Below are 126,437 nucleotides of genomic sequence, written 5' to 3' on the forward strand. Positions count from 1 at the left end.
GTGCCACTGAGCCCACCAAGTAGGAAAGTGCTAGACACTGTATTATTTTGGTAGTCAGACAGTATCGGCGTGAGATGATAAATTTAAAAGCTTGTCTCATGCTTTCAAAAAACTCTCATGCAGCGAGTCAGGGGGCAATAGGTATGTCCACACCTACTCGACGCCTCTAACCTTGGGCAACTCCATTGTGGAATAATGTCCAATGTCTCAAGAGGAGGTCAACCGGAGTCCAAGTTTTGTGTGAAGGTAAGCCCGACAAGTCGGAACTTCTCAATTACGGGCTCCTTCGCTGCCTGACAGATGACATTCTCAAGATCCAGCTTGTGTAGCCGTAGGAGCAGACCACCAAGGTTCCCGCTGCCCTTGAATTAGAATCGGTGTACCTCAATACAGAGCAGAATCTTCCATCAATTTAGAGTCCTGTCCATTAAAGTAGTGGTCCAAACGTGAAGGCTAACGTTGCAGGCTTACCTCCTATGGGTAAAAGTAGTTAGCCATACTTGCAACGTCATATCCTTGTAAAAGGTCCATTCCAGTTGCTATTCATATCGCATAAGAGTATAGAAAAATGTATAGTAGTATAAGTAGACAAACAGGTGTCCCGCTTTTACCTTAGAATTGCCTGAACCTGTGTCGAATGCTGTTTTTCTTTCAGTACTGTGCAACATGAGTCAACATTAACAAGCTTCTGAAGTCCTTGAGAGACAGAGCTGGTCACTAGAATGTTATTAATCCTTGTTGGGTGCCCTAGTTCATTTGTATGCTCTATTTATCTGCTGTGTTTGTGGTGTTTCTTTCATGTAAGTCATTCCCTGCGGCTCTGGAAGTCACTCACAGCAGGGGGTGCTGAGGATCTTTATAGTTTTATTCCCATCCAAAAACAGCCTTTTCGGTCCAAATTTGTCATGCTCGCGCTTTTTCTCCGTACAATGTATGCACATTGGCAAAACACGCATGCTAGATAGTTTACATACGTATGTACATACTACTACTTGGCTACTATAAAGACAGCCTTCTATTTCACTTACAGTGTGTGTTGGAGTTTTTGTATTGAAAAAAAAAAGTGCCGGTGCAACGACACACAAACATATTGTAAAATCAAAGGTCCAATAAGCCTCGGTTTAATTCCCCCTTTTCACAACACTCAAATAAATTGCACGCTAATGTCCAACAGCGCTCTGTACGGCGGCAGCTTAACAGGAACAACAAACAATAATATGGCTACAATGCAAGCACATCTTACCTATTTGAAGACACAACAGGTCAATATCCTTTCTGGACTCCACGGTCTAAATCTGCAGCAAACCTTTGCTCGCTGGGCACCATTATAGAACTATCATCATAATCATCTTCAACCTCAAAATAAATTTCAGAAAATTTTGCTGTTTTTGTAAAGAAAAGAATCGCTAATTCGTCGCCTCCTCTGTCAACAGTTAACTTTTCCGTTCCAAAAGCGCCTTATTTAACGTGACCTGGTCGCAAGCAAGGTTTCAGGTGGGGACCATGTTATTAAAAAACAAAACAAAAAACTTTTTCAACGTATAAATTTAATGTCCATAGTTGAATACACTATTATTTCTATATGTTTTTTTTTCTTTTTAACAACAACAACAAAAACACTGCTGCAGCACACTCAGCACCCCACTTCCCGTGCCACTAGTCATTCCTGTTGTTTTATTCTTTGGTAGTTTAGATTTGTCTTGTCATTTGTCTTATGCTTGTCTTTGTAGTTTAGACTCCATTAGTTTTCCTATCATTCCTTTGTTTCCTTACAGCTTAGTGTTTCAATTATGTTTGTTTTTGGCTTATTATGCAAGTGGTATGAAAACGTTTGAGCACCCTTGACAATATGCATCTGGATCAGCAACGTAATTTTTACAGATAAAAAAGACTGGCAAACAGTAATATTTCCAAAGTGAAACCAAGTTTATTAGATAACGGAAGATGTGCAAGTTAGACCCTACTCACCAACGTCACAGAATGACGTGTCGCTGTATCCGGCCGCCATATTGTCCGTCATTGTTTATCCGTATTCTCAATGGTTTCAATTTGTCGTGCAATTAATAGTGCAATTCATGGAAGCCCCGGTGCTTTCAGACGCTGTAAACTCATTGGATGCGTTGCATAAAAGGCGTTATGTGGAAAAGCTTCAGTCTATCCATTCGCCAGATCCATATTTGATGCCTAAATCGATATTTTTCGACCCGCTGTCTTCGCCCTCTCTGCCTGACATCTGCTACCCTGATATCTACAACTATCTTGTCCACACAAAATCAGCCAATTCTTACGAAATTTTGAAAAACTTTAAGAGCAGCACTCTAAGCAACATTACCCCGTGTGACCCTTTACTTCCAATTTTCTAAAATGGCGACAATCAATAAAAAAAAAAAGTTGACTGCGATGGCCGACGCTTCAAGGATAGGTGGATATTGGACTATTTCTTCAATAAAACACGCAACAACTGTGTCTGCCTCATTTGCAAAGAGACAGTCGCTGTTTTGAAAGAGTTCGATGTGACGCGATAATGAAATTACCGAACAAGACACGGTGACATGTACGACAACATTACAGGGAAGATATGCAGCGGGAAATTATAGCAACTTGAAGCTAGTTTAATTTCACAGCAGCAGTATTTCGCAAGAGCCCGAGTGTCGAAAGAGAACGCCACAAAGACGAGACTGTTGAAATTATGAATTTAAAAAAATAATAAAGCAAATGTGACACACAGAAGGGCTTGCTAAAATTTGTTTAGATATATTGTTCTATGTAAATCAGCTAAGGTAGCCCCCCGCATTTTTACCACACCAAATCTGCCCCCCTTTGCAAAAGGTTTGGACACACCTGTTTAACTGATGATCCGTAGACGAGGCCAGCTTCTTTCACTTGGTACCAGCTAAATATTATTCAAAATGTAATGATGGTGGAAGAAATAAGCATCTTGAATTTGAAACTATGTTGTCGGCGATTAGCCTCGCAATGATCTTAATTGTGGTTGTCAGCCCAAAACCCTCTAAATATATATTAAATGCATCTTACCAGATATAAAATGGCGACTACATAATCCGTGGTGATCGTTTGGAGCCCAGTTTTCTCGTCAAATTGCAGCAGTCCATCTCGTTCTCCTCTCCGGGTCTCTCGGAATACGGTAGAACTTAAGTCTCTCCGTCTATCTTCTCTGTTATTGCAACCAACCGCCACACACGCCTTCACCATTTTGATTATTAATGTTAACGAGCAGAAAAACACGCCATAATAGGAGGAATTTACGTAGCGGTAATGCGTCAACACGACGAGTTGACGGACAATATGGCGCGGAGGCGTGGTTGTGACGTCATGTGAGTAGGGTCTATAGTAGACCAAGCGTTTTACCTATTGCAGATTCAGTCTTCCCAGCCTGGTGCAGGTCTATAATTTTGTCTCTGGTGTCCTTCGACAGCTCTTTGGTCTTGGCCATAGATGAGTTTGGAGTGTGACTGACTGAGATTGTGGACAGGTGTCTTGTATACCGATAATGAGTTAAAACAGGTGCCAATAATACAGGTAACGAGTGGAGCCTCGTTAGACCTCGTGAGAAGAAGTTAGACCTCTTTGGCAGCCAGAAATCTTGCTTGTTTGTAGGTGACCAAATACTTATTTTCCACTCTAATTTGGAAATAAATTCTTTAAAAATCAAACAATGTGATTTTCTGTTTTTTTCCACATTCCGTCTCTCATGGTTGAGGTTTACCCATGTTGACAATTACAGGCCTCTGTAATCTTTTCAAGTAGGAGAACTTGCACAATTGATGGTTGACTAAATACTTATTTGCCCCACTGTAAATAGTTTATTTGCTCAATTTTGTGGTGACTGTTTTAGGGTTGAGAATTCAGTACACGCAGTAGTCACAATGACAGTATTGGCATTTTTACAAAGAATGTTTTCATTTCTATGGCAGAATATTTAAAAAAGAATATCATATAGATTTTATCAATTTTGTATAACAACGTCATTAATTGCAAGGATCTCATTTTAAAGAAATGTAATTAAAATTGTAATAGTCGCCTAATCATTTATTAATTCAAGTGTTGATATCAACACATGTTCGAAAATAAATAAACAAGAAGTTTAAATACTTTATCTAGCTCAGGACACCTGGGGGATGTTCTCAAGGTCACGCATGAGTTTATGGTCTAAATCAAGCGAACTAAATTACACTACATCAAACCAAAATATAGGAACATATACAGATAAGGTTACCAGACAGGCGGTAAACGATTCATCAATTTAACATCTTTGAATGAACTTTTTTTTTTTTTTTTTTTTTTTTTTTGCTTTTTAATTTAATTTTCGTGTCCACTGGCAAGTCTTCTGAGTCATCAGATAGAGGTGAGGGTGTGACTGTGACTCAATTCTCTGTGTGCGTGTGTAGGTATGTGTCTTCGTGCGCGCGCGCGTGCGTGAGATGATGCGTGCGTGTGTGAACAGACCAATGGGCAGCCGCAGCTTCTCATATAAATAAGGCATCAAAATGTTCTTGAGGGAGACTGTGCTCACTTGTGCACCGCTGGAGGATATTATTGGCGTCAGACATCTGCACCTCTGAGCCTTCAGCGTCTACTTTTTGGGATTCTACTACCTGTGGGGGTTCCTCAGTGCAGGTAAGAGGTCTGCTTTTATTCCCACTGACACTCGCAGTTATTCCAAGGGTCTCAATTTAAACAGCGTCTTTTACGCATCAGGTTTATCCAAATAGGAAATAAGATCAAATTAAATGACTGAAAAATGATTCAGCTTTCCGTTTTCATTTTTTTGTGTGTGTATGTGTTGTTGTTGTTTTGCCCAACAATAGTGTAAATTATTTGGCAATATTCGTTACTGCATGAAAAGTGCAATTTGTATTGGTTTGTTTTGATCAGTTGATTTTTTAAAATTTGTTATTGATATTTTGTCTCTAGCGAATCTTATTTATTTCTTATTGTCATCTCCTTGACATAAGCTCTTTTTATTTCAACATGTCAAAAATCTCTTTGGCGTCTCTGACGGAATTTAATGGCTAATAGAGTTCAAGAAATATAGCTGCGCGTTTCCGAGATGGATGCTATCTCCATGGGCATTTATCCCTATTGTGTCAGTTCTGTCAGTGCGCAATTGTGCTTCCAAATTGCGCATCCAAGAGCACCCAGACTGGCATTGAGCATGATATCATTCTTGTGCAACACCAACACAAATTTCTTATTAGTGTTAGAACTAATATTTTTATTATTATTATCTCACTCATCAGATTGACATGCATTGAATTTACCTTTGTGATAAAGTGGCTCATTTATTATTCCAAATGGTCTGCTTTGTTTGCAGTTGAATAACAGCATTCTTGGAAATCAGATAAACAAAGAGTGATGGCCACATCAGAGCCTAGAGCCACCAGCGGCGACCAGGACCCAAACACTGCCAATTTAAGACCCTCATCCACAAGTATGTGAATTAGAACACCTTGCTATATCGACCCCCGAGGGTCGGTCACATCTAGTTTCACCGAGATGCGATGCTGTGCATGGCTTCCACTGCCAGAATAGAAGGGTGCCTTGCTCAAAGTGCGAACACTCCCTCCCTGCCTCCGTCTCTGCCGTCACCCCTCCTTTTCTGTCTGGGGGGAGCGACTCTTGCCTGGGTCATTTGCTGTGAGGGCTCCGTCGTTAATCACTGCGGTTAAAAACAGAGCCATCACAGCTGACTGTCCGACTCTCGGGTTGTCCGTCTGTCTGTCTAAGTGCAGCAGTGCGCGGAGCAGTGCGCCAGTCGAGGACATAATAATGTCACATTAGACTTTTATTTTATTTTATTTTTAATAGAATATTAAAATGCGCAGCACGTGCATTTTTATTACTTAACATATTTTAGCCTCGAATTAAACAGTTTAAATGTTTATATTATTTTCACATTTTGACTGTGTCTGTGCAGGAAAATATTGACCTTGCAATGTTCAGCGATTTTTTTATTTTTTATTTTTGCAAACATTTTTCTTAAATATAAAATATATTAGGGCTGCAGCTATCGATCATTTTAGTAGTCGATTAATCTATCAATTTGTTAGTTCGAATAATCGAGTAATCGGATTAGCTGAATTTAATGCATTGCAGAATAAATTTTAGAACAAAGGCTTGCTAAGATTGCACTTTCAAAAGAGCATTAAATGCAAATACAAAATAAAATTTCCGAGTGTTTATTCAAACTAGAATTGCACTTTCATTTAAAAATAAAATAAGTGAGCTTAGCCTCAACCGTTATAAAAAAAATTTTTTAAATGTGGCTCTATTCTTACTACAACAAAATAACCATTGGCTAACTTGCATAGCAAAAGTCTGTTAGCTTAAATGCTATAAAATGTTAACGTATTTTTACAATGCTCTTAACAAATCAGTCAAACACATATTTCCACAAAAACGCCTAAATCCATAAACTGAATTACAAATGCATTAAAAAACATATTAGTTCAAACCCAAAAAATTTGGGGGGTCTTAACAGGGATCAGCTGGATTCAGCCATTTTAAATTAGTTATGTCATTTTCACTGTTACCACTAGAGGGCAATGTATCCACCCAAATCCCCTAATCAATAAAACTGAATGCAGACACTTTCAAAATAAACAATTACAACACCACTCTAATTAAACGAATACTTGTAGCACCAACATTTGATTCGAAGCTTTGTTGTAATCGAATTACTCAAGGTAATCGATTAATCGTTGCAGCACTATAATATATATGGCGGAAAACACTCAGGTGACTTGAAATTCCGCTGTGAGACCCCCAATTTGGCCAAATTTCAAAGTTGTCCTATATGCATGTGAGATACATCATTGGAAAGCTTCATATCTCAATTTTCTGGGGGAAGAAGAATTTTGAACATGAGGACATTTAAAAATAATAATAATAATAGTTAAACAGAAAAACCTTCATTGGAGTTGAGAGCCTGCGAGAGCATAATTAAAGATGCCACGATTTTAACGAGATATTATCGCGTACCAACCTCTTTTTGATCCAAAAACTCCATGTAGCATATATCACCGAGTGTCAAGACACAGCTGTGAAAGGCCACAGCCGGATTTTGGGGGGATTTTATGGGTGAGACATGGTAATATAACAAGGGTCGCGATGCAGAAATCGCAGACATCAAGGAGTGGTCGAGATTTTCATTTTCATATATTTACCCTTTTAAATGTTTTTTTTTTTCTATTTTGCTTTGTTTGGATCGATTATTTATCATCTAACATATTGGGGAAAATGCGACTAACAATAAAATATGATTAAGGGATAGTTATGAGGTAGATATCCGTGACTTATTTACAGACGCAATTTTTTTCATTGTGACGTAATTTGTTTAAAAGTTGCGAGAATAATTTTTTAAAGTCGTTTTTTTTTTTTTTTTTTTTACGAAATATTAGACATCAATTGATGATTCTAAGTTCAAAATGACAGACATTTCGAATAATAAGTATACCGTAATTAATTACTTTAGTTTTATGGCTGGGTTGAAGCAAAAGCGGTTGCGCGACGTCTGTAAATGGGGTTTCCAGGGTAAAACAGACAAATTAAAAATAGTTCGGGGGATTAATGCGCCATAAATCTGCTATGGCAGCATATGGACATATTGTTCTATCAAACACAACAGTTCTTTTGCTGTAATAATATATATATATATATATATATATATATATATATATATATATATATATATATATATATATATATATATATATATATATATATATATATATATATATATATATATATAAAGATGCTTATTTATTTGACGTGACCCACGCACTGCTGCTGGATGACACCATAATCTTCAAATGCTTCATAATTCCAGGTTTGTGGTCGTATACGGGTGCTTCGGCCTCGTTCTTGCAACTCGAGCAAAAATCTTTTTGTTGTTGAAAATGTCTTGGATTTTGTGTTACCCCATGCAATGGCCGTGGCTCTGTCGCTTTGCATTTGGTCCCAATGGGCCTCGTCTCCGCTCACGCATGTCCACGCTTTTGTCTGTCTGGATGAGACTCCGAATGTCTGCTATAGACTTCCACGACCATCAGCAGCTCGCTCCAGTCACAAACGGTGTTTTACTCAATTAATTTCCACCCTCCTCCGTGAGTTCATTTCACGGGTGTTAGTTTCCCACACGGCTACTTTGCGTGGGTGTGGGATGCGAGCCAGCGTGTCCCTATTGATTTGGCCTACAAGTCGGAAATGTTATGACTCTTCCCATATGCAATGTAGTAATCCTCAAAATTTTAAATATTCATCTAACAAGAGAGCAAAAACATTTTATCAAAAAAATATACAGAAATCAATTTAGGATTTTAGAATATATATGGCGTAAAATAATTAAATAAACTACCAGGATAAAAAATTATAAATAAAATATTAAATTAATCCATTGAATCTCATTATCAAAAACCATGCAGATCAATAGCATCCCGCTTCACGCTTGCACTGCTTGGCCACCTTTTCATCATTCTTCCGCCGTCGTACATCACAAACTTAAAGGTCTATTCTGTTTTAGCCTACGAATATGCGTGGATGCATGGCTGTACACGGAAACTGGGCATGAGGATTTGTGGTAAGTTGTCTCATTCTGCAAATATTATGACCGTGGCCTTTATACGCGGTCCCCGGTTTATGGCAGAACGAATGTGCATTTAAGTTGGAACGCGAAGTAAGCCAATAAACATAAAAATAATAATAATAATAATAATAAAAATGACGCAAACTATATTATAGCTTTAAAAATCAGCCTGGATCCAATATTTTTTGATCATCAAATTTGCTTTATTATTGTGCATTTATCGAGTTATTGCTGCAGGGAGTCAAAAGATAACACATATATACACATAAATATGTCAACACTTTGATGATGTGTGATATGTTATACAAATGTTGTAATTGTCAGGTGGATATTGCCTTATTGCATGGTATCACCTGAGGGTCGCTGTGATTCTATTCGCAACCATTTCACTGTCCTCTTAAATAGGCCACTGTATAGAGGCTGCGAGAACAAAACTGTCACAGTGTGTTACCATCTTGGAAAGGTCAGTGGACATTACCCTGTGGGTCTGATGATGAGAGCTCCTCTCACCCACTCTGACCGCCCCCGGATCCTCCCATGTCTTTTCCATTTTCCAAGCGCGGGCCAAACATCCTCAGGACAGCAAAGGAAAAATATGTTATGATGCACACACGGTCGTTGTATGCATAATGAAAATTTACAGTACATTTGTGTGGGTGGAAATTCAGTGAAGTTTATTTCTTATTCGTGCTCCCTTCCTTGACCACATATTCGAATTGCTATATTATTATTTTAAAATTGGCAAAGTTTGTTAAGACAGCTCCTGCAAAATAACAAATAATTGATAAATGAGCAATTGGCAAATGCATTGCAATTGATTATGATTGAAATTACCTTTGAATGGGACTTCATGCCTTCGAATATTGATTTTTGGAATGTGCCTTAAAAATAAAAGATGACATTTTCTTCAAATAAATTGTATGAAATGGGGGAAAAAATGTATTTGCTTTTGAAATCCGATGCATGCGTTTATTTTTCGTTTTACCTTCTTAATTTAGCACAATTAGCGCGCCTTATGGGCCTTTGCACAGGGGGAGGATCAATCACCGAGCAGGCCTATATGCTGTGGTTCTGGCCATCCTTCATTAACCCTCCTGATGTGGGTTGGGCTGGGGTGGGGGTGAATGGCGGTACGGGGCAATAGCCGGAAGCTGTCCGGACCACTGAGCCGATCAGTGGCTGTGTGTGTGTGTGGGTGCCCGCGTCTGTGTGCGTGTGTGTGTCTGTGGGGGGTGTGGTCTAATCTATATATAGCTTAGTTTTTGTTTGGCATCCACCAATTGTTTTTTCTAACTAAGCCTAGGACTAGAAAAAAAACACATAGTGACTCTTTATTTGTTTTTTTTAATATACACATTTATATACAGGCCATTTGAAACATTGTGCAATGGAAATGTTTGGTGACAACTCGTGCACTTCCCCATGCAATACCTTAGGGTTCCTGCAGAAGAACAACAGTCTGGAGGAGAAGGGTAGACTGGGTCAAAAGAACCTGCTCTCCTGTGACAACAGTGACAGGGACGCCCGGTTTCGACGCACCGAGACAGACTTCTCGAACCTGTTTGCTCGAGGTAAGAATCACTGCCAAAACAAACCAAAAACAAATTTTCCCCTTAAAAAATATGATCAAAATCAATAAAACAACCAAAAAGAATGTGCAAGTGCCTCGTGTGGTTGCAAAATAAGGTTATGATAACAAAATGGCAACACTAAAAATGCATTATTCGATATGAAAATTAAGATTGAAATAAAATTATTGAATTTCCAAGTGTTTAAAACACGAAATATTTTATAATTGTGCCTTATTAGTTCACGCAGTACAGCTTCAAAATATGCCTATAAGGGAATGGTCTGCATTTTGTGGTTGTTTTAAAATGTGAAACAACAAAATTAAATCTGTTGATATATTTTCCCATGCTTATGATATTTGTATTGCAATATTTAAAAATATTTTCCTTTTAATTCGAGATCTGCTGCCTGCAAAGAATGGAGAAGAACCGACCATGCAGTTTTTACTGGAGGTGGTTGACATTCTTACCAACTATGTGAAGAAGACGTTCGATCGCTCCACCAAGGTGTTGGACTTCCACCACCCTCATCAGCTCCTGGAAGGCATGGAGGGCTTCAACCTGGAGCTGTCTGACCAGCCCGAGTCTCTTGAGCAGATCCTAGTGGACTGCAGGGACACACTCAAATATGGCGTCCGGACAGGTAAAGACATGTGCACTTAATATATAAAACTGAGCTTAATGTATAATTTCTTAGAAAGGGAAAATCCAATCACTGATCATCGCTAAATGAAAAAAATACGCAGTATATAGTAAATATTTGTCTAATCAGAAATTAATCCAGACTTTTCACGAGAATCTGTTGGCAGTCCACACTGCCTTAATCATTGTCCCCATGGTATTAATTCACTTGACGCCTCTCTGCTCTCATCTCACTTATTAAAGCAAGTGTCGCCCGAGGGCACCCTTACGCGGCCGGTTTGCTGCAGTTAAAACGACAGCGTTAAAACTGTCCCCTGGGTTTCATACAGTATATCACTATGTGTCTACATCACGTTAAACTCGAGTGATTTGTGTTTGCTTTTTTGAGAAACACTATATAGTGAGACTATGAGCTGGCCGTGGTACTGAACACAACTACAGTACATGTCTCAATTAGGGCTGTCAAACGGTTAAAATTTTTAATTGAGTTAATTACAGCTTAAAAATTAGTTAATCGTAATTAATCGCAATTAATCGCAATTCAAAGCATCTATAAAACATGCCATATTTTTCTGTAAATTATTGTTGGAATGAAAAGATAAGACACAAGACGGATATATACATTCAACATACGGTACATAAGTACTGTATTTGTTTATTATAACCATAAATCAACAAGATGGCATTAACATTATTAACATTCTCTTAAAGCAATCCATGAATAGAAAGACTTGTAGTTCTTAAAGGATAAATGTTAGTACAAGTTATAGAAATTTTATATTAAAACCCTTCTTAATGTTTTCGTTTTATTAAAATTTGTAAAATTTTCAATAAAAAACAAACTAGTAGCTCGCCATTGTTGATGTCATTACACCATGCTCACTCCCCAAACCCATAAAATCATTTGGACCCAAGCGCCAGCAGAGGGCGCCAAATAACAAAAAACAAGTAACAAGCGGACATTACACTTCTGTCATTTCAATCTGAGCGGGCCATGTGCGTTAATTGCGTCAAATATTTTAACGTGATTAATTTAAAAAATTAATTACCGCCCGTTAACGCGATAATTTTGACAGCCCTAGTCTCAAACCAATATTGTTTACTGGGAACAAAAGAACAATGGGTTCCTAAGATCAATAACAATATTTCTGCCTTTTCAAATATTTTTTTAAGGTTTAGTATTTTAGTTGCAGGATTGTTTATAACATTATTTTACTTTATGAACATAGGACATATCGACGTAACACCTTCCAATTTATAAGCAGACACAATTTATAGCACATCATTAAATCAAACGTCATTCAAACTCATGGTTTCAAAATGAGACTAAAATTATCACATAACAAAAAGCTAAATAGCATTAGCAAATAATGGCACAACAGAATGAAATTAACAGAAGAAATATAATTAGCACAGAAAATGAAATTTGAATGTTATTTAAATCTGTAGGGCTGCAATGCATGCTGGGAGGCATGAGGCATGTTGGACATTGTTTACAGCCATCTAAATTTGTTGCTCGCAAATTAAAGCAAAAACTGGCCTATGATGACACATCTTAAAAAAAGAGTTAGGAAAAAAAAACCTTCAGTTTTCATTTTGTTACATTCGAATGTCCTATAGGACATATGGCAGTTTTTGCTTTAACTTGCGAGCTACAAATTTAGAAGCGCCCTCAACACTGTTCAACATGCCTCATGCCTCCCAGCATGCATTGCAGCACTTGAGATTCAAATAACATTCAAATTTCATGTTCTTCGCTAATTATTTCTTCATTTAATTGTATTCTGTTGTGTCATTAACTGCTAGTATGCTATTTAGTTTGTTGTTATGTGATAATGTTAGCTTCACATTGAAACCATGCCTTTGAATGACCTTTGATTTAATTAATTTCTATTAATGTCAATATTTTTGTCTTTTCTAATATTTGTCAAGGTTTAGTATTTCAGTTGCAGTACTGTTTATGCTATTTTTCACTTTATTAACATAGGACATATGGATGTAACAACATGAAAAGTGACTTGACTTAGGAGTTTTTATTTTACCTAATTCTGTCTTCATCGGCAAGTTTATGCTTTAACTTGCGAGCAACAAATTAAGAAGCGCCCTCAACACTGTCCAACATGCCTCATGCCTCCCAGCATGCATTGCAGCACTAGAGATTTGCTAGTATGCTATTAAGTTTGATAATTTCATTTCATTTTGAAACCCTGACTTTGAATGACCTTTGATTTAATGATTTATTATATTAATTGTCAGCATTTCTGCCTTTTCAAATATCTTTTTAAGGTTTAGTATTTTTGTTGTATTATTGTTTATGCTAATTTTTGTCTTTATTGATATAGGGCATATGGATGTAACAGCAAGAAAAGTGACATGACTTAGAAGGGTTTTTTCCCCCCTATTTTTTTATTAAGATGTGTTATTATAGGTTTTTATCGGTTGTCGCTTACAGTTTTTGCTTTAACTTGCAAGCAAAAAATTTAGTAGCACCCTCAACACTGTCCAACATGCCTCATGCCTCCCAGCATGCATTGCAGCACTAGAGATTTAAATAACATTAAAATTTCATGTTCTGTGCTAATTATTTCTTCAGTTAATTTTCATTCCGATGTGTCATTAATTGCTAGTATGCTATTTAGTTTGTTGTTAGTTGATAACTTTAGTTTCATTTTAAACCATGACCTTGAAAGACCTGTGATTTAACAATCTGCTATTAATTGTCTCGGCTTATAAATTGGGTGGAAGCCTCTACTTCTGTTACACAATGTAAGCGGTAATTATTCTTCTCTGTAATGAGTGCCACAAAGTGACTAGTGGCTATTTGTGGAGAAATGCAGGCTATATTGCTTAAATCATTTGGCAGTGAATTTGCACCCAGGGACCCTGCCCATCCCGCTCATGCCAAAAAATACCACTGACTGTATCGTAATGTTACAAATATGTATACTCAAATCATTGCCTTTCTGAGAATTTTTCATCTAAATATTGTACCGCCTTCATAAAACTGCCCTACCTAACGCTGAGACCAACTGCAGCTTAAATATGTGAATACTTACACCACATTTACACGCCATTTATATCCATGACTGCATTTAAGCTGTAGGCATTTTTTTAGGCTGACTGTGTGCGTGCGCCTTGAGTCTAAATGGCTGTCACATTATAACCTTGTTACCAGAGTGGTTCAGCAATCTGTTTAGGTTTGGTATAGGCTCCCAAAAGGCATTAGCGACAGCAGCATTATATTTTACAGTATGTGTATGTTTCTCAGGTCACCCTCGCTTCTTCAACCAGTTGTCCTCAGGTTTGGACATTATTGGCCTGGCAGGAGAGTGGCTCACCTCCACTGCCAACACAAACATGTAAGTCATACACTCTTGTCTTTATTGACGCGCTTGTGTTTGACACAAATAATGGAAACCCCCGTCTGCATGCCGTGACAGAATATGCCGTTTGTAGGCCACATGGCTCTCTGTAGCACCGCTAGTCATTGTAAATGTTATTTTTTTCCCCCTGTGGAGACTTGTGAGCTGATAGAGTTGTCGAGCTGCCCTGTGTATTTCAGTCTGTCCCGCCCCAGGGGTGGTTAGATTGCATATTGATCGCAGGTCACAGTTACATTGACGCCTAGTCTGATAGAGGGCAGGAACCACATCAACTTCACACCTTTTTGCAGCATAGGCGCACCCAAACACATTCTGGCTCCCAATAAAAATATTCTTTCACATTGTATAACACCACAATGCTCAATGTGCCCTTTGCTAAATGTGAGCAGTCCATTTTTTGTCCTTCGCCTGGATAAAATGTGGAATAAATGAAGAAAATATGTCACGAGTTATAAAGAACCTACTATGTGTTTTATAAAATTACAAAATTGATATAATAAAGTCAACATTATGGGTGAAAGAAGTTAGAGTAGGCTACATAGCAATGACATTTAATCTGCAATCACGTTTAATGAATAGGTCACGTCTACGTTAATTGACACTTTCTGCTCATCATTTTTAATTAACCTTCTGAAATGCTAAGAAATACACTTTATCCCTGAGTGTATTTGTCTGGGTCGGGGGTTTGCAACCCGTGTTTTGAGAGCTGCATGCAACTCTTTAGCGCTGCCCTAGTGGCTCCCTGGAGCATTTTCAAAAATGTTTGAAAATGAAAAAAGATGGTTGAGGGGAGTAATATTTTTTGTTTTAATATGGTTTCTGTAGGAGGACAAAAATGACACAAACATTCTTAACGTTTTCCAATGTTGTAAAATGTGTAGAATAAATATTAAATTTCAACATTTCTCTCAACGAAGATTTGTGTCATAGCCTGCGATGCATGTTTCTATCAGCAGGGCGGGATGCCAGGCAGGTGGCTATTGTAAACAAACAGGCAGCCGAGTACCCAGTTGGGAATGAGAGATAAAGTGCGATTCCATTATTTCTGAAGAACTTAGAGGTGCGCAAAAATAGATTTAAGAAGTGGTTTGCATCACCAAACTCCACTACTGCTGCATGTTTTGTTGAAACCCGGGAGATAATAAAGCGTCGAAAACCGTTCACAGATAGTGAGTGCATGAAGGAGACATTTGTCAACATATCAGAATACCTATTTGCAGACTTCAAAAACAAAACCGAGATAATAAAGAAAATCAAAGACATGCCCAGATATGGGGCATGTTATGCACGTTCCATTTTGTTGTATTTCAAAAACCTCCAAATAAAAACGACATCAAAAATCGGATTACTTTATTGCATTTCTATAATTTCATAAAAGAAATGAAACAATTCATTAATATTGTAATGAAGTTACACTTGAGGTGGCATCATACAACAGAGTAGTCACGTGGTACGTTGGATGCACTGCAGGAAAATTATACATAAAATCATGAAAGCAAGCTATGTACTTAGTCGTTTTGATAGTGGGCTTACTGTATATAGCTAATATGTTTGTTTTTTGTTTTTTTTGGGTGTAAAATGGCTCTTTCAACATTTTGGGTAGCCAACCCCTGGTTTGGGTCAATCGAAAATGAGGAGTGATTATTTTAAATTAATGATAAAATGTTTATGTAACTTTATGAAATCTCAGTTACATTTCCTTGTTGCTATTACCTAGTACATGTTTTGCTATAAATGGTTGTAAATTGTATAAGTTACTGTGGGTTTTGCACATGTTGGCGTCCCTTTGAGCAGTGGTTCTCAAGCGTTAGTACAGATACAAGTACTTACTTAGAAGTAAAAGCACGAGTACGCGGGCTCCCTCTAGAGGTAAGTGAAAAACTGAATTGAATCCACCATAGCCCCTACAAGTACTGTATATCAAGTACAATTCAATCACACCACAAAGATTCACTTTAATGTTTTAGAATGGTTTCTTTTAAGATCTTTAGCATCAACTTCCAATGGTAATACCATTCAACTTACTCCTGAAATACATTATATTTTTCCCTGCAAAATCTGAGCACAGTGTTAATGTTCAATCTGGCGCTTTATGAACATAGTATGCCTTGGTCTTCTCTTTAAAATTTTTAAACATTTGGGCTTACCACACTAGCCACAACGGTGGTACTCGCAGACAGAGCTGAGTAGTAACGCATTACATTTACTTAAGTTACTTTTTGAGTAGCAGTTTCACCATACCATACTTTTTACTTTATCTTGTGCAGGGCCGGCCCAGGCCATTTGGGGGCCCTAAGCAAAATAATGCCAAGGGGCCCATATTTTTGGCCCACTATTACATCACAATGTACTGTGAAACCCATACATGCAATCCAACCCATGCGTCCATATTTTGTATATTAATCAGATTTTGTTGCACTGCATTCTTCAAACTTTTCACCCCAATGTCAGTACTTACAGTAGATAGCGCCAAACCTTTTTCTAAAAGAGGAAAAGAACAAAATTAAAGAAGAACTTTTATTTTTTAAGCTTGTAATCAAGTATCAAAACTCACAAAAGTCAAATAAAGCAAACTGTAGGAAACAAAATAGAATATAAATTAAACAATTGCCAGATTGGGGGCCCCCTAGTGGTCAGGGGCCCTATGCAACTGCATAGTCTGCGTATAGGCTGGGCCGGCCCTGATCTTGTGAAGAAACACTATCCTTACTAAACTACTTTGGGCTGCACTGGAGTCATTACATTTGTTTTCCTCTCTATTTTACAAAGTAGATTTTACTTAATTTTCAATTTTCCGTAAGATCTTTAAAACATTGTTATAAATAAACTATGCCGTCAATGTTACTCGAAAGCGCAAATTTCAATCTCTCTTCCAGTTTTTTATTTGGCACTGTTAGACCACAGAAAACCGGAGATATGTTGGTTTTCATTTCATGGTAAGAAATATTTTTTGTTTACGAGACGGTTATTCGTGCTCTTAGGAAAGGTGGTGTTTCATTTCTGTAAATTATTCTAGTCGGAATTCAATTATTATTTTTTTTTTTTAGCCTAACATGGTAATGTAATAGGTTATAGTACAGTATAATAATAATAGTTCATATAGCTGATGTGCTGAAAAAAATACACCATTGTAAAAAAAAAAAAAAAAGAAATTAGGACTGTCAAATTTAACGCATTAACGGGCGGTAATTAATTTTTTTGATTAATCACGTTAAAATATTTAGCGCATTTAACGCATGCGCGGAATGACCCGCTAATGCATTGGCTCAAACAGATTACAATGACACACTTGAGAGCTAAGAGGCAGAGAAAGGTGTCTTGTTTTGTGCTTTTTCTTAACAAAGGTATACCACATGCGATGTGCTGGCACTTTGTTTCTTTATTAGCACATTCAGCTTCAACATTAACACAGCTTACAGCTCTCGGCAGGCCGTAACTCTAACTCACTCCTGCATCATGTGAGTAAACAGCATTGGCGCCGCTGCACTTCTATCTCAGAACATTACAAAAGGCGAGTGGACACAGGCGTTCATTGGACCGCGCCGTTTTTTGGCATAAGCTTCGGCAACTCCTTCACAACAAACATAAGTATCATTTAGTGAAAGCACAACAAAAATAATATCTCTCAAAAAAATATATATATATTCACAAAAAGAAGAGCGCTTCAATCTGTATTAATGAGGCCCTATTCTCACACAGTTAAACAACAGTGCAAAGAGAACTGGCATTCCCAATCAAAATAGCCATGCAACATACACATACAGTGGGGCAAATAAGTATTTAGTCAACCAATAATTGTGCAAGTTCTCCCACTTGCAAATATTCGAGGCCTGTAATTGTCAACATGGTTAAACCTCAACCATGAGAGACAACGAGAGACAGAATGTGGAAAAAAAAACAGAAAATCACATTGTTTGATTTTTGAATAATTTATTTGCAAATCATGGTGGAAAATATGTATTTGGTCAATACCAAAAGTTCATCTTAATTCTTTGTTATGTACCCTTTCTTGGAAATAACAGAGGCCATATGTTTTCTGTAACTCTTCACAAGCTTTTCACACACTGTTGCTGGTATTTTGGCCCATTCCTCCATGCAGATCTCCTCTAGAGCAGTGATGTTTTGGGGCTGTCGTTGGGCAACACGGACTTTCAACTCCCTCCTCACCCCGTGGCGTCATGCTGAAAGACCCAGCCACGTCTCATCTTCAATGCCCTTGCTGATAGAAGGAGATTTTCACTCAAAATCTCTCGATACATGGCCCCATTCATTCTTTCCTTTACACAGATCAGTCGTCCTGGTCCCTTTGCAGAAAAACAGCCCCAAACCATGATGTTTCCACCCCCATGCTTCACAGTGTGTATGGTGTTCTTCGGATGCAATTCAGCATTCTTTCTCCTCCAAACACGAGAACCTGTGTTTCTACCAAAAAAAATCTATTTTGGTTTCATCTGACCATAACATATTCTCCCAAGCCTCCTCTGGATCATCCAAATGCTCTCTAGCGAACCGCAGACGGGCCTGGACGTGTACTGGCTTCAGCAGGGGGACACGTCTGGCAGTGCAGGATTTGAGTCCCTGCGGCGCATTGTGATAGAAGCCTTTGTTAATGTGGTCCCAGCTCTCTCTAGGTCATTCACTAGGTTCTGGGATTTTTGCTCACAGTTCTTGTTATCATTTTGATGCCACGGGGTGAGATCTTGCATGGAGCCCCAGATCGAGGTAGATTATGAGTAGTCTTGTATGTCTTCCATTTTGTAGTAATTGCTCCCACAGTTGATTTCTTTGCACCAAGCCTTTTACCTATTGCAGATTCAGTCTTCCCAGTCTGGTACAGGTGTACAATTTTGTCTCTGGTGTCCTTCGGCCAGGGGTCGCTTTAACCGAATATTTTCCGTCGTTGACCGATTTTTTAAAACGGTGACGGAAAAAACTGAAGTCCATCTGTCATTTTGACAGGTTGCAATTCACACCCCAGACCACAGGGTGGCAAGTGAGCATATTAATTAGCTATTGTCTCTCTTGATGCATGACGTTGTTGGCCTTACTCGGAAAAATGTCAAGGCAACAGAGTGTCCGAAGTTTCTTCAAAAAGCCCCAAAACAACGATGGTGTTGACAAAAGAGGTGAAAAAAGAGGGACTGCACAAGCGGGCACGCAATTCAAGTCCATGCGCACAAGGAGGAAGGTGTGAGACTATGTTCAGGCCACACCAGGTGAACTGTTAATTTCATTGTTCCATATGTAGCCTACCTACTGGGGCCACAGTCAGCTGTTTTTGTCACTGCGGAGAAAAAGTTACATATTCATCTGCTTGATGTGTGATGGCACGGTGTGGATTCTCTGTTAAGCTTGTTCGGACAGAATATTAATTTAAACTGAATGAAAACTAAATACTATTGAATATGTTGAAGCGGTATGCAATGTTAAAAGTCTTGTTAGCTCAAATTGCTGTGTCCAGCCGCTGTAGCTCTGCAGCTTTCTGTGAACTCTCTATTCATATTCAAGCCGGAACGCGCGCGGCTCTTAAGTGTCTCTGTCACGTGACTGTGTCGTAGCCGGTAACGCGCTCGGCCAAATGGACACACAAGTACGGAAGGTGAATTATGCCAAACAAAGGGTCACCACAATGTCATTATTATCATTTTAAAAATTTAAGTGACGGGTAAAAATAGATTATGACCGGATTTTTATGACCCTGTCAGTCAAAATGACAGACAACTAAAAAGTCTAGCGCAACCTCTGCCTTCGACAGCTCTTTGGTCTTGGCCATAGTGGAGTTTGGAGTTTGACTGACTGAGTTTGTGGACAGGTGTCTTTTATAAAGATAATGAGTTAAAACAGGTGCCATTAATACAGGTAACGAGTGGAGCCTCGTTAGACGTCGTTAGACTTCGTTAGAAGTTAGACCTCTTTGACAGCCAGAAATCTTGCTTGTTTGTGGGTGACCAAATACTTATTTTCCACTCTAATTTGGAAATAATTGTTTTAAAAATAAAACAATGTGATTTTCTGGGGGGGGGGGGGGTCCACATTCTGTCTCTCATGGTTGAGGTTTACCCATGTTGACAATTACAGGCCTCACTAATATTTTTAAGTGGGAGAACTTGCACAATTAGTGGTTGACTAAATACTTATTTGCCCCACTGTAAAACTTACACTTTGGTCAAACGCTATTCAAACATTTCATTTAGTTCAACAAATACACTGGATGACAATATTAATTCACAATACACAAACTAACAGAGGTCAAGTACATTGTGAAGCCAGCACTCAAATGACGTGAATTACAATGGATGGACCAGTAAACAGGAAACTACGGCGTCAGTCGAGGGAATAAACACACTTTTTGGCTTGATTTCTAGGTTAATTTAAAACTCGCCATTTACACCTTGTGGTGTATTTAGTGTATCTTGTTTGTTTTTTGATTGAAAATTTTACAGATTTTATTAAAACGAAAACATTAAGAGGGGTTTTAATATAAAATTAGCATAACTTGTACTAACATTTATCTTTTAAGAACTACAAGTCTTTCTTGTGGATCCTTTTAACAGAAAGAATGTTAATAATGTTAATGCCATCTTGTGGATTTGTTATTATAATAAACAAATACAGTACTTATGTACAGTATATTGAATGTATATATCCGTTTTATGTCTTATCTTTCCATTCCAACAATAATTTACGGAAAAATATGGCATATTTTAGAGATGGTTTGAATAGCGATTAATTACGATTAATTAATTTTTCAGCTGTGATTAACTCGATTAAAAATTGTAATCGTTTGACAACCCTAAAAAAATTAGACATTGGAAGCAGTTACTCATTACTTGAGTATCCTTTTTACCGAATACTTTTAACTTCAACTTGTGTAAATATTTTGGATGACTACTTTATAATTTGACTTGAGTAATATTATTTAGAAGTAACGCTACTCTTACTTGAGTAAAATTTTTGCCTACTCTACCAACCTCTGCTTGTAGAACAAAGTACTTTTTGAGGTGGTACATGCTGGAAAATGCTTAAGAACTACTGTACTAAAGAAATATTTATGTGTGCTCTGGGACAGAAGTACAATGGCCATATAATTCTTCATAAGATGAGCAGCACAACGTATTCGGAATATTTCAGTGGTCATTTATTTTACTCACTTGGCTCAAGAAAAAAAGATCATTGTAGATAATCAACACAGATTGAGACACTTAATGTATCCAATTTCTCAAAACATTAGTCATGAAACCACCCCCTTCTTGACATTAGTCGGTTTTCAAAGACTACACATTCACACTGAGGCTTTTGCACACTTTCATTATAACACCAGTTTTTACACCCGCACACATACACACCAGCTCTGTCTGTCCCAGATACATCAGTAAGGGTTTCCAGTCCATTGACTGCAGGCTCATTGTGAGCTGGTTTTAGCAGACAGGCCAGCTGGGCCCCACACTGTCACACAATGTCCCCAGGCGCCACATAAAGCCATGCCACACTGTGGAAAGTGGCTGCTGCTGCTCCCTGAGGAGCGCTCGTTCAGGCGGCATTGTCCCCTACGGACACGGTCGGAGTCGGCGATGCTGCACGTCACAGAGGGGAAGAAGGAAGCCGTGTGTCACGGGGTTAGTCACATAAAAGACACACATTGAATGAGACTCATACACACAAAAAGTGCCCTTGATGATGATAATAAGGGCATTTAGGGGCTTTCCCCGGAGAGAGGCAGGTGACTGAAGGGTAATTTTCACCCACAAAAGACCAATGATTGTTTCTGATTGTGATAATCATCATCATTATTGTCATTATGGCGTGAAATGACTCACAGGAAAGAGAATTTTAAAAAGGTCTTGTTTCTAGCCTGCTGTGAAATACTGTACATGAAAGACAATGAATATAAGAACAGGCTATTCTGTCTTTGTTTTGAAAAGAACATTATAGTCTTCCCTTATGACTTTCTATTTATGTTCATCATCATGTAATTTTCTTGTTATTTAGTCTCATTTGACCACCCTGCCTTTTCCCAGGTTTTTGAGATGTTTGTTTTTTGTTTTTCTTTTTAGTTTTAATGTCCCTTCTTTGCGATGTTGTGTAAATCACCTCCTCCTCTTTCATTGTTTTCTTCGCATACCCTTTATCTCACCTCCTCTTACACACAAAACACAAAGCTTTTGCCGTACCGCAGAACATGCAGTGTAATTGCGGACAAGATGTTTTCAAAGGAAATGGAGGTTCCGTAAGTGGCCTCATTACAGAGAGGGTTTGGAGTGGATGTAAGAGATGTGTGACACAATTAAACAACCTTCAGTTCGTTTGGACCTCTGTAGACACATCGTCTCAGAGGCTTCTAATATTATTCTTCCATTCAACCACAATATTGGATAATTCCCAATACAGTGGTACCTCTACATACAAATTTAATTCATTCAAGGACCTGGTTCGTAAGTCGAAATGGCCGTATGTTGAGCGGGATTTTCCTATATGAATTGTAGATATATATTTCCATTTATTCAATTGAACATATATCTGTTCATTTCACATTGTTGCACATAATCATTATTTGTTCTTGTAACTCTGTGTTTATCAACTGCTTACAAGGACTTTTTCTTCCATTAGGGTGCCGCCTGGGTTTTTCCACTGATTGTTAAGGCAAATATAAACGTTATGATTTGGAAAGTCGAGGCACCTTTACTCGAGACCAGGAATGTCCTGGCTAGCTAGTGTTTTTCTTATTTTTCCCTAACTCATTCACTCCCAGCCATTTTCACCGGTGCAACCCCCTTCGCTCCCGGACGTTTTACTAAATTTTTAACTGATTTTGCAAGGCCCACAGAAATTTCTTTTCTATTGCTATATAAACATGGAACCCACCAAAAGAAAGATTAGACTCTCTTCTTTCAGCAGGAAAAAAAGTTAGCTCATATCTTTTTCCATTCTATAGAAATCAGCATTAGAAAATAGCTTAGTTTGAGCAATTTTCCAATTTCTGATGAAAAAAACAGAGAAATTGAGCTTTTTGTGAAAGCATACATTTCAAACATAACTTTGACTTTAAGACAGCTTTTTTTTTTTTGCTTAGTTACATCCCAAACATCTGAATAATGTTTTCCTTTTACAAAATAACATAAACAACAAGACAAATAGAGCTTTTGATAGCAAAGTAAAAATTTATTTACACATAACTAACTGAGAGATGACGCTGTTTTGGCCACGACTGCCGGGGTAAACTTTTCCCTCATCGCCGACTGTCTCTGCTCGGCGAGCAGCACGGACTCAACGGCATCTTCCGCTGCACTAGTGGTCCCAGTCGTTCTGCTCGGTCGTCTAGCACCTGGCATCCTAGCGTCCTCCCGGTTGTTCTGCTCGGTCGTCCGTCGCCTAGCATCCTGGACATCCATTCGGTCGTCTTCCGCCGGCGGCCTGGCCATTCGTTCCGTTGAATCGGGTTGCGGGTCTTACCAAATGCGCTACTGCCCTCCAGTGGCCAGTTTTATTGCTTTAAAATGGATTTTCAGTGTTGTGCTTTGGAGCCAAGTTGAATCAGAACCCAGAGATGTCTCTTATGAAAAAAAACGTAAAAGACGTATAAATATGTCTTTGGGACACTGAAACAATTAAAAATAAAATGTATTTATAAGTTTTTGGTAGCAAATGAGTTATATATATATATATATATATATATATATATATATCTTAGGTGATTATTGCTTTCTTTTTTTCCTGAATTGTGTGTCGTCACCCAGCTCATTAAGAGAATAAAAGAACCTGTAAAGAGAAATCAGAATACATTATAATTGGATTAATCTGTTCCACAGCCCAAGAACCTACTGTCAATCCTTAGTAAAAACTGCTACAATAAATTGCAATTACACATAGCAAAACAAATAAATTATAACTGTAAATCATAACAATAATGTAGTAATAATAATAATGTAATGAATTGGGTTCTAATGTGACGGTTGTGTTTTGCGTGCTGTTCCCGAACACACCGAGTGACTGACGTGAGAGCGAGAAAGCGAGAGCGCGAGAGAGAGAGAGAGAGAGAGAGAGAGAGAGAGAGAGAGAGAGAGAGAGAGAGGGAAGTTTTTACTTTTTTTCATATTGTTGTTGTCGTTGGCTACCGCGAACAGTAGCTGTGTTGTGTTGCACAAGTTCTAAAATAAATGATTAGAAACCTAACTAAGGTAGCAATTTCCTTTCCAATGTTACAATAGTAGTAATACTAAAAAATGGGAAATAAAAAAGCGTTTTTATTGTCACCTTAACTTATAGAGACTGGCGAACGGAGGTCGGAGTAGACCGGCCATATTGTCGAGCCAGTTCACTCACACACACACACACACACACACACACGCACACACACACCACATTCATAATTTTCTATCATTTCCTTCTTCCTTGTCTTTTTTTTTAACCGCCTGCACTAACCTTCTTGGGACCCATGTTGATTTCTCTCACAAGAAAATCCGCCGTGCGTCCGTCTTGTGGGAAAACTGCGACGTTGTGATAAATCGTCGTATTTCGAACATGTCGTACAGTATGTTCAGACAAATGACGAGTCAAATTTTACGTCGGCTGTCGATGCGATTGTATTTCGATGTGATCGTATGTCGATGTACCACTGTAATTTGCCTGTATTTTGTGGTCAACACAGACACATGGGCCATCGGGTGCCCTTAGGCTGTTTTTATTGACAATTGTTACACAAAACACACTACTGTACTGTAATATTGTCTAGGTATTTCCAATTACATTTGAATGCATCACTCGCCACATGTCTTAGGAGAACACAGGATTATAGTCCAATTCCTAATATAAATTTAATAATTGTAAGTATTCACATTGAGTTAATGATGACTCTTTTTCTGCGTTGGAAATGTCCAATTGTCTTTGCAGTCTTTGAACTAATTTTTTGTGTCACCGTGAACGGGAGCTTTTGATTTTGGCCATCCGTCTTTGATCAAGAATGCGAAAGTGGTTTTTTGAACGAAGTTGTCTTTCTTAAGGCTCTATTCAGACTGCAAGCATATCTGATTCCAAACCGGATCTGACAGGTTTCTGTGGCAGTAAAAGCATCATTCAGCGTAGAGTGACATCACAGAAGAGGTGGGGAGAGGTTCCAAAAATTTTACTCAAGTAAGAGTAGTGTTACTTCAAAATAATACTACTCAAGTAAAAGTAAAATTAGTCATCCAAAAATGTACTCAAGTACAAGTAAAAAACTATCCATTGAAAAAAATACTCAAGTAATGATTAACATTGGGAATAACTGCTTATTTTCGTTTGATTTTTTAAACAACGGTGTTTTTTTTCTCTCAGCACAAACTTATCTATATGAACTGTTGTTATAATGATACTGTACAATAACCAATTACATAACCACAGTAAGCCAAAGAAATACAATAAAGAAAAAAGAAAAAAAAAAATCACTGAATTCCAGCGAGAGAAAAAAAAAAAGACAGAAATGAAGCATTATTCGTCCAAAGAGCATGAGTGCCCTCTAGTGGAGAAAATCTTTCCTAGTTTAAATAGTGAATACTGTAGTTCCTTCATTATTACTGTTATGAAATTAAAAGAATCATATCTCCGGTTTTCGGTGGTCAATCGGTGCTAAATAAAAACTGGGCGAGAGGTTAAAGTCCGCGCTTTCGAGTTATGTTAAGGACCGTGCTCTATGTCAAATACTTCCTTTTTTAGGGTGCTTTAAAGATGCCATGTGATTGAACAGGCTGGCATGATCATAGAACGGCAAGCTTGCGTCAGATTGGTGTAATGGAGTCATGTTATTGTTGTTGCGTTGTCTCATTGGAGAAATTGGTACAGTTACTCTTGGCCTCGCTGGTAAAATAAATAAATAAATCTAATGTGTAAAATAAAGAGGAAAAATTTAACATCTCTTGTGTAGCCCAAAGTAGCGGAGAAAGAGTAGCGTTTTCTACAAATCTACTCAAGTAAACGTAAAAAGTATGGCTTAATAAAACTACTGTTAGAAGTACATTTTTCATGAAAAGTTACCTAAGTAAATGTAACGGAGTACATGTAACGCCTTACTACCCACCTCTGCATCACAGACAGTTAAAACCCATCTGAGCTGGTCAGACACATCTTGTTCATATTGGATGTGAAACTACCTCCTGTATGTGGTTTTTACGGTGGCCGAGAGGTGTCAGGCGAAATGCAAAGTCCAAACACTTTACAAATAGAAAAAGCACGAACCCCAATTGCAAACGCTTTGCAAAAGAAAAAAAGCACGAATGTAAACTGCCACAACACGATCCCCAATTCCTAAAGCGCGATCACAAATTGGCAAAAGCACGAACCCCAATTGCCACAACACGGCAGCAAATGGCTCGCAGCACGAATGCAAATTGCCACAACACAATCCCCAATTCCTAAAGCGCGATTGCAAATTGGCAAAAGCACGAACGCCAACTGCCACAACACGACAGCAAATGGCTCGCAGCACGAGCCAAACAGAGGGGTGTCCTAACAAGGCTAGCACGAACGTAGCGCAAACAAATTCGGGTACATTTTGCAGTAAATTAGGGGCTTAGAGGGATGTCATCACTCGAAATTAATATCTCAAGCCTCCTAATTTATTGCAAAATGGCTATGTTCATGCTAGCCTTGTTAGGACACCCCTCTGTTATTGAGAGAGTTGGTACGCTCCGTAAGCTGCGGGAGCTAACCTAGGAAAAAGCTACGAGTGACGTCCCCACTCGTAATTAATATCTCAATAAAAGCATAATCCTGTATCTACAAAACCGTTGCAGCACAAACGATTAACATCATTTTTATATAAATTTGCGTCTGATGGGGGGGGGGGGGGGGGCAACTTTACGGAGGCCCGTAGTGATGGTCACAAGGCACATATAGCAATATACAAACTGTCGTCTTTTTTATTATTATTATTATTTGTTTTTTAACTTCTGGGTCATCGTCTTTGCAATTTTCTTGCGAGCCTTTTGCGGTCGTGCTGCAAACTATTTGTGTTCGTGTTGTGGCAATTGGCACTCTTGCTTTTGCCAATTTGCAATCGCGCTTGATTGTGTTGTGGCAATTTGCATTCGTGCTGCGAGCCATGTGCTGCCATGTTGTGGCAATTGGGGTTCGTGCTTTTGCCAATTTGCGATCGCGCTTTAGGAATTGGGGATCGTGTTGTGTCAATTTGATTTCGTGCTTTTTATCAATTGGAAAGCGTTTGCAATTGGGGTTCGTGCTTTTTCTATTTTGCAAAGTGTTTGGACTTTGCATTTCCCCTGACACCTCTCGGCCACCGTAGGTTTTAATCCGTCACGCAAAATTCTGTGCTATGTGACTGTTCAGACTACAAAAGAGCCACCCAGTTTCAATTTGGAGTGTTAAAAAACGGATTTTGGCCGCCAGTCTAAACAAGGCCTTTGCGACTAATTCTTTCCCAATTTACGAGCAATTTACCACTTTATAATTTATTCATTTTCATTAAAAATAATACATTTTATTCAGGGAGCGCTTTTACCGATGCCAAAGGACGCTTTACAGTTGAAACAGAGAAAAGAAAAGCAGCAAACAACATGATCAGAACAAAACATAGAGAAAAGAATTATAAATTAAAAGTCAAGTTTAAAAAGGTGAGTTTTTAACAATTTTTTTGAATGAAGGAACGTCTGAACAGATGCGGATGGGTTTAGGGAGTGAGTTCAAAAGGGAGAGGATAGGCTCTGCCCCCCGCAAGTTCAGTGTGTTGTTTTTGGGGGCATAGCAAGAAAGTTTCCATTAGATGATGGGGGTGAACAGAGATGGTCTGTGAGGTAAGGAGGGGGCCAAGTTATTGAGTGCTTTGTATTTGAGAGGGATGATTTTGAACGGTATCCTGTGTGAAATGGGAAGCCAGTGCAGTTTGTGAAGGATGGGGGTAATGTGATTCTTATAGGAGCTACAGGTGAGAAGTCGGAGCTTTGGCGGAGTTTTGGATGTATTGTAGTCAGGGGTGAAAGTGGGCCAGAACGGTCAGGAACACAGTTCCGGTATAAGATTCAGGGACAGAACGCAGTTCCGGTATATGATTCAGGGCCGGATTGCTGTTCCGGTACACGGTGCTTTGATTCCGAAAATATGACGGCAACTGTCAAAACGCTATGTAAAAAAAAAATGCTTAGCTGCCACACATGCGTTTCATCTCCAAGAAGAAAACAATCTACCGACATCAGATTTACATACACAAGTGTTAACAACAGGCATAATAAAGTGCCTGTGTAGCGTAATGCGTTTCCACCAATATTCATTATTGATTTTATTCCACGGACGGCATGGAGGTTTCCCCAGCTGCTGCAGTTATCTGAGTTTGACGATGATGAGTCGCGTCATTGTGCGAAAACACGCAGCAAAGCAAAACGCCTGAACTCATTTATCCATTCAATTGGCTGTCATACTGACATGTGATCAGCAGCGATAGTTAGCTCTGATTGGTTCAAATGTGCATGTTTTCTGGAACAGCAAAAAAAAAAAAAATTTATGCGACAAAAAAGGGCAATGCAACATAAAATGGATCAAATCATTAAGAGCAACGAAAGAGTTGAGGAGGCTTATTTATCATATTCAGTTTTATTTGCTCTGATGGGGAGGTTCAGAACATTTTAGCTGTCAATGTGCACTTTGGACTTAAATTTGTTCATTTATCTTAGGCTACTTATTCATTTCCTTATGATTTAAAAAAAAGTCAATAGCCACGTTTACATGCTGACTTTTATTCATACCGATTCAAATAATTCCGAATGGAAATTTCAGATCAGCTGTTTACATGTCACTTCATCTATTCCGATCCAGCGTTTACATGTGTCTGCCTTTATTCCGAAAGGACGTTTGACAACTGCCGTCTGACATGCGCAGATTAATCAAAACAAAGCGTCACGTTGCAAAACATGGAGATCGATCGTCAGAGTGCTGCTGTTTTAACTTTAAACCACTTGTTGTGTTTGTGGGGTCGTATCCGCTTCTGCTGTTTTGCTCTTTTGCCTTGTAGTAGCCGATTGTCAGCGTTTTCCACCGGTTTCTAATCTGGTCAACGCTCCGGTCTATTCCGGCTTCGTGTAACCTCTCGTGAACTTTTTAAAATAGTTCACTGTTCCTCGTTTTACGCCCGTCTAAACGAGCAATTATATTCAATTCTTTTAAAGTTTGAATTAAATACAATCTTTCCGCCGGACTCCAATTAGGTGCGCTGTGCTTGGAAGCCATGTTGCAAGTTACATTACTTACGTCACCAAATGACGTCACCATGTCAGTACGGAGCATGTGCAGAAAGAACGCAACCAGACACCATTCCGCTTCCCTGTTTACATGATATAATTTTACTTCTAATCGGTTTGGGAAAAGGAATATTCCACCTCTGTGAATCGGAATGAAATTCCATTCGGTTTGGGCCTGTTCATTCCGAATGAGGTGTTTATATGGAACACATTTATTCGGTTTGAACATCTAAACCGATTATAATTGGAATATCTGGCTCCATGTAAACGTGGCAAATGTTTGCGCCATCTTCAAAATGTATTCCATTTCACTCTGCATTTGCACTTATTTTTCTGAATGTATGTTACTTATATCTTTGTTATTAAAAAAATAAAAAGTGAATGTTTACATTAACTTCAATTTTAATATAGCATATAGCATTTAGTATGTGAGGAAATGAGGGAAAATAAAAAATTAGGAGATGGAGGTTAGGGTTATTGCTGTTTTTGTTAACTTTTATTTTGTGAATCATTGAAAAAATACAATTTTGAATGAAAATCATTTTTTGTATGTGTTATAGAAATAGCTGTGTTAAAAGAGTTTTCTTTGCATTTCAGTAGTTTAAGAGGTATGACCCCCACCCCCCACACACACATATACAAATGAAAGGAAAAAAATTAATTAATAAGATTTCTTGCTCCGTGGCGCCACGTCGGGGAGTTCCGGCAAGAAATTCTAGCCACTTTCACCCCCGATTGTAGTTTATTGAGGGGTTTGGATAGAGAACCCAAAATCAATTAAGCAAGCAATAACGCAAACTCCACTTATATAGCGCCTTTAACAGACAGGGGTCACAAAGCGCTTCAAGTGTTCACGGTCACGCACTCGTTCATACGCCAATGGCGCTGCTACTGTGCAAGGCGCTGCAACACTATAAGTATGGTGACTAATGACATCCCTGATTTGCAGAAGATATACTGAGCTATAAGGGTGTTGCCACTCTATAAAAGAGCTTGTCTACATGCCAGGACAATTTTAGCAACACAGTTATTCAATTATTGTCATTAACGCCTGTATACAATAAAAGGGTTTCCTGGCATTCTAAGGGAAGTAAAGACTTGTAAACATCTTTGTAATCAGTGGGATATAAAGCTGTTTATGAAACGTGAACTGCATAAACAATTCATAGACTTCCTAAATGAAAATAGACGATTTGTACTGGTGCCTTCACACGGGGGGCCAACACACAAAGCATTCCCTGCTTATGCGGAGGTCCTGACAGACAAACAGACACACACACACAGACTGTTATCTTTCCCCAACACACACTGTAGCTCTCTCAACTGTCAAATCAGCTCCATTCAGAATTGTCCCTGAGTCCGGAAGGATTGACAGATAGCCATCACAGCATTGTGTGCTTTAATTAAACTACTGAGGGATTTCACAAGTCATTTGAATATGAATGTTTGATGCCTATAAGACGCCTATCACACACTTTAATTAGCTCAGTCGGCGCAAGCGCCAATTCGCGCTGTGCGGATTGAATTATGGAGCAGCAAATGGAAAACCAATCACTCTGTGTGTGATGCATACAAAATTGTGCCTTTTTCCTGTACATGTGATTGGTAATTATTTAGAAACACCCCGTTCTTTGTTAACGCAAGCATTTTATACCTCTTGATTGGCAGGTTCACCTACGAGATCGCGCCAGTGTTTGTTTTAATGGAGCAGCTGACCCTTAAGAAGATGAGAGAGATGATTGGCTGGCCGGGCGGCGAGGGAGATGGCCTCTTCTCGCCCGGTTAGTAACAGAAGAACCAAGAAAATCTATTCACTCTTGTGTTTTGATGAGATGTACAGAGCAAAAAAAAAAAAAACTAGGGCTGTCAAACGATTAAAATTTTTAATCCAGTTAATCACAGCTTAAAAATGAATTAATCGTAATTAATCACAATTCAAACCAAGTATAAAATATGCCATATTTTTCTATAAATTATTGTTGGAATGGAAAGATAAGACACAAAATCAGATATATACATTCAACATACTGTACATAAGTACTGTATTTGTTTATTAAGACAATAAATCAACAAGATGGCATCAACATTATTAACATTCTGTTAAAGCGATCCATGGATAGAAAGTCTTGTAGTTCTTAAAAGGTAAATGTTAGTACAAGTTATAGAAATTTTGTATTAAAACCCCTCTTAATGTTTTCGTTTGTAAAATTTTCAATCAAAAAATAAACTAGTAGCTCCCCATTGTTGATGTCAATAATTACACAATGCTCATGGTGTTGAAACAAATAAAATTAGTCGCATCCAAGCGCCAGCAGAGGGCTACAAAACACCAAAAAACACATGTAACAAGTGGACATGACACTGTGCTGTCATTTTAATCTGTTTGAGCAGGGCATGTGCGTTATATGCATCAAATATTTTAACGTGATTAAATTTAAAAACTTAATCGCCCGTTACCGCGATAAATTTGACAGCCCTAAAAAAAAAAAACACACACACAAAAAACCCAAAGCTATACACATCTACGTAACACACTTAAGGCACAGGGGACAGAGTGAGCACGCACAACATTTTATCCGTAGCTTTTTGCGTGAATGCTGTGATAGTTCATCAACTGGAGCAAGATTTCTTCAAAAATCCAGTTAATAAAACTAATGTTTTCATAAATATATCCAATCATCAACTGAGATTTGTGTCAGTTTGATGAGCCAGTTTTTATTTAAACATCAGTGTCTCTTTTGCTCAACAGGGGGCGCTATTTCAAACATGTACAGCGTGATGATTGCACGTTACAAATATTTTCCCGAGGTCAAGACCAAGGGCATGTCTGCTGCTCCTCGCCTGGTTCTCTTCACATCCGAACATGTATGTTGTATTTAAAGAGCAGGTGTGAAATGTGGGCCCTAATTTGTTCACCACTGCTTGAGCAAATTGCTTAATTGTGATTAGGCCTCAAAAGCACCATTCACCTTGATGGCTTATTGAGTAGTTTAGTCAATAAAAGCATCATTGTTTACCTGATGTGTGTTGTTCCTGCAGAGCCACTACTCGATCAAGAAGGCCGGTGCTGCTCTAGGTTTTGGCACTGAGAATGTGATTCTGCTAAGCACGGATGAGAGGTAATGCAAAAACTGAAATCAAATACAGTAGATTGTTGACAGCTGCACATTCATTGTTTAACAACACAGGGTGTACCCACAAGTTTTTGGAGTGTTTTTTTCCGAGTGGCAACTGTGACTTTACATAGTTGGATATCAACTGTAAATTTCAAGTAACCAGCCCACAAAACAGTAAGCTTGACTTGATATACAGTGGGACAAATAAGTATTTAGTCAACCACTAATTGTGCAGGTTCTCCCACTTGAAAAAATTAGAGAGGCCTGTAATCGTCAACATGGGTAAACCTCAACCATGAGAGACAGAATGTGGGGGGGAAAAAACAGCAAATCACATTGTTTGATTTTTTTTTTTAATATTTGCAAATCATGGTGGACGATAAGTATTTGGTCAATACCAAAAGTTCATCTCAATATTTTGTTATGTACCCTTTGTTGGCAAAAATGGAAGGCCAAACGTTTTCTGTAACTCTTCACAAGCTTTTCACACACTGTTGCTGGTATTTTGGCCCATTCCTCCATGCAGATCTCCTCTAGAGCAGTGATGTTTTGGGGCTGTCGTTGGGCAACACGGACTTTCAACTCCCTCCACAGACTTTCTATGGGGTTGAGATCTGGACACTGACTAGGCCACTCCAGGACGTTGAAATGCTTCTTACGAAGCCACTCCTTTGTTGCACTGGCTGTGCTCAAAATCTCTCGATACATGGCCCCATTCATTCTTTCCTTTACACAGATCAGTTGTCCTGGTCCCTTTGAACAAAAACAGTCCCAAAACATGATGTTTCCACCCCATGCTTCACAGTGGGTATGGTGTTCTTCGGATGCAATTCAGTATTCTTTCTCCTCCAAACACGAGAACCTGTGTTTCTACCAAAAAGTTCTATTTTGGTTTCATCTGGCCATAACACACTCTCCCAGTCCTCTTCTGAATCATCCAAATGCTCTCTAGCGAACCGCAGATGGGCCGGGATGTGTACTGGCTTCAGCAGGGGGGACATGTCTGGCAGTGCAGGATTTGAGTCCCTGCCGCGCATTGTGTTACTGATAGTAGCCTTTGTTACTGTGGTCCCAGCTCTCTCTAGGTCATTCATTGGTGGTTGACTAAATACCTATTTGCCCCACTGTACCTACATAAGGAAAGTTAAACTAGTTTAAAAAATGTCGAAGCTGACAGAATAAAGTTTCATGGGGTTTACAGAGCAACCCCTGATCTATAGCAATATCAAATTGTTCAAAGGTTTTAAGCAGAAACTTATGTTGATTCTGATTTCCGGTGTAAGCATCTGGATAGACTTATTTATACTAATTTTTGGTGTTTCATCACCGGTGGTTGTAGCCAGTGTTGTTACTCTTACTTTAAAGAAGTAATTAGTTACAGTTACAAATTACTTCTCCCAAAAAGTAAATGAGTTCGTAACTTAGTTACCTCAACGTAAGAGTAATTAGTTACTCGGCAAAGTAACTGATGTTACTTTTCATGTTCTACACGTTATTACATTATCCATTATATGACATCTTTCACATCAAATGTGTTTATATTAACTGATTAAAATTAACTGTCTTTTTCATTCTCCCAAAAAACAGGTCAGCCTTTTTACATTTTTTAAAAATTTCACCTATATAAGAGAGGAATGGTATAGAAACTTTAACATTCAAATGCTGTGAGAAATAAAGCCGTTTTGTTTTCCCTGTTGTACTGAACCCGTACCAAATCGTGACCCCTGTACTGAGGTATGGACTAAACCGTGACTTGTGTGTACCGTCACACACCTAATATATACGGCTCTGAGACCCCCAATTTAGCCACATTTCAAAATTGTCCGATATGCATGTGTGATACATCATTGGAAAGCTGAAAATCTCAATTTTCTGGGGAAAGAAAATTTTTGAACAGGAGGGCATTTTTTTGTTAAATTTTTTTTAAACAGTAAAACCCTATCTGGAGCCGAAAGCACGCGAGAGCAGAATTACAGACGCCATGACTTTAACGAGATATTATCTCGTACTTACCTTGTTTTGATCCAAAAACTCCATGTAGCATGTATCACTGAGTATCAAGGCACAGCTGTGAATGGCCACAGCTGGATTTTGGGGGGATTTTATGGGTCAAACATGCTAATATAACAAGGGTCGCGATGCAGGAATAGCAGACATCAATGAGTGGTCGAGATTTTCTTTTTCATACATTTACCCTTTCAAACTTTTTTTTTTTTCTTTGTTTGGATCGATTATTTACCATCTAACATATCGGAGAAAATGCAACAGTAACAAAAAAATACAATTAAGCGATAGTTATGAGGTAGATATCCGTGACTTTTTTACAGACGCCAATTTTTTTCATTGTGACGTAATTTGTTTAAAAGTTGCGAGAATAATTTTTTTAAGTCGTTTTTTTTTTTTTTTTTTTTTACGAAATATTAGACATCAATTGATGATTCTAAGTTCAAAATGACAGACATTTCGAATAATAAATATACCGTAATTAATTACTTTAGTTTTATGGCTGGGTTGAAGCAAAAGCGGTTTCGCGACGTCTGTAAACGGGGGGTTCCAGGGTAACACGGACAAATTAAAAATAGTTCAGGGACTTAATGCGCCATGAATCTGCTATGGCAGCATATAGACATATTGTTCTGTCAAAGACAACAGTTGTTTTGACCTAAAATACAGCAGTTTCTTTTAAGGAGGAGTGCTAGAGCAGAAACTGCTGTTCCAGTCTTGTCTGTGTTTTCCGTCATATATAGATATATTTTTCAATATGCAGGGGAGGCTCTGAATCTCTTTCCTCTTCTATCTCTGTAAATAATTGTTTTGATTAAGAAAATAAAACACACAAGGCACGTCATTCAACAAAAGTTTAGGGCAAGTGACTATTTTTTGCAATAAAAAAAAAATATATATATATATATATATATATATATTATACTGTAGCGTCTACAAGGACAATGCCCACTTGGTGATGATAATGCATACTGAACAGGAAAACAATCCATTATTTTCAATTAATTGTACCCACCTGAACGTCACAGGCTGTATGTAAAAAAAAAAAAAGTTGCCCGAGAGTTTAAGTTGACGCTCGCCACGCTAAATGCTAATGCTAGCGAGAACAAATGCTATGCTAACGCTCCGAGCCACCTAACATCACATTTGTAATGGCGTCATAACCCCCTTCCCTCCTCCCCTCTCTCCGCGTCTCTCAGACATCTCTCATCATTCAACCAAATTGTAGTAACACACACCTTCACATCCTCAGTAATGTTAGCAGCGTTGCAAAGATGGGAAAAATAATTATTAGATTACTCACTACTGACAACAATAATGCCGTTAATAACGCCGTTATACTCTAGCGCCGTTATTAACAACACTGTTGTTGCAGACCTATGGCTTCATGGTTTGTCAATAGCAAATCCTGTTTAGAGAAAGTTGACGTGCATAACGTAAATTGTACTTTTCGTTGGAGCAGTAGAACAACCATAAAGCTTCTTCAACTAGCACGTGACGGCTGTTGGGGATAAATGAAAGTGTTGCGTCTTCTTGCGCTGATGTCATTTGGCAAACATTTAGAGGTGTCCTGTTGTTCTCTTCCAGGGGCCGGGTCATTCCTGCTGATCTGGAGGCTAAGATCATTGATGCAAAACAGAAGGTAGGGTCTTTGTTTTAAATTTAACCACAAATGTTCATGATCTCAAGGTATTAAGTGTCTCTACATTTTACAGGGTTACGTGCCGTTGTTTGTGAACGCCACAGGTGGCTCCACTGTCTATGGCGCTTTCGACCCCATCAATGAGATTGCTGACATTTGCGAGAAGTACAACCTGTGGCTGCATGTTGACGTAAGTCTCCAATATTAGTTTGTCATTAATATGTTAGCACAGCCGGTCCAAGGGGGCTAGGTGCCCCAGGTGAAAGTATAACCTGGAGCTCCCTCCCCCCAAAATTAAAATATATTTGTAAAAAATATTCTATTTTATAATTACTGTATTTTTTTTTTCCCAATGTTGTTTTTCACCCAAAGCTATTTGGCGCCCCTTCTACCAGATGGCGCCCTAGGCAACCACCTAGCTCGCCTATGCTAAGAGCCAGCCCTCTATGTTAGTAATTCTAAGAAATAATCTTGACACCTTTCGACAGTATTGTTGTCTTGTCTCCATAGGGAGCGTGGGGCGGTGGTTTGCTGATGTCTAGGAAGCACCGTCATAAGCTCAATGGAATTGAGAGGTAATTTTGATGAGCAAAAAATGTATTAACTTTGAGTATTATATACTGTGCCCAACTTATTGTGCATTCATTCATTCATCTTCTGGACCGCTTATCCTCACATCAAATAATAATTCAAAAGAATCTCTCAGTCTAGCTGTCCGACTTAACTTGGAGAATATGACTTGCATGGTTGTTAAACTAGGCTTGTTGGTGTGTGTTGGCCCGAGGAAGAAGGAGGAGTTTATATTTTTTAAACCCTTGGTCAACAAATGGACTCAAAATCGGTTTAAAATATGATTTTAATATGATGATTCAAAGAAATCCCATTCTGTAAAACTAATAATTGAAACGGGTTTAATTGTCATTGTACACAGCAAAATGAAATTGTTCTCCAACTTTGGGGGTACTCATGATTTATTTGGTATTTTAAAAATAATTTTGGGTGTTTCAGTGCAAATAAAATTACTCATATAAACTGTGTTTTATTATAATAAATGAGGATAGTGAATTATGCCTAGTGTGTTTTAGTAGGTGGGACGTAAAGTGTCTTGTAACTGTGTTTGACGGGTAACCACAAATTTTGGTCAAAGATGATGTTTGTTGTTGACTGACTGCTGCTAATTTAATTGGTTGTATTCAATGGTATTGTTAGTCTGTTCTAGACTTAGGCTGCATTACAATCACGGTTTTATGTGCCCTCGCCCACTTGCTGTAGGCATTTTCCCTTGGGGGAAATCCCTGCCGCCATCCTAAGAGCTGTTCCATTTCTCTAAACCGCGAAGTGAACTTGGTGAGATCGACCCTTTGAGGGCTTAGTGATCGAGTCAACAACGATGGTCACTTCAGAGCTCCCTCTATCCCACAATGCATTGCAGTGGTGCACGGAAAGTATGTCCATGCGGTGGTGATAATTCAGCTCAAACACTGTTGGCTGCAGTATACATACCACCAAAGAAGAAGAAAATGAATTAAGCTGCCAGCACTGTGTTTGAATGTTATACCAAACTGCTATTCAAATTGTAAAATTCATCATTGTTGATAAAAAATAAGAAAATGAGACTGTATGTGGCAGTTATGGCAGAACGTATGGAATCACAGAGTACCAAAAAAACAAACAAACAAAAAACCCATGAACAAATAAATAATTATAAAGATAAATAAATGAATAAATATAAAGTAAAGTAACTTTTTTACTGACTTTCACTTTTGTCATAAAAAAGGAAAAAAGAATGAATTTTTTTGTCGTTGATGTTTCTATTTCGCTTGCCTTTTCTATTTCGCTTTTAACGAAAGGAATGGTCTGTCAATCAAATGGCGTTGGGAGAGACTGAAACTAAACTTCAAAAAGGTTAAATGTATTTAAACAAACAATCTGTCTACAAATTATAACGTATAGACAAATAAATAAATAAATAAATAATGAATTTCAAAAATTTAATTTGATACAAAACTAATAATTCAGATATTTCTCAAGTACCGACATGTTGGCATCAAGCGCGGAATACATCTCCGTCTTTTTGACATGAGTCGCCGTATATTGTGTGTGATTTGGAAAAATTTTGCCACCAAATTTTGCTCCACCCAAAGAATTTGTTGGCCATCCCACTGGTCACCCCACTCATCAGTATAATGTCGGATTGTATTAGCTGCGGAACTCAAAAATGTTGACTGGACTATTATGGACTATGGACATTAACACAATATAATAGTATTAGGGCTGTCAAACTATTAAAAATTTTTAATCAAGTTAATTACAGCTTAAAAATTAATTAATCGTAATTAATCGCAATTCAAACCATCTATAAAATATGCCATTTTTTCTGTAAATTATTGTTGGAATGGAAAGAAGACACAAGATGGATGTATACATTCAACATACGGTACATAAGTACTGTATTTGTTTATTATAATAATAAATCAACAAGATGGCATTAACATTATTAACATTCTGTTAAAGCGATCCATGGATAGAAAGACTTGTAGTTCTTAAAAGATAAATGTTAGTACAAGTTATAGAACTTTTATATTAAAACCCCTCTTAATGTTTTCGTTTTAATAAAATTTGTAAAATTTTCAATCAAAAAACAAACTAGTAGCCTGCCATTGTTGATGTCAATAATTACACAATGCTCATGGGTCCTGAAGCCCATGAAATCAGTCACACCCAAGCGCCAGCTGAGGGCGACAAAACACCAAAAAACACAAGTAACAAGTGGACGTGACACTTAGCTGTCATTTTAATCTGTTTGAGCAGGGCATGTGCATTAATTGCGTCAAATATTTTAACCGGATTAATTTGAAAAATTAATTACCGCCCGTTAACGCGATAATTTTGACAGCCCTAAATAGTATACAAAATACAATATACAATATAACACAATCAACCAAAGTGTCTCAGTTGTTGTGTCCTGAAGTATTTCTGACGGTTTTCTACTGGCCAGTTTATGACTACAACATAGTAAAACCCTGAAATTATTGCTTTTATTTTTACGTGTGCCACCCCAAGGCTTTAAGTGGCCCCATTTGGCCACCCCGATGATGAATTTCTGGAGGTGCCAGGGATTTGGAACATGCAGGAAAGCACTACTTCAACAACTTCTGGTTGTTCCATGATTTTTTTTTTTGCCTAGAGTGAAAGAGGGCAGGTGTGTTCGATTTACGTCTTTCACTCCCCCTCTGCCTACTTTCCCTCCCGCCTCCAAGTGGCCTCCGTGTGACGTCATAGCAAGTGCTTAGGGCAAGTGAGCGAGGGGAACTCAAACGGTGACTGGAACGCAGCCTTAATCTGCTTGAGAAGTTCCTAATGTTGGGACTCCTACAGTATATAAGTATCTAACTGATAATAATAGCAACATCTCTCAGGCTGATGTGGTACACTTTCACACCACTGCAAACTACATACTTAAACATTCATCATTATGTTACATGAATTAACCTATGAGTTTTCTTATCTGTGATTGGACAGATTTTCATAACATACTGTAGCTATACAGTAGGTCTTTGCATTGTTTAATTGTGATCATATTTCTATTTTGTACTTTTCTTTGCAATGCTATAGTATTTCAGTCACAGTAAAACAAAATACAGCATTAATATACGGTTATCTTTATTCCCACTCGGCTCAACGGAACATTCTGTTGAAATTTTGCAGGGCCAACTCTGTCACATGGAACCCTCATAAGATGATGGGTGTACCCTTGCAGTGTTCAGCGATCCTTGTCAGAGAGAAGGTAAAGAACTCACACACTGTATGAGAAGCATATAGCATTATCACATTCATTTGTGTGTGTATTTGTGTCCAGGGACTGATGGGGGGCTGTAACTCCATGTGCGCTGGTTATTTATTCCAACAAGACAAGCAGTATGACGTCACATATGACACTGGGGATAAAGCCATCCAATGTGGTCGGCATGTCGACATATTTAAGTTCTGGCTGATGTGGAAGGCGAAGGTTAAAACACCTATACTGCACTTTTCAAAGAAGCCTATACAAACATAAAAAAATATCACATTAATGATTCAACATTATGCTGTGGCCCTTATTTTTCCCCTAACAGGGCACCATTGGCTTTGAGCAGCACATTGACAGGTGCCTGGATCTATCTCAGTACCTGTACAACAAGATCAAGAACAGGGAGGGATATGAGATGGTGTTTGATGGAGTGGTAAGCCCTCCAGAATTTTGTTTCATGGCTCTATAATTTTTTTCCCCCATAACTTTGCAACCATTTTTTGTCCGCAGCCTCAACACACCAACGTCTGCTTCTGGTACATCCCACCCAGTCTGAGGGGAATGCCAGACAGTGAGGAAAGACGGGAAAAGCTCCATAGGGTGAGATACCTGTCAACACTGATATACTACAGAGATAGAGTAGTTAATCGTAATGTTTGGGAACAAGGGTGCCAGAATACTTCAGGGTGGCAGCAATGAAATACCACTGACTTTTATGACAAAAATCTGTTATGTTTCATTTTGCGTCACAAGGTATATCCTGGGAAGCTGATTCTATTTGGACACTCAATTCCTTCTTAGACATGCTTAAGTGTTGCATTCAATTCTGAAATTTCGTAACAGGATAAAAAAAAAACACTCTTTCATTTCTAGTTGGGCAGAGAACTATAAAGCTAAGGCAAGGCAAATAAATCTATTTGTGTAACATAATTCACGACAAAAGTTAATGGAAGTGCTTTACATCACATCACATAAAAAACACAAATAAAATAATACATAAAGTTAACATTAAATCATGAAGACAGTTAAAAACAGAAACAAATCAGGAAATAGAAATAGAAATAAAAGCAAAAAAAAAGAAAAAGAAAAAAGTCATATAACCTTCTTTAAATTTTAACTTAGCTAGCATAGTAACTGAATACTAGCTTACCCTAATTGGTTCTTGTTCTTGGAACAGACAGCAGACCTATTCCAGATGACCTTAGGGGTCTAGATGCTTGGTCTGGGTCAAACAAATCAAGCCTGTATTTTGTAGACCAGCAGTTGTATTTTATAGTCTGTTCTTTGAATGACACAAAGCCAGGGGTGAAAGTGGGCCAGAACGGTCAGGAACGCAGTTCCGGTATAAGATTCGGGACCAGAACGCGGTTCCCGTATAAGATTCAGGGCGGGAATGCTGTTCCGGTACACGGTGCCTTGATTCCGAAAATATGACAGCTGTCAAAATGCTATGTAAAAAAAAAAAATGCTAAGCTGCCACACATGCATTTCATCTCAAAGAAGAAAACAATCTACCAACATTAAAATTACATACACAAGTGTTAACAACAAGCATAATAAAGTGCTTGTGTAGCGTAATCCGTTTCCACCAATATTTATTATTTATTTTGTTCCACGGACGGCATGGAGGTTTCCCCAGTTGCTGCAGTTATCTGAGTCTGACGATGATGAGTCACGTCAATGTGCGAATGCACGCAGCAAAGCAAAACGCCTGGACTCATTTATCCATTCAATTGGCTGACATACTGTATTAAGGTCTGATTGGTTCAAATGTGCATGTTTTCTGGAACAGCAAAAAAAAAAATAGTTGTTGAAATGATGCAACAAAAAGGGCAATGAAACATAAAATGGATCAAATCTTTAAGAGCAACAAAAGAGTTGAGAAGGCTTATCATATTTAGTTTTATTTGCTCTGATGGGGAGGTTCAGAACATCAGCTGTTAATGTGCACTTTGGACTTATATTTGTTCATTTATGTTAGGCCATTTATTCATTTCCTTATGATTTAAAAAAGTCAATGTTTGGGCGATCTTCAAAATATATTCCATTTCACTCTGCATAATATGTCATTTGTACTTATTTTTCTGAATGTATGTTACTTATATCTTTATTATTAAAAAAATAAATAAATAAATGTTTACATTACCTTCAATTTAAATATACATTCTATGTTCTTAAGTAGTTAAAATTGAGATTTGGCATTTAGTATGTGAGTAAATGAGGGAAAATAAAAAATTAGGAGATGGAGGCTTGGGTTATTGCTGTTTTAAGTTTTATTTTGCAAATCATGAAAAAATACAATTTTGAATGAAAATCAGTTTTAGTATTTGTTATGGAAAATAATGTGCTAAAACAGTTTTCTTAGCATTTCAGTAGTTTAAGAGGTTTGCCCTCTCCTCCCCCAAAATGAAAGAAAAGAATAAAAAGATAAATAAATAAAATTTCTGGCTCAGTGGTGACCTTCACGTCGGGAGGTTCCGGCAAGAAATTCTGGCCACTTTCACCCCTGCATAAAGCCACTGATACATCACAACCAGTATAATAAGGTCCAGTTTCCTTGAATTTGTAACGACTCTGGCAGCATCATTCTGTATTAGCTGCAGTTTTCTGACTGATTTTTTGTTAAGACCTGTAGGTATACCATTCGAATAGTCCAATCTACTAAAAATGAATGTATGGATAAGTTTTTCCATGTTTTGTTTGGACAAAAGCCCCTTTATTCTGGCTATATTTGTTAGGTTCAGGTATTAATGGACAGATTTAGTGACAGAGGTGGTCAGTAATGTGCTACATTTACTCCGTTTCATTTACTTGAGTATTGTAAGTTTTTTAGAAAAATGTATTTTTAGGAGTAGTTTTACTTTGCTTTTTACTTTTACTTGAGAAGATTTGTGAAGATGAAACACTAGTCTTACTTTGCTACTTTGGGCTAAACTAGAATCGTTACATTTTTGCCTGAGATGCTGACAGTGGCTCTACCAATTTCACCAATGATCAGCAATAATCACATGACTCCATTACAGGGAGTCCTCGAGTTACGACGTTCTCCATTTACGTGATTTCGACTTTACGACACCGAAGTCTCGTCCGCCATTTTGTCTCCAGCCGTTTTTTTTTGTTTTTTTGTCATGTAAACAGTACCTTATTGTACCTCACTTTACTTTATTAATATGACGTGTTCTTTCCTCACTAAATGTTAAGTTTTTCAGCTTTACGGACAGCAAACAAGGCAATTGTGGTTTTTGAAGCTTTTTACTTCCTTCGCTTTTGACAATTTGTAAGGCTATAATACAGATATTCACACTTATGCTTAAAATGACACACATTTTAACAATGAAACACTTGACACAAAACAATCGTTCTTCAAGCGTTTGATCAATTTGTAAATTTAGTAGCTTAAATTAGCCTAATTTGCCTAACAAAAGTCTGCTAGCTTAAATGCAATGAATGCTAACGTATTTACAATTCTCATTGCAAATCGCTCGCATATAACCAGTGTTGGGAGTAACGCCGTTATAAATAACGCCGTTACGTAACGGCGTTATTTTTTTCAGTAACGGGGTAATCTAACTAATTACTTTTTCCGCCGTTACAACGCCGTTACCGTTACTGACGGTCAAAAGCGGTGCGTTACTTACTCTGAATAAAATGAAGAAACTACCAGCCGTGTCGAGTCGACTCTCTGCTCTGTTGATTTGTCATCCAAGACTTGGGGTGCGTTCAGGTTCGAGAATAGCGCACGTACTTCTGACTCCAAGCTGTTTGTCCCTGCTCATTCAATTAGACAATGCTTTCCAAAGTTTGGTAACGTTTCTGTGTTTGCTACACCTGATGCTAGCCTCGTTCCCATCTCCCACTGTCAGCCAGCAATAATTCTGCTTCCATCTTGAGGACGGCAGACACTTTGAAGGTGACGTGAATTGTCAGGAAACGAGCCTACGTAAATGCAGCCCCTCGAGAGATGCGATGGAAGTGATTGTGATTGGCTGAGGGTTAGAGTCATGTGTCGTGGTAAGCCAATCAGAGCCGGTAATTTCACAAGCAAACCGGAACAGCGCGTGCGGCAAACACACACACGCAAAACAGATGCACAGGGTCGGGATGGCAGAGTATTCGGAAGAAAAATTGTCCTTTAAGAGATGGAGTTATAGACACTATTTCAAGTTTGTCGAAATTAAAGGAAAGAACCCGCATGTAATGTGTAATTTATGTCCCGGGGCAAAGCTTTTGTCGACATCTGTGGTAAGCAATTCAAATCTGCTGAAGCACCTAACAAGTTAACTACCTGTCTGTTCTTCTCTATTCCACTGACTCGAATACTGCTCAGAAAATTTCAAATTCCTTGACATACAACAAGTTCTTTTTAAAGTAACGGAAATAGTTACTTTCCCTGGTAACTAGTTACTTTTACTATAGAGTAATTCAGTTACTAACTCAGTTACTTTTTGGAAGAAGTAGTGAGTAATGTAACTAATTACTTTTTTAAAGTAACGTGCCCAACACTGCATATAACTCCACAAACTGTAGCTCAAAACTTAATTACAGGACAAATTCATACACTAACATATATAAGCTGAAACAATTTATCGGCTTATGTGGGCCAAACCAGATGAGTCTGCTCCTCATACAGGGCAGTGTATCCTCCATCATTTAACAAAATAAAATCCTTTTGGACTTTTTCAATAGTTATTTTGAGACTTGGGGGTACCTAAAGGGTGAATTCTGATTTACGCGGAACTCATTCGCAACCCGGGGACTACCTGCATACCAATCAGTAACAATTTAATCGCATGACCAGGCACAGGTTTGCAGTCGGAAGTCATATCAGCCTGTTCAATCACGTCTTTATCTCACGTCTTTAAAGCGCAGTAAAAATCAAACTATTTGACATAGAGTCAACATTACTAATACATACATAAAGCGCGGATTTGTTTGAAATTTTCTCCAAGTTTTTATTTGGAAGCGATTTATTTGATACCGATGGATTGTTTTTACTCCACTAGAGGGTATGCTTGCTCTTGGGATGTGTAATGTTTCGTTTTAGTTAGAATCCAATGATTTTTGCTCATTTTTTTGCCTAATATGGCCATGTAATAGGTTACAATAATAACAGTTCATGTAGATGATGTTGTGCTGAGAAAAAAATTGCATTGTTTAAAAACATATCACACTGTAAGCAGTTACTCACAAAGTTACTCATTACTTGAGTATTCTTTTTCCTGGATACTTTTTAACTTGTACTTGATTACATTTTTTGATGACTACTTTTACTTGAGTAATATTTAGGGCTGTCAAAATTATCGCGTTAACCGGCGGTAATTAATTTTTTTAATTAATCACATTAAAATATTTGACGCAATTAACGCACATGCCCCACTCAAACAGATTAAAATGACAGCACAGTGTCACATCCATTTGTTACTTGTGTTTTCTGGTGTTTTGTCGCCCTCTGCTGGCGCTTGGATGCGACTGATGAGCATTGTGTAATTATAGACATCAACAATGGCGAGCTACTAGTTTATTTTTTTTGATGAAAATTTTACAAATTTTATTAAAACGAAAACATTAAGAGGGGTTTTAATATAAAATTTCTATAACTTGTACTAACATTCATGTTTTAAGAACTACAAGTCTTTCTATCCATGGATCGCTTTAACAGAATGTTAATGCCATCTTGTTGATTTATTATTATAATAAACAAATACAGTATTTTGAATGTATATATCCGTCTTGTGTCTTATCTTTCCATTCCAACAATAATTTACAGAAAAATATGGCATATTTTATAGATGGTTGGAATTGCAATTAATTATGATTAATTAATTTTTAAGCTGTGATTAACTCGATTAAAAATTTTAATCTTTTGACAGCCCTCGTAATATTATTATGAAGTAATGCTACTCTTACTTTGGTAAAAAAAAAAAAAAAGTTGGCTACTCTACCTACCTCTGTTTAGTGCTGAACTTTAGATGCCTAAGCCTAAATGATATCTTGAAACGCTTTGGGTGAAAATTTAGTTCTGGAATGACATTAAGCTCTCCACATTCTCGCCGAAACCAGTAGAGCTCTTTTGTCAGCTGCTATAAGCACCTGTTCCTCTACAAAACGTAAAAAGCCGTGGCTTTCTTGGACAGTAATGAAAAATAAATGCGTTCACGCTTGACAATAGATTTTTTTTGGAAATGGGGTAATACCAGCACATTACGGGGAGTCCCTCGTCTTGCCATCGTATTGTGCCGCTAGTGTGAAAAGGCCTTTAAACCACTGTGGTAGAGTTCAACATGAAAATGACAATCATCATCAATTAGAATTTACCATGTTTTCTCTTTGCGTAAACCTTTTGCCAGAAGCATTTATGACATTATGGGGAAATGTTCTCATTACGTGAGGTGTTTTTATCTTTTTTTTTTTTTTAAATGCCAGGTTGCACCAAAGATCAAGGCCATGATGATGGAGACAGGAACAACCATGGTGGGCTACCAGCCTCAGGGTAATAAAGTCAACTTCTTCCGTATGGTCGTCTCCAACCATGCGGCCACCCAATCTGACATCGACTTCCTAATTGATGAGATTGAGAGGCTGGGTCATGACCTGTAGACCTCCTTTTCCTACCACTGCTGTGTTCTATATGTTGTAATTCTATGGCACATCACTCCAACTGTCCCCGCCCGAGGACACCAACAAAAAGACTGAAAGACCCACCTGCCCTACACACACATTTTTCCTCCTTTAGCTGTATGGCGACAAACCGTAGTTCCAGGGTGTGTGCCAGTTGGAAGTCTCGTATTGCGTGTGTTCAATCTAGTGTCATTTAATGTAAAATCTCGTTGAATGTGTGCGCAAGTGTGTGTGCATGTGTGAAAAGAAGAAAAGCACAGCTCATAACATGACAAAGCATCATCAAATTATTGTTCTGTATACAAGAGTGCGGGTAGCGTGTGTATATATATATAAGTATTCCAAGGATGCTATTTATTAAGGATAAGCTAATGAATATGTGAGTAAATGTAATATGCTGAGAGGAAGCTTTCGCTGCTTAAATCACTGTATTGGCAAAATTGGACGGATTACGACAATGAAAACATGTTTGCAGCTACTCTATGTCAGTGATGATGGTCTTGAAATGCTCGATCATTGTCTGTTTCATGCAATCATGTGATATCTGTATGTGTTCTTTATGACTATTTATTCATATTTTTATTAAATAGAAAATGTTGCATTTCCATTGTATACAGATTCAGGTATTTTAATGTAAATGTATCATGTGTAGTACATGGTAATAATTTGTATTATGTCAATCACGTGAAATCTAAAAAATAATGACTGTCGGCCAAAGAACGAATAGAGCGGAAATGTTGCAGTCGTTATTTCTCATATATAACTTGTAGATGTTTGTAACCTGTTACCCTCAACTGCGATGCAATTTCTATCGTGCATTTATTTCTGTGATTGTGAGTCTTTTGAATGTTTGATGGGATGGAGAAAGATATCTTTATATTACCGGTTGAGCGAGTTGCATAGAAATGTGAGAATGTACTCTCTTCTTGAGAATGGATAGCAAGAATTATGGTATCTGTCAGAATTCTAACGCATTTAACTGTAATATAGTCTATTTATTGTAATACATATTAATGTATTTCCAGTATTATGAGAGCTCAAGGGACTATCTTGTTTGAGGAGGCCCTCTTGTGTCTTTGCACTAGGTTCACCTTTCTTTCCTCCATTGTAAATGGATGTGTATAATGGCAGTATGATGTAGAGATATTTAAATGAACATCGATGGCGGGGCCATTATAGAGGAATTGCATTATTCATATTGAAACAGTTTGTTGTAAGGAACTCCTGTTTGTGACCAGTATGGTTTAAGATTTATATAGCTGTAAAGGAATGTACCCAGGAGATTATCTAGAGGCACTTTAACGAAAAATTTAAAAAAAAAAAAAAAAACACAGCGTCTCAAATATAATGTTTAATAAAATCTATTAAACTTACGAGTGATTGAAGTTTCCATTTTTGTCTTACATTTGCTTGTCCCTATAAAAAAAAAAAAAACACACACACACACGTTATTGTACTAGTTATAATTTTGCAGGACATTATTTTTCCTCGTTTCTCTTGTCTCAGTCTTCAAGATACAATAATAATATTAGTTAGTTGTTCAATTTGCCATAAATATCACCTTCTTTTGAATCGGATAATAATAATAAGAATAATAATGATAATAATAATAATTATGCTGGAAAGTGAATAGAGGACGCCTCCTAGCTTTTTTTTATTTTTTAATTGAATGTAAAAATACTATGTTACTGTACATTTAGTCAAAATGGTATTTAGTCAACAACCGATAATTCAGGTTCTCCCACAGATGTTTGGAATTTTAATCATAGGTACAGTACACTTCATCTGTGAGACACATGGGAAAAAATATAAGGAAATCACATTGGAAGTTTTTTAAAGAACGTATCGGTAAATGATGGTGCACCGGTCCCACAGAAATGTTGTAATTTCATGGCGTTCACAACAACCATTTTGAATTATGGAAGGCAAATACCATTGTGTCGGGCAGCTCAAAAAGAATGCCTGCGCACTCTGGTGGTGGAGATGAGAGCCATGTAAAAAGGAAGCTGTGACACTCCCATAGGGTTTTATTTAATTAACTTATTTATCTACAGTACAGGCCAAATGTTTGAACACACCTTCTTATTTGTGCATTTTCTTCATTTTCATGACTATTTACTAGGGTTGGGAATCTCTGGCATGAAGCCGGTTCGATATGTATCTAGATACACAGGTTACGATTCGATTAAAAAACGATACATTTTTAAGGCCGAGCGATTCGATACGATTTGATACAGTTTAAGAACGATACGGTTCGATACAGAGTGAAAACGATACGATAGTAAACATTTGTTGTGTGTGTTCGCACAGTATTTTAAACATATAAAAAAAGATTAAAGATTAAATTAAACAACAAAATAAAAAATATTTTTTTTTTTTGTTTTTTTTTTTAAACGATACATTTTTAAGGCCGAGAGATTCGATACGATTTGATACAGTTTAAGAACGATACGGTTCGATACAGAGTGAAAACGATACGATAGTAAACATTTGTTGTGTGTGTTCGACCAGTATTTTAAACATATAAAAAAAGATTAAAGATTAAATTAAACAACAAAATTTCATACCAATGTTGTTTTATTTTTTATGAAAAAAAAATCAAGCTTACTATATGACCGTCATTTAGTTGGATGGGATTGATAATAAAATATAACGCCAGTGACAGACAACAATAAAGTGCAGTAATTTAATTACTGTATTTCCTGGTGTTTTGCACACAATAGATAAGTAATTTAAGTGCATACTTTCAGTATAAACATCTTACAAGCAAAAAATATTAATTATATGCAACAGCTCTAGAAAAAAAAAATTAAACCTGCTAGTGTTATCATAAATAAATAATAAATTATGCTTTACCACTGGTATAACTGGGGTAATAAAAACATGGCATTTTAGACAGACAGGTCTATAATCATTACTTTAACCTTATACACAGCAAAGTCATTCACTTATGCCAGTGCTTCCACATTTTTTTATACCTCATCACTGTCTATATCTTTTTTGAAGGGCAGATTTTTCTTGAGGAAGATCAACTGATCCACATGTTCATGTTGAAGTAGACTGCGTTTCGTGGAAACAATATGCCACCCTTTCCACCATTGTAGTGGGTTAATTTTTAGGGTTTAAAACTCACGATCTCTGTACTGCTTCACACTAGCTCTGTTCCATGCGAACAGATCTGGCTGCCTTCATCACTTCGAAGTCTGACTTTTGTTTTCCTGGGTGCGTTGAAGATCAATTGCTGCACGTCGCTGGCGTGGTGCGCAAATTGTCCATTGTTTTAGCATGTTGCTTCGTTGCCACTACTAGTTTCGTTTTGGGCTGTGAAGAAAACACTACGGAGCGTGCGTTACAGTGGTTTTGTTAGCTCTCGTGTTGTTATGACACGCCCGTGATGATCGGGTAATGACGGCGACTACTAGCGGTTCTGCCGAAATGAATGGGAAGTTGAGGCAACCACGACGGCGGTCACAATCTAAGTGCGCTGTGTGGTGAATGACTCAAGCACAGCATGTGAGGTAAAAGCTAAATTATTATCATATTAGGCAATGCATTGAACTAGGCATTAGAAGCCGATTCTTGTGCTCGCGATAGCCGAATTCTATCTCTACTATCAGTTCATTGAATATTTAATGGATAATTACTGTCGAATGGTAACTTTGCTATCGATACAACTGTATCTCTCACCTGTAAAACCGGATATCCGGTCATATCGGTTTATCGTTCTCAAGCTTACTATTTACATTGTAAATTCTCACTGAGGGTAATAAAACTATGAATGAACACATGTGGAATTATGTATTTGTTAAAAAAGGTGAAATAACTAAAAACATATATAATATTCTATTATTATCTTTAAAGTAGCCCCCCTACGCTCCGATAGCTTTTTTTGCACACTCTTGCCATTCTCTTGGTGAGCTTTATTAGTGGGATTTATTGCTTAATAAATGGGGTTGGGACCTTCATTTGTGTTGCATTGAATGAGGTGTGTCCAAACTTTTGGCCTTTACTGTATATATTCAGGGGTGAAAGCAGGCCGGAACGGGCCGGAACGCCTTTCCAGCAAGAAGTTCGGCACTGGAACGGTGCTTTGATCCCGAAAATATGACGGCAACTATCGAAACCCCATGCTAAAAACAACCAGCCTGGCTCCAAGAGGAAAACAATCTACTAACGTCGGATTTACATACACAAGTGTAAACAACAAGCATAATAAAGTGCTTGTGTGGCGTCACCCATTTCCACCGATATTTATTATTTATTTATTCCACGGACAGTAGGGGTGTGGCATCTTGGGCACCCCACGATTCGATTCGATTACGTTTCAGGGTGCTATGATTCGATCATTGAACGATGATCACGGTATTCACGATGATCGCGGTTATTGCGATTATCACGAGTATCAATGCATCGTTCATCACTAATTAATAAAGTAGCCAAACACATTTATGTCCATTATTTATTTAAAATATCCAAATGGTTCAACAGGAACGATGGAAACATGACCATACAACAAAAAGCTTAAACTGCTGTTTTTTGTTTTGTTTTTTTCTTTAACAAGAAAGTGGAAAAACATTTACCATTTTAAAGGTAGTACTTATTTCTCTAAAGAATACAATAAAATTTACACCAGTGGAATGAATTCCACATTTTCTGGAAACAAATAAAGTGTCTTTAGTAATAAGACTTCTTTTAACCAATATACTTTGTTTTCACAGATTTCTGTACTATTTATCACATTTAAATATTTGACGCAATTAACGCACATGCCCCGCTCAAACAAATTAAAATGACAGCACAGCGCAATGCCAACTTGTTACTTGTGTTTTTGGAGTTTTGTCGCCCTCTGCTGGCGCTTGGGTGCGACTGTTTTTATGGGTTTAAGCACCCATGAGCATTGTGTAATTATTGACATCAACAATGGCGGGCTACTAGTTTATTTTTTGATTGAAAATTTTACAAATGTTATTAAAATGAAAACATTAAGAGGGCTTTAATGTTAGGCAGATGGCGAGAAATGCTGAGACTTGAGACCTGAGATGTCGAATCTGGAGATCGGGGCTCTGGTAGATCCCCCATGAATCGCAGGACGATCCACCATACAGTCAGAGAAGCCTGAAAAGACATGAATATAGGTGATGTCCAAACAGAGCATAGAAATCCTATAATATACTAGTACTCGGGCTGTCAAAATTATCGCGTTAACGGGCGGTAATATAATTTTTTAAATTAATCATGTTAAAACATCTTAGCTGTCAATGTGCAGTTGTGCACTTTGGACTTATATTTGTTCATTTATGTTAGGCTACTAATTATTTTCCTTATGATTTAAAAATCAATGTTTGCGCGATCTTCAGAATATATTTCATTTCGCTCTGCATAATATGAGTCATTTGTACGTATTTTTCTGAATGTATGTTACTTATATCTTTATTTTTTTTTTTTAAAGTATGTTTACATTAACTTCAATTTTAATATTTATCCTATGTTCTTAAGTAGTTGAGATTTGGCATTTAGTGTGTGAGGAAATGATGGAACGTTTACTTTGCAAATCATTGAAAAAAATACAATTTTGAATGAAAATCAGTTTTTGTATGTGTTATTGAAATAACTGCGCTAAAAGACTTTTCTTTGCATTTCAGTAGTTTAAGAGAGTTGACACCCGCCCCCCCCAAAAAAGAAAGAAAAAAATATAAATAAATAAAATTTCTGGCTCCGTGGCGACCTTCACGTCGGGGAGTTCCTGCAAGAAATTCTAGCCACTTTCACCCCTGGGTTTAGCTCAGTATACATCTCGTTTGTACACTATTTCAATGCACTTACCAGTATGGACAAACGGGAGGTTGACCCACCTAGCAACAATTGCTGACGTCATAAATATTAATGAGCAAAAGTGACGTACTATTGCTTGCGGTTCGCCATTGCCTGTGTATTTTTTTTTTTTTTTTAATGACAAGATGAACTGATTATATTGCAAGACAAAGAAGCGGTATCTTATCGAATCCGAAAAGTGTGGTATCGCCCATCCCTAATCTCGGAAGACAGTGCGCATGTCGCTGCCATTTCGTTACACTGATGAGGCTTCACTTCCTGCCACGTCACGGCGCATACGCAGCAGATGGCAACCCATTTGACGACGTGTACCCGGTGAGTACAAGTAGTGGGGGGTACATCATCGGTCCCTGGAATCAGCTCGCCATAAAACCTTAACAAGCCTTAAAGACAGCGATATCATGGGAGGATCGCAGAGTGTGGAGATACCGGGAGGTGGCACAGAGGGCTATCACGTCCTCCGGGTGAGTTAGCGACGTGCATATCCTGACTGATATCCTACTCTTCGTATTTAGCCTAGCATTGCTAATTTCCCAGCCAATGAATGTCACGTCGGGCCTGTGGTGGAGAAACTCTAATCTTACATGGAACGTTCATGTTGTTGTTGCTTGCGTCATGTGTTTGCTGCTTGAAACGGCAACTGTAAACCTGTTAAACGAAGTCTTCCGTGTTGCTAAATGCTACAGGCTACACGGCTGTAGTGAATGACACCTGACATGGGTTAGCTCTTAGCTCGCATTATTATTTTGGTTGATCCTTCGTCAGATGTATTAATTATAAAAATGCATATTAATAGTCAATTGTTCGATCCATCATGGTTATTTTATTGTTAGCGCCCTTTCCTTGATGCTAATCTCAGCAGTTGATTGCCTTTGGCACTCTTGCTTGGCTTAACAAAAAAAAAAAGTCACAAAGGTTTGTCTTGTTTCAAATGCAGTCATGGACGAAATTATTGACAACCCTGGAATTTTTCCAGAAAATAGTTTCTCCCTGACAAATGTTTTCAGTGAGAATGTGTTTCATTTTTTGGATTTGCATTGGAAAAACAAAAAGCTGAAGAGAAAAGCCTGTGCACAATTTTACACAGAATGCAAAAAATTTGCTGGGCAAAATTGTTGGCACCCTCAGCTAAGAGTACTGTTTAAAAAAAAAAAAAAAAAAAAAAAAAGTTATCATTTTATAGCATTTAAGCTAACGGACTTTTGCGATGCAGGTTAGTTAGCCAATTGTGCTTTGGTTGTACTTACTAGTCCTTTTCAAAAAATTAGCATATTGTGATAAAGTTCATTATTTTCTGTAATGTATTGATAAACATTAGACTTTCATATATTTTAGATTCATTACACACAACTGAAGCAGTTCAAGCCTTTTATTGTTTTAATATTGATGATTTTGGCAAAAAAGTCAAGAAAAAACAAAAATCCCTATCTTAAAAAATAGCATATTTCATCCGACCAATACAAAAAAGTGTTTTTTAATACAAAAAAAGTCAACCTTCAATTAATTATATCAGCTATGCCCTCAATACTTGGTCGGGAATCCTTTTGCAGAAATGACTGCTTCAATGCGGCGTGGCATGGAGGCAATCAGCCTGTGGCACTGCTGAGGTGTTATGGAGGCCCAGGAAGCTTCAATAGCGGCCTTAAGCTCATCCACAGTGGTGGGTCTAGTGTCTCTCAACTTCCTCTTCACAATATCCCACAGATTCTATTCTATTGGGTTCCGGTCAGGAGAGTTGGCAGGCCAGTTGAGCACAGTTCAGGCATGAAAATCTCTCACCTTTCAGCAATATTCGCCATATTGAAGTAAAAAAGGGTGACCTACGTGATTTGTGTAGATCCGAGCAAAACATTTTGAAGGGGGAGGGGGGTCGGGAGATTTTTTTAATGTAGGATGTTTGGTATGCAAGCGGGGAAAGTGGCTCAAAGCCAAAAAAGCGCACCAGAGTGGCCAAAGCATTGACTTATTTCAACGAAAAAAAGGAGGGTACACTGTTGTGTCCTGTCTCTTCCATGCCAGGATTGGCTGCACGTTGGCCGTGAATGAACACCTAAAGCGCCGTCACCCAGTTATAATTTTGGAAGACGACAGGAGACAATTACAAGCTGGCGGATCGTAAGTCCATGTAACTAACTAACGACGTGTTTTATTGAAGTTGCTAAGCCTGTTGCGATATGCAATGAGTCCATTTATCGCACGGTAAATAAAAATGAGGGAGGTCATTTTCAACACTGCGTTTTATCGCCGCGCGTGTCGTGCATTCATTTGTGCATGCGTGCTGAGGGCATATGAGACTCCAGTTCCGTTCACAGATGTTTATTGGTCATCAACACGCCGTAGAATTAAAGTTCAGACATAAAAAATAAGTAACTGTAAACGTTAGCATTGCTACATTGAGGCTAATGGGGGAAAAAAGACAACCTACTTTAGCCTGCTATAAAATATGAGCGGTCTTCTCCAAAACGCAAACTTGCGGTTAAAAGGTGACACTTCAAACATGAAAAATCACTGGTTAACAGCATTTGCAAACGAAAAAAAAAGAAAAAAAATTGATTGCTGACACCAAATGCATTGACAAAAATAGCTTTTTTGTGAAGTGTAAAGCTTACGATTCCCGGTTTAGTGAACGTACTTCCGGTGAACATTTCAAAATAAAAGGACGTCCTGTTTATCATATAAATAACCATTTCTGGAGTTAATCCCACATACGTCAGAATTCAGATTCTACACTAAGGATAGCTTTAAAATGACACCCTTTATGAAAAATCTGATTGGCAATGAATAATTATTATACTACTATTAATTATAGTAGTATACTATAATTTTAATGCTAAATATTTTTTTAAGAAATGTTTTGAATCATGTTGGAAAAGCGAAGTCATTGTTCTGAATCTGTTTACATTCCATTCTTTTGCACTAATTAATGATATTAGCATTTGACCTCATTGTTCATTTGTGATTTATTGTTGTTATTTATGTGTTCATTTGTACTTTAATAAAGAATTTAAGTGTTCCGAATTAATAAGTGTCATCAAAATTTTCATTGCTAAATTAGTGAAAAAAGGAGAGAAAAATTTTTTTTTTGATTAGTCGACTAATTGGGAAATAGTCGCTGACTAATCGGAAGAAAATTAGTCATTTGGGACAGCCCTAGTTGTACAGTGTACCGGAACATATTTCCTCGACACCCTTCTCACCTTTTTTACCCCTGGCCCATTTTCATGACTGACAGTTATGCCACGGTCAGTAAACCATTTACCAGTGGGTTTGACACTGTGAGCAGGTGCCAGGTCGTGCTGAAAAATGAAATCTTCATTTCCATAAAGCTTTTCAGCGGATGGAAGCATGAAGTGCTCCAAGATCTGCTGCATTGACCCTGCCCTTGATAAAACACAGTAGAACAACACCAGCAGCTGACATGGCACCCCAGACCATCACTGACTGTGGGTACTTGACACAGGACTTCAGGCTTTTTGGCATTTCCTTCTCCCCACTTTGATTTCCGAATGAAATGCAAAATTTGCTTTCATCTGAAAAAACTCTTTGGACAACTGAGGCGCTTCAGGTTCAAAAGTGGCTTGACCTGGGGAATGCGGCACCTGTTGCCCATTTCCAGCACACGCCTGTGCACGATGGATGTTTTGTACTCCAGACTCAGTCCACTGTTTCTGCAGGTCCCCCAAGGTCTGGAATCGGCCCTTCTCCACAATTTTTCTCAGGGTGCGGTCACCTCTTCTGGTTGTGCAGTGTTTCCTGCCACATTTTTCCCTTCCCACAGACTTCCCACTGAGGTGCCTTGACACAGCACGCTCCGAACAGCCTATTCGCTCAGAAATGTCTTTCTGTGTCTTAGCCTCTTGCTTGAGGGTGTCAATGATGGCCTTCTGGACAGCAGTCAGGTCAGCAGTCTTGCCCACGATTGCGGTTTTGAGTAATGAACCAGGCGGAAGTTTTTAAAAGCCTCAGGAATCTTTCGCAGTTGTTTTGAGTTAATTCGTTGATTCAGATGATAAGGTACTCTATAAAGAAGCTACTAACCTATTCATTATATGCTAATTTTTTTAGATAGGGATTTTTGTTTTTTCTTGACTTTTTTGCCAAAATAATCAATGTTAAAACAATAAAAGGCTTGAACTACTTCAGTTATGTGTAATGAATCTAAAATATATGAAAGTCTAATTTTTATCAGTACATTACAGAAAATAATGAACTTTATCACAATATGCTAATTTTTTGAGAAGGACTAATAGAGCCTCATTTATTTAATTTTTAATACCGTTTGAAGCTAAGCTCCGGTATTTTATTTTTTAAATGAAAGTGCAATTCTGCATAATTTGGAGAAACAATCGGTAATTTAAATGCTCTTTTGAAAGTGCAATCTTAGCAAGCCATTGTTTTACATCTCCCGATTATTAGAACTAATTAGTTGATTAATCGACTACTAAAATAATCGATAGCTGTAGCCCTAAACATTTTAGAGCTCAGTGGGATGTGATGGTTGGTTGTGCAACAGTTGGATGCACCAAATGGTCCGAAAAGGATTATCATATTTATGGTATCTCCAAGGACCAAGAGCAGCAGAAAAAATGGATGGCAATGGTCAGCCGTCAAAACATAAGTTGAAAGGCTTTTTGCTGTTTAAAAAGGGGCTCAGTGGCCGCAGCCAGCAGTCACCAGCAGCTGTCCCAGCACAAGCAGCATCACCATGATGTGCATCATGACCTAAAAAAATAATATATATGTATACATATTTGGGGGGGAACTGTACATGTATTTGTATTGAACCGTTTCGGTACGGGGTGCTCGGTTCGTAACGGAGGCGTACTGAACGAATTTCTAATGTAATGTAACCCTTACTTTTCGAGGCTGTGAGTCGATCGGGTTATAGTTTCTTTGTGTAGATTATATTTACTCCGTCTTCTCTAGTATGAGGACCAACACGACAGGACAGTATAACCCAGAAACGTCAACGTCGCGACAACGTGGCCGCCGCGAGAACGCAATGAAACACGGGCGTTAAAGGGCAATCAGCCAATGCACACCAGTTGCAGTGCGGCCGCGTTTTAGACGCGTCCCAGAAGCGGCTCAACACGACGCACGCGAAAAGAACGGCACAGTTTATTATTTGACGCAAGACGCGACCCTCCTGCGTCAATGCTACTACCGGTAGCTAGGATCGGGCAGACCGGAAGTCACTGCTGTAAAAATACGGTGGATCCGGTCAATTTTCAAACTAATATGCAATCGTAACCCACTTTTTGAGTCCGTCAGATCTCTTGATTGGGGCACAGTTGACTTGTCTTTGTTGATTTACTGCTGTCTTCTCTGCTATAATTATAACCAACACGGCCCCGTGTTCAATACAAAACCCTCCTACCACAACAAAACAAGTAGGAACTAATATTCACATAGGAACTAAAGTTATACAACATAGAATATTCAATATAAATGAATACTACATCACATTTGTAAAATATAAACACATAATATAACAAATAGCCCATTTAAATAAAATTGAAATGAGCTAAAACACATGTAATTAAATTATAAGAATAATATACAGATCCTGCTTACACAATTAAATTGATTAATTTCTGTGTGGCGCTTTAACTTGAGGAAATCCACCAATAAAGCTTTTGAAAACCGTTCATGAGAAAAAAGATTGATTGAGGCATTTCATTTGTAAAATACATGTTAAAATCTTTGTCATTGGGATTGCTTTTCTCTTTAGCACAGGACTTTTTTTTTTCTTTCTTTCAGAAAGAAAGCTAGAAAGCTGACCAATACGCAGGGTCTTAAAGACAAATTGTTGTTGGATTATTATCTTCAAATACCCGCTACTTTTTTAGCAGAATTCTAGCTTTGTATAGGCTAATGTTCCTATTGTTGAAAGCACCAAAGTGTGAAAACAACTAGCACATTTATATTTTGCATTTTGTTTTCTTACTGTACTGTATTCTGTACTGTACCGAACCGTGACCTCAAAACCGAGGTACAGTGGGGAGAACAAGTATTTGATACACTGCCGATTTTGCTGGTTTTCCCACTTGCAAAGCATGTAGAGGTCTGTAATTTGTATCATAAATTCTCTTCAACTGTGAGGGACGGAATCTAATACAAAAAAAACCCAACTGAAAATCACGTTGTATGATTTTTAAATAATACATTTGCATTTAATTGCACGAAATAAGTATTTGATACATCGCAAAAATCGAACTTAATATTTGGTACAGAAACCATTGTTTGCTATTACAGATACCAAACGTTTCCTGTAGTCCTTGACAAGGTTTGCACACACTGCAGCAGGGATCTTGGCCCACTCCTCCATGCAGATCTTCTCCAGAGCCTTCAGGTTTCGGGGCTGCTGCCGGGCAACACGGACTTTCAGCTCTTTCCGTAGATTTTCTATCGGGTTCAGATCTGGTGACTGGCTAGGCCACTCCAGGACCTTAAGATGCTTCTGAAGGAGCCACTCTTTAGTTGCCTTGGCTGTGTGCTTTGGGTCGTTGTCATGCTGGAAAACCCAGCCACGACCCATCTTCAGGGCTCTCACTGAAGGAAGGAGGTTGTCAGCCAAGATCTGGCGATACATAGCCCCAATACGGTGCAGTCGTCCTGTACCCTTGGCAGAGAAGCAGCCCCAAAAAATGATGTTTCCACCTCCATGTTTCACGGTTGGGACGGTGTTCTTGGGGTTGTATTCATCCTTCTTTTTCCTCCAAACACGACGAGCCGAGTTTAGACCAAAAAGTTCAATTTTGGTCTCATCCGACCACATGACCTTCTCCCATTGCTCCTCTGGATCATCCAGATGGTCAGTGGCAAACTTCAGACGTGTCTGGACATGCACTGGCTTCAGCAGCGGGACCTTGCGTACGCTGTAGGATTTTAATCCATGACGGCGTAATGTGTTTCCGATGGTTTTCTTCGAGACTGTGGTTCCAGCTCTCTTCAGGTCATTGACCAGGTCCTGCCGTGTAGTTCTGGGCTGATCCCTCACCTTCCTCATGATCAGTAATGCCCCACGAGGTGAGATCTTGCATGGAGCCCCAGAACGAGGCAGATTGACCGTCAACTTGAACTTCTTCCATTTTCTAATAATCGCTCCAACAGTTGTTACCTTCTCACCAAGCTGCTTGCTTATTTTCCTGTAGCCCATCCCAGCCTTGTGCAGGTCTATTGTTTTATCCCTGATGTCCTTACACAGCTCTTTGGTCTTGGCCATTGTGGAGAGGTTGGAGTTTGTTTGTTTGAGCATGTGAACAGGTGTCTTTTATGCAGGTAACAAGTTCAAACAGGTGCAGTTACTTCCGGTAATGAGTGGAGAACAGGAGGGGTTCTTAAAAAAGAACTAAGAGCCGAAATATTTACTAGTTGGTAATGTAACAAATACTTATTTCATGCAGTTAAATACAAATTTATTATTTAAAAATTATACAACGTGATTTTCTGGATTTTTGTACTACTAATACTTGTTCTCCCCACTGTACGTACAGAACTGAGATTTTTGTGTACCATTACACCCCTAACATATATTTTAGTTATGTATTATAATTCAGGTCTGCCCTCATCGAAGCCATGTTTGGAACTATTCGAGGCTAAATAAAATTGTATAATGGATCCCTATGGGAGTGTCGCAACTCTTTCTGCATGGCTCTGGTTACAGTTGTGTTAACGTATCCATTCATTTCCCATATTTTTTGTCTTGCAGGTTCAAGAGAACTCCCCGGGTCACCGAGCAGGGCTGGAACCCTTCTTTGACTTTATTGTCTCAATCGGTAACACCCGACTGGTGAGTCAACATTGGACTGCGTTAACGAGAAAAAAAAACACAGCTACAAAATAAACCTATAATTTACCTGGTTCATCATGAGGCAAAAAAATAAACAATATTTGAAAATTGCGATGTAGTTAGAGCCCATATACACACAAGTGTAATCGATAAAATGTATTCGTTTCAGTTATTCCTTTGTGCCTGTGTAACCAGTCACTGCGCTTGCTCACAAAAGACGGCCGGGTATACTGACCCTTGAGCTAAAAGTAGCTTTGCCACCAACACACTTTTTCCAGGTTATCGGCAGTAAGGTTTTCCGAACTCACACAGCACCTGCTTGCATCAGTTACATTCCCCCTCCAAAAACCTTGCTGGCCATCAGGGTCACAGCACCAAAGTAACCGCTCTGCTCGTGAAATCACTGCCTTGCCCCTGCTGAGGATAGAATCTGAGTCACGTCCAGGGGAGTCGAGCGTGCTCAACATTGAGCTAAAAGCCTCCGTTGGTAAACATTTCCTAACTTCCTCTTTTCCATTGTTATTGGTCTACAGAACAAGGACAATGACACCTTGAAGGACCTTCTCAAAGCCAGCGTGGAAAAACCTGTCAGGATGCTGGTGTACTCGTCAAAAACCTTGGACTTGCGGGAGTCCACTGTCACACCTAGCAACTTGTGGGGGGGGCAGGGCTTGCTCGGCGTCTCGATTCGCTTCTGTAGCTTTGAAGGCGCCAATGAGAACGTTTGGCATGTTTTGGTACGTAAACCTCACTGCCGCAGCTGTCTCGTTTATGTCGCCCACTACTCACGTCTTGTACGTTTAATAGGATGTGGAGCCAAAGTCCCCGGCGGCGGTCGCCGGTTTGAGGCCGCACACAGACTACATCATAGGCGCTGACACGGTTATGAACGAGGTGGGCAATGATTACATGATGTTCATGTGAGTAATACTTATGTGTTGTGTGTGTGTAGTCTTCACTTGGTCATGGTAAATTTGTCTTTATCCTGTGCAGTCTGAAGACCTTTTCTCTCTGATTGAGAGTCACGAGGGAAAGGGCCTGAAGCTTTACGTGTACAACACTGACACTGACAACTGCAGAGAGGTAGTCATCACACCCAACAGTGCCTGGGGAGGAGGTGGAAGGTAAGACACGCCAATTAGCCCAAATGTAACAAGGTACTCATTAGGCCTGAACGATATTGGAAAAAACTATTGCTGCGATTTTTGGGGGGGGTTGCAATATATTGCGATATTATATTGCGATATTTAAAAAAAATATATATTAGCATTGGAGAGAGATACATATTATACATTATATCAGACATGTTTTTTCACTTTTTCCCCTAAAGTATGCTTTAAAAAAATGTATATGGCTAACTTTAAAAATGATTCACTCGCATATTTTAAATTTTTATACAAATTACGTCACAATGAAAAAAAATGGCGTCTGTAAAAAAGTCACGGATATCTACCTCATAACTTTCCCTAAATTATGTTTTTGTTACTGTCGCATTTTGCCTGCTATGTTAGATGATAAATAACTTATCCGAAAAAAGAAAAATTGGGGGAAAAAAAGCGTTTAAAAGGGTAAATATATAAAAAAGAAAATCTCGACCACTCCTTGATGTCTGCGATTTCTGCATTGCGACCCCTGTTATAGTACCATGTTTCACCCATAAAATAAAATAATCCAGCTGCGGCCAGTCACAGCTGTGTCTTGACACTCAGTGATACATGCGACATGGAGTTTTTGGATCGAAACAAGGTAAGTACGCGATAATATCTCGTTAAAGTCATGCCGTATATAATTCTGCTCTCGCATGCTCTCACCCCCAAGCTAGGGTTTTGCTGTTTAAAAAACATTTCTTTTTAAAAAAAAAAAAAAAAAAATGCCCTCCTGTTAAAAATTTTTCTTTCCCTAGAAAGTTGAGATTTTAAGCTCTCCAATCATGTACCACACGTGCAGATCACCAAATCATTTTAAAACAAGAATAATGTACTGTAGTAGAAATATGCTTTGCTTTATTTAATGCTTCTGTTTATCTACCTTGGCTGCAGAATCACTTCTAGTGTTTGTTTCCAGGACACAACACAAGTGTACAAAGCATACCGATTCGTCAGAACACCACGCACACACATTCATTCCAGCGCACGCTTCCTTCATGCAACACGTGCTTAACAAGTTAAACATGACTGAAAGATGCGCTGTGATGGAAGTCCACCTCTGTGGCAAGATCAAACGCAACCATCGTTAACTTTAATAAGCAAGTGCGCAGAGGAACAAAGACCTAGGAGAGGGAGGGAGGGAGGGACTGTGAGTGTCACTAAAGCGATCAGCTCGGGACAGAGAAAGTATGAAGCAACATTTGTGGATTAAAAAAAATAAAACTATCGCGATGGCGATGTTTAAACGATATATCGTTCAGGCCTAATACACATGTCTTCTTTTAAAAGAGTGTCATGTTAATGCTTAGTTATTTATTAGTGATGCACCACTGTGCCGACTCACTCTCCGTGGTTTTTTGGACAGCGGTGGTGGGAAAAAAAAATATAAGATAAACGCATAGACTTCATAATATATTGACATGACACATTCCCCATTCACTGCGTCACGCCTCCCTGAAGGGGGGAGTCCAACACTCCGCGTTGATTATTAGCAGTCGGTCACATGCAGCGATCTAACGCCGGATTTAGGTTGAAAAAAGTACGAAAGTTGTACTGCATACAAACAGGAGTGATTTGTTTGAGGATTCAAAGTAATTATTATATTTTTCGTACCATGCATGCATTTGAAATGAAATGTTGTGGAAAAAATGGGAGAAATATGCAGCTCCAGCATTAGCATTATACTTGGCAATATTTATGTAAAATAACTGCTAACTACACGGTTTTCTGCTTTTAACCAAGAATCAAGACAGTTTTACGTTTTTCTATTAAGCAGGGGTGCCCAATCCCGGTCCTCGAGAGCCCCTATCCTGCTTGTTTTCCATGTCCCCCTCCTCTAACACATCTGAATCAACTAATAAGGATCGTTATCAGGCTGCTGCAGAGCTTGCTGATGAGCTGACCATTCGATTCTGGTGTGTTAAAGTGCATGTGACACGAAAAAGCATGTTTATTTCATCATACACGCGTTTTTTTATGCTCCTGAATGATATGGACCGCTTGGATGTGTGTGGAAGCGATCGCTATATTTATTTAGTTTTTTTTTAATCCCGCGCCATGAAAATGAGTGACTTCCGGCTTCGGTCTTGGATTGAGGAGGAGGGCGCTGTGACGTGTACGGTAGAAGATGTCCTCTTCACTATACAGCGTACTGTTGTGTATGAGGACGAAGGATTCAGCTGATTTTGCGGATTAATACGTTTATTTTTCGCATCACGCCAGCCAAACGGCTGCAGAAAAATCATTCTGTATGAGGGAGAGGCGTATGCACCTTTTTGGAGTTTCAAAAGGTTCCCATTCACCATGGGTATTGGCCAAAACAAGCCCGACTACAGTGGGACAATTGGACTTAGGAGGAAGTGAGTAAACATCTTGTTTAGTATTATGTCAAATATTAATACAGCTATTAAAAAGTAAACACTACAAACTTTCTTTAAATGAAGGACTACTTACGTTTGATCATTGATAGGCATGTAAAAAGCTCTCCTCATGCACATAAGCTGCACGTTAGCTGCACAACAACTGCAGCCACCCTCCTCCGGGGAACGAACTGTAAATTGCTCTCCGCTGGGCGGTTTGCCGATCCGCGAAGACAGTCGACAACTCAGTCATCATGTCAAATAATCCAGGCGAGTTATGTGTGATTTTTCCGCTTCGAAGACTTTGAAACATCACTCTGTTCGGGTTAGCATGTCTGCTAGCTGTCACGCGTTTTGGTTTGTTTACACTCACCGAAGCCGGGGAAGGGAAATGACATACAGTATGTCCGATTTAGGTGTCATAAAATATCGTTCGGGAGGTGCGACAGTAAAGGTGAAGTCGACAGTTTTGACCATTATGGAGTAATTTTGCCATGTCGTCCTGAATAAATGCATTTTTATTATTTCATATTCCATTTAGCACAAGACTGTTATTTGTGTCATGACCATGCCGTTTATTTAGCAATTGGGGAAAATACTTGGATAAAAAGAATATCTTGTAAAAATATTGAAGTAAAGAGACAGAAACAATGACATTTTGCAGCTCTCATCGTCGCATTTTCCTCATTGTGAATAGTTTTCCCTCGACGGGCTGACTGGTCCTTCTCAAGCCATCTATTGGGGATAAATACTTGGATAAAAAGAATATCCTGTAAAAATATTGGAGTAGAGAGACTGAAACAATGACGTTTTGCGGCTCTCTTCGTCGCGTTTTCCTCGTTCTGAATAATTCCCCCTCAATGGGCTGAATAGTAAAACCGATGAGCCCAGTCTACCGCTGACGTCATCCACCTGTTGGGGACGCTAAAGCCCTGTAATGGTAGGCGTGGCTTATCAGCAGATTAAAAGACTTATTTCTCGTCATCTGCTCTTTGCTAAATTTTTGTATATAGTCGAATCGTCTCAAAATATGATTCTAATTCACATAATAATGCCATTTAAGACTTTTTTTTTTTTTTCCATGTCGTATGCTCTATAAAGGAGGGAGACACGGAAAACAAGCTAGATAGGGGCTCTCGAGGACCGGGATTGGGCACCCCTGCTATAAAGAATTCAGGAATTTAAGCATTTATTCACAAGAATTTAACGGAAAAAGCTTTTTGTTTACATACGGCGGCCGCTAATTTGCTTACCGACTAGCATCATAGTTCGCAATATTTACGTAAAATAAATGCTAACTGCACGTTTTTTTTTTTTTTTTTTGCTTTTAACCAAGAATCGAGACTGTTTTACGTCCATATCTATAAAGAATTCAGTGATTTAAGCATTTATTCACAAGAATTTTCAACAGAAAAAGCTGTTTGTCCTTGTTTCCACTCTGTCAGCTTTGACTGAGATAGGCCCTTTATGAATCAGCTGCGCGCCCCTTGTCCCATTTATTCGTTATGAAGTCTATGATAAACGTTACGACAGACAAATGGACAGTATCAACAGAAAAATTAAATGAAAAAAAAAAAAAATCATAAAATGTCAACGTAAAACCATACTGATACAAAAAACATGGTCAAAGGAAACTAAGGCAAGGTTCATACTACAGGTCTTAATGCACAAATCCGATTTTTTGCCATGTTTTTTTTTTTGGCGTGCCCGTTCAGACTGCCTTTGTCCATTGGGACCGTTCAAGTATCACGCATGCGCACTAATTCGCAGTCCGTGATGCGCTCAGTAGAGAGACCCGCATGTGCAGAAGCATCAAAACAAATTACACATGCTAGCAGTATGTCATTCCAGAGTGATCATATTTTGATTTCCAAAAAGAGGACACAAATAACAGACATTAACAATCCCCGTTTAGTCTTATATTCAAAGTTTATATGGACTGATACAACGCGTACACGCACACACATGAGCCTTGATGTGTGTGCGTGAAGTGACGTGGGTGCGTCAGTTGTCCCCGACTCGGCCATGTGTGCAATAATAAAATATTGCTCATTCGGCGCACAGAATGAAAATCGAAAATTGTAAGGCTTATTCTTTTCTTAATTTTATTTTTTTATGACTGTGGTCAAGCCTGTTTCGTGCTTAAAAGCAGAGTTCAAGCTAGGCGCTAATGCCTACATGGCTGCCGTCATCCGTGCCTCTTGCTCTTTGCGGGCGTAATTGCTGCATGAAATTCGATTTGGGAGTCTTGACAGTTCAGACTGCCGGTCACGTTCTGAAAAAATGTGGCCCAGATCAGATTTGAACGACATACGAAAGTGACCCAGGTCGGATTTGAAATGGTCCACTTCTATGCGACTTGTCCCGTTCAGACAGTCAAGTTAATGCCTGACTCGAGTCGGAAACACGAAAAAATCGGATTCGTGCATTAAGACCTGTAGTATGAACCTAGCCTAAGAGCGCAAAAAAATGTTAAACACCAACAAAAACTTAAAGATAATAATGTTAAATTATGGTATCATCGTTGTATCCTGTATTGAAGGGAAATGGTGTGAGGCAAAGTGCAAACTCCGTAGACTGGATTTGAAGTCTGGAACTAGAGCTGAAACGAATACTCGAGCAACTCGAGTAACTCGAGTTTAAAAACTGATCCGAGTAATTTTATTCACCTCGAGTAATTGTTTATTTTGACAGCTCTAAGCATCATGTTTTGCTCGGACTACTTTTAATGTGGGACAACGCGCTGATGTCACGTGCGTAGAGGAAGAAGCAAAAAAAAAAAAACTTACTGCAACCGACAGCCGCTACAAACGACGCCGACGTTGCTAAATACTAGCCCGCACGATGCTACGTTGGTAGCAGGTAGCGTCTGATGAGTCTCATAAAGATCACATGTATGTTGAACTAGATGCGAAATGACAGACTCGGCCGCGTCTGGGCAGCGTTAGTAAACAGCCGCCATCTTAAAGCAGTCGAGCACTAAGCGCTAATAAAGAGCGCTAAGCGCTAATAAATAAAGATTAACGTTACTGTCACTAGCTCACGTAACGTTAGCCCTGCGGAGGGCTAGGTTTCTATTAACTGTGAACACTGTCGATGCGTGGCTAACGTGTCTTACATACAGGTTTTAACATAACATAGCGTTGTGGAGTGATGAGGGTGTAAAATAAAAACTTAATAATGCTTACTATCAATTTTAGCTCAGTAGTCATTGCAGGGTAAAACACCAAGTAGCACTGGTCCCTAATGTGCTCCAATACAGCCTGTATCATACATTTATTTTGAACACTGCAAAAACTCAAAATCCTATCAGGACTTATAGTTTAGACTAACTTAAAACTTAACTAGAACTTAAAAATGGCTTGACACAAATAGAAATTCATTTGAAACACGTGGGAAAAAATCCTAACTTTTAAGTGATGCGTGTTATCAACCGTAACGGCATTTAAAAAAAAAAATTTTTTTTCCCCAATAAGATCTAAAGGTTTTTTGAGTGAAAGCAGTGAGTTAGTCTTTTTTTTTTTTAATTATAGTTACATCTGAGATGCAATTGTTGGCTGTTTTCAACAATAAACATCGAAAATAAAGACATTGATTGACTGAAAATGGTTCAAGATTAGATGAAATGTCTTGTTTTCTCATGTATATTTATAATTGCTCTTTACCCAAAAATATATTTGTTTTATCCGATTACTTGATTAATCGATAGAATTTTCAGTCGATTACTCGATTACTAAAATATTCAAATGCTGCAGCCCTACTCGGAACTCTTTACCTTGAGGCAGAGAGTTGGTGGGAACTTAGAATAGTTGAAGGATAGTTATGAGAACCAGCTTCCTAGTCAACAAGCAGGGCTGGAAAATTTGAGGTAAAAGCGAGCCCCAGTTATGCTACAACTCGAGTAATTTTTTGGGGTTGAGGGGGGCAATATACTGGAATGCCAACACATGGGCAAGGAGAAGTGGATTTTCCATGGAAGTTTGCTAATCAGAAAACAATGTTATTTTCACGATTCCATTACTTTACCCTCAATTGGCATAAATTCCATTGGTTTTCAATTCTGAATATTTCCAAACGCCCCCATCTTGAATGCCCTAGGAAATTCACCAGAACCTTTTCAGAAATGTATTCAAATGTTGCACTCCTGAAAAGCGGAAAAAACTACATTTGAGGCTCAGTCTTAACCATTGGTTTAATTCCTACATTTTTTATTTGCTTTGAAGAACAAAATACCCTGTAGATCATCCCATGAGGGCAGTAAACATTACTCTTACTCTTAGGCATGTTGCAGCAATTACTTGTCTTGTATCATGTAATTTTCCTAAAGTACATAAGTGTTTGATGAAATAATGAAAAGGCTAATCTCACCTTGTTGTTTAAATAATTCCCCCAACTCACACAGCCTTGGATGTGGGATTGGCTACGGATACCTCCACAGGATTCCCACGCGACCTTTTGAGGAGGGGAAGAAGATCAGCTTCCCGGGGAACGCTTCTGGCGAGCCTGTCAGTCCTTTGAAGGATGGATTTACTGAGGTCTTGGCGAACTCACTTGTAAAATCATAACCTTTTTACTCCTGCAAGCATTAGATACCATGTCTTTTTGTCAATATAACATAAATAAATAAATGTTCAGGTCCAGTTATCGGCTGTGACTCCGCCTCATATAGCTTCAACGTTACCCTCTGGCCTTGAAGAATCGCTGTCTGGCCTGTCAATCAGTACAGCTCCACCCACCATGCCTAGCGAACTGCAGACAGGTAAGTTCGCCTGTTTCTTGTCATCACACACACATAATTCTCCTGAGAATAAAAATACACTAATACAACTAGGCGCAAAGACTTGTGGGTCTACAGAGAGGCAACTGTAACTTTACATCATTGGTCAATTCATGGCATACGTGAGTGAACTGCGTATAGACGCTGTTGCTACTCGGAAGGTGTACCCATAAGTCTTTGCGTCTGTGAATGGCACAAAAACCCGTGGGCACACCCTCCGAATGGCAACCTGTGATTTTATATAATTGGTTAATTTATGACTTTAGTGAGTGTTCTGTTTGTTCCTGGTTTGTCTGTGGGATATCCTGATCTGATCACATGATCTGAAATTGGGCAGATTGCAACATTTTTCAGAGGATCGGAATTGGTTGAAAAGGATCGTGTTTTTAATTTTAAAAAATAATTTAATTGTGCTGTATGCTCGTACAGCACACACTCCCTCCTAAGTAGTGCGCCCAAACTGTCCAGTGCAGTTTGCGTTTGGTACTTAAAGTTAACGATGATTGACAGGTTTGTAGCTTTGATATTGCCAGAGAACCTTGGTAGCTTTACGATCAAAGGCACAAATGTGTCCATCATCGTTAAACTTGTAGCACAGGAATAAGTGTGCTGTGGCAACTCATTGTGTAAGTGAGAGGCTGTTCTCAGCAGCGTGAGCGTCAAAGCGTTAGTGGATTTGAGTGGACTCATTCAATGAAAAACAAGCATTTTTCTACGTTATTCTTGTTTAGAAATAATTCTCATGAAGAAGGTGGCACTGTGGGACAGTAACATGTAACAAAAAAAACTTTCGGTATCGGATCGGGACTCTGCATCGGCAGATTCTCAATCAGGTTACACGGACTCAGGATCAGGACATCCCTAATTCTGTTTGCAAACGCTCAAAACAGTGAGCCTGACTTGATTTGCGTACTAAAGTTCTTTGTTAAATCTTGTAAGCGCCGGGATACATTTTAATCAAATATTTATTTATTAAACACCTGAGCTGCATCAGAGGTTTCAAAGAGCTGCCGGTTTGCCTAGTGGTTTAATTTACTGCAGCCAAAGAGTGTGACGGTGCTGAAACGCAAGTAAATACTGGATCGGACCTGTTCTTGTGACCAAATCCGACACTGTCCCATAGCGCCAAAATGGTATCGATGCCGATTAAGGCTGCAGCTATCAAATATTTTAGTGATCGTGTATTCTACTGAAAATTCCCTCGATTAATCGGGTAAAACTTTTTTCCCTTTTTTTAGGGAAAGAGCAATTTTAACTATACCAGGGCTGTCAAACGATTAAAATTTTTAATTGAGTTAATCTCAGCTTAAAAATAATTGTAGTTAATGGCAATTCAAACCATCTATAAAATATGCCATATTTTTCTGTAAATTATTGTCGGAATGGAAAGATTAGACACAAGACGGATATGTACATTCAACATACTGTACAAAAGTACTGTATTTGTTTATTATAACAATAAATCAACAAGATGGCATTAACATTATGAACATTCTGTTAAAGCGATCCATAAAGCGACTAGTAGTTCTTAAAAGATAAATGTTAGTACAAGTTATAGAAATGTTATATTAAAACGCCTCTTAATGTTTTTGTTTAATAAATTTGTAAAATTTTCAAACAAAAAAATAAACTAGCAGTTCGCCATTGTTGATGTCAATAATTACACAATGCTCATGGATGGTGCTGAAACCCATAAAATCAGTCGCACCCAAGCGCCAGCAGAGGGCGACGAAACACAAAAAAACACAAGCAACAAATGGACATGACACTGTCGTTTTAATCTGTTTGAGCGGGGCATGTGCGTTAATTGCGTCAAATATTTTAACGTGATTAATTTAAAAAATTAATTACCGCCCGTTAACGCGATAATTTTGACAGCCCTAAACTATGCACGAGAAAACAAGACATTTCACCTGATTTTGAAAAATAAATGTATGATACCTGCTGTACTTGAGCACATTAGGCACCAGTGCCACTTTGTGTTTTATCCATCAATGACTACCGAGCTAAAATTGACAGTTAGCTTTATTATGTTTTTATTTTACACCCTCATCACACTACAGTGCTGTTTTTACAGATTAAATGAAGCCTGTATGATAGACAGTAGTCATGATAAATGGAAACCTCCACAGGTCTAACGTTAGCAAGGTACAGTAACGTTAAGCTTATTTATTAGCGCTACGTTAACTTAATTTTGCCTTGTTCCGAGTATCGCTACTCTGCTCTCGGAGTAAACGTGTCTTCGGTGGTGCAGGGGCGAGGCGGACGGGTCGCGGGGTGGCGCCCGGCCAGGGTTTCGGGGGTGGTCATCGGTCGCGGGGTCCAGCAGGGGGTCCGGAAGCGTCGGCGGGGCCGCGAGTAGCCGGGCTGATGGTAGTGGTAAGCAAGCGCTGTCTTGCGGTGAATACCGTATTGGCCCGGATATTAGACGGTGTTTTTTGCATTAAAATAAGACTGAAAAAGTGGGGGTCGGCTTATATTCGCGGTCTAGACAGTATACCCATTCACGACGGTAGATGGTGCCAGATATCACTGAAGCGAATGCTGAACGGAGTAATGTTCTGTCATGACAGATCTCGGCTACTCTCAAGTTCAACCGGTTTGCATTATTTTATTGCAATGTTTTTCCTAATTCAGATTTGTTTCAAGACTACAGTTACAGTTAGACCTCACTTTGATGGTTATTGCAATTTTGTTGTTTTATCACAATAGATTGGTTTATATACACTGTACATTTCAAAAACCAGAAGCCATTCATTAACGAATTTGATTGCACTTCAGTTTACATATTTAAAGGTTCAGATATTAAGATTTGAATGGGGCAAAATAACATGCTTTTTCTCTCAGATATATTGTTATAATCATTTTTTTCAGATGTACTGTAATTATTTTCTGTATAAAAATTAATTTGGTGTTCAAAAAGTTCTTTTTTCAAACTTGAGTCTTGAAAAAGAGGGGGTCGTCTTATAATCAGGGCCATCTTTTATTCAGGCCAATACGGTACATGTAAGTGTTCGCTTTGGTCTCCAGCTTTGAAATGCTCCTACTTTTGACATTTTCTACTTTTTTTCTTGGTGCCATACTCTTCACTTTCGGCAGCTTCTTCGTCGTTTACTCTGTATTCATACACGGTTAAAATCAAATATATCTGCCGCCTCTCCCTTCTTCCTCTACGCACTTGACGTCACCGCATTGTGCTGCATTAAAATTAGTCCGGGCAAAACATCATGCTTAAAGCTGGTAAAACTAAACGATTCCTCGAGGTGGAGAAAATGGCTCGATCAATTTTTAAAATCGAGTTACTTGAATTATGCCGATACTGAGCGTTAGATTTGGATAACACTAAAAATGTTCACCTGTGTATCTGTACAATTCTGGCTCTTTCTTCCCTTACCAGGTTTGCCCACAGTACCTCTGCTTCCAACATCCAACCCGTCCCTCAGCCCCCTCGCACCCCTCAATCCTGCCACAGCCAGCTTCAACCCCGCCACAACGCTACCAGGTGGATGACATGTTAATGTGTTTCACAATATTTATCTTAGTTTAACATAACTAGAGAAGCTGTTCCAAGTCGTTGATTTTCAAATTGTTTTTAGTATTTTCACTATGTTAAGTATTTGAATCCCCAAGCTTTCTCCAAATGTGGAGTAGACATGTGCCGGTTACCGGTTTCACGGTTTACCGTGGTGTGAAAACGTCGCGGTTTCAAAACCACTAAAATTTTCCGTCATACCTTAGTACGGTATTCGCTATTTTTCATGTGCCAAAATGCAGCCGAAGTGGCTTGGTGCGGCAGCGCTCACCCTTCCCCTGTTAGTTGCCGTGAGTGTCAGTGACGCTATTCAGCTAAACAGCCAGCAAACCCAAAAACAAATCCTCCAAACACAAGGCGTACTTTTCTTCAATTTATTGAGCTCTCAAATCGTGGTGAAATATACAAATGAATACATTTAAAATGTTATACAATTGTATTTTTCCACATGTGAGTAGGTTCAACAGGATAGCAGTAGCACCATGAAAAAGGTCGCCAAAAACAAAACACACATTTTCCTTTCAAATTCAAAATACAAACTAACTAAAACTTACAAAGACGAATGTTAGCCTAGGCTAAGCTGGGAGGGCAGCTTCGTCAACGTTTTATGTCTCACAGCCGCTGAGTGAGAAACAAGCTTAAATGAAGGAGGAAAAAAAAAAAAAAGGATTGCGTCAAAGATCGCTAATTGCGGAAGAAGGTCTCACTCCTCACTTTTTGTTTTAGATGAAACCTTTCCTCAACAATATTTACATTTTAACTAACTTATACATCTTTAACTAACTTATTAACTTATGAATTCTTTGTTCTTTTTAACACAAAGGCATGACATCATGTAGAAGAGAGTTGACACAGTGGCTGAAAATGGCGAAACTTTAGCTTCTCCCCCTCAAAAAAAGTCATACAGTATATATTTTTAATTTTATTTAGAAGTGTTTTTACTTTTTTATAGCAATTATTTTGTTCTTGCTCTAATATTGAGCAACTTGAGCTGTGGCTGTGGGTATAGTCTAGGTTCTATTTATTTTAATTTTATATAAAATATTTGTTATTTTTTGTTAATTTATTTATTTTCACATTAATTTATTTTCACATTATATTCATGTTCCAATTTGCAAATATGTTCTGAAAAAAAAACCTGTTCAATGGAAAAAAGTTTTTTTTTTAAAAACCATACATCTCAAAATTGTGGAGTTATAATTGCAATACCGTGATACCGTGAAACCGCGGTATTTTTGCTCACGGTTATCGTACCGTCAAAATCTCATACCGGCACATGCCTAATGTGGAGGTGAGGTAAAAGGGATGAAAAAGGCATGTTGAAATAAATTGAGACCTTGGGTCTTAATCAGATTTTACCTGTATTAATAAAGGTTAAATAAAAATCCTTAATATTTTGCATTTTTGATCTAGGCTTGATGCCACTGCCAGGTGGTTTACCTCCGCTGCCCAACCTTCCCAATCTCAATTTACCGCTCCCGGACCTCAGCGGCATCTCATTAGCAGGCACCGGCACAGTAATGCCAGCCGGAACAACAGGTACGTGGCAACTCCACGTGTAATGATACATGTATTGATACTCTGCTCCCGTGATACTCGGGAGCCGTTTATATGGCGACGCTTCGATAATACGACACATTTCATGTTTGCATTTACATGGTTCCGTCTTCATTTGAACGATTATTATGGAGCAAGCCCCACAATCGAATCATTCCGCTTTGGAGGCCGGAATCAAAAGTTTGCGTCTTCGCCTTCAATTTTCGCCGTCACCGTGTAAAGGCGATGCCATTCCTCAACACAGTCATTGCCTCTTGGCGTCGCAGCGTTGCCATGTAAACGGCCCCTCAGAGTCATGATCCTGTCTTGTGGTGTGAGACGATAGAATCGTGACGCACCTTGAAACAAATTATTCCCATCTGCTGGTAACTCGCAACGAGATGAACTAAAGCATCGACAATGACCCGTGAGCTTGCAAAAATGTCAAAAAGTGGTATGAAATGGTGACCATGTCAAAAATAAAAATGACTCCACTAGTGTCATTTTATATGTAAGAAACTAATTTTGCACTCAAATCTGGCTGTTTTTACCTATTTAAAAGTTATTCCACCCAAACCAGATTAAGGCTGCATCTATCGATTGTTTTAGTAGTCAATTAACTGATGAACTAGTTAGTTCGAATAATCGAGTAATCGGATAAGGTACATAGAAAATTAAAATACCTGAGCAGAGCCTCAAACGGTATAAAAAAAATTAAAAATTGAAGATGTGTGTACGACGAAAGAACAATTGGCTAATTTACATAGCAAAAGTCCGATAGCTTAAATGCTACAAAACGGCAACTTTTTTTTTTTGTTAATGATCTTAACAAATGCTCCAGACACATATTCCCACAAAAAACGGCTAAATATTAGAGGCGTGCGAAATTTCCAATTCTTACATTATTCGCGATTCGGCCGTGGAAGATTCGAGAACGATTCACAAACATCCAAATTCTGATTATTGAATTATACCAGGTAAAACGGAAGTAAAACACAGTCAGCGCAGTCTTTGGGACGCATTGAGGAACGGACCGAGAGTAAATATCATGTTCAACTAGATAAAAAAACAATCATACCTGACTTCGGCTGACAGCTTCTACAAACAACGACCAGTTGCTAGTTGCTGCAAACATACGGCTACAGTAGATATCATATATATGTAGAACTAGATGCAAAATGACAGACGATGTCAGTGTTAGAACATGTATTATTGAACAGAGATGCGAAATGACACTTTCCGGCGTAAGTAAACAGCCGCCATCTTAAAGCAGTAGACCTCTCTAGAAGGCTCTGTTGTAACGGACCTAATTAACTTTTCATCTAAAATACTCCTAAATCGGCAGAATCTTGTCTTGAATCGATCTTTAAATGATGAAATAGTGTTAAAACTTTGACAAAAGTAGACAGAAAGGAAATTATGGAATAACGGGAGCAATTTTAACAACTGTAACTGTTGATTCACAACATTAAATTAATTGAATGTAGTTTAAATCTGCTGATACAGAATGGGGCTGGAGTTTTTTATTTACTGTTATTTTTGTATATTTGTTTACTGTTATATGTTAACTTGATACTGATATAGTAGTTTGGTTTAGCCTGAGAGGATTTTTGAACAATTTTGGAACTAATGTACAAAACATTAAAAAAAAAAAAAAAAATTTTTTAAAAGGAGGCGGGTGCATCAATAATCGTTTTATAATCGAATCAGAGCCTCCGAATCGTAATCGAATCGTTAGGTGCCCAAAAATTCCCAGCTCTACAAACAACGCCCAGTTGCTAGTTGCTACAAACATACGGCTACAGTAGATATCATATATATGTAGAACTAGATGCAAAATGACAGACGAAGGCGGTGTTAGAACATGTATTATTGAACCAAGATGCGAAATGACAGACTTTCCGGCGTTAGTAAACAGCCGCCATCTTAAAGCAGTACTAAAGCAGTGACTTCTGTAGAAGGCTGTTGTAGCGAACCTAATGAACTATTTCTCTAAAATACTCCAAAATCGGCAGAATCTTGTCTTGAATTTATCTTTAAATGATGAAATAGTTTTAAAACTTTGACAAAAGTAGACAGAAGGGAAATTATGGAATAAGGGGAGCAATTTTAACAACTGTAACAGTTGATTCACAACATTAAATTAATTGAATGTAGTTTAAAGCTGCTGATACAGAATGGGGACTGGAGTATTATTTACTGTTATTTTTGTCTATTTGTTTACTGTTATATGCTAACTTGATACTGAAATAGTAGTTTGGTTTAGCCTGAGAGGATTTTTGAACAATTTTGTAACTAATGTACAAAATATTTATTTAAAAAAAAAAAAAAAAAAAAAAAAGGAGGGGGGGATGCATCAATAATCGTTTTATAATTGAATCCTAGCCTCTGAATCGTAATCGAATCGTTAGGTGCCCAAAGATTCCCAGCTCTACTAAATATACCTAGAAACTACTTCACGAATGCATTAAAAAACATTAGCCCAAACAAAAACCTAGCTTATGATGGTTTTAACAGGCAGGAGCTGGATTCAGCCACGTGAAATGAGGCAGACTAGAGGGCAGTGTATCCACCCAAATCAATAAAACTAAATGCAAACACTTTGAAAACAAACCATTACATCGCCACTTTAAACGAATACTTGAAGCAGCAAAATTTTAATTCAAATCTTTTTTTCTAATCGAATACTTGAGTTAATCGATTAATCGTTGCAGCACTAAACCAGATTTAAAGATCATGTTTAGCTTTCTAAAGCTACGCTAGGTAGTACATGTTGACAGAACGGGCACACGGCAACAAGAGAATGGAAAGCATATGGATTGCATGCTAGCAGATTGCAAAAATCTGCAGCTCATTCTCAGGGTGACATCTTCATTTGATTTTTTTTTTTTTCTTTTTTTGTTGGGAGCGGTTCCAAGGCAGCTGAGAAATTAGGACTAATTGGATCTAATGTCATTATTAAGCCTTTAGTTTAAAGGTGCGCAATGTAGGATTTGCACCTCAATTATTCATGAAATTGCCATAGTATTTCAATAGAAATTAAAGTGGTACCTCTACATATTAATTTAATTCCTTCCCGGATCTGGTGTGTAAGTCGAAATGGTCTTATGTCGAGCGGGATTTTTTTTCCACCGCTCTCTCACCGTTTACATCATCATCGTGTAGTAAAGCATTATTTTACGCTGTATTCGTGTTGACCATGTGGCAGCCACGCGCTCCTCCGACGTCGGTCGGTTTGTCTAGCTGCTTCCCTGGCTCCCCGGAACGAGTCCGACGATCTGTAACTTGCTTGTCGCTAGGCGGGTTGCCGATCGGCGAAAACTATCGACAACCCCACCGCTGTGTGACATGATCCTGGGTAGTTTTGTGTGATTTTTCGCTTCGAAAGCCGAACACAAAGACTTTGAAACATCACTCGGTTCGGGTTAGTATGTCGGCCAGCTGTCACGCCTCCTGGTTTGTTTACGCTCTCCGTAGCGGGGAAATGACAAAAGCCGGACTAACTCCGGTGGCATAAAATATACGTAAATATGCCTATTCTTTGATCATGCAACTTACCGTCCCTTGTTTTCCTTTGCAGTTCCTCCCCTGAACATACCTGGGCTGGCCCCTTTGCCGCCTTTGCCTACCATGCTGCCTTCCCAACTGACTCCCCTTCTCCCTCAAGGCATGGCCCCCATTCTGCCCACATCAGCCTCTGTCGCCCCTCCGGCCTCTGTCACCGTGACGCCTGCCGCAGCGTCGATCGGCAACACCGCAAGCACCATGGAACTGCAGCCTCCTACGGAGACGACGCTAACGTCTTCGTAACCTGGGAATGTTTCTCTCTCTTAACCATTGAACCAAAACACACGACCGGTTTCTCTATCCTCTTCCATCTGTTCTCTGTTTAGTTTTCTATTTATTTGGCCAATAGGGACAGGCTGCACCCAGTCAGAGATTCCAGGTGTGTGTGAAGTTTATGAAAAACACGTCTTCATAAACAGATTGTTATATTGCAGTGGAGCAGGTCGCACTGCAGCTTGCCTTTAATAACTCTTCTCATTGCATTTACTTCTATCTGACCGAAGTTGTTCATCTTCTGCTCTCAATTTCTTCCGTTTGAGAAGGTTCACGGTTCTAGCGATTGACTGAAATATTCTTTTAATCCCTTTAATCAAAAAATATGTGTGTACATTATATATACACATGCACATATACTGTTTGAACAAACAAGCCTTTCATGATCTGTCAGAAAATAACTTTCGTACTGATCTTGGTCTGTCCTTACTTGCATTCCTTCCTTTTACCAGTGCATCTCAAGAAGTTCGAATATCCTGTAGTTTACTTCAAAAGGTGACACTAATGCTATTATTTAAAAAATCTTATTAGAAATGTATCCCAAAATTCAAGTTTTATTTTATAAGGATATTGCATAATCATTTTTAAATATAGAAATTAAGACTCTGCCTTTGGAATGGTATGTTCCTTTAGTTATGAGTTTGTAGTTTTGATCTATTGGCTGCCATTGATGGTGGTAGATGTCCAATTGATTTGAACTGGGTGAGTGAAGAATAATCATGTTTCACTGTCATTTATGTTTAATCCATTTGAACTGGGAGGGGCTAGCAGTGCAAATAATTGGACGTCTATCACTGTCAATGGCAACCAGGGAGTTTTACTTTTTGATATGTCCTACTGGAATGAATGAACATTTGCATGATATTCCAATTTGAAATGTACTGGTACTTTTTTCCCTCAAGTCATAAAGAATGAATATATTATTAGCGTTGCAGAATTATTTTTTTTCATTATTTTGAAATTATGACTGCTCGTTTTCTTATATACTGTAGCCCACAAAACAGACGAAAGATGAAAGTCACGTCACATGCATTCTGTGCACCGCCGTATTGTGGTTCAACTTTTGTGGCCCATGATGGTTCTTTTGAGTTACACTGAACAGCCACAAGATGTCATTGTAAACAATGAAACAACGCTTTCCGGTATGCAAAGTGCAAGCAATAAAGCCAAACACATTGTACAGTACATTCGGCCTCTGTTTTCTTGAAAGATTTTATGAGGAAAATTACATTTAACTAGAAACTCAAGAAGGTGATCACCAGTTTAAAGTCGTGTACAACGACATCTGGTACAGGCTAGTTTTTGTAGTAGGGCTGTCAAACGATTAAAATTTTTAATCGAGTTAATTACAGCTTAAAAATCGTAATTAATCGCAATTCAAACCATTTATAAAATATGCCATATTTTTCTGTAAATTATATATATATTCTGTAAAATAAATTGTTGGAATGGAAAGATAAGACACAAGATGGATATATATACATTCAACATACGGTACATAAGGACTGTAGTGGGCATTTCACTCTACTGTCATTTAAATCTGTCTATGCCGTCCTCACTCCGAAGCGTCTACTTTTTCCAAAGCTAGACAGCTAGTGAATGACGCCTTAATAATTAGACTTCTTCCTTTTTCATCTGATTTATTAATAAAATGGCCTCAAACCATTGTCCTCTTTAGACCTTCGTAAAACTACCAAAAAAAAAAGTACACAAGCATTGCATTAGCAACAACGTTAGCTTAGCACGCTATACAGGTTCACTAAACATAAACAAAAAGCGTCTCATACAAAAAATATAACCTTTCGCTTACTAACATAATATGTACATTCTTTACAACAACCATACTTACGGACAAATCTTGTCCAAGGATCATATAAGCACAACATTATCAGCCCGAGACGTCTTGCAGCCATAATGAACTGGCAAGAAAACAATAAACCATGTCGCAAAGCGACCACAAGAGTTCGCTGTTAGACAGCGCAAAAAGCCTTGCTGTAAAACTTACCAAAAGGCAGAATACTTTCTGAGCGGGACATGTGCGTTAATTGCGTCAAATATTTTAATGTGATTGATTTAAAAAATTAATTACCGCGCGTTAACGCGATAATTTTGACAGCCCTACTTTGTAGTAACAGTTATTTTGTTTCCAAAGGAATTTTAAACCATTCTTCAGTTAGAATACCTTCTAACTTTTTAGAGACGATAGCGGTGGAAATCGACGTTTTAATTGATGCTTTGAAACTGACCATAAATGCTCAATAATGTTGAGGTCTGGGGATTGTGCTGGCCATACGAGACGCTCAACTTCATTCGAATGTTTCTCATGTCATTCTTTCACAATTGCTGTATGTTCAATGATTATGATGCAAAAATGTTAGGCGTTTCCATTATTTTGTCCAAACCCTTGTACATATATCCAGTACTGGCCAAAGTATTGGCACCTGTGCAATTCTGTCAGATAATGCTCAATTTCTCCCAGAAAATGACTGCAAATACAAATGTTTTGGTAATAATATCTTCATGTATTTTGCTTGCAATGGAAAAAAAAAAGAATGGAGATTTTTTTTTTTTACACAAACTAAAAAAAAAAAAAAAAAAAAACGGGGCGGACAAAAGTGTTGGCACTTGGCACCCTTTGAAAAATCGTGATGCTTCTCTAATTTGTGTAATTAACAGCACTTGTTACTTACCTGTGGCACATAACAGGTAGTGAAAACTACTAAATCACACTTGCAGCCAGTAAAAATGGATTAAAGTTGACTCAACCTCTGTCCTGTGTCCTTGTGTGTACCACATTGAGCATGGAGAAAAGAAGACCAAAGAACTGTCATAGGGCTTGAGGAGCTAAATTCTGAGGAAGCATGGGCAATCTCAAGGCTACAAGTCCATCTCCAAAGACCAGAATGTTCTTGTGTCTACCGTGCGCAGTGTCATCAATAAGTGTGAAGCCAATGGCACTGTAGCTAACCTCCCTAGATGTGGACGGAAAAGAAAAATTGACGAGAGAATTCAATGAAAGATGTGTGCGGATTGTGGATAAAGAACCTCGACTAATATCCAAACAAGTTCAAGCTGTCCTGCAATATTAATAGTGTCAAGCCGTACTATCCGTCGGCGTCTAAATGAAAAGGGACTCTATGGTAGGATACCTAGGGAGACCCAGAGACATTGAAAAAAGCCAGGCTGGAGTTTGCAAAAACTTACCTGAGAAAGCCAAAAACATTTTGGAAGAATGTTCTCTGGTCAAATAAGACAAAAGTAGAGCTTTTTGGGAAAAGGCATCAACATAGAGTTTACAGGGGGGAAAAAACAAGGCCTTCAAAGAAAAGAACACTGTCCCCACAGTCAAACATGGTGGATGTTCCCTGATGTTTTGGGGTTGCTTTGCTACCTCTGGCACTGGACTGCTTGACCGTGTGCATGGCATTATTAAGTCTGAAGACTACCAACAAATTTTGCAGCATAATGTAGGGCCCAGTGTGAGAAAGCTGGGTCTCCCTCAGAGGTCATGGGTCTTCCAGCAGGACAATGACCCAAAAACACTTCAAAAGGCACTAGAAAATGGTTTGAGAGAAAGCACATGAGTGTTCTGTTAAGAAACACATAAACCAGTGAGCCTGACTTGATCAACCTACTAAAGGGAAGATAATAATTTCAAATGTTCATTTACAGTCATGCAAAAAAAAAAAAAAATAGAAAACACACACAGGCTTCGATAGGGTGTCCTAACATATTTGGTCATATGGATATTTAATATTAATTTTAACAATCTTGAGAGATTCAAGTAATAGAACTAAACCGAAATAAAGTTTTTTTTTTTAAATAACTCTGTAAAATGTAATTTTAAATAAATGCAGTTTCAGTTGAGGAATTAATTAGAACACCCCCATATTCAATCCCACTTAAAATTGCTTAAATCACACACAGAGGTATCACATCAGGTGCACATGATTAGAACATCATGACCTAGTGTTTTCAATGCCCTTACTGATGGAAGGAGATTTTCACTCAAAATCTCTCAATACATGGCCCCATTCACTCTTTCCTTTACACAGATCAGTGGTCCTGGTCCCTTTGCAGAAAAATAGCCCAAAAGCATGATGGTTCCACCCCCATGCTTCACAGTGGTTATGGTGTTCTTCGGATGCAATTCAGTATTCTTTCTCCTCCAAACACGAGAACCTGTGTTTCTACCAAAAAGTTCTATTTTGGTTTCATCTGACCATAACACATTCTCCCAGTCCTCTTCTGGATCATCCAAATGCTCTCTAGCGAACCGCAGACGGGCCTGGACGTGTACTTTCTTCAACAGGGGGGCACGTCTGGCAGTGCAGGATTTGAGTCCCTGGCGGTGGATTGTGTAGCCTTTATTACTGTGGTCCAAGTTCTCTGTAGGTCATTCTCTAGGTCCCACCCCGTGTGCTTCTGGGATTTTTGCTCACCGTTCTTGTTATCATTTTGACACCACAGGGTGAGATCTTGCATGGCGCCCCAGATCGAGGGAGATTATCAGTGGTCTTGTATGTCTTCCATTTTCTAATAATTGCTCCCACAGTTGCTTTCTTTACCCCAAGCGTTTTACCTATTGCAGATTCAGTCGTCACAGCCTGGTGCAGGTCTACAATTTTGTCTCAGGTGTCCTTCGACAGCTCTTTGGTCTTGGCCATAGTGGAGTTTGGAGTGTGACTGACTGAGTTGCGGACAGGTGTCTTTTATACCGATAATGAGTTAAACAGGTGCCATTAATACAGGTAACGAGTGGCGCCTCGTTAGACCTCGTTAGAAGTTAGACCTCTTTGACACCCAGAAATCTTGTTTGTTGGTTACCAAATACTTATTTTCCACTCTAATTTAGAAATAAATTATTTAAAAATCAAACAATGTGATTTTGTTTTTTTCCCCCCACATTGTCTCTCATCGTTGAGATTTATGCATGTTGACAATTACAGGCCTCTCTAATCTTTTCGAGAACTTGCTCAATTTTTATTGACTAAATACTTATTTGCCCCACTGTATGTACAGTATATATAAAACACATTAAATGTTTTTTTTAATAGTATGTCCATTTGTTACTTGTCTTTCCTGTCTTAAGTACATAAACTTTAAGAACTGCCATTTGTATTTTTGCATTTAAATCCAATCAAATTTAGTCTGCAAATTTGAAGCTGTAAATGTTCTGCACTTTGCAGGAGGACTGCATTGGCAAAATAAATCGATGGTCATGAGATCGATGATTTACTCCCATAGTTGTCAGCAGCCTTTATAAAATACTAACATTGAAGTAGTCAAAAAAACTAAAACATTAATGGCAAAGACCAAAAATTTGAACAGTTGGCTTCATTTAGTCTGTAAGGTCACAGTGCAATTTTCCTTCACTCAAATATGTCATCTTGTATCATTTTCAACATCAGTGCTCGCAAATTCAGCAGGTAGCCCGAGACCACACAGCAAAGACAGCAGGAATGCAGACATTGAAGGCAATCTTTATTGCATTTGAACGGCATGACCAAGCGTTGACCCCTACCCTCTTAATATGGTCCGACATGTTGCTTACTAACGGCTGCTCTTTTCGTTTGTCTAAACATGTTAAATGTCATTAAATAATGTATGCAAACGCATGTCATGCTACCAAATGAACAAGAGGGATGCATGTTTTGTTGCTGCAGAGGGGTGTAAATGACCAAGAAAACAAATTTCACAGATTGAATGAGATGACCAATTTGTTGCAGGGAGGTCTATGGAGAAAGCCATCTTGTATTTGAAGGCTAAGAGAAAACAGTTGTACACAAACCCAAACGAAAACATTGATGACATTTATGAATCAACATCGACTCGTCACGTGAGCGTCAGTTAGGAAAAAATCTAAAATTGTTCTACTCCTCCAGAGGCATGCCTACATGAACGGATTGCATTTTGCCCTGATTCTTGAACATGTCAGATGTTTACATGGCCATAGAACAATAACTCACACAGAAAAATAGAGCGGGAAGGATTCAAGTTTAAAGTGAATTGTAACCAAAGCCATTCACACATTATAAACCAAGAGCAACTATTGTAGCAGCAAAACAATGAGCTTCCTGAAAGAAAACAAAATACAGTGATCCCTCGTTTTTCATGGTTAAATGGGGACCAGAATCTGCTGCGCTAAGTGAAAAACCGCCCCCAAATTTTTGTGTGTGTGTGTGTGATGAATTTATTCAGATTAAGCATTGGAAAGAGATACATATAAGACCTGTTTTTTTTAACTTTTTTCCCCCCAAAGTATAATTGGGAAAAAAAAAAAATATGTATATGGCAGAAAACACAAATAACGCTGAAAAAGCAGTTTGTGCTATTGCACCCTTCTTTAAAATAAACTGCTGTATTTTAAGCCAAAAGAACTGCTGTTTTTGATAGAACAATGTCTGTATGCTGCCATAGCAGTTTCATGGCGCATTAACTGTTTTTAATTTGTCTGTTTTACCCCGGAAACCCCCATTTACAGACCCCGCGCAACCGCTTTTGTTTCAACCAAGTCATGAAAAGAAATACGGTATATTTGTTATTTGAAATGTCTCATTATTAGCTCAGAATAATTAATTGATGTCTAATATTTAGTTGAAAAAAAAAAAAAAGACTAAAATTTTTCACTCGCATATTTTAAACTTTTGAACAAATTGCGTAACAATGGAAAAAAATTGTGTCTGAAAATAGGTCACGATATCTACCTCACAACTATCGCTTAATTGTATTTTTTTTTTGTTACTGTCACAAGGTAAGTAAGTGATAATAGCTCGTTGAAATCATGGTGTCTTTAATTATGCTCTCTCATGCTCTCACCTCGAGTTAGGGTTTCGGGGTTTAAAAATATATATACTTTTTTTTTTTTTCTTAAAAATGCCCTCCTGTTCAAAATTTTTCTCCCCCCAGAAAATTGAGATTTTAAGCTTTCCAATGATGTATCACACATGCATCATTGTGCTATTTTGGAATTTGGCCAAATTGGGGCTCTCAGAGTGGAACAGTCACCTGAGTATTTTCTGCCATATATGTGTGTATGTGTATATATTATATATGGCGGAAAACAGACAAGACTGAAAAAGCAGTTTCTATTCTTGCACTCCTCTTTAAAAGAAACTGGAGTATTTTAAGCCAAAAGAACTGTTGTGTTTGATAGAACAGTATGTCTATATGCTGCCATAGCAGATTCATGGCGCATGAAGCCCCCGAACCATTTTTAATTTGTCCGTTTTACCCTGGAAAACCCCGTTTACAGACGTCGTGCAACCGCTTTTGTTTCAACCCAGCCATAAAAAGAAGTAATTATATTTCTTATTCAAAATGTCTGCCATTTTTAACCAAGAATCATTAATTGCTGTCTAATATTTTGTTTAAACAAAAAAGGACATGAATTTTTTTTTTTCATTCACATATTTTAAACTTTTAAACAAATTACATCACAATGAAAAAAAATGGTGTCTGTAAAAAAGTCACGGATATCTACCTAATAACTATCGCTTAATTGTATTTTTTTTGTTAGTGTCGCATTTTCTCCGATATGTTAGATGATAAATAATCGATCCAAACGAAGAAAAATTGGAGAAAATTTTTTTTTTAAAAGGGTAAATATTTGAAAATGAACATCTCGACCACTCCTTGATGTCTGCGATTTCTGCATCGCGACACTTGTTATATTACCGTGTTTCACCCATAAAATCCCCCCCCAAATCCAGCTGTGGCCATTCACAGCTGTGTCTTGACACTCAGTGATACATGATTAATAGAGTTTTTCAATCGAAACAAAGTAAGTTCACGATAGTATCTCATTAAAGTCATGGCGTCTTTAATTCTGCTATCGCGTGCTCTCACCTCCAGATAGGGTTTCGCTGTTTAAAAATTATTATTTTTTGAATGCCCTTCTGTTAAAAATTTTTGCTCCCCCAGAAAATTGAGATTTTAAGCTTTCCAATGATGTATAAAACATGCATATTGGACAATTTTGAAAATTGACCAAATTGGGGGTCTCAGAGCAGAACTTCAAGTCACCTGAGTGTTTTCCGCCATATATATATATTAGTAAATGTTTTTTAAGCACTTCAAATGTAATAATATTGATAAGTTGTCCCACCGAATTATTCTAAAACAAGAAGTAGTAGAAAAATGGTGGCTTTATTAAATGCTTCATTGAGTGAGTCCACTCAAATCCGCTCAAGCTGCTCACTTGCACTCAATGGGTTGCCACAGCAACTGTTTAACAAGTTAAACGATGATTGACGCATGCGGCGCTTTGAAGTTTGTGGCAAGCTCAAACCCAAACATCTGTCAATCATCGTTAACTTTAATAAGCGACTTCAGTGCACTGCCTGACGATCAAACACCAGAGTGTGGGATGGAGGGAGAGTGAGACTAGGCGATCGGTTCGGGACATCTCATCTGTATAGTAGTCTGTCTATATATATATGGTTTTTTTTTGTTTTTTTTTTAATATCCGTGATGGACTGAGGGTGCGAAGCTTTAAGTGCGAAGTAGCGAGGGATCACTGTAGGATACACCAGCAAGCAGGGGGAAGCCTCTGTTTGAATGTGTGTGTTTCTAACCCAATGCTGGATTATAGTTATTCCTGCTGGATTTGGATAGTGATGTTCTATTATTTGGACGGAGGAACTCTGCTGTTTAACTTCAAAAAACCTGCAGCACGCGACGATCTCAATCTGGAAGGGAGGTGCGAATCGACACTAGATATAAAAACAATTCCTCAGAAATAAACAATGAGATGCATCGTCCTTTTGTTCACGGACCTCTCCAAGTCATCGTCCTTAGAGGCGTCAGTCTTTCCGATGAAGTTACACTCAGTATGTTGCTAGGCAAGCATGGACAGGATGTCAATATGCTGTTCAAATGTTTAATGAACGTAGTCCACCGAAGCGGCATCTTGGTTCTCTGCCCCTCTTGGCAGCCCTATTTTAGTTGAGTTTCTCTCTTTCATTGTTAAAACCAGAGCGTGACGATCCAGGATTTCATCCGCTTCTTGTTAATATTTCCCTTCAATTCAGTTTATAACTGATCCATTCTGGAAGATCCCTGGTTAAAAACCAAAAACAAACGTTGTTCCATTGCAATCAATTGTGCCCCAGAACTGAACCAATGGTGCTGTCAATCCCAATGAGAGTCTATCAGTAGGTGGCGAGCGATGAGGGGGTGGTGGGCTGTAGCGAGCTGGAGGAGTTGGAGCGTCTCATGTGAGGGAGAAGGTAGGAATCGGAGCACAGCTGGTGCACGTCGAACCTGTCCTCCTTGCGGTAGGCCAGGCAGCGACGGATAAATGCCTGTGTGGGGAAAAGGGTGGGGAGTGCCTCGTTTAATTACGTGTTTGACTTCAATTGAAAAGCAAATATTTGTTTTTCGGACTTTTCCATATTACATATCAAGTTCTTAAATGTCTACCTAATGATGTGTCTAGGTTATCACTGATAATGCTCCAGAATTGTGCTGCAACGATATACCGATTAACACGAGTAATTCGATTAGAAAAAAAGCTTCGACTCAAATTTTCCTCTTCGAAAATTCGTTTAATTAGGGTGGCGTTGTAATGGTTTGTTTTCAAAGTGTTGCATTTAGTTTTATCGATATGGCCCACTAGTGGCAACAGTGAATATGGCATAACTAATTTAACATTTTAACATTTAACATTTAACTGCTGTCTGTTAAGGCCAACATGAGTTTTTGTTTGAGGTAATGCATTCGTAATTCAGTTTATAAGTATATTTAGCCGTTTTTTGTGGGAATATGCGTTTGAATGATTTGTTAAGAGCATTGTGGAAAAACGTTAGCATTTTATAGAATTTAAGTTAGCGGACTTTTGCTATGCAAGTTAGCCAATGTTCTTTTGTTGTACTTAGATCCTCATTTAATTATTATTTTTGTACCGTTTGAAGCCAAGCTCAGGTATTTTTATTAATAAAGGAAGGTGGAACTCTGCATTGTTTGAGGAAACACTTGGAAATTTTATTTTGTATTCATATTTAATTCTGTTTTGAAAGTGCAATTTTAGCAAGCCTTTGTTTTACATTTAAAATCTGCAAGGCTATAAATGTTCCTAATCTGATTACTCGATTATTCCAACTAACGATTAATCGACTACTAAAAATAATCGATAGCTGCAATCCTACTCTAGACCTAACTAAAATGAGCCCAAGTCCATGATAGTGTGACCACATCTAAAAACTAGGGCTGTCAAACGATTAAAATTTTTAATCGAGTTAATTACAGCTTAAAAATTAATTAATCGTAATTAATCGCAATTCAAACCATCTCTAAAATATGCCATATTTTTCTGTAAATTATTGTTGGAATGGAAAGATAAGACACACGACGGATATATACATACAACATACTGTACATAAGTACTGTATTTGTTTAATGTAACAATAAATCCACAAATGGCATTATTAACATTCTTTCTGTTAAAGTGATCCACGGATAGAAAGACTTGTAGTTCTTAAACGATGAATGTTATAGTTACAAGTTATAGTTATTTCATATAAAAACCCCTCTTCATGTTTTCGTTTTAATAAAATTTGTAAAATTTTCAATCAAAAGTAGAGTTAATATAATAATAAGAATAAAAATAACAATAATAAAAATAGAGTGACCAAAGTCTAAGTTTTATGTGTATTTTGCATAGCTATTTTGATATGGAATGCCAGTTCATTTTGCATTGTTGTTTAACTGTGTGTCAGAATGGGCCTCATTACTATAGAATGAAGTGCTTTTCTTTTCGTGAACATTATTTTTTTTGGAGAGATATGAATATTATTTTTGTTGTGCTTTCACTAAACGATACTTATGTTTGTTGTGAAGGAGTTGCAAAAGCTTATGCCAATAAACGGCGCGGTCCAAAGAACGCCTGTGTCCACTCGCCTTTACTGTATAACATATATCTGTACATATCTTACCCAAAATACAACAAGAGACACATAATTGCCACTAAAAGAAAGAAAACTTACCGAAATATGTGTGGAGCACAAATAGCAATTTGCATTGCATTGTGAATACAGCATAAACGTCTCACAACTACTAATTCTCACACGTTTAGAAGAAATAAATTGAGTATGGAACAGCGCTGCCCCCAAGCGGCCGGTGGCATTCTCTTCACTCTTAATGTCCATAAGCGGCCTCATTGTAATCTGTTTGAGGCAATATGCGAGCGGGTCATTCAGTGCATGCGTTAATTGCGTCAAATATTTTAACGTGATTAATTTTTTAAAAATTCATTAACGCCCGTTAATGCGATAATTTTGACAGCCCTACTAAAAACATTTTAGTTTCGCCCTTCCTACATGTTCAGAACACATTTAGACCTTTTAAAACACATTTGGGAAAAAAAACGTTTGCTAATATATTTTCATGTCAACCAACATGTTTTGTCTATTCAAGTTCATAATTTTCTGTTTTTATGTTATAGACAAATATACATGAGATAATCCAAATACACATAAAAGGCTGTTTTAAATGCTAATTTTATTGACTGAGGGGGGAAAAAAGACATTTAAAGCCACCGGTACCTGGTTCTGTGGGGGAAAAAATCATTGTTGTCACTTGCTATGAAAGCTCTAACGCCCGCGCAATCCGCAATAGGCAGATTGGTACCAATTGGAAACAAATTAACACTACGTAAGCCTGTCGCAATATGCGATAAATCAATTAATCGCACGCTAAATAAAAATGAGGGTAGTAATTTTCCCGGCTGCGATTTATGGCCATGAGCGTGCGTGGATACATTTGTGTGTGCGTGCACTCGGCACAGGTGCGTGTTAATTGCATATGAGACTCCAGTTCTTTTATCAGATGTTTATTGGTCATCACCACGCCGTAGAATTAAAGTTTGGACATACAAAATAAGTAAACACATCTATATTAAACGCTGTAAAACGTTAGCAGTGCTAGATTGAGGCTAATGGAAAAAAGGTACTATACAAACGACTTTAGCCTGCTATAAAACATTGGCAGTCTTCTCCAAAAAGCAAACTTGCGGTTACAAGGTGACATTTCAAACATGAAAAATCTGGTTAACAGCATTTGCAAACAATGCAAAAAAAGGGAATATCATATTACTGACACCACATGCATGAGTGTAAAGCTTATGGTTAGTGGCTTAGCGAACGTACATCCGGTGAACATTTCAAAATAAAAACGTCATGTGCAACATGTAAATAAAGATTTTTGGAGTTAATCTCACATCACATTCTACACTACAAATAGTTTTAAAATGGCACCCATTATGAAAAATCTGATTGGCAATGAATAAGTTGGCTTCAAATTTGCTAACATGCGCATTTTGCAGGACAAGATGACAGTCATTTTGGATCAAATGAACAATTTTGACGGGCTCAAATTGGCAGAGAACAAAAATGTTGTTGGGTTTTGCACCTACTTCATATTCTGCACGTAGCTAACTTTCAAATGACACGTTATGCATTGTGTGTTTTTTTTAAATATTATTTTTTTAATATAGTTTGTGTTTTATTTAAGAATAACAATTTATTGCAGTTGAACGGGTGATTTATTAGAATGAATTGTCACTACATTAGCGGTTGGTTAAAAAAAAAAAAAATGGCAACAATGTCACATATCGCCAATAATTTATGAGACAATATATCAGTTACTAAAATTTTTTATTGTGACAGGCCTACCACTACATGTATTTAAAGGTCGAATAGTTGGACCTTGAAAATGCACTTTATCAGACGTTGAGGCTTAATGCCACATGGAGCTCCTTGTTGTCCCACATAATAGTGACATCTACACCTACAAAAAGTACAATAATATACTCTAATGTAACACCTTTGTATTGTTAGACTAGTCTAGGGATGGGAATTGATAGGATTTTTACGATTCCGATTCTATTATCGATATTGCTTAACGATTCGATTCTCTTATCAATTCTAATTTGGGGAAAAAGAACAAACGTTTTGATTGGCATCGAGTTTGTTTATTCAGAAGTCACAACCTTACAAACTCACAACGAGATCAAAAGAGGCCCAAAGCCTCAATGTTAACTGTGGCAATAAGTGGCAAATACACAAGAATGTGTAACATTTTACTGAAACATTTATCTAATAGAAATAAAAAATATTGGTATATATTGGCAGATAGGTTTTTGTTCTGCCTTTGGCAATATGTGTTAAAGCAGGGGTCCCCAAACTTTTTCCTGTGAGGGCCACATAACTTTTCCCTTCTCTGATGAGGGGCCGGGGTCAGTTTGTTACAGAAAAAGTGTGACGATTGCAGAAGTGCATAAATGTAAAAAATTATTGTTTTTCAGAAAGCCACAATCAAATAACCCTTTCTGGATTCTTTATAATAATAATAATAATTAATAATAAAAACACTATTAATTAAATAGATAATAACCAAATAACCCTCTCTGAATTCTTCAATGAAAAGGCCAGAAAATAAATAACACGATTGAGAAAAAAAAAAAAAAAAAAAAAAAATCAAAATGGCCGGACCAAATGTGAAGGCGGGCCGTATTTGGGCCGCGGGCCGCAGTTTGAGGACTTCTGGAGCGCGCATACACCCAAAGAAGAAATGCCGCATCCAAGTGAGTGAGAGAGGGAAACACTTCTACGAGCCTACGTTCTTTGTTAATGTTAATATCTACAGAGGCAACGCCTGTATGTATCATCTTTTGTGTTGTTGTTGTTGTTGTGTTTCCACTCGCGATCGGACACTTAAATCCAGTTGTGTAGTGGTTTGAACGATGTGCTAATGCTAGCGAACGAATGCTAACCATACTGTTATTAGCAGCTAATCATCGCTGATTTACGTTGATGCAAACCTGTTTGTTATTGGGGACGAAATTGATTTGTTTCATTTCTATTCTTAGTTTCACTCTTCAGGTGATGGTTGAATAAAGTCAGCAAATTATACCAACGTCTTCTGCATCGTCATTTGGGAGTTTAGCTAGCTGTATAGCACCGGACTTTTTTTTTTTTTTTTTTTAATAGCCAGGACTGAGCCTTATCCTCTCTGTGAGGACAGCGCAATCGTATTCCCCCCCGATGCAGTTATCTCCACCTTGCAATGACTGCAAGTCGCTTTGTTGTAATTTTTCCTCGTGAAGTGAAGACACACTTTCGAGCATTTGAACTTACGTGCTGTCATTGTTATGTTTATGGCTGCAATGCTCGTGCTTACCCGTCGTAACCTTTCATTTTCACACTCTTTCCTGGTGAAGTGTAGTCAAACTTTGGAGCGAGTGGTTCTTGGCGCCATGCTAGTTTGATGCGTCTGGACAACAACTTACACGTCACAACGCAATACGCGTCTTTAGGAATCGTTAAAGGGATCGTTAAGGCTTTTTCATTGTGATGTCGAGGCCTCGAAACACTCGGAACCGGTTCCGAATTGGAATCGGATTTCGATTCCCATCCCTAGACTAGTCTAAATTGAACACCGTTATTGAATGTACTTTTTTTATGGATCTCTTGTGAAAAGCACTATATATGTGGAGTTTGCTTTCTTTACAGGGTGCATCAAATGCCAGCAAGTGTAGCGTGCAGATGCACATACTTTGGCCTCCGTGCTGGCCTGCGGTTTAGCAGGGAACTGGACTTCAGTGGCCTTGAGGATGGTATTTTCCTGAAGGATATCCTGCTGAGACTGGTTGTGACCAAATGGCTGGTTAAAAAAAAAAAAGAAAGAAAAATAATCATAACATGTTATGTTCAGGTCATAATATTTATCCAGTGTCAAATAACCCAAAATGCAATACAACAATAGTTAGTTCTGCCATTTCAGACCTGAGCACCTCACTCTTTCGTTATATTTTCAGGCAGACACCTGGAATGATGGCAATCCAGCAAAATAAAAGTCATTTCCCTCCAATTCCACGTCCACCTTCTTCAAAGATTGCAAAGCCTAATGAGTGTGTACTGGTACAGTTTTAAGTAGGGGTGTAACAGTACACAAAAATCTCGGTTCGTGAACGGTTCGGTTCATTTTCGGTACAGTAAGAAAACAAAATGCAAAATATAAATGTGCTAGTTGTTTATTACACACCTTTGTGCTTTTAACAATAGGAACATTAGCCTATACAAAGCTAGAATTATGCTCAAAAAGTAGCGGGTATTTAAAGATAATTCAACAACAATTTGCCTTTCAGACCCCACGTATTGGTCAGCTTTCTTTCCGAAAGAAACGAAAAATGTCCTGTGCTAAAGAGAAAAGCAATCCCAATGACAAAGATTTTAACATGTATTTTACAAATGAAATGACTCAATTAATCATTTTTTTTTTCTTATGAACAGTTTTCAAAGCTTTATTGGTGGATTTTCTCAAGTTAAAGCGCCACACAAAAATTAATAAAGTTAATTGTGTAAGCAGGATCTGTGTATTATTCTTATTATTTAATTACAGGTGTTTTAGCTCATTTCAATTTATTTCATTTAAATAGGCTATTATTTATTTAATTATGTGTTAATATTTTATAAATGTGATGTAGTATTCATTTATATTGTATATTTTATGTTGTATAACTTTAGTTCCTATGTGAATATTAGTTCCTACTTGTTTTGTTGTGGTACTTTGTATTGAACACGGGGGCATGTTGGTTATTATTATACAAAGACAAGTCAACTGTGCCCCGATCTACCACTCAAGAGATCTGATGGACTCAAAAAGTGGGTTACGATTGCATATTAGTTTGAAAATTGACCGGATCCACCGTATTTTTACACGAGTGTCTTCCGGTTTGCCTGATCCTAGCTACCGGTAGTAGTATTGATGCAGGAGGGTCGCGTCTCGTGTCAAATAATAAACTCTGCCGTTCTTTTCACATGCGTCGTGTTGAGCCGCTTCTGGGACGCGTCTAACACGCGGCCGCACTGCGACTGGTGTGCATTGGCTGATTGACTTAAACGCCCACGTTTCACTGCATTCTCGCGGCGGCCACATTGTCGCGCTGTTGACGTTTCTGGGTTATACTGTCCTACCGTGTTGCTCCTCATTATAGTAAAGAAGACGGAGTAAATATAATCTACACAAAGAAACTGTAACCCGATCGACTCACAGCCTCGAAAAGTCAATTGTTACATTACGTCAGAAACTCGTTCGGTACGCCTCTGTTCCAAACAGAGCACTACGTACCGAAACGGTTCAATACAAGTACATGTACCATTACACCGTTAGTTTTAAGCCTTGTTTACACTACACTTATCATTTAACTTCAACAACACTTATCTATTGTTCAACAACGTTAGACTTACTAAAGTAAAATCTTATGCAGTATAGATAGGTCACTCAACAGGACTCAACTTGATGTTTGATTGTTTCCAATAGTTTGTCACTGTCAATGTATGGATGGGTGGTGATTACCTTACGCCCGTAGAGGCACTGGAAGAAGATAACTCCCACTGACCAAACATCTACCTTGTTGGAAATTTTTGGTGGCTCCTTCCCCACGACAAAACACTCCGGAGGGAGATACCTGCATGCACAAACACCCACTGAGTCCAAAGTAAGCACTGTTGGGATGATGAGATACTACAACTGGCATGGACTGGTTACCGGTTGGTATGGTTTTAAAAGTTGCATTTATTAAAAAAAACTGCTTCCCACTACAATCTTTTGGATGTGTATTAGGGTTGCCAAAAATATACATACTGAAATGCTATACAATATTTGAAGGCAAAAGTATCTCTACTCAGCCCATCTGGTCGCTGCTACGCGTCACCAAGCAAACTGTATACTGAATCTGATTTGACCATCACCGGCATCACAGAAGTAAAATCATCAGTTCGTTCTGCTGCTATGCACTTGCAGTAACATCCAAATTGCATGTTGATAGGTGGCTCAGACTCTCAGCAACTTCTGTTGACCTCGTATCTATTATCCGTTAACTTTCCTTGAGAATCCCTAGCAAATTCTGTGTTTGTGGAAAGATGTAACAGAGGCTGTTTAACGGCTATATACGCGAATACTAGACCAATAAGAGGCTAGTATATTTGGAAGTAGGAAAAGACAAAAAAAATAAAAATAAATTAAAAACAGCTAGAGGCCAGTGTATTAAAGGTTTTGCTGAAGTAATTAAAAATACATAGGCATTCCCTGCTATATTTTCACTTATAATGTCTTCTTTCCATTCGGGTTTTCCCTTCAGGGGTCGCTATAGCGAACCAGTTGTCTCCATTTAACCATGTCCTCTGTAAACTCTGCTCTCACACCAACTACCTCAGCATCTTCATCTCTGCCACCTCCAGCACTGTCTCCTGTTTTTTCCTCAGTGGTGTTGTCTCCAGACCATACAACATCGCTGGTCTCACCACAGTTTTATAAACCTTTCCTTATATTTTAGCTGAAACCCTTCTACGAACTTCGCTTGAACCGATATGTGTAAAAAAAGGAAACAATGTAAAGATAATGGGTGACTGCTTTTGAGAGAATTTCTAATGTCTTTGACGAAAGGCAATTTCCAAACACTTGGTGATGTTTATTTCATGATAATGGAACTTTCAATTGATAAAAGTGTTATTTATAGAATTTTTAGTGATGAAAGCCCCCCCCCCACACAAAGATTTTACCTATTGAAATATACATGTGTATTGTCTCAGAATCTCTATGCGACTTACCGAACCCCAAAATAAGAAATTAATAGTTTTTAAAGCTGTAATTTAAAAAAATGGCAATACAGTGGTATCTCTACATACGAAGGTAATTCGTTCCGTGACCTTGTTTGGAAGTCGAAATGGTCGTATGTCGAGCAGGATTTTCCCATAAGAATACATTATATTTCCATTAATTTGTTCCACAGCCCAAAATCCTACACGCAATCCTTAATAAAATACTGCATGGACTATTACAAATGGCAATTACACATAGCAAAAAAAATATATAAATAAAAATCAATCATAATATAATAATACTAATTATTCCTGTAATAATGTAACGAGTCTGGGTCTAATGTGGCGAACATTTTTTGCTGTACCTGAACGCACCGCGTAGCTGACGTGACAGGGAGAGGGTTGAGAGTTTACTTTCACTTTTAATCTTTTGTTGCTGGCGTAAACTGTAGCGGACAGTAGGCGTGTTGCACAGGTTGATGGAATAAATTATTAGAAACCTGACAAAGCTGGCCATTTCTTTGGCAATGTTACCAGAATAACTAATTGTCACCTTAACTGACTTCAAAGACTGGCGAACGGAGGTACGAGGAAGACAGTCGAGATCTATATTCTACGGTCGTATTGTCGAGCCAGTTCAGGGATGCACACTAGGGCTATCCCAAATTACTAATTTTCTCCTGATTAGCCAGCCGACTATTTTTACGATTAGTCGACTAATCTACTAATTATTTTTTATTTTATTTAAATTTTTTTTTTTTTTTTTTTTTTACTAATTTAGCAATGAAATTTTTGTTGACGCTTATCGATTCACACAAACATATTGGAACACTTAAATTATTTATTAAAGTACAGATAAACACGTAAATAACAATAATAAATCACAAATAAACAATGAGTTCAAATGCTGATAGAATTAACTAGTGCAAAAGAATGGAATGTAAACAGATTCAGAACACTGACTTCGCCTTTCCAACATGATTCAAAACAATTCTTTAAAAAACATCTAGCATTAATATTATAGTATAGTACTATATATAATAGTATTATAATAATTATAATAATTATTCATTGCCAATCAGATTTTTCATAAAGGTTGTCATTTTAAAGGTATTCTTAGTGTAGAATCTGAATTCTGAAGTATGTGGGATTAACTCCAGAAATCGCTATTTATATGATGAATATGACATGCTTTTATTTTGAAATGTTCACCGGAAGTACGTTCGCTAAACTGCTAACTTCAGCTTTACACTCCGCAAAAAAAGCCCTTTTTGTCATTGCATGTAGTGTCAGCAGTGTTGGGCACGTTACTTTGAAAAAGTAATTAGTTGCATTACTCACTACTTCTTCCAAAAAGTAAATGAGTTAGTAACTGAATTACTCTATAGTAAAAGTAACTAGTTACCAGGGAAAGTAACTATTTCCGTTACTTTAAAAAGAACTTGTTGTATGTCAAAGAATTTGAAATTTTCTGAGCAGTATTCGAGTCAGTGGAATAGAGAAGAACAGACAGGTAGTTAACTTGTTAGGTGCTTCAGCAGATTTGAATTGCTTACCACAGATGTCGACAAAAGCTTTGCCCTGGGACATAAATTACACATTACATGCAGGTTCTTTCCATTATTTCGACAAACTTGAAATAGTGTCTACTAGAGCAGGGCGGTAAACCGAAAATTTACCGTCACCGAAATTCTTAACGATGACCGACATAATTTTGACCATGTCGGTAAATTCGGTAAATTAATAAAACAAGAAAATATAGGCTTTTCATCCCGCTTTGATTCTGTGTTGTCCGTCTATGTTCATTCCCCTTTAAGAAAGCAGTGAATGTGCTTACGTAGGGAGTCACGTGATCATCAGGAAGCCTATCAAACAAACGCCCGGTAAGCTAACACTAGCAGCTAACGCTACAAGCAAAACGTGATGGAGTGTGGCTTAAGGGAGGTTCACCAAACTTTCAACCGACATTTAGTTGACTCTTGGTGGCATCCAGACGGGCTTTCACCCGCTGTCCTCCTTTGTTCTCACGATTTCCGGAGATGGTGCTTTCAGTGCTTTCTACTGGTAGCCAGGCTAACGCTAGCTAGCGGCTAACGCTACAAATGAACGTTATGGAGTCGGATAGCGGCTCTAACCTTGTCGAAACGGCTGAACTTAATGAGTGGATTGGGCACGGACTGCATCTTGCAATTACTATGTGGCGTTATTTTGTATCTGTCTGTGTGTGATTCCTCTGATAGCTTTTGTGATGGTAAAGCATTCAGCATAAAGTACAATCCAATGGCGAAACTTATAATGACCGAGAAATGGCCCCAGCTATTTTTATTGTACGTGCATTTATTAAAAAATGCACTGGGGGAAAAAAAAACCTTAAACCATAAAGTAAACACTTGTATTTAATAATTATGTCACAGGGTTAGGGTTAGGGTCATTTGTGTTACAATTACATGTTTGCACAGGCATATTGATTTTGACAATGTACATTGTTCAAGTCATACACGCTGTTATAAATGTTCATACTTGAATTCTTATTGCTTACAATACATTTTTATAAACTTAATGTTTAGACTGCATGTACAATTGTTAAATACAGTATATCAAATTGAATGCTGGTAAATAAATCAACAAGAAATAGTTAATCTGTATTTCATGCATTGATTCAGATTTTCAAATTATATAACAGTCCGCTTGGGCGAATTTATCGTCATTTATCGTTATCGAGATAAATCTGCTCAATTTATCGTGATACATGTTTAAGGCCATATCGCCCAGCCCTAGTGTCTACCTATAATATCTCCACCTCTTAAAGGACAATTTTTCTTCCAAATGCTCTGCCATCCCGACCCTGTGCATCTGTTTTGTGTGTGTGTTTGTGGCACACGCTGTTCCGGTTTGCTTGTGAAATCACCGGCTCTGATTGGCTTACCACAACGAATGACTCTAACCCTCAGCCAATCACAATCACTTCCATCGCATCTTTCGAGGGGGTGCATTCAGGTAGGCTCGTTTCCCGACAATTCACGTCACCTACAAAGCGTTTGCCGTCCTCAAGATGGAAGCAGAATTATTGCTGGGCGACAGCGGGAGATGGGAACGAGGCTAGCATCAGCTGTAGCAAACACAGAAACGTTACCAAACTTTGGAAAGCATTGTCTAATTGAATGAGCAGGGACAAACAGCTTGGAGTCAGAAGTACGTGCGCTATTCTCGAACCTGAACGCACCCCAAGTCTTGGATGACAAATCAACAGAGCAGAGAGTCGACTCGACACGGCTGGTAGTTTCTTCAATTTATTCAGAGTAAGTAACGCACCGCTTTTGACCGTCAGTAACGGTAACGGCGTTGTAACGGCGGAAAAAGTAATTAGTTAGATTACCTCGTTACTGAAAAAATAACGCCGTTACGTAAAGGCGTTATTTATAACGGCGTTACTCCCAACACTGAGTGTCAGTAATGGATTTTTTTGGGTCATTTTTTTCGTTTGCAAATGCTATTAACCAGCGATTTTTCATGTTAGAAGTGTCACCTTTTAACCGCAAGTTTGCTTTCATGAGACGACTGCCAATGTTTTATAGCAGGCTAAAGTAAGTTGCCTCCCCCCCCCCCATTCACCTCAGTGTAGCAGTGCTAACATTACAGTGTTTAATATAGATGTGTTTTCTTATTTTGTATGTCTGAACTTTAATTCTAAAGCGTGTTGATAAGAGAAAGGAACTGGAGTCTCATATGCCATCAGCACGCACGCACCAACGTATGCACGCCCGCGCGCAGCATAAAACGCAGCCGTGAAAATTACCGCCCTCATTTTGATTTGCCGTGCGATAAATGGACTCATTGCATATCGCGACAGGCTTAGCAACTTCAATAAAACATGTCGTTAGTTAGTTAGATGGACTTACAAACTGGGTGACGGCGCTTTAGGTGTTTATTCACGGCCGACGTGCAGCCAAGCTTGGCATTGAAGAGACAGGACACAAGAGTGTACCCTCCTTTGTTTCTTTGAAATAAGTCAATGTTTTGGACACTCTGGTGCGCTTTTTTGGCTTTGTGCCGCTTTCCCCGCTTGCATACAGAGCGTCCGACATGCTGAACTTTCCACGTATATATTATTTTTAACCCTTCATTAACAGTCGACGGGATGTTGTGCTCGTCGACGGATTTACGTCATCGACGACGTCGACTATGTCGACTAGTCGGGACAGCTCTAATGCACACACCGTGCTCATATTTTTCCATCTTCATTTTACTATCGTAAGCGTCACCTTTTCGTTTTTTCCCCACATGAACTAACCTTCTTGGAACCAGTGTTGATTTCTCTCACAAGAAAATTCGGCGTGATTCAGTCTTCCGGCAAAACAACGAAACTGCGGCGCTGTCATAAATTGTCGTATTTTGAGCGTTTCGTCGGCTGTAGAAACAATTGGCGAGTCAAATTTTACGTGAGATGTCGAAAAGATCGTGTCGAAGCGATCGTATGTCGAGGTACCACTGTACTGTAATATCATATTCATGCTCAAGGTTATCATACTGTCAAAATCTGATACCGCCCCATGCCTATATTATAGTATCAGGGTTAAGGTTGTGCATGTTATACCAGTAAGTGCCAGCTCCCTGGGATGTCAAGTCCATTCCATCCACACCGTAATTATCATCATCCATGATCTTTGACAGGCCAAAGTCAGTGATTTTGATTTCGCCGCACGCAGTTCCATCCACTAATAATATGTTACCTGCAATAGCGGTCAGGAAAAAGACGTACTAGTTATCACCCCTGTAAAGCTCATAGGTAGTCATGGATATTTCAAAGGTGCACCCCAAAAAATACTGTTCTGGATTTTTGCTAATAAGGCAGATAAATGGTAAATGGAGACTACTTATATAGTGCTTTAGCTCATTCCCATGTTCTAAATTGAACTCACCAGGCTTGAGATCATAGTGAATAATGGGGGGTTTAATTTCATTGAGGTAGCGCAGGGCGCTGACAATCTGCATGACGATAGATCGGGCCTCCTTCTCTGACATCAGTTTATTTTGCTTCAGGTAGAAGTCCAGGTCATTTCCTTCGCAGAACTCCAGAACAGTACAGAACCTGGGAGGTGGAAAAAAGACAAAACTATTAATAAACTCGCTCGGAAAAAAACTAAAAAAAATAAAAGAAAAAAAAAACACATGCACTTGCAAAGAAAAGAATACAATCTGTTTTTCTAAGTACAGTATGTAGGTTTGACATTTAGGCTACGTTCATACTACAGGTCTTAATGCACGAATCCGATTTTTTCGCGTTTTTCCGACTCGAGTGAGGCATTAACTTGACGGTCTGAACGTGACAAGTCGCATAGAACTGGACCATTTCAAATCCGATCTGGGTCACTTTCGTATGTGGTTCAAATCCGATCTGGGCCACATTTTTCCAGACTGTCGCAGCGGTCTGTACTGTCCAGTCTCCGGAATCGGAATTCATGCACTAATTACGTCAGTAAACAGCAAGAGGCACGAAGGACGGCAGCGATGCAGGCATTAGCGCCCAGCTTGAACTCTGCTTTTAAGCACGAAGCGGGCTTGACCACAATCATAAAAAAATAAAATGAAGAAAAGGATAACCCTGTCAATTTTCGATTTTAATTCTGTGCGCCGAATGAGCAATATTTCATTATTGCACACATGGCCGAGTCGGGGCAAACTGACGCACCCACGTCATTTCACGCACACACGTCAAGGCTTACGTGTGTGCGTGTATGCGTTCTATCAGTCCAAATAAACTTTGAAAATAAAACTAAACGTGGATTATTAATGTCTGTTATTTGTGTCCTCATTTTAACGAGCAAAATATGATAATCCCTGGAATGACGGATGACAGCCAACATGTGTGGTCATTTGTTTTGATGCTTCTGCGCATGCGGGTTGTCTTGCTCAGCGCGTGTCGGACTGCGAATTAGTGCGCATGCGTAATATTTGAATGGTCTCAATGGACAAAGGCAGTCTGAACGGGCATGCCAAAAAAAACAGATATGACAAAAAATCGGATTTGTGCATTAAGACCTGTAGTATGAACGTAGCCTTAGTTATCACATTGCAGAAACAGCTTTGTGTCCAATTCATATTACTATTCTGAATGTTGTCACTATTTCTTCATTCCATAATAGATACACTAGGGAAGTCCCCAAACTGATCACGTGACCGAAAATCGGGGACATCATGTCATTTTTAGAAGATCGGAATCTGGTAGAAAAGATCAAGTTTTGAAAATGTATTAATAGTATTTTTAATTTTTAAATATTAACTCATTGGGCGCCGCTGACGTAGATAGAGGTCCAATCTATTTTAATTGGGAACAGAATTAGTTACAATTAACAAAATTATCCATCCTGAGGTATAATGATCTGGGATGTCCCCGATCTGACCATGTGATCAAAAATCGGGCCTGAGAAAATTGGAATAGGGTGCAGAAGATCTAGTTTAAAAAAAATTTTTTAAGTGCAATTATTCAATTAAGGGCAAAAAAAATGTTCAAGGATATCCTTAAAAGAAACAAACAAAAAAATCTTTAGACGATCGGAATTGGGTGAGGGAAAAGAAATGTGTAAAATTTATTTTATAATGGCCCCAAAGCAATAAAATAATTAAGATGGTCAGGATTGTCAAAAGAAACAAAAAATAATGTTTTGTTCAGATTGGTACTCTGTAACTGCAGATCTTCAAAAATCAGGTGACTCAGACTCAAACTCAGGTGCAAAAATATGTGATCGGGTTAAATCTAGTAATAACACATACAGTAGTGCTGCAACGATTAATCGAGTAATTCGAGTAATCGGTTAAAAAAGATTCGAATTAAATTTTGCTGGTTCGAGTATTCGTTTAATTAAAGTGGCGTTGTAATGGTTTATTTTGAAAGTGTTTGCATTTAGTTTTATTGATTTGGGTGGATACACTGCCCTCTGGTCTGCCTTATTTCACATGGGTGAATCCAGCTGCTCCCTGCTAAGCCCAACATTAGCTTTATCATAAGTTTTTGTTTGCATTAATGTGTGTTTTTTTTTTAATGCATTTGTAATTTAGTTTATAGCTGTTTTTGTGAGAATATGTGTCTGAACCATTGTTAAGAGCATGTTAAGAGCGTTGTAAAAAAAATAAAAATAAAAAAATAAATAAACCTTAGAATTTTATAGCGTTTAAGCTAGCTGACTTTTGCTACGTAAGTTAGCCGATTGTTCTTTTGTTGTACATAGATCCTCATTTATTTTATTTTTTTATGCTGTTTGAGGCTGAGCTCAGGTATTTTAATTTTTTATGTTCCTTATCAGATTACTCGATTATTCGAACTGACTAGTTCGTCGTATAATCGACTACTAAAATAATCGATAGCTGCAGCCCTGACATACAGTATGCAATGGTTGTGCTGACTTTTATGATCACTGCGAGACCTCAGCTGTGAGGCCAATCACATATACAGCTCATGCATCATCTGGGCTTTAACAAAAATGTTGGACTATTTGCCATGTGCACAGTCCACTTAAATTTACAAATAGTAATACACCCAAAGTGGCATAACAACCATCCCCAGGGTGGGGTGGAGCGAGAGAGGGACTCACGTGTCAGTATCTAGGGAGAAATAGTCATACAGTTTGACTATTCGGGGATGGTCTAGCTGTTTGTGTATCCGGTACTCTCTGCAGGCATGCCTGGAAGACAATAAATAATCAACAATATTTTGCTTGAGTACAAAGTGCATGTCATTGGTTTTATAATATGTCAAACCTACTTGTGATAGTTCTCCTTTTTCTCCTCCCTCCAGTTCTTGTTGAGCTGGTGGATTTTGACAGCTGCATAGCGCTGCTCAAACAAGTCAAAAGCCTGTCATGTAACAAGGCAAACACACATTTGTACTGCAACATGCCTGACAAAGAGAAAGCCAGCGTGGAGTAGGGCTGCACGATTAGGGCCCCAAAAATAATTATGAATAGGGATGGGAATTGATAGGATTTTTACGATTCCGATTCCATTATCTATTCGATTCTTTATCGATTCTCTTATCGATTCTAATTTGGGGAAAAAGAAGAACAAACGTTTTGATTGGCATCGAGTTTGTTTAATCAGAAGTCACAACCTTACAAACTCACAACGAGATCAAAAGAGGCCCAAAGCCTCAATGTTAACTGTGGCAATAAGTGGCAAATACACAAGAATGTGTAACATTTTCCTGAAACATTTATCTAATAGAAATAAAAAATATTGGTATATATTGGCAGATAGGTTGTTGTTCTGCCTTTGGCAATATGTGTTAAAGCAGGGGTCCCCAAACTTTTTCCTGTGAGGGCCACATAACTTTTCCCTTCTCTGATGAGGGCCCGGGGTCAGTTTGTAACAGAAAAAGTGTGACGATTGCAGAAGTGCATAAATGTAAAAAATGATTGTTTTTCAGAAAGCCACAATCAAATAACTCTTTCTGGATTCTTCACGGAATGAAAGTAAATAAAAATAATAATATAATAATATAAATAATAATAATAATTAATAATAAAAACACTATTAATTAAATAGATAATAACCAAATAACCCTCTCTGAATTCTTCAAGGAAAAGGCCAGGAAATAAATAACACGATTGAGAAAAAAAAAAAAAATTCAAAATGGCCGGACCAAATGTGGAGGCGGGCCGTATTTGGGCCGCGGGCCGCAGTTTGGGGACTGCTAGGTTAACGTGTATTATTTGCAATTACATTGAAATGCATGCCTTTTAGTTTTTGTGGCGCTTACACCCGAAGAAGAAATGCCGCATCCAAGCGAGTGAGCGAGTTAGTGAGAGAGGGAAACACTTCTATGAGCCTACGTTCTTTGTTAATGTTAATATCTACAGAGGCAACGCCTGTATGTATCATCTTTTGTGTTGTTGTTGTTGTATTTCCACTCGCGATCGGACACTTAAATCCAGTTGTGTAGTGGTTTGAACGATGTGCTAATGCTAGCGAACGAATGCTAACCATTTGTTATTACTGTTATTAGCAGCTAATCATCGCTGATTTACGTTGATGCAATCCTGTTTGTTATTGGGGACGAAATTGATTTGTTTCATTTCTATTCTTAGTTTCACTCTTCAAGTGACGGTTGAATAAAGTCAGCAAATTATACCAACGTCTTCTGCATCGTCATTTGGGAGTTTAGCTAGCTGTATCGCCAGGACTGACCCTTAGCCTCTCTGTGAGGACAGCGCAGTCGTATTCCCTCCCGATGCGGTTATCTCCACCTTGCAATGACTGCAAGTCGCTTTGTTGTAATTTTTCCTCGTGAAGTGAAGACACACTTTCGAGCGTTTGAACCTACGTGCTGCCATTATTATGTTTATGGCTGCAATGCTCGTGCTTACCCGTCGTAACCTTTCATTTTCACACTCTTTCCTGGTGAAGTGTAGTCAAACTTTGGAGCGAGTGGTTCTTGGCGCCATGCTAGTTTGATGCGTCTGGACAACAAGACACGTCACGACGCAATACGCGTCTTTAGGAATCGTTAAAGGGATCGTTAAGGCTTTTTCATTGTGATGTCGAGGCCTCGAAACATTCGGAACCGGTTCAGAATTGGAATCGGATTTCGATTCCCATCCCTAATTATGAATTTTTTTTTTTTTTTTCTTCTTTTTTTGTGATCATGATTATTAATCTCTAATAAACACCTCTTATTTGTCCTGTACACACGATGAATGTTGATCCCTTTCTAAGTACAAACTCCTCATACACAATGTACAGTATCTCCTGAGTACCGGGGGGAAAAAAATAATAATAATAATACATTTTATTTCTCGAGCGCTTTTCAAACCACACAAAGACGCTTCACAAGGGACATGGAATCACAGTACGATAAAAAAGGTATTAAAAGGATAAAAGATTTTAAAACACAATAAAAAGAAGATATGACAGAGCTTGGGGTTATGGTGGGTAAGATAGAGTGAACAGGTGTGTTTTCAGTCTGGATTTGAAAAGTGAGAGGGTAGAAATGCTGCGAAGATCTGGAGGATGGGAGCTGTGGGGAACAGTGACTAAAAGCTCTGGAACCAAAGATGGAGAGGCGGACACGGGGGACGGAGAGGGGGAGAATAGTGATAGGGCGAAGTGGACGGGTTGGAATGTTTAAACGGAGTAGATTGCAAAGGTAGTGAGGGGCCAGGCCATGGAGTGTTTTGAAAGTGATGATGAGGATTTTGTAAATGATTCTTTGTTTGACAGGAAGCCAGTGAAGTTGACGGATGGGGGTGATGTGGTGTGTTGCGGGGGTTCGAGTGATGAGGCGTGCTGCTGAGTTCTGGAGGAGCTGCAGTTTCTGGAGGGACTTGTTAGGGAGACCGAAGAGCAGTGACTTGCAATAATCGAGCCGGGAGGTTATTAGATTACAGACCAGGGTGGAAGCGGTGTGGCGGGTGAGAGAAGGGAGGAGACAAATGTTGCGAAGGTGGAAATAAGCTGATCTGGTGATGCTGTTGATATGTGACCGGAAGGAGAGCGTGCTGTCGAGGATGACACCCAGACTCTTAACCTGAGACGAAGGAGATATTGGTACATTGTTGATGGTAATAGAGAACTTATGGACATCAGAGAGCATTGCGGTGGTTCCAACTAGGAGGACTTCTGTTTTTGAGCTGTTGAGTAGGAGGAAGTTAGAGGAGAACCAGGAGTTTATGTCATCTAAGCAGAGGGTGAGGGAGGAAGGGGGAGGGAGGCGGTTGGTTTTGAGGAGATGTAGAGCTGGGTGTCATCCGCGTAACAGTGGAAGTGAATGTTGTGTTTGCGGAAGATGGAACCGAGGGGGAGAATGTAAATGATAAAGAGGAGCGGCCCCAGGACAGAACCCTGGGGCACACCGGCGGAGACAGGGAGGGAATCGGATTTATGGGGGCCGAATTTGACAAATTGTGTGCGGTCGGACAGGTAGGAAGTGAACCAGGAAAGGGGTGTGTGGGTGACACCAATGGAGGAGAGTCGGTCGGGAAGGATTGTGTGGGAAATGGTGTCGAGGGCGGCAGTGAGATCGAGGAGGACAAGAATTGATAATAAACCGGAGTCGGATGCTACGAGGAGGTCGTTTGTAATTCTAAGTAAGGCTGTTTCGGTGCTATGGAGGGGGCGGAAACCGGATTGAAAGTGCTCGTAAATGTCATTGGTAATTAGGTGGTTATGGAGTTGGGATGCAACGGTTTTTTCAAGAGTTTTGGAAATTAAAGGTAGGTTGGAGGTGGGGCGGAGGTTATTTAAATTGGTGGGATCCAGGTTGGGTTTTTTCAGAATGGGTGTGATGGAAGCAGTTTTGAGAGATGGAGGAACCATACCGAATGTGAGTGAGGAGTGAATGATAGTAGTGATGAAGGGGGCTATTGAGGGAAGACAAGTTTTGATGAGGGCAGTGGGAAGAGGATCAAGGTGACAGGTAGTGGGTTTGGATTTGGTGATGATGTCAGAGATAGTTAGGATTGAAGGAAGGATAAATGAGGAGAGGGTGCTGATGAGAGGAACATCAGAGGGAAGAGGGTCAGTCCCAGAAACTGCAGCTCCGTGGTGAGTCAGGGATTGGTGAATGTCAGTCATTTTTGTGGAGAAGAAAGTCAGGATTGCTTCACAAAAATTAGCAAAGCACATGAGAAGAGGGAGACGATCCGGGGGGCTTAGTGATTTTGGTTAGAAGTGAGTGCAGGCTTTTAGAGTTGTGTTGATCAGCTGAAATGAGGCTGGAATAGTAAGTTGATTTGGCTGCATTGATGTGGACCTTGTATAAAGTGAGTTGAGAACTGTACATTTCTTTGTGTATTGATAGTCCAGTTTTCTTGTACAGATGTTCGAGCTGACGGTTTCGTGACTTAAGCAGGCGGAGAGCAGGGGTGAACCAGGGCGTGGATTGGGTGATGGAAATAGAAGGGGTTTTTAGGGGGGCGTGGTAGTTAAGGAGTGAGTGGAGATGGGTATTGTAATGGGACACTAAATCGGCAGGTGAACTGGTTGAGGTTGTGGGAGGAAGGTTGTCAATGTCACATGAAAGTGCTTGGGTGTTTATAATATTTAAAATATTATCCAATAACATTCATTTTGAAATTGCCCAATATTTTTTAAGGTAATTGGAAGACTGAAAGCATTTTAAGATCGCTTGTGTCCACTACAACAGCCACTGAAACATTAGAAAATTTGTTCAGTGAAAAGTAATACACACTTGCCTTTACTCTTCCAATAAAATGCAAGCCAGCACAGCAGAATTAATCAGTGACCCAGTTTTAAATAATCGAGGTTTATATAATGACAAATCAACCATTTTGCTACATTTCAACTCATCAACATTGTCATTTAAGAGTTGGATTGTCCATGCGCTTTGATTTTCCAAAGTAAGGAGGAAACGGACTTTAAAAATGGCTCTTTAAACACTATACATGTCCTGAGCAACCAGCGTATTAGTAAGGCTAGACAACCAACAAATTTGGTGCAGAAACATACCAAGAAACAATTTAGTAGGGGTGTAACGGTACACTAAAATGTACTTTAGTTCGTTTTTTTTTAAGTGCTCGGTTCGGTGAAATTTTCGGTATAAAAAAAAGGCAGGGAAAAAGTCTAGAAAAGTAAAAAAGTCTATTTTTAAAATGTGAACGACAGAACTCTTGATAGCAACAACCTGAGCATGACAAATGTACAGGTACTACATCGCAGTCTTCACCATGTCTGAACTCCTTTGAGCCAACCTAAGACTAACCTCTTAAAGGCTCAGGACCCTTTGCAGGTGTTTTGAATTACGTGCAAATAGAATTTGACTCTCTGAACCTACTGAAGCTTTTAACAGTCTTAAAAAAATATTTTTTTTTTTTGCTTTAGAGATTCACATTTTCTGCAAAAAGCACAACTCCCTCTCCCCATAGAGGTTGGCTGACAACTGGCCAGGAAGGTGCCTGATGTTTAAAACATAAAATATCCCTAAAAATTAGGTTCATTTTAGGGGTGCACAATATTCATTTTTTAAAAAACTGATACCGATATCAATAACTTCCTGCTCCTCAAAGCCGATACCGATATCGATAACAGATAAGAAATATATCTTTTTTTTATGTATATTCACCCGAGTTTTTGAATTTTTCATAATGACATGAACATTATTATAATGAACAAAACAAAGACAAGAAGTCTCGACTTCAAATAAAGTGCCAATATTTTTTCAAATAAATATTATTTGAGTCAATCACAATCAATTAGTCAATGTAATTAAAGATGTGTTTCCTGAACAATGAGCACTGAACTAAAACATAAAACCAACAGGTATTTTGCTTTGTCATCAGATAAAAATATTTGGTGCTACAGGAGAGAAGACTGTTGTGGTCTTGGTCCATTAAACAATTAGGGCAGCTTCATTCGCAGCTTGCGTGTCCTCGTACTCTTTTAATTAAAACACCATCGAAGCGATTGTCATCTTTTAAGTGGCTTATTAAGACGTGTTTCAAACTGTAACAAAAAAATGGATGCAGTGAATTAATCTGACCGGCAGGTGGCAGCAATGCCCCGCAAATGGTCAACTGATTTCCCATACTGTGTAAAGCCAGCACAGTACATATTATCGGTCCTATTAATAATGTTATTGGATTTATTGGGATGACGTCACAATTCCTATTATCGGACCGATAATTATCGGACCAATAATTATCGTGCACCAGTAGTTAATTTGTGGCTGACAGAATCGTGATCATGATCAAATTTCGCTTAATTGTGCAGCCCTAGAGCGGAGTCGTTTAAACTGTACCTTGTAGACTTCACTGAAACCGCCCCTGCCAAGCAAGTGTAGCAATAGGTACCTTTCGTTCAGAGTGGGATGGTCTTTAAACCTGTGTGAGGTAGGAGCCAAACTTTGTAAGCAGTTGAGTATTAAATCACCATGGATGGTGCTAATTTATTTCAACATTATACTGCATTGAATGAAAAAGTTTGGACTTACGCTGAGCTGTCCTCATTGTTTATCCTCTTCAGCTCTCTGATATGGAGGTTCCTCACACGCTCCAAACGTTCCAGTTCCGCTTGAATTTCTGCCTCCTCCTGAAGCAAACAGCACTTGTTTTGGCATTTCGTCAACACGTATGCATTCTGTCCTATTTACCGGAGTTTGTGCTGCACCAATTATTTGATTAAATCGAGGAATTCGTTTAGAAAAAAGCTTTGAATTCAATTTTGCTGCTTTGATGATTCGTTTAATTAGTTTGGCCTTGTAATGCTTTGTTTTTAATGTGTGGAATTTAGTTTTATTGATTTTGGAGGATACACTTCCCTCTGGTGGCGACAGTGATTATGATATAATTTGTCTAACATGGCTGAATCCAGCTGCTCCCTGTTAAGGCCAACTTAAGGCTGTAAGGTTTTTTGTGCTACAATTTTTGTTTATGCATTCGGAATTTAGAGGTATAGTTAAGGTTTGTTAAGACAATTGTAAAAAAGTTATTTATAAGCATTTCAGCTAGCTGACTTTTGCTATGCAAGTTACGTTAATTCGACCCACTATGTTTACATATCATGTCAACTAATTAGACATTTAAACTGTTGTCTTTTATTGTCCAAATGTGTGTTATTTTGCTCAACGTTGTACATGTGTGTTACAGCTTCACAAAAAAATCAAAATGTGGAAAAAGTGAATCAAGTAAAGAATTTCGAAGAACCACAAATTGTCTTGTTTGATGTCTGTCTAGCTAAATAACGCCACATTTAGCGAGGACAGAAAAGGTGTATTAAAATAACAAACTGTGGCTACCTGTGGTTATTCTGCAACACATTAAATGTTTCTTATTCGATGACTCCATTAACAGAACTAATTAATCAATAGATTAATCGTTTACTTCAATAATCGATAGCTGCAGCCCTAAACAGAGCTTTCGGAAAACTCTTGTTTTCAGAGTGTGGGCCAAAGGGGTAAACTACATAGTTTAGTTTGCTTAATTTAAAACATGCAATATTATAGCATGTATTTTTATGTTTCCAAGCGGAATGATATCTTCGGCTTTTGTTACTGACCTTCTTCAGGTGACCGAGGCGAAGCTTGAATATCTCTTCCTGCTCATGGTACTCAGCCAGGGTTAGCCTACAAACATAAATATTTAAATACATGTAATATAGGTAAGAGCAATCTTGATTACAATTCTCCTCTCGATTTAACTTACAGCTGGGGCAGAGATGGCTTGAGGAATGGGTCTGAATCGTTGCCGTTGACCACCTTGGTTTTCCTCTGTTTGGGTTCAGAGGTTGAGGCCACAGAAAGGGAAGGCGACGCTGGATTTGGAGGCTTCCTCTTGGCAAGCAGCTTTCGCTGTCGCTCTATATCTTCTCTCTGTTGGTTGATGCCTTCTTGTTGCCTGCGTAAAGCCATGAGTTAATTATGTGTTGCTAATTGCAACACCTCAAGAATCAAATTGTTGCGTGTTCACGTGTTCTTACTTGATCAGGTTTTGGAACGCATATCCATCAGTCCACTGCTCTGTGTAGGATGCTCCGTGTCTCACCGTTGTGAAGTGGCCCAGACGGAGGCGGTCCTGCATGCTCTTCTCACGGCAGGACTGCTTCTCCTGGGTGCTCTAGTCAGAAAGTAGGCAGGTATATCCACAAACATAATTAGAAACAATGAACTTGTCACAGCATGTTTCCTTCAGGTGCATTTGTATTATATATAACACATTAAATATGTACATTATTATTGGGGCTGTGATCATCTATGATCACATGTTTAATTTAGATTATGTACATGGTGAAAATATATGCATTGCATTCAAAGAAGCTTTTGTACATTATTATGAAGGACTGTTTAAAGGAGCCATATATAGCTGTATATTACAATATATCCAATAGAGCCAATATATAACAGCTATGTCAGCATTTCAGCACAAACACTAGAATTTGCTCGTGTGCTTTGAATAGTGACACTGTACACATCAATGCAGTCTAAGCACACAAGAATAAGTTGTGGGAGGACAACAAAGTAGCTGTACATGCATCAAAAGACACTGACCTTTTCAATGAGAAGTTTCTTGCTCATTGTGATACACTTGTTAAGCCTCTCCTTGTATTTCTCCAGGAGTTTTTGCTGTTCATCGATCTGCCTCCGCAGGTCACAGTTAGCCTGTATTGGTTAAAAAAAATAGAAGAGTACATGAATGATTACTAAATTAAAGCATTACATACATTGTATGAACTAAAATGTTGAGATGCACGGCCATTAGAGGGTAAAAATGAAAGAAGGTTTTGCAGGTTTCTTCCACTTATCTGGACCTTTAAACAGAGCTTTTGACATAAAGTGCTTCTGACAACATCACTTGCAAACGCGGCTTTCAATCTTCCATTTATTTATTTGGCACTGATAGACCGTGGAAAACCAGAGATATGATGGTTTTAATTTCATAGAAGAAAATATTTTCTCCACCAGAGAGCACTCATGCTCTTTGGACAGGGGAGGTTTCATTTCTGTTGATTTTTGGAATTTGATGATTTTTGTGTATTTTTTTTGGCCTAATATGGTCATTTAAATGGTTACAGTACACTATAAAAACAACCGTTCATATAGATGGTGTTGTGCTGAGGGAAAAAAAATACTTGTTAAAAAAAAAAACTATCTGACATTGTAAGCAGTTACTCATTACCTGAATATTCTTTTGACCGATACATTTTTTTACTTGTACTTGAGTACATTTTTTGGATGACTACTTTTAGTTGAGTAACATTATTTTGAAGTAACACTACTCTTACTTGAGTAGAGGTTTTGGCTACTCTACCCACTAGAGGTGGGAATCTTGGGGCACCTAACGATTCGATTACGATTCAGAGGCTACGATTGGATTATAAATCGATTAATGATGCCCCCCCCTCCACTACCAATCGCTATTAGCTGCTTTTAATGTTTCCTGAATTAGTTACAAAAATCCTCTCAGGCTTAAACAAACTACTATTTCAGTATCAAGTTAACAGTCCAAAACAGTAAAAAAATCCTCAAGTCCACATTCTGTATCAGCAGCTTTGAACTACATTCAATTAATTTAATGTCTTGAATCAACCGTTAAAGTTGTTCAAATTGCTCCCGTTATTCCATAATTTCCTTTCTATCTACTTTCAACATGTAAAAGTTTTAAAACTGTTTCATCATTTAAAGATAGATTCAAGTCAAGATTTTGCTGATTTAGGAGTATTTTAGATAAAAAGTTAATTAGGTTTGCTCGGAAAGTTCGCTACAACAGCCGTCCTGAGAAGTCCACTGCTTTAAGATGGTGGCTGTTTACTCACGCCAGCGAGTCTGATTTCGCATCTAGTTTTCCTATATCTACCGTAGCATTATGTGGGCGTAGTTTGTAGCGGCTGTCGGCCGCAGTCAGGTATTATTGTTTTTTTAGCGGCATGAGTTGAGCATGATGTTCCAAGAGAGTCTAGCTGCAGGCCGCCTCTCTCAGTGCCCTGCGTCGCTCGGGTTTACTCTCGGCCCGTTCCTCATTGCGTCACGAAGACCGCGTTGACTGTGTTTTAGTTCCTCTTTACTTGGCATATTTCAATAATCGGAATTTGGATTTTTGTAAATCGTTCTCGAATCTTCCACGGCCAAATTGCGAATAATCTAAGAATCGTAAATTTCGCACACCTCTACTACGCATATGTTGTTTTGCAGAGATCTATAGCAACATGCTAAGGTTGTAATAAACTGTTAATTATTAAATAAAACAATTATTATATTGTTGTCATTTTCAATGTCCTTTGTAAAGTGCCTCCATAAAAAAATGGAAGTGTGGGAACATTTGTCCATTCACTAGAAGAACCTACTGCTGTTCAACCTTAGAAAGGGCTTCACTCACCATCCATCTTATTCCAAAACGGTTTTGAGTGATTTAGGTCAGGGGGATTTTTTCACAACAAACTCATCGGGTCACATCTTATGGAAAGGGGAATTCTGTAATATATTTCTCATCATGTTCCAAATCACAAGACATCAGGGGTATAGACAAATGTGTCAACATTTTCGTCAATATAATGTGTGCTTGTTGGTAAAATCAGAGGGTATGGAATTTCAACCCACCCTGAGCAGATCATCGATTCGTCCCTCTTTCTTCTCTAGGTCAAGACTCTTGTTGCTCTCAAGAGCAGCAAGTTTCAGTCCCGTTAATTCCGTCTAAGATTGCAGAGCATACGGATAGTTTATTTACTACATAGTACAAGGAATATGCAGAGCATAGTGAAGAAATTGTGTACAACATATCTGGATACCTGGACAAATTTACTGGATTTCGGATTGTGTTCCCCAAAACACAAACTAGTAGGTGAGGAGCTGTTCTGCCGGACCTGGAAAGATGACAGTGACATTGTTGTTTTTAAACCATAGAATAAGCATTGTACCTGAACAGAGGTTGCGCTAGACATTTTCGTTGTCTGTCATTTTGACTGACAGGGTCATAAAAATCCGGTCATAGTCTATTTTTACCCGTCACTTAAATTTTTAAAATGATAATGATGACATATTCAATAGTATTTAGTTTTCATTCATTTTTAATTAATATTGTAACGCTTGCTTGGCGGCGAAAAATTAGACATGGAAGTCGTGGTATTTTTCTCCCTTTTTACTCCGTTTACCGCCAACAACTCCGCCCCCAAAGAAAAGGAGGCAACGATATAGACCCCAATCACCAACGTCACACAATGATCTTAATGGTGGTTGTCAGCCCAAAATCTTCTAAATATATATTAAATGCATCTTACCAGATATAAAAAGACTATTACATAGTCTGTGGTGATCGTTTGGTGCCCAGATTTCTTGTCGAATTACAGCAGTCCATCTCGCTCTAATCTTCCGGTCTCTCAGAATACGGTAGAACTTCAAGTCTCTCCGTCTATCTTCTCTGTTACAGTAACCAACCGCCACACACGCCTTCACCATTTTGATTATTAATATTAACGAGCAGAAAAACACGCCGTAATAGGAGGCATGTACGTAGCGGTAATGTGTAAACATGACGAGCTGACACACAATATGGCAGCTCCGGTCAGGGGGGCGGAGTTGTGACGTCATGTGATTGGGGTCTATACACAGGCGGCAATCTTGTCCATCAATTGGATGACGCGCTGGCACACCGGGTGCACCAATAAGAACCTCGCGTTGATGTGTCAATCACGGTGCCGGTGTAGGCGCACTATCCTAGTCCCCTCACTATCCACTCGCGGGGGCCTGCGCTTGTCAGTGACGTTCCTTATTCTCGCTATTGGCTTTAGCATTTGTTAATAATACGCTCTGTGTGTAGTATCATCCATCGATTTTCCTTTTTAAATGAGCACTTTTAAGCGAACGCAAGAAGTAACAACGGGAACATTTTTAAACAGGCATTTCACGGGACAGCATTTCCTCGGCCAATTATATAGCTTATATAGCGAGAGCGAGTGGACAGTGAGGGGAAGAGGATAGTGAACCTACACCGCCGCCAGACCCCAGTGACGCTACAATATTCTGACAGAATATCCAATGACGTCATGCATTAAGAGAGACAATAGCTAATTAATATGCTAACTCGCCACCCTGTGGTCTGGGGTGTGAATTGCAACCTGTCAAAATGACGGACGGACTTCAGTTTTTTCCGTCACCATTTTAAAAAACCGGTCAACGACGGAAAAATTCCGGTTAACGCGACCCCTGTACCTGAATAATGTTTACTCATGTTACACACTTACAATTGAGCCAGGCGCTGAGTGTGAGCTCTGGGGAGAGCGCCGGGCTGATGGCAGCCCTCTAACTGGGCTGGAACCATTTCCACCCTGGAACTTTCCAGAGATAAGAAAATAATGAATTTTGTTTCAAATTCAAAATAAAAAGAAAATTTAAACATCAAAAATAATCCTCACATCGAAATAGTCGCTGATCTTGGGACCACGTGTCGTGGATTTCCCTGCATATTGAATTAGAAAAGATTATCTATAACATTAAAAAGTCTTGGATAATCACTTACCTCTGCAGGTTTTGCTAACCTTGACTGCTCTCTGAATAGGTGTCAGCTTTCCTTTTCCTCCCCCTGGATGATTCGGAATGCTTCTTCTCAGGGGTCTGTAAGTAGACACGAAGCAGAGGAGGAGAGAAAATGCTTAGGTCTCCTGAGTTTTACCTAACAACACTGTAGTGGCTTTTTACAGGAAGAGAAAGTACATACTGAGTAGGCAGGGGAGCTCCCTCTTTTCATATCAGAGTTCTATGTGGAAAAGAGATAGAAATGTGCAAGAAGTGGGAGTGACAGAGAAGTGGGTCGAGCACAAAAATAACTGAAAGACAGACCATGTAGTCCATAAAACCAGACCAACTGATTTTTGTACTTATGTGGCTAATTATCTCAGGGAGTTTTTTTTTTTCTTTTTCTAAACTTAACTTAATGAGTCAATGTAATATGGTGGTAGGCGTGTGCCGGTTACCGGTTTCAAGGTTTACCGTGGTATGAAAACCTCAGGGTTTCAAAACCACTAAAATTTTCCGTCATACCGTAGTACGGTAAGAAACAGACGGCCGGGACTTAAAGGAGGAAGGACAGCCGACGTGCAGACAATACCTCCAACATGATTTCATGTCATTTTACACAAAATTTATGTAAACGCTGTCATAAACGTTTCCCACCAGCTACGAGAGTTCGCTCCAGTGTTTCGTGTGTCTAGCGATGGTAAAACAAATACAATAATGGAATCTTGTTAATGTGGTTGGTTAGCATGCCAAGACGGCTAATAGTTTTCTCTCTATTAGCGTATTAGTCTTCTGCCATTGAAAACATCTGTTCAAAATAACATTTTCATAATACAGCCTGTGGAGTTTTTTCTCTCTGGCGACTTTCTGTGTTGAGAGAGGGTGGGTGTGTATGTATTATGTGTAAATAATGATACAAGTCATACACACACGCTGTCTCTTGCTCTCACTCTCCATTAATATTAAACTAATTAACATTAATAGTAGTAGTTGTGTATTAACCCTAAAAGGTGAACATACCCCGATTTCTGCATTATAAACTTGATTTTTGACAATTGAGAGAGAAATGTGTAGAAAATGAGCAAGTCTCTAATTTTATATTTTGAAATTACATTCATTGTTTTTGTTCCAATTTGCAAATATGTTGTGAAAAAAAAAATCCCGTCTAATGGGAAAAAACATACATCTCAAAATGCCAAATTTTAGAGCTATAACTACAATACCAAGATACCGTGAAACCGCGGTATTTTTCCTTAAGGTTATCATACCGTCAAAATCTGATACAGGCACATGCCCATATGGTGGTGCACATGAAAATTGACAAGGTGGATAATTTTGGCAAAAAAAGGACTCGACAGAAATATAACACCAGCTATGAATCAAACTGCTCGATATTGCCTCATGAACCTTTTTTTTTCTCAGCTGACCACTGACGATACACTTTATTGCTTTAAATGCTACATACAATTGAAGAAAAGCAAAAAAATTTGGCTGTACTTTGCTGTTGGCATGCAGATATTGACTATCTTTAACAGTTTATTAAATTTTCTGGTGCACAGTGCCATCTTTAGAACCATTTCAGAAACAGGCTGAAAATTTTAATCAAACTTGAATGTAGTGATCATAATTGTCTTTTATATACTGTTTATTTTGCACATACCTGAAACACCTAAAATTGGACGCTAATATAGGAGCAGCTGCTTATTGGCATGATGTGTTTTATTTCCTATTACTGTAAATTATTATCTCTAAAAAAGTACTGATTAGTTGGCTATCAAAATAATCGTTTGTGCCATCTCTGTCAACTACCTCAGACTCCTTGTCGCTGGATGAGCCAAGACTTCCGTAGCTGTGGTTGGAAGACTCATTGGCGAGACCCTGCAAACAAGCACAAAGGACAACTCAAAAAAATGAGCGACCGCATGACTATAAAGTGAGTAAACAACAGCAAAACAGGGACCATCCTCAAGTTGTTTGACAGTAAATCAACTCTTTAGTTAAATAAGTGAACAACTTGGCTTTTTTTTTAGCACATGGACAGCAAGCGCAGAAAAGAAATAAACTTTCTCTCATGGAAACTTGGATTCTGGTCCCTTCTGTCTTTTAATGCAAAAACACATTGTAGTTGTAGGTAGAACTTGCAACGAGATAACTTTGCACGCAGCCTGATTTGATTGTTTAAACAAGTCCAGGCTTGCATACTCATTGACTCAAACCATTTGACAATTAATTCATTTCTTTATCAGACTTCAGGTTTGAATGTAAACAGATTGCACAAAAGAGCTGCGTAGCCGGCTTGGGTGCCATTGTACCTTTGTCTACTTGCTTTGTGCCCGCACGGTGATACAGAAAAACAAGACTTTTTGACGTGGCGTTACCTTGGTACCTCCACTCATACTGCCAGTGCTGCCTCCTGTGTTGCCACTGACAGCCCCCGTGAACCTGGCCTCTAGAAGCTCCTGTCTCCGGGGGTCCAAGCTGTGCAGCTCCTCCATGGGGCCTGGTGCAAAGGCAATAGCAGAGTAAAGTTACATGCATAAAATAAAGCACGACAGCGACAAACAGAAAGCGCTAAAAGAATGGTGAAACTAGGGGTGTGACAAAATATCGAAATGGTGATATATCGTGATACTTTGTTTAGGGGTGCACGATATCCATTTTTTGAAACCGATACCGATATCGATAACTTCCTGCTCCTCAAGGCCGATACAGATACGATAACCGATAATATATATATAATTTTTCAATGAATATTCACCTGAGTTTTTGAACACCTGTAGGTCAAAAATACTAGTGGTTGATTCAGCTTGGATTTGCCTTTGACCAAACCAGAATTTTCATGATGACATGAACATTATTATAATGAACAAAACAAAGACAGTAACAAAACTTTGCATACTGGAAAAACAAGAGTGAAAACAAACGCACAAATCCCAAACCAACACCGTGCCAAAAATATTATTAATAGGGCCGATAATATATTATGTTATCGGATTTATTGGGATGACGTTATAATTCCTATTATCGGACCGATTTGTATCCCAAAAGGTTATCGATATGCTCCTGTCAAGAACCGAGATATCATTTTAAAAACGTGTCTATTAAAAAAACAAACAAAAAAAAAAAAAGGCTGCCATTGACGGTGCTTGACGCCCAATCCATTTAGACTGGGAACGTTCGTTCATTCAAAACCAGAGCATTTACAGGTCACTTGCTTTTCATTTTAGGGCATTTACAGGTCATTTCCTGTTGAGTTTGAGTCACTGCCAATTCATTTGGGTGATTCCCAGGTCACTTCCTGTTCTGTCACGCAAAATAAACAGCAAGTGACCCATAAAATACCCCAAAATCAGCAGGAAGTAACTGAAAATCAACAGGTAAATGATCTTAAATGGCCCAAAATTACTCATTGCCTGGCATTGGTTGCCACTGACGGCCATAGACGTTCAATCCGTTTGAAGTGGGAGGGATGGCAGCGAATGAACGAAAGTTCATTCGCTGCCACCCTCCCAGTTCAAACGGATTGGACGTCTACTAGTGATAAACTCATTCCAATTCACAGCAGAAGCTTGTTTTTCTGTTTATTAGTTTTTAGTAGAATATCCTAGAATGATTGACGTATTGTATCGTGAGGTACCAAGGTTACAATTCCTAGGAGAAACGGTATCTCAGGTAGGCAAACAGGATGAAAACAAGGCTGTGGGTGGCTCATTAAAAGCTGCACTGTCATGCTATAATGACCACTGACATTGGGATGTGACGCTGCTGTTGTAACAAAAAGAGAACACTCCAAAAAAATATAGAGCAGCAGGAAGAGGCTAGTTCGACAGCAACAGAAGACAAACCATATTATTCCAAACTGTAATTCTTTTTATCTTACTGTACCATGATGAACTAGTACGCAGTTAAGATTGATCTACAGATTAGGTTACAAATCTTCTCCGAAAGAGTCCATTTAAAAAGAACTTTCAATTAAAACACCCCTCTACCATTAAATTTATAAACCTGTCACACAATCAGAAGCTGCACAGCAACTACAGTAAATAAGCTGCCTGCCCGGGCCATGATTTGTTGCATTCTCCTCCAAAGGAGAGAAGCTCAGAATTTCTGCACCTTACCGCCTATTGATGCTGCAGGCTTTGGCTCTCTTATTAGATATTTTCAGGATGCGATCATTCCATCGCTTTTGGCACGAGGGCAAAGCACTGAGAGGAATAATGGACATTATGAAATCTTCAAGCAATGAACCACAGCACACAACAACGCCTGTTCGGGGTTATTTGAGGACAAGGCACTGTGTGTTATTGGGCTAGCTATGATGTAGATATGTAACCACTTCTTTAAAATACTGAGATGTATATTTACTGCATAGTAATATTACATCAAGGTTAAACTACGAATAATTAAATCCAGAGCTGTTTTTATTTTTTCTTTAAAATATTGTACTACTCGGAGAATATGAGTAACCCACTCGTTTTTTTTTTTTTTTTTTTTTTTAATTTGAACAAATGACAATTACATTCTAATTACCACCGACAGGCGTGACGAAAATAAAATACTAGATATCCTTACTATGCCTAAAGGGCAACGTGAGCATTCAGCGAACACACCAATTTGTTTTTAACGGAACAAGCGTTTACAAACTAACAGTTCCAAACCTCGTCAACTATGTCCCGGTTAACAAACTAGTCATTAAGACGTTCAAAAATTAACTAGGAAAGCCCAAATTGAAGCTAGCGTTGCCTTCGTGCAGACATGATAGCTCCAAGCTACTTAGACTAGCCGTCAACACAAGTGACAACTGACGTTTGGCTTCCAATTCACGGAACATCAGTGAACTTGACATCCATTTTCACCGCAAACAAACATATTGGAACGACAATGCTCGAATAACCCAAGCCTCCCCTCGCCGCAAAAGCAGATATTTGAGGAAGAAAGACACTCGTCCGAGGACTTGTCGAGCTCCATATACCTTCCTTAAGCTTCGCAGTCGCCGTTATGTGTTGTTGAGAAATCGTAGGGGAGGAGGAGAGCTGCGACCAAGATGGCGTCGCCTCCAAACTTCCACCACCACTTCCACTGTTACTTTGGACACTCATCAAGCCACTTTGCCGCCGAGAGGAGCCAGCGCTCACACTGTCATTCTAGGAAACGCCGAGGTGTCTTCCATCGATTCACACCTGCTCTAACTCTGCCCCCCAAAATAGCTGGTGACTTTAGTTCGCCTCGTTGTTTTTGCTAGACGTCTTCAACGTTGCGGTCGTAGAGGAGCTGCTTCCTCTGGGGCTCGATGGAGCGGATCCAGCGTAATAACCTTTGCATGATGACCGACCGCATCGCGCGCCTGTCAGCATCCACTTCTCGAACGGGGCTTTGATTCTAACAGGCGGATATCGCGAGGCCAGCGCTCACCTAGCAGCGAGATGAGCGAGAGAATGAGGAGGGCGGGAGGAAGGGGGCGTGACTCCGACGACACACTGATCTGGGATTGTTTCTTTCTCCATAAAACCAAGCCAGAAGGCGACGCTCGACATTGACCCGAGAACAGTGACAACAACAACAAACAAACCGGAAAACGAGAGAAACACTTTATATTAGGGGTGTCAAACGATTAAAATGTTTAATCGAGTTAATTACAGCTTAAAAATTAATTAATCGTAATTAAACGCAATTCAAACCATCTTTAAAATATGCCATATTTTTCAGTAAATTATTGTTGGAATGGAAAGATAAGACACAAGATGGATATATACATTCAACATACGGTACATAAGTACTGCATTTCTTTATTATAACCAGGGGTGCACATAAGTGGTCCGCCTGCGCGCATGCGTACTGGACGTAGACAAACGCGCTGGCCCTCAAAGGCTTCCATACGCTTTTGCGTACCGATGGCTGACCACCGTATTTGCGGCGGACACGAGAAAATAACTTCTCAAAATGTCGAAGAGGCAGGCCACACTGAGTAATTACTTCCGTGTTCCCCCACCCCCAGACAGACGACAGAGACGTCACCGGAGCTACCGAAAAAAAGGACTTTTGCTGAAAAGTGGCTACAGGAGGTCCCATGGCTAGAAGCAAATGATGCTCGCACGGAAATGCGGTACAAAATGTGCCGTGAGAATCCCAGTGTCGCCGATAAGAGCAGCGCATTTTATGTAGAGTCAAAGAATTTCAGCCATCCAAACTTTGAAAAGCACGAAAAAAACAGAGAGCATGTGGCAATTAAGCAAACTATCGATGTCAGACATGACCCCACTCGCCCTATGGACAAGTCTCGGAATAAAGGTAATGAACAGCGACATGCACTGACAAACGTGTTTTTGCTCGCATTTTACAAAGCTAAACATGCACGTTCAATGAGGTCTTATGAGGAGGACATCCCACTTTTAAAAAGGCTTGGAGTTAATGTGGGAGCCGCATAATGGCCTTTATTTTGAATTGGTGCTTTTTATTTCTTTACATTTCACTTCAAAGTAATGGCAATTTTGTTGTGCCAGTTGATGTTAATCAAGCATTAATTGTTAATATAATTAATTAAAGTTCATTGGCTCTAAGTAAAGGTTGTCATAAATTTATCGCATCAGGAGGGTCGGCTCTCAAGCTCAATGAGGACCAAGTCACATCTCCAGGTCCTCCTCTGAGAACCTGGGCAAAAAAATTATGTGCACCCCTGATTATAACAATAAATCAACAAGACGGCATTACCATTATTAACATTCTGTTAAAGCGATCCATGGATACAAAGACTTGTAGTTCTTAAAAGATAAATTTTAGGACAAGTTATAGAAATTTTATATTACCTCTTCATGTTTTCATTTTAATAAAATTTGTAAAAGTTTCAATCAAAAAATATACTAGTAGCCCGCCATTGTTGATGTCAATAATCACTTACACAATGCTCATGGGTGCTGAAGCCTATAAAATCAGTCGCACCCAAGCGCCAGCAGAGGGCGGCAAAACTCTGAAAAACACAACAAGTACACCTTTCACTGTACTGTCATTTTAATCAGTTTGAGCGGGGCATTTGTGCGTTAATTGCGTCAAATATTTTAACGGGATTAATTTTTTTTTAAAAATTACCGCTCGTTAACGCGATAATTTTGACAGCCCTACTTTATATATATGGCGGAAAACACAGACTGAAGAAGTAGTTTCTGCTCTTGCACTCCTCTATAAAATAAACTGCTGCATTTTAAACCAAAACAACAGTTGTGTTTAATAGAACAATATGTTTATATGCTGCCATAGCAGCATATAAACATATTGGCACTGTATCAAATACTTGTTCTCCCCACTGTATATACATACATATATACATATACATACATATACATACATATATATACACATATATATATATATATATATATACAGTGCCTTGCAAAAGTATTCGGCCCACTTGAATCTTGCAACCTTTCGCCACATTTCAGGCTTCAAACATAAAGATATGAAATTAATTTTTTTTGTCAAGAATCAACAACAAGTGGGACACAATCGTGAAATGGAACAACATTTATTGGATAATTTAAACTTTTTTAACAAATAAAAAACTGAAAAGTGGGGCGTGCAATATTATTCGGCCCCTTTACTTTCAGTGCAGCAAACTCACTCCAGAAGTTCAGTGAGGATCTCTGAATGATCCAATGTTGTCCTAAATGACCGATGATGATAAATAGAATCCCCCTGTGTGTAATCAAGTCTCCGTATAAATGCACCTGCTCTATGATAGTCTCAGGGTTCTGTTTAAAGTGCAGAGTGAATTATGAAAACCAAGGAACACACCAGGCAGGTCCGAGATACTGTTGTGGAGAAGTTTAAAGCCGGATTTGGATACAAAAAGATTTCCCAAGCTTTAAACATCTCAAGGAGCACTGTGCAAGCCATCATATTGAAATGGAAGGAGCATCAGACCACTGCAAATCTACCAAGACCCGGCCGTCCTTCCAAACTTTCTTCTCAAACAAGGAGAAAACTGATCAGAGATGCAGCCAAGAGGCCCATGATCACTCTGGATGAACTGCAGAGATCTACAGCTGAGGTGGGAGAGTCTGTCCATAGGACAACAATCAGTCGTACACTGCACAAATCTGGCCTTTATGGAAGAGTGGCAAGAAGAAAGCCATTCCTCAAAGATATCCATAAAAAGTCCGTTTAAAGTTTGCCACAAGCCACCTGGGAGTCACACCAAACATGTGGAAGAAGGTGCTCTGGTCATATGAAACCAAAATTGAACTTTTTGGCCACAATGCAAAACGATATGTTTGGCGTAAAAGCAACACAGCTCATCACCCTGAACACACCATCCCCACTGTCAAACATGGTGGTGGCAGCATCATGGTTTGGGCCTGCTTTTCTTCAGCAGGGACAGGGAAGATGGTTAAAATTGACGGGAAGATGGATGCAGCCAAATACAGGAACATTCTGGAAGAAAACCTGTTGGTATCTGCACAAGACCTGAGACTGGGACGGAGATTTATCTTCCAACAGGACAATGATCCAAAACATAAAGCCAAATCTACAATGGAATGGTTCAAAAATAAACGTATCCAGGTGTTAGAATGGCCAAGTCAAAGTCCAGACCTGAATCCAATCGAGAATCTGTGGAAAGAGCTAAGGACTGCTGTTCACAAACACTCTCCATCCAACCTCACTGAGCTCGAGCTGTTTTGCAAGGAAGAATGGGCAAGAATGTCAGTCTCTCGATGTGCAAAACTGATAGAAACATACCCCAAGCGACTTGCAGCTGTAATTGGAGCAAAAGGTGGCGCTACAAAGTATTAACGCAAGGGGGCCGAATAATATTGCACGCCCCACTTTTCAGTTTTTTATTTGTTAAAAAAGTTTAAATTATCCAATACATTTTGTTCCACTTCATGATTGTGTCCCACTTGTTGTTGATTCTTGACAAAAAATTCAAATTTTATATCTTTATGTTTGAAGCCTGAAATGTGGCGAAAGGTTGCAAGGTTCAAGGGGGCCGAATACTTTTGCAAGGCACTGTATATACATACACACATATATACATATATATACATGTATATATGTACTGTGCAAAAGTTTTAGGCAGGACACCTGCCTAAAACTTTTGCACAGTACTGTATATGTATTTTTTTAAATGATTAAATTTATTAGGATCATGGAAGCTTCCACTTGGGGAAAATATATACATACAGTATATCCTGTATATACATAATATAATAAAAATATATAAATATATATATATAAATATATATATATATATATAGAAATATATATATATATATATATATATATGTATGTATATATACATATATACATATATAAATATACATATACCTATACATATATACATATACATACATACATATATAAATATACATATACCTATACATATATACATATACATACATACATATATAAATATACCTATATATATATATATATATATATTAGGGCTGTCAAAATTATCGCGTTAACGCGCGGTAATTAATTTTTTTAATTAATCACGTTAAAATATTTGACGCAATTAACGCACATGTCCCGCTCAGACAGTATTCTGCCTTTTGATAAGTTTTACAGCAAGGTTTTTTGTGCTGTCTAACAGCGAACTCTTGTGGTCGCTTTGCGACATGGTTTATTGCTTTCTTGTCAGTTCAATATGGCTGCACGACATCTCGGGCTGACGCCTACGTTGTAATGTTGTGCTTATATGATCCTTGGACAAGATTTGTCCGTAAGTTTGGTTGTTGTAAAGAATGTACATATTATGTTAGTAAGCGAAATGTTATATTTTTTGTATGAGACGCTTTTTGTTTATGTTTAGTGAACCTGTATAGCGTGCTAAGCTAACGTTGTTGCTAATGCAATGCTTGTAGACTTTTTTTTTGTAGTTTCACTACGGTCTAAAGAGGACAGTGGTTTGAAGCCATTTTATTAATAAATCAGATGAAAAAGGAAGAAGTCTGATTATTAAGGCGTCGTTCACTAGCTGTCTAGCTTTGGAAAAAGTAGACGCTTCGGAGTGAGGACAGCATAGACAGATTTAAATGACAGTAGAGTGAAATGCCCACTACAGTCCTTATGTACCGTATGTTGAATGTATATATCCATCTTGTGTCTTATCTTTCCATTCCAACAAATTATTTTACAGAATATATATATAATTTACAGAAAAATATGGCATATTTTATAGATGGTTTGAATTGCGATTAATTGCGATTAATTAATTTTTCAGCTGTAATGAACTCGATTAAAAATTTTAATCGTTTGACAGCCCTAATATATATATATATATACATATATATATACATATATGTATATATATAATATACATATATATATGTATATATATAATATACATATATATATATACACACACATATAATATATATATATATATGTATATATATATATATATATAGTGCCCTCCATAATTATTGGCACCCCTGAAAAAGATGTGTTTTTTAGCTTCTAATATTTTTTTACAATTCAAATAATATGGTACTTTAATGGAAAAAAAAAAAGAGAAAAATCCAACCTTCAATACAAGTGCATTCATTCAGTGGGGAAAAAAATCCCACATAAAGAAAAAATTATTTGACATCAAATAATGTGTGTCACAATTATTAGCACCCCTGGTGTTAATACTTTGTAAAAAACCCTTTTGCCAACAAAACAAGGTCTGGGGACTGAGATGGCCATGGGAGGAGCTTGATTTTGTGTCTGGTGAACCATTTCTGTGTAGATTTGGCCATATGTTTAGGGTCATTGTCTTGCTGAAAGACCCAGTGACGACCCATCTTCAGCTTTCGGGCAGAGGGCAACAGATTTTGATTTAAAATGTCCTGGTATTTTAAAGCATTCATGATGCCATGCACCCTAACAAGGTTCTCAGGGCCTTTGGAAGCGAAACAGCCCCACAGCATCACTGACCCACCCCATACTAGACAGTGGGTATGAGGTGCTTTTCAGCATGCGCATCTTTCGTGGCACGCCAGACCCACTTAGAGTGTTTGTTGCCAAAAGGCTCAAAATCAAGCTCCTCCCATGGCCATCTCAGTCCCCAGACCTTGTTTTGTTGGCAAAAGGGGGTCGTACAAAGTATTAACACCAGGGGTGCTAATAATTGTGACACACATTATTTGATGTCAAATAATTTTTTCTTCATGTGGGATTTTTTCCCCACTAAATGAATGCACTTGTATTGAAGGTTGGATGTTTCTCTTTTTTTCCATTAAGGTCCCATATTATTTGAATAAAAAAAAATTAGAAGCTAAAAAACACGTCTTTTTCAGGGGTGCCAATAATTATGGAGGGCACTGTATATATTTCTGTCTCCATCCATGTACCCGTTTATAATGCGCACCATGATTTTACAAGTTGATTTTGGGGGGAAAAAAGTGTGCGTTATATTCGCGAAATTACGGTAATTAAAAAAATTAATTACCGCCCGTTAACGCGATAATTTTGACTTGCCTGGTACACCAGACTCACCGCTGTTCCAGCTA

General features: G+C 38.6%; 3 protein-coding genes across 9 annotated transcripts; 2 read left to right on the plus strand and 1 right to left on the minus strand.

Moving 5' to 3' along the window:
• The first annotated feature begins 4,475 nt into the window (after positions 1–4,475).
• On the plus strand, positions 4,476–47,953 carry gad1b (glutamate decarboxylase 1b). 2 transcript variants are annotated; one of them, XM_057857231.1, is made up of 17 exons: positions 4,476–4,638; positions 5,336–5,452; positions 8,543–8,599; positions 10,042–10,176; positions 10,574–10,816; positions 14,084–14,174; positions 31,085–31,197; positions 32,166–32,281; positions 32,456–32,535; positions 36,124–36,178; positions 36,252–36,368; positions 36,689–36,753; positions 39,887–39,965; positions 40,038–40,187; positions 40,294–40,401; positions 40,479–40,568; positions 46,392–47,953. In XM_057857231.1, exons 2-17 carry the CDS (start codon positions 5,377–5,379, stop codon positions 46,563–46,565), a joined length of 1,749 nt encoding a protein of 582 aa, XP_057713214.1. In that variant the 5' UTR covers positions 4,476–4,638; positions 5,336–5,376; the 3' UTR covers positions 46,566–47,953. The 2 variants fall into 2 exon arrangements, with proteins under 2 accessions (XP_057713214.1, XP_057713215.1); XM_057857232.1 differs by lacking the exon at positions 8,543–8,599.
• Positions 47,954–52,674: 4,721 nt separating this feature from the next.
• LOC130930136 (Golgi reassembly-stacking protein 2-like) lies at positions 52,675–80,143 on the plus strand. Of its 2 annotated transcripts, none has more exons than XM_057857886.1 (10): positions 52,675–52,882; positions 60,130–60,210; positions 60,744–60,947; positions 61,018–61,104; positions 61,204–61,334; positions 68,118–68,268; positions 68,351–68,474; positions 71,890–71,994; positions 73,438–73,563; positions 77,141–80,143. In XM_057857886.1, the coding sequence occupies exons 1-10, from the start codon at positions 52,820–52,822 to the stop codon at positions 77,368–77,370; spliced, it is 1,302 nt and encodes a 433-aa protein (XP_057713869.1). In that variant the 5' UTR covers positions 52,675–52,819; the 3' UTR covers positions 77,371–80,143. The 2 variants fall into 2 exon arrangements, with proteins under 2 accessions (XP_057713869.1, XP_057713870.1); XM_057857887.1 differs by having other exon boundaries at positions 52,676–52,882; positions 68,118–68,250; positions 77,141–80,141.
• A 2,720-nt stretch (positions 80,144–82,863) lies between these two features.
• Positions 82,864–120,350, minus strand: LOC130929758 (serine/threonine-protein kinase tousled-like 1-B). 5 transcript variants are annotated; one of them, XM_057857224.1, is made up of 22 exons: positions 119,921–120,350; positions 117,327–117,448; positions 116,758–116,826; positions 115,151–115,189; positions 114,972–115,047; positions 114,849–114,892; positions 114,678–114,767; positions 113,226–113,300; positions 113,038–113,130; positions 110,992–111,102; positions 110,424–110,560; positions 110,150–110,341; positions 110,004–110,070; positions 108,940–109,037; positions 108,748–108,829; positions 102,760–102,851; positions 102,590–102,679; positions 99,920–100,089; positions 99,595–99,730; positions 93,757–93,868; positions 91,954–92,061; positions 82,864–86,705 (listed from the first exon to the last, which is right to left on the minus strand). In XM_057857224.1, exons 1-22 carry the CDS (start codon positions 120,045–120,047, stop codon positions 86,553–86,555), a joined length of 2,283 nt encoding a protein of 760 aa, XP_057713207.1. In that variant the 5' UTR covers positions 120,048–120,350; the 3' UTR covers positions 82,864–86,552. The 5 variants fall into 5 exon arrangements, 4 of the variants coding, with proteins under 4 accessions (XP_057713207.1, XP_057713210.1, XP_057713209.1 ...); XM_057857227.1 differs by lacking the exon at positions 119,921–120,350 and adding an exon at positions 119,067–119,906; XM_057857226.1 differs by lacking the exon at positions 119,921–120,350 and adding an exon at positions 117,707–119,906.
• Between the last annotated feature and the right edge of the window lie 6,087 nt (positions 120,351–126,437).

This window comes from Corythoichthys intestinalis, chromosome 14 (genome assembly GCF_030265065.1).
Source record: "Corythoichthys intestinalis isolate RoL2023-P3 chromosome 14, ASM3026506v1, whole genome shotgun sequence".
Classification (NCBI taxonomy): domain Eukaryota; kingdom Metazoa; phylum Chordata; class Actinopteri; order Syngnathiformes; family Syngnathidae; genus Corythoichthys; species Corythoichthys intestinalis.

Excerpts from the sequence above, each read along its gene's own strand:
- LOC130929758 (XM_057857224.1), bottom strand. The coding sequence starts at position 120,047 with ATGAGTGTCCAAAGTAACAGTGGAAGTGGTGGTGGAAGTTTGGAGGCG. Across the intron at positions 110,071-110,149 it reads AAGCCATCTCTGCCCCAGCT|GCTAACCCTGGCTGAGTACC; the intron begins GTAAGTTAAATC and ends TTATGTTTGTAG. Across the intron at positions 109,038-110,003 it reads GCCTCGGTCACCTGAAGAAG|GAGGAGGCAGAAATTCAAGC; the intron begins GTCAGTAACAAA and ends TGTTTGCTTCAG.
- LOC130930136 (XM_057857886.1), top strand. The coding sequence starts at position 52,820 with ATGGGAGGATCGCAGAGTGTGGAGATACCGGGAGGTGGCACAGAGGGC. Across the intron at positions 61,335-68,117 it reads GCCTGGGGAGGAGGTGGAAG|CCTTGGATGTGGGATTGGCT; the intron begins GTAAGACACGCC and ends CAACTCACACAG. Across the intron at positions 71,995-73,437 it reads CCCCGCCACAACGCTACCAG|GCTTGATGCCACTGCCAGGT; the intron begins GTGGATGACATG and ends TTTTTGATCTAG.
- gad1b (XM_057857231.1), top strand. The coding sequence starts at position 5,377 with ATGGCCACATCAGAGCCTAGAGCCACCAGCGGCGACCAGGACCCAAAC. Across the intron at positions 31,198-32,165 it reads AGATGGCCTCTTCTCGCCCG|GGGGCGCTATTTCAAACATG; the intron begins GTTAGTAACAGA and ends TTTGCTCAACAG. Across the intron at positions 40,402-40,478 it reads AGATGGTGTTTGATGGAGTG|CCTCAACACACCAACGTCTG; the intron begins GTAAGCCCTCCA and ends TTTTGTCCGCAG.